The sequence below is a fragment of the Glycine max genome, chromosome 6 (genome assembly GCF_000004515.6).
Source record: "Glycine max cultivar Williams 82 chromosome 6, Glycine_max_v4.0, whole genome shotgun sequence".
In the NCBI taxonomy this organism is placed as follows: Eukaryota; Viridiplantae; Streptophyta; class Magnoliopsida; order Fabales; family Fabaceae; genus Glycine; species Glycine max.
The window spans coordinates 15,289,208-15,433,386 of NC_038242.2; the positions used below are offsets into that span (position 1 = coordinate 15,289,208).

The 144,179-nt window shown below is 37.3% G+C and overlaps 4 protein-coding genes across 7 annotated transcripts; 1 reads left to right on the top strand and 3 right to left on the bottom strand.

Moving 5' to 3' along the window:
- Nucleotides 1-3,176: 3,176 nt before the first annotated feature.
- On the bottom strand, nucleotides 3,177-94,824 carry LOC100778359 (HEAT repeat-containing protein 6). 3 transcript variants are annotated; one of them, XM_006581858.3, is made up of 27 exons: nucleotides 94,438-94,824; nucleotides 93,991-94,086; nucleotides 93,158-93,339; nucleotides 91,704-91,974; nucleotides 91,555-91,622; nucleotides 91,365-91,434; nucleotides 90,922-91,281; nucleotides 88,328-88,407; nucleotides 88,165-88,216; nucleotides 73,024-73,177; nucleotides 72,812-72,899; nucleotides 55,163-55,265; nucleotides 54,987-55,077; nucleotides 42,529-42,626; nucleotides 33,451-33,633; nucleotides 24,043-24,294; nucleotides 23,821-23,916; nucleotides 23,645-23,739; nucleotides 23,493-23,556; nucleotides 23,322-23,406; nucleotides 23,127-23,200; nucleotides 12,304-12,540; nucleotides 12,130-12,203; nucleotides 8,688-8,794; nucleotides 7,281-7,399; nucleotides 5,332-5,409; nucleotides 3,177-3,621 (listed from the first exon to the last, which is right to left on the bottom strand). In XM_006581858.3, exons 1-27 carry the CDS (start codon nucleotides 94,627-94,629, stop codon nucleotides 3,424-3,426), a joined length of 3,567 nt encoding a protein of 1,188 aa, XP_006581921.1. In that variant the 5' UTR covers nucleotides 94,630-94,824; the 3' UTR covers nucleotides 3,177-3,423. The 3 variants fall into 3 exon arrangements, with proteins under 3 accessions (XP_006581921.1, XP_040872514.1, XP_040872513.1); XM_041016580.1 differs by lacking the exons at nucleotides 3,177-3,621; nucleotides 5,332-5,409; nucleotides 7,281-7,399; nucleotides 8,688-8,794; nucleotides 12,130-12,203 and adding an exon at nucleotides 14,095-14,239 and having other exon boundaries at nucleotides 12,397-12,540; nucleotides 94,438-94,818; XM_041016579.1 differs by lacking the exons at nucleotides 3,177-3,621; nucleotides 5,332-5,409; nucleotides 7,281-7,399; ... (1 more) ...; nucleotides 12,130-12,203; nucleotides 12,304-12,540 and adding an exon at nucleotides 13,029-14,239 and having other exon boundaries at nucleotides 94,438-94,818.
- Nucleotides 94,825-107,823: 12,999 nt separating this feature from the next.
- On the top strand, nucleotides 107,824-115,630 carry LOC100778899 (uncharacterized). 2 transcript variants are annotated; one of them, XM_006581860.4, is made up of 5 exons: nucleotides 107,824-109,463; nucleotides 109,822-110,793; nucleotides 112,197-112,422; nucleotides 113,630-113,772; nucleotides 115,149-115,630. In XM_006581860.4, exons 1-5 carry the CDS (start codon nucleotides 108,108-108,110, stop codon nucleotides 115,242-115,244), a joined length of 2,793 nt encoding a protein of 930 aa, XP_006581923.1. In that variant the 5' UTR covers nucleotides 107,824-108,107; the 3' UTR covers nucleotides 115,245-115,630. The 2 variants fall into 2 exon arrangements, with proteins under 2 accessions (XP_006581923.1, XP_006581922.1); XM_006581859.4 differs by having other exon boundaries at nucleotides 107,832-109,463; nucleotides 115,145-115,630.
- Nucleotides 115,631-124,695: 9,065 nt separating this feature from the next.
- LOC100779426 (F-box/kelch-repeat protein At3g23880) lies at nucleotides 124,696-125,841 on the bottom strand. The gene has a single exon (XM_006582460.4). It carries the CDS (start codon nucleotides 125,839-125,841, stop codon nucleotides 124,696-124,698), a length of 1,146 nt encoding a protein of 381 aa, XP_006582523.1.
- A 14,672-nt stretch (nucleotides 125,842-140,513) lies between these two features.
- LOC100804037 (uncharacterized) lies at nucleotides 140,514-144,071 on the bottom strand. Its single transcript, NM_001255749.1, is given in 8 exon segments — nucleotides 140,514-141,001; nucleotides 141,545-141,592; nucleotides 141,687-141,778; nucleotides 141,876-141,941; nucleotides 142,050-142,139; nucleotides 142,382-142,609; nucleotides 142,723-142,756; nucleotides 143,166-144,071. Coding segments are annotated over 8 exon segments (1,047 nt in total). The 5' UTR covers nucleotides 143,537-144,071; the 3' UTR covers nucleotides 140,514-140,883.
- Nucleotides 144,072-144,179: the final 108 nt, after the last annotated feature.

The window sequence follows — 144,179 nt, forward strand, 5'->3', positions numbered from 1 at the left end:
CCACTTTTGGCACCAAACGTGACTTTTCATACTTAGCGCAATTCCTGTCGAGTTGGGATTCGCGTTGAGCGCAACAATTCCCGCTCAATGCAATTTCCTCTCTGGTTGGAATTGCACTTAGCGCACTTCTCGCGTTAAGCGAGAGGTAAAAAATTGTTATTTTGAAAATGCCAACAGTCAAACCATGGGGAAATGTGTTAGGAACCTTCAATCAAAATTTGAAGACGACCCAACGATTAACGAATCTAGAATTGTGATTTTACTAGAATAGGTTTAGGTAACATTTGAAATCTCATAATTTCAACTTAGGTCAATAAAACTCCACAACTCAACATCCACATCAAGCAAATCACATATGACTAATTCAAACCATACCTTAACTCATTCAAGTCAATCATATAAATAAATAACACGATAAATACAATTAAACATCGATTTATAATTAGCGAAATTTCAGGGCGTTACAACTCTCCTACCCTTTTAGAAATTTGGTCCCCGAAATTTACTTGACTCAAACAGGGTTGGATAGGCTTCTCGCATTTGACTCTCTAGTTCCCACGCGACGTCTTCTCCTGATGTACCTCCCCAAATCACCTTGACCAATGGAATCTCCTTCCTTCTCAGGTACTTTGTTCGCCTAAACTCGATTCTCAAAGGCACTATTTCATATGTCAAGTTCTCCTTCACTTGTACGTCATCCAATTCAATCACATGAGATGGATCATGGATATACTTACGAAGTTGAGACACATGAAAGACATTATGAAGATTAGAAAAAGATGGGGGTAATGCAATTTGATATGACACATGACTAACTTTTTTGAGAATTTGGAAAGGATCGATAAAACAAGATGTGAGTTTTCGGGATTTCAATGCTCGACCAACCCCAGTCCACAGAGTGACTCTCAAGAATACATGATCATCAACCTCGAATTTTAAATCTTTCCTCCTCTTGTCTTAATAGCTTTTCTGCCTACTCTGAGCAGTCCTCATCCTCTCTTGGATCTCCTTTGGATTAATCTCATTCTACAAAATTATGGTGCACCCACCACACCTTACAATCACTTTTTTTCCTCTCCCCAGTTACCTCTATTCCTCACCACCTTTCACCGCCATCTCGAATGATTTTCAATAGTGGTGCACCCTCCACATCATAGTCTTTGTTGCAGCTCCTCCGTCGTTGGCAACCATTCACCACCCACCACCTACCAATCCTCTTCGTTAGGGGTGGGAATAGGCCAGACCGGCCTATAGGGGCCTACGACCTGGCCTACATAAAGCCTGACCTGATCTATTTAATTAAAAGGTTAGACTCAGGCTTTTTTAAAAACCTATTAAATTAAATAGACTAGGCTTAGGCTTGTTAAAAAGTCTTATAAGCCTGATAGACTGACACATATATATATATATATATATATATATATATATATATATATAATTTTTTGGGTACAATTAATTTTTTTTTGAAACCAGCAGATTTTGATTACACATTACTGCTCCATAATTTCCATTTCTATAATCAAGTAAGACTTTAATTACAATTTAGGTGTGAGTCATGTGCCCCTTTATATTACTCATTATTTTTATTGGCTTTCCTATTCTGGTTAACGTTTCCTTTTCCATTAACTTTCCTATTACGTTCCTATCCCAAAGCAAACAAATAAAAAAAGGCTTTTAAAAAGGCTATCAGGCCAGGTTAAGCTTTTAAAAAGGTCAGGCCGAGGCAAAATAAAAGCCTTTGATAGACTATAGGTCAGGCTCAAGCCTAAAAAATTCATCGTAGTCTAGGCTCATGCCTTTTAAAGCCTGACCTGACCTGGCCTATTCCCACCCCTACTCTTCGCCTCTCCCCCTTCATCCCCAAATCCCTTCTCCTCCATTCCAATGAATTATATCTAAATGCAACAACAAACTAGCCTCGTTGGTAACTTCACTTATGTTAACCAGAATGTCAAATTTCAAGAAAACATAACTGGTAATTCTCATTATGCAATGACTCAACATGCCAAATTAGAATTGACAATATTCAAAGTTAAACCTAATTTTAGTTTCTCAAAAATCAACACAACATACTTCCCCTCATTGATACCAATGCTAGCTAGCATCAATTTCCAATGTTGTCTTCTTCATCAATCCCAACATTGGTGTCGTTCAATACCATCATGCAAGGTTCAAAGTTGGCACTTCCTTCATCATGCATGGTTTAAATCTTGTGCTTCCTTCATCGATGTCAGGCAGATTTGTATCCCTAAATGTCATCGCCACAACAGCATCGATCGCTTCCTGCGATTGGAGGGAAATGACAGTGATAGGTGTTGTTATGCTTTGTGGAGGCGACAACGACACCACACTTCACATTGGAGAAGGTTGATTTAAGTCCTCACTTGCCACAATGGTGGCATAAACAAAGGCCAGTGGGCATATCCAAATTTTTTTGAAGTCCACTAAAGTCATTCAGCCTTCAATTTTAACCAAAACAACTCAAGTTGGACCCCAAAAGATTCCAACTTACCTGACTCACCAGACACACCATCCTTTGTTTATATATAATTAAAGAAAATCTTCATTATTTGCACCAAAACACATCTCTTATATCTTATTTGAGTTAAATATTTTTACGATTCCTATAAATTATGGTTCCTATAATTATTTTTTTGTACATATTTAGTCCTTATAAATTTATTGTTTTTAAATTTGGTTCCTATAAGTTTTTTTTTCATTTTTGGTCCCTAGAAATTTGTTTTTCTAATTTTGATCCCTTAGTGTGAACTTATAAGAACTAGAAATGAAAAAAATTAAAATCTTAAAGAAACTAAAATTGAAAAAAAATTAAACTTGTAGGGACAAATAATGAACAAAAGAGCTTACACGAACCACAATTAAAAAAACACAAATTTATAAGGACTAAATGAACATAAAAAAAATTAGCATGGACCAAAAACATTTAAACCATCTTATTTTTCTTTAAAACAGATTTTAATATCATTTAATAATAATATTATTTGTTTATATATTTTTTAATTTCTTAATTTTTACTTAAAGTTTAAAATCAATTAGGACAATGAGAGGAAAACTTGCTATACAAATTCTAGCATTTCAGTAAAACGGTATTGATCTCCATCATTACAGAATCTGAATGTGGTATAACATTGATTAAGTTCAGAAAACTGAAAGCATTCCACAAACCAGAAATATGCATACACAATACGATCCTCCTGTTCAGTATAGCAATCTCTTCTACAACTGATATAATCCATCCATAAAGTGCTTCATTAAATAAATTCCTCTCGACTGGATTGAATCTTTTACCAATATTCCAATCGTTCGGCTCCCGTGGCCATTCATTTCCACCTACTGAAATGGGAAAACATTGACACTAATAGGCCTGAAAACAATACGAACCATTGTCATTTTACAACTCCTTTACATATTGTTCTTCAATTCCTCAAACTTCTGAGCTATCGCATCCTGTTGTTTTTCTTTGTATACTTCAATCAACGACTGTAGCGCACCAGATATCAAAACCCTCTTTCGGTCTGCAATGCACTTATCTTGAACATCGAGCATGCCCTCGCCAGATGAGCATAATCCCTTGAACCAATCTTCAAGGATCGATGCTTTCTATACATAAATGAAGCAGAAGGAAAATTAAATCAAGGGAAGTTTCCATCAAAGATCATTAGAAAAGATCTGCATGAAATTACAAAGACAAACTGAAATTGCAAATGCATGCCAGCGTACACACATAGCAAGGATAAGTGACAAAAAGGCAGGTAACACCTTTCGTCCTGAACACCAACATATACAAGATAATAATTAGGATACACTACTTTTTCACAAGTTCTTTAATCTAGTTATTAATAAACTACAGAACATTATTGCGTGAATGTCCAAGTCAATACTGTATGCAATTAATCAAAATGATAAGTTGATAACAAGGCAGAGAGACACATGATTATGCATAGCCTTCTAGTAAAAGGTGGAGTATACGAGTACAAGTACATAATACAGCTGTAGCATAATAAGATCTGTACTATGTTTATAAAAAAAAGTTATAATGAGTTAATTACCAATTTAGTCCCTCAAATTATAATAGTCAGTCAAATTAGTCTTTATATTCAATAAAGTGGCAAAATGATCCTTAAAATAGTAGATTATCAATCAATTTAGTCCCTAAAATTGTAATGGACTACCAAATTGGTCATTATAAACTATCAATCAATTTAGTCCTGAAACTGTAAGTCAGATAAATTAGTTCTTGAAATTAGAAAAGTTTAATTGAACATTTTTTTCCAAGTTTTAAAGTTTTGCAAATTATGCCCCTAAAGTTTTTTTTGTCCGGCACTTTGTGTTAAAAAATATATAAAATTACTGAAAAGCTTTTTAACTTTAAAGTTTATATAAAATAAATAAAATTATTATTATATTCAAACATAAGATAGAAACCTACTCCAAGTCATGAGACAGAGACATAGATTATATGCCTATACATGAGTTATCATTTGATTTCCAAAACTGAGATCCAGTGTTATTAAAATGTCACAAACTATAGTTGTGTTTTGTAGGGAGTTATAAGGTAGGCTTGGTAGTAAAAGGAGAACGGATGGAGGAAAAGGTTATGGATTAGATTCTCTTCACTAACAAAATACTAACAATTAATAACAAACATTTGCCTATAAAAAATAATATTGTGTTTTGTAGTATAGTATGGTATGGTATACAAGGATATAATGGTGTTTGTCTAGAAAGATTCATTAGCATTGCTCATAATCCAATTCAGTATGATAGGACAAAGCACATAAAGATAGACCAAGACTTCATTAAGGAAAAAACTGTATAGTGGACTATAACATCATATGTCCCTTCTGGGTGTCACATAGCACTTTCAAAATCTTTCTTGCAAGCTGGCAAATATATTAGCTAAGGAACTTCCCTGTTTCTATTTTATTTGCACAGATTTGTTTCCCTATAATTAGTTTCCGTTTCATTTCTTGTAATTATGACAGCAAGATTCTTTCATGTAAATACTAGGTAAGAATTAATAAGTCACTCGGTACATATTAGTAATCATCCTGTACACAAGCATTTGTGAAAATTATTCATATTTTTCTCATTTCAAATATGGTATATCTTGGGAGGTTGCCCTCTCTCATTTTCATGTCTAATCTCCCAAACCATTTATGGGGAGAAGCTGTTTTGGCTACATATATTGTACTTTGGTTGCATGAATAAATCATGAGAAAGAATTATATTCTGCAAAATAGTTACTGAAAAGTAATTTCACTCTGCACGTGTTTAGCTATAATTTCTTGTTCATGATAAAATACATACCTTCACTAGAAAATCTTTCAGGTTTTGATCATTTGTGCTTGAGGTAAAGCGTAGAATGTGTAACATTGTCAAGGTAAGCTGCATCAAGAACACAAGGAATTCGGTTAGAAGTAATGACATAGAAGCAGCACACCATCATAATGTCACAACTCCATACTTCAATAACAAAAATAAAATAATAATACCATGCTCAAATTGTAAAATTTAAATATAGTACTGTCTAGTTTTGAAATCAAGATATTAGTCCGATATAATAATCTCCTTCTTTTCCTGTGAAATTACAGTAGCTTTATGTCAAGAACCAACTATTCCAAAAACTTGGTGTGTGTTTCAATTGAATTAAGATGAATATCCCGCTGGGTTATGTCCACCTAGCATCTACCCAGACACATGGTTAACTACATGCATAAATATGGTTAACTTTGCCTCACAAGTGGTTAAGAGTAAATGAACATGCATCTACCCAGACACATGGTTAACTACATGCATAAATATGGTTAACTTTGCCTCACAAGTGGTTAAGAGTAAATGAACATGATTGTATACAATTATTGAAATCTTTCTTCCAGGGTTGTAGATTGAAGCTCTACGCATAATTGACATGCCTTTGCACAGGTTTGTTTCTGGAAAAATCATGAATCTTATTCCAGAGTTGGTACAAATAGATGCTTCCAAGAACTTGTGAAAGGATGGAGCTTGGCAATGATGATTGGAGCCATGAGAGGAGGATATGATCTTGGCATCATGTGGTGTAGGCAGGATTCACAATTCCTGCATCTCAATCATATTTGTTGATGAATCACAAGGGAATTTCAGAGCAGACCACAACATTTTGGAGACAACGGGCCTTGATAACAGGTTCAACTTGCTGGCCCCTGAGAAGGTTCTTCTCATCAAATTTTTCAGAAATTGTTTGAGAGAATGTGATTGGTGCAGAGGAATGGGTAGGAGGAGGTTGTTCTGGATGCCATGCCAATGGTTTAGAGAATAAGAGGGAAATTTCTTTCAAAAAGAATGATTTATTGATTGATTACGAAATGATTCAAGGTTTATATAATTACTTCTGGTAGTTGCATTACAACAAAGCAGAACCATCGAGAAACAGTTGTCTCTAGACAGGTGTATAACTAACTCTACCTAACTCACAGAATAACTACTGGGAAAGCTTTGGGTCTCAATGTTCAAATGAGTGATAACAGCAATTGCGGACTGCTTCCCAGATAATCTTAGCCGCTTGGAGAAATAGATATGGTTTCCTAATTATTGGCTCCATTGAATCGGTTAGCCAAGCGATGATGAAAGAGTGTTCTTATTTCCGTATGAAGAGAAGGATCAACCCTTCCTCTTGGTGAGGAGTGTCTCTAGTCAAGTAGTGAATTACAAGTTGAGGGCTAACTTCATAGACTGAGCCCATTCAATGATGTTTCTTTCATTTAGCTTTTGAATTATAAGTTGTAAACTGGAACCCAAGGATAGAGCATCAGCCATAGATGATGATGATGCAACTATGATGCCTCTGGAACTCACATAAGACACAGTGGGAAGGTCTAATACCATGTACTTTTTGGGGAAAAAAAGGATATTTTCTATTATTGGTTGATCAGAATTATGAGTTATATAGGGAGAACGCTCTGTTTACAAATTAAATACAAGGCAAAGGTAGGGAGAGAAGAAGGGAGAATCAAATCAGATTTAATCTGAAATTCTCAATAATCTGATCACAATCTTAACTCCCTAAATCTTCTAAAATACTTATATGAAATTTAAATAAAAGCACATTCCAAAATTCGTAGTAGAAGCCTCCTAAATTTTTCCAAAAACAAGTTTAATGAGAATCAAAATGCCCCTTAGTTTGAATAAGAAATTCCCATTACACAGTTTCATGCCTATTTCATTGACCACCACAAAATGATTAATTCCACATGTCATTGATGAATATGAAGTATGACCTGCTTTTGTAACGAAACCCTGTATTTGAAATTTGATGGCCCAGAAATTTGGTCATCGTCAATATTCTCCATTACATGCTCTACAGATTGCACAATCTCTGAAAAGGATAGGCCATAATCTGCAAAAACATGAGAACAAGTTATATTCAGATGAAGACTTCAAACTGAAAATTGTTTGAATGTGTTACAAGAATTGAAATGAGAAAGAAAAGAAACGATTTTATTGATTAGTAAGAAAAGAACAGAAAATAGGAGAGAACTCTCCTCCAAGGGTTTTCCCTTCACAAAGGATTTCTTCTTTCACAAAGAGCTAATGCTCAATCTACAAATGATAATATCCCCCTCTCTCAATCTACAAATAATAATATCTCCCTCTTCTCCTTATATCCTAACAGAATGGTGGAAAGGTAATCAAAGCATATTAGAATCTGAATTCTAAAGAATATGAGAAAAGTGAATCATGATTTTGTTACTCACTGAAATGATCAGCATTGTACATATTTATAGACACTCAAGTAGAGTGCTCTAAAAACTAATGGTACAGTGCTGAGTCAGCATTGATGTGACAATTATCAGACTGTTATAACTAACTACCATTCAGTTACAGAAACGGAAATCACCTACTACAAAGACTAGGATACTAGTTGTGCACCACAGTAACTGATACACCAACCAAACAAAATACAATTTGCGCCAAAATAGGTAAAAAGGTAAATAAAATTTGAGGTTTATGGTTTAATATATCGGGGTCCATTTGGTATGCATGATAGCTTAAGGTCTAATAATAGTACAAAGACTCTGATAGTGAAGTAGGCGATGAAGATTATAAAAGTTTCTGATTATGCAATTAATGTTTAATAGGAGTTATTGTAATTGGTTCTGTTTAGTAATTAATGTATTTGAAAAATATTTTTAGGATTCTATTTTCTCCTTAATTAGCCAGGCTATTTGTCTCTTCTAATTAATTAGCTTTGTATAGTCCGAATTATACTTAATTCAAGTGTACCCAATCTGGAGCCTAAAAGATTGCTGAATCTGCTCACCTCTTGTATATATTGTATTGTTCTATTACAATAGAAAGCTGTGAATTCAATCATCTGATCTTTACTCTGACATGCAAAAAGCACTGCTCCAGTTGTGATGGCCAGGTGCAATGCAATGACCTTTGGAGGAGTGGCAGGGTGCCACAATGCAATGATATAGCGCAATATGTATTTCTTGGACATGATTAACTACTATGTAACAAACAAGTAATACCCCCCCCCCCCCCCCCCCTAATGTTTATGGGTAGGAAACTGATCATACAATTATATATATATTGGCGAGAACTAATCAAATAGATTTCCAAAAACAGTAATTTTGCAACCAACAAGTATCTGTACTTAGGTGAAACCAGGAACAAGATACCTTGCATTGACATTGGCACAGCCAATGCTGCTGCAGCTTGTATCCTGATTTTAAAATTTGATGAATTACGTAATAGTTGCAGAAGAACACCAAACACAACTGGAGTCCTGCCAAAATGAAGCATAAAGCATTGTTCAACAATTTACATGTCTATGTTACAGAAGTAACAAATTGAATAAGATATCTTCATGAATAGAGTCTATGCAAAAATACACCACCAAAAACAATGCAACAAATATAATTTATCTAATGAAAGTGAAACAAATTCAACTACAATACCTTTTTCTTAATACTGTAGTCAAAGGTAAAAAATAACAAGTATATTAATAAAATGGTAAAAGGGGTACCCAAACCCATATGCAAAGATCAAATAGCAAGTGGATGTAGGCTCATAGAAACAATTCCCTGGAGATGTTGCCCACTGTGCAAATGGATACGGGTTGATAATTTCCTTTCCTTCAACCAACTCCACGAGAAGAAAATAATATCTTGTAAGATGCTCTCCTTCACCATGGCTTGATCTCTAAAAATAAGAGCATTTCTATGCCTCCATATGGTCCATGTCATAGCACACCACACAACATCCCAAAGCCCTCTTTGGTTTTGTTAGGCAATCCCAAAGAATGTGGGCAAAAATGATTAACCGGAGATTGAGGCAACACAATTTGCAGATTGATCCAATTATAAGAAGTTTTCCAAACACTATGTGCCATCCCACAATTAAAAATAACATGGTTTATAGATTCCACATCTTCGTGATATACCGGACATAAGAAATCATCATCATCAACAAGAATATTTCTCTTTCTCAAATTCTCTTTTAAGGGAAGTTTGTCAAGAAAAAGTCTCCAAATAAACATAGCAACTTTTGTGGGGATATTTAGTTTTCACAAGTCCTTGAAAATATCCACCTCTTGGCTTTCAAACTTCAAAGATTATAACAATGAATAGGCCGATTTGATTGAGAACACCCTGTTAGGTTCCCCCTCCCACCCCCCTTTTTAGACTCACCCTATTCAATTCCAAATGAAAAATTTCCACCAACTCCAATTCTCATTGGAACCACCCTCTCCTCCACCTAATGTCCCACACCTATTGATGCTCCCTCCAACTTCCCATATTAGCAATAACCACCCATGTTAATCCGAATTAAGGAAGAACCTAGCAAATTTATTTTCCAAGGCCTCCTCCCACACCAATTATCCGACCAAAAGTCACATGATTCCCCTCACAAATCCTCCACACCGCCAACTTCTCAAACCACTTATATGGAATGGGTAAGGATGCTTGAGACAACAGTGTTAACCCCATTTCAACAATATGACGGTGTTTTTGCTAAACAACATCATTTTGATGGTGTGTGCGGACAAATGAGTTTGAGTGATTCCCAAAGTCTCTAAATATTGTTTGAATAACCGAAATTCACCACCCCGATAAGATTGAAGAAATTTGATTTTCTTGTTCAAATACCATAGACTGAAATTTCTTAAAAACAGATAATACTTCAGATTTGTTTTTATTGGGACAAACTTAAGTCCCACATCGACTAGAGATAGTGTCAAAATAGGAAATATAAATGGGGGGTAATTCTCACCCTATGAGCTAGCTTTTGGGGTTGAGTTAGGCCCACAACCTAAAATTCTTAGTTGGTATTAGTGTCTATGTGAATATTGTACTTGGTTCAGAGTAGTTAGAGTATGTAAGTTAGTAATCCAGCTGTCCTTGACAGGTGGCACCTAACTAACTAGAAGCTTGCTATGCAAGCCTTAGAATCTTCTTCTACAAGTCTTTGTAGCTTGCTCTGCAAGTCTCACAATTCTATATAAACTACAGTGTAACTAAAAACAGTTGGGAATAATAATATTAGAATTCATAAGTCTTACAGATTCTGTCTCTCTCTTCTCTCTCTCTTTCTCTTTTCGATTATCTCTTTCTAAGATGGTATCAAAGCCTATCCTAGGTCCATTCAAAGGGCCACCCACCATGTGATCCTACATTTTGAATTAAGATCCTCCTTCTCTTCATGTGTGATTGTCAACTTCCAATTTAATTCAGCCACTTCTATATGCACCATTTCAAGTTCTTGCCTTAAGCCATCAATTGTCTTTTGAAATTCATTTTCCAGTTGTCCATTTTTCTTGTCTTTGTCCTTTGAAGAATAATCTGAATTTGAATCAGAGTCTGAGCTGGATGAAGAACTCCCCTTTTCTGGCTTGCCCTTAATCTTTTTCCTTAACTTGCACGTTAGATGATCATATTGTGCAACAGGGATGGGTATTGATTGTGGAAATCTTCAATCAGTTCAACAAGCGGTTCCTTCTTAGAAAGTTCTATTGGGGTACCATCCTCTTCAAGGTCGTCCTCTTTAATAAGTTTCAATATTCTTTTCACTTTGTCTTCAAATTCTGCTTTAGCTTCCTGGAGTTGCTCTTCTTTATTAGGGTCAATGTGACTTCCAAACAAAGATTGCCTCCGTTATAATTGTAGTAGATTGAACCAGAATTCGATGAAGAGCTAGAATTACCATGAGCAACATATGCTTGCAGATTAGAAGAGGCCGAGGAACCAGAAGCTTCTTGTGCAGAACCAAGACTGAAATTGGGGCTAAAATTAGGTTTAGCTCCTTCAGTGAGATTAATTGAAGCAACAGACGAGGCAAGACTTTTCATGCAAGCAATGCGAGTCGCATGAAAGAGTCGCGACCTCATCAATGGACATAGACTCAAACTTTCCACTCACAAAAGTAATGAGCGATTCGAACTCGTCTGATAATCCATCAAGAATGATATCAACGTGATCAGATTCCGACACATGCTCTCCGATCGACGATAGCGAATCAATTGTAGTTTGAATACGAACCAAATAGTCAAAAATGGAACTGTTGTTAAGAAAAATGTTACGCAAATCGTTGCGAAGTTGTCTCTTCTTCTCAAACACATAGTTTTGCACCTGATGAGTCATGGAAGAACTTCACCCAACGAGGGAAGAGCTTTGGCAGCCTGAGCTACACCGTTGATGTTGATTGGAGGATCTTCCATCGCAGCGAAGAAGGAGGTGGAGGAGGGAAAAATCGAAGAAGAAATCGCAAATCCGATCGTAACCTAGCTCTATGATACCATATTAGAGTTTGAGAGAATCTGAGAGTAGTTTTTCATTGATCATTAAATGATTAAGACAAGTTACAATGAGTTGAGTCATCTCTATCTATAGAGTGGCTAACTGTAAACTAAATCTAGCAGTTACTAACTAACCAGAGTTAGTAACTGTAACTAACTGAGCTCACAGTTGACAGCTAACAATACTGACTAAGTAAAATGACTTCTTGGATTAAGTATATTCTAATATCTATATGCCACAAATTACTATAACTAGTAACTAGGAGAAGAATAAAGATATATAATGTATGAGAAACATAAGAAGCGTGCGCTTTATTTTAACATACCAATCCATATCTTGCAGCCTTAATGTCTCGTTGAGGAATAAGTTGCCTAGAGCATGACAAACATTCCACTGGACCTAGTATCAGAGACTCCAGGTTCAAGAGGGGTAAAGTGGATTGATAACAAGAAATTAAAATATTCAGAATAATCAAACAATATTATGAAAATAATGGTACCTTAACATTCCCAGTAGTAATGCAAGAAATAAATGCATGAACTATTCTCTCTAGCCTATTCAAATCTTGCAGAGAATCTGATGCACAATTCTGTTGACACACCATTAGATTCTCACTATTGAGATACGCATCAGTCATGCGGTCATGGTGACCCGCTGACGTGCCTTGGAATTTTGATGTTGAAGATTTTAAGATTCTTGAAATATACCCAAGAGCCCTTACAGCATTAGATTTGACCTGGTAATTGGGGGAAAAATCAACAAATAAGGACAAATGTACACAAAGTAGGCAGATAATCAATACTTGATTTACCTAATAATCCCATAGAATTGGTAAAATGACTATTAGATATTGTAGATATTTAAAATTATGGTAATTAGGCAACTCTAGGATTTAAATGATTATAGTAATTAGGAATTATATTTTTTTGTAATTATTAGTCACGCTACATAATAATATACTCCGCAGTCTACATTGACACACACATTCAATCTTGTCTCTTGCTTTCTCTCCTAAACATGGTATCTAGAGTCTAAGTGACAATTTCCAAACGCAATAGGCTGGATTTTCAAATCCGCAAACAAGATCATCGGCGGAAAGAAATTGTGGAATTTCAGGATTGACAAGGTAATGTAAGAGTATATAAGTAGTGTATATGAGTAACTATCACTCATCTAGAACTTAGTTTTGCTGTCTGTAGAAATCTATGGAGGTGAGAGAGAACAAGAGAAAACTAAACTGTTATTGTATTTATGAATGAGTTCGTTACAACAGAATTACACAATGGTTTATATAGAGGATTCTAACTACAGTAGTTAGCTGAACTAACTAACTCTTATGCTGAGTCAGCAATGACTCAGCTGTATCTACTATACACTATTATTTCCCCCTCAAACGCAGAGTGCTTTGAAACTTAGTGAAAGAAAGCACTCAGAGTTTGGATCATAAATCCAGAAAAGACTGTTTGGCAAGAGGCTTTGTCAACACATCAGCAAGTTGAGCATAGGCAGGAACATGACACACCAGCAGGGACTTATCCAAAACTTTCTCACAAAAAAGATGTCTAGTTCCATGTGTTTCGTCCTTGAATGAAGAACCGGATTGTGACTCAAAGCAACAGTGCTGAGAATATCACAGTAGACAGCTGGAGTAGTAATTTTAATTCGGATTTCTTTCCCTAACAAAAAAGACATCAATTTTTATATGCTTCGTGCGACTGTGGAACACATGATTATGAGCAATCGATACAGCACTTTGATTGTACAATAAAGTGTAGTGAAGGGAATTTTCAATTCTGTTAAAAGAGCCCGACTCCATGTCAATTTAGTAGAAGTTTGAGCCAAGCTGAGATATTCAGCTTCAGTATTGGACCTGGCTGTCACCTTCTCCTTGCGAGACCACCATGATATCAAGTTTGGGCCAAGAAAGATGGCAGCCCCTGAGGTGGAACACCTATCATCCACATCAGATGCCCAATTAGCATCACAGAATGCATAAAAAGCCAAGGGTTTCACAGTAGAAGCAGGCTGAAGAAGTAAACCATGAGACAAGGTACCCTTGAGATACCTTAAGATCCTTTTAACCACTTCCCAATGAGAGTCCATGGGACTAGCCACGGATTGACAAACTTTATTAATAGCAAAACTGATTTTAGGAAAGCTAGCACATTTGTGTTTTGCAAATTCACAATCATCACAATGAAACACTCCTATGCCTAGTCCTTGAAACAAGCTAGGAAACATAATATTTAGAGTACTAAACGAAGGGTGTCCTAAACGATAGTGACACAACCAGATGTCTTTATTGTGGGAAGGAAGCGACTCTGACAACAAAGACAATGGAAGTTGACTTTTAGTGCTACATGTCCCACGAGCTTCCTCAAGAAGGTTGGCCCATTTTCCTCCCTAGCAAGTCTAATCTTCCCCGTTCCCTGATCCTGAAATTTGCAAAGTGTGGGAGAGAATGTCACTAAACATTGTAAATCCGTTGTAAGTTTATGAATAGAAAGCAATTTGGCAGATAATTTGGGCACATGTAAAACATCTCTCAAAATTAAATCATGACTTAGGAGAATGTCTCCCTTTCCAGCAACTATAAAAAAATGTGTCATTTGCAGTTGTAATTTTTTTTTTATTGCTAGGACAAGGTCTATATGAGATAAATTCAACAGAGGAATGAGTCATGTGACCCATAGCTCTAGAATCAACAACCCATGTCGCTTGTGCAGTAGATTGTAGAATGCTGAGAGCATAGGCTTGGGAAGTACCTGAGAATGCCAAGGAAGAGCTACCTGTGTTTCTGGGTTTGACTAAAGTCTCTAGGACTTCCCTCAATTTTTTAATTTCTTATGTATTGTAAACTGTAAGGGGTTTGGAAGGACTGCCCGCTGCAATACTTGACTAAGCCAGGTGGGCTTGTGCTGGTTTTCCTTGTTGAGTACCTTTGGTGGTCCAATTTTAGTTCGGATTTGGAGGCTTACCATGAAGTTTCCATAATCTGTCTTGGGTGTCTTCGCTTCTTACAAAAGGTACACCATAGAGAATCCTTGTTCTCCCCTTTGTCGATCTCCATCTTGGGGGCTACATCTCCAGGTTGACTGGTCTGCCATTGATCAATCTTCTTTCTCTTTTGTGCAATTAAGGCAGAACTTTCAGTGGATTGAAGCTCCATCGTCACCCCCCACGTGCTTCTTCTGTCCGGAAGGCAGCCATGGTTTCATTGAGTGAGGATAACTCCTTTACTAGCACCCAAATTCTTATAGGATCAAACTCACTATTTAGTCTTGTCAAGAACTTATAGATTCTGTCCTTCTCCTTGTAACGTTTGAGTAAATCAACATATTCTGTGCATTTTGCTTCAAATTGTTCATAATGGTCTAACACTAGCCAAAGATTTTGTAGAGTCTGGGCATACTCACTAATGGATCGGTCTCCTTGTTTGGTAGTTGCGATCTTCACCTTTATTTCATAAATTTGAGCAGCATCACCAACCTTGGAATAGTTTTGTTTACAGCTATCCCACACATCCTTAGCGGTCTTCATGAACATGCAAGCATCACTCACCTCTAGCACCATGGAATTCAACAGCCACAACATCACTACTGCATTTGCTTCATCCCATGAACCAAAGGTACTGTCTGTGGATTTTGGGGCATCTTTCCCAGTAAGATGATTCAATTTACCCTTCCCTTTTAGAAAGGTTTGGACAAAGTGAGACCATTTGCGGTAGTTTTTGTAGCTCAACAGTGCCGGTATTTTCGACTTGGGTGGGGTTATTGGCTGTTGCAAACATTCTCAGTTTTGTTGGGTGAGATGCAAAGGCGTGGAGGGTGTTTTAGGGCAGAAAATATTGGCAATATAGGCCGTCAAAGGGAGGGGGAAAAACGGCAATGCAGGCTGCACAGCAGAAGAAAAAAACGTGTGGCAGTGCAGGCCACAAGTTTACACAAGCTCCCGCAGATTTTGGAGCTCTGATACCATGTCAGGGGATAATTTTCTGATTCATATTGATAGAAGAGCATGTGCTTTTAAATAGAATACAAGATAATCTAAAAAAGGAAACTCCTAAACTATTGCTCATCATTGTACCGACTGTCAATTCCTGGTCATAAATACAAAATATTAAGCTAATCAAATCTCCTAATTATGGGATTTAAATCCTATCTATAAAAGGAAATAAAATATATAGTGGGATTCTGACAGTTTCTAACTGCAAGTTGTCTAAACATGGTGCTGATGTTTTTCATGATCCTTCTCTCTATAGGTCTGTAGTTGGTGCATTACAATATGCTACTCTCACTAGATTTGAAATCAGTTTTGCTGTCAATAAGGTTTTCCAATTTATGGCTGCTCCAATGGATTCTCACTGGAGAATAGTGAAAAGGATTCTAAGATATCTTAAAGGTACTCTATTTTATGGTTTGCTCCTGCAGCCTGCTTCTGTTAAAAATCCCTTGGCTGTTTGAGCATTCTGTGATGCTGATTGGGCGTCTAATGTGGATGACAGGCGATCCACCTCAGGAATTGCCATTTTTCTTGGTCCAAACTTAGTCTATTGGTGGTCTAGCACTGAAGTTGAATATCGCAGCATTGTTCAAATTTCCACTGAATTGACTTGGATTTATATTCTCCTGACAGAGTTACAAGTTTCTTTCACTACTCCAGTAATTTTTTGTGATAATCAGAGTGTTGTTTCTATTGCTCACAATCTAGTTTTTCACAGTTGAACAAAACACATGGAGATTGATGTGTTTTTTGTGAGAGAAGATTTTGGCCAAGCAGCTCTCAATTGTTCATATTCTAGCTCTGGATTAGTGGGCCGATATTCTAACTAAACCCCTGTCTACATCAAGATTTGAGGTTCTGAGAGGCAAACCTAATGAAGAGTGTGTCCAATGAAAACTCTCCCCCTTGAGTTTGCGGGAGGGTATCAGTATATGTCAATGTATAACTATGAAAACAATTTTGTATTTTGTCTGTAAGGGTTGTTAACTTTTGTTAACAGCACCCATTTCATGTTAATTTTTTTTTTATCAGCCAAAATACTAATATATTAATTAAGTACCAGAGGTACTAGAAAATACAATAGACAACTCAGGATTGGTCCCTATGCAGTATTTGAACCAATGCTGAGAAAATAAAGATAATGCAATTGTTTGCTTGAGTATGCTATCCTATACTATTAGAAAATCCTGCTCTGATATTGGATGACCATTGGTTGAAATGGATACCGAAATCCTTCTCCAAATGTGTGAGCCATGTCCATAACAAGAAGATTGCATCATCTAATATTCTGTTAGCATTGAACTTCCCATTGGAGAATATGATGTCATTTCTTTGCTTCCAAATGGTTCAAGTCAATGCAAGCCACCACCATTTCCATCTAGTTGACCTCTTTCCATCTGTCACTCCATGTATGTGGTAAAGAAAATGTTGCCTTGGGTGATATGGGAAAGCCCCCGTAAGACTCACCCACGACATTGATTCCCACCAAACTGGAGATATTTTATTACAATGGAAGAATAAGTGTGCTGCGCTTTCCTCCTCAGATCTGCAGAAAGGGCACCTTGAGTCGTCTACCTCAATTTGCCTCCTCCGCAAATTTGACCTCGTCAGGAGCCTATCTCTTATGAGTCTCCATGCAAATACTGAAATTTTTGGAGGAATCAGGTTCCCCTCAACCTCCTCCTCCCGTAGAGTGCAATAGGCAGATTTGGCCGTGTATTGGCCACTCGGATCTGCCTTCCACACCCACTGGTCACCATGTTGAGCTTGATTCCTGAGACACTCAACCTCCCTTAGGAAAGAGGTCGCCATATCTACTTCATTATCGAACATAGGTCTCCTCCATCTGAAATCCCATTCCCATCCATTATCTCTGAAGGCCCCCATTTGCTGTGAAGATATACTATACAACCTAGGGTACCTTGCTAGCAGCGATTCTTCCCCACCCATCCATGCATCCTCCCAAAATTTAAACCTGTCCCCACAGCCCACCTTCCACATTGTTGAGTTGCTGATTATCACACCATGTTGTGGATGTTGAACCACGAGCTTTAGGTCCCTCCACCATATAGATTTTGCATGTGCTCTACTCCCTTCACTTAGGCCTCTCCACCCACCATATTTCGAGTCCAGCACCCTAGCCCACAACTCTCCCGGTCGCTGAAATAGGTTCCAATTCCACTTACCCAGTAAAGATAAGTTAAAGTAATTAATGTCTTTGACTCCCAAACCCCCGGCTTCCTTTGGCATGCATACCGTCTCCCACTTGACCCAAGCAATTTTCCTTTGCTGCTGATCACCGCCCCATAGAAAATTCCTCTGAATTCTTACTAACTTATCCACCACCTTCTGAGGAACCCTGTAAAAAAGAGAGAAAGTAAATAGGAATAGATGTTAGCACTGATTTTAGAAGAGTCACTCTTCTCCCGAACGACAAATTTCTCTGTTTCCACTTCACTAGTTATATGAAAGGGAGTGTCAACGAGCTACAATTGAGGTAATCAGCTGCCTCGCTTTGCCATGACTCCATTACTCCGAAGGCACCAAATCCACTTTTAGCAAAATTGATTTTGAGCCCCGATGCTAGCTCAAACACCCTCAACATTGCTTTGATAGCTCTGACATTTGCCATTGATGCTTCTCCAAAGAAAATAGTATCATCCGCATATTGAAGGAGACTAATTTCCACCTTGTTCTTGCCACACAAAAATCCCTTAAACAGCCCCTTCTCTAACGCCTAAGTCATAATACCATTCAAAGCCTCCGCAACTATGTTAAACAGTAGAGGTGATAGTGGGTCTCCTTGCTTGAGCCCTCTCTGAGGCAAGAATTCTGTTGAAGGGCTACCGTTGACCAGCACCGAAACTGTTTCTGACTTTAGATATCCCTCCATCCACCTGATCCATTTGGTGCAAAAGCCCATACGCCTCATCATATAAATCAGGAAATTCCAGCAAACAGAGTCATACGCCTTCTCATAGTCCACTTTGAAGATCATGCAAGGTTTATGACATCTTTTAGCTTCATCAATCACCTCATTCGCAATCAACGCACTGTACAACATGTGCCTGCCTTCTATAAACGCTGACTGCCTTTCATGAATGATGAAAGGCATTACATTCTTTAGTCTGTTTGCCAGCACCTTTGCAACTATCTTATAGATGCACCCTATCAATGAGATAGGTCTATACTCATTCAGCAATTGCGGATCCAAGACCTTGGGAATTAATTTATGAATGATGCATTTAAACCTCTCGGAAAAGTTCCATTTACATGAAATTCATCTAGGAACCGCAGAACATCGGGCTTAAAAATAGGCCAAAATTGTTTGATGAATTTGAAAGACAAACCATCTGGCCCCGGGCTCTTGTCACTCCCACAATCCCACACTGCTTCCTTCAACTCAGCCTCCTGAAATCGCCTCACCAAAATCTCATTTTGCAGGCTATCAATTGTTTGAAATTGTATCCCATCTAGTGTAGGTTTGTTATGCTCTGTTTCTTTGAAACGCTGTTCGAAGAACGACCTGACTGCCTCTTTGACTATTGCCGGCTCTTCCACCCAAGACCCTTCAATCAGCAATCCTTGCAAGCAGTTGTGTCTTCTACGAGCATTGATCAGCATGTGGAAATACCTAGAATTACAATCTCCTTCATTGATCCACCTGGATCTTGCCTTTTGCCTTAGCAACGACTCATGGGATTGAGCCTCTTTCCATAAATCCTCCTGAAGCTGTTTCCTGATTAATGTCTCTTGTTGAGATAGTTGTCTATCAGAAGTGATCTCCTCCAGCTTGTTCAACTCTTGCTCAATCTTCTGATATTTCTTGAGTGTATCCCCAAAATGTTCTCTATTCCACTCCCTCAACCTGGTCTTGAGTGCTTTTATTTTCGTTTTTAAGACGTACCCTCCCCACCCACTTAGCTGGTTAGATGTCCAACTTTTCACCACAGCTTTCATGAAGGAAGCATCTGATAGCCAACACTCCATTATTTTGAAAGGCTTAGGTCCCCAATCAGATCTTCTCTATTTGAGCAGAATCGGGCAATGGTCGGAGAAGTTTCTCTCTAGTGTATGTTGAGTTGTATCAGGCCACCTTGTAAGCCAATCCACAGATATCAGGAACCTATCTAGCTTACTTCTAGATAAACCATTTGGTCTAACCCAAGTGAACTTGCTGCCCACCCAAGCTGGTTCCACTACCTCCAACTCTTCAATCCAAGCATTGAATTCCCTAGACCCTCCATCCTCCAAAACCCTGTGACAGACTCCAGCTCTCTCTGAGGAATTTCTGATGCTATTAAAATCCCCAAGGATGCACCATAAACCGCTCTGGTTGTGATTTTTCAGCTGCAGAATAGTTTCCCATAACACATGTTTGCGTTGAATATCACAAGGGGAATAAATATTGACAATATTCAATGATAGGTCCTCCTTGATCCACTTTCCTGATAACATTATATATCCAGACCCGCTGTTCTTCCTTTCCAATCTGAAAGATTTTTCACTCCACAAACATAAAATACCACCAGCAGTGTTAGTTGCTGGCTGAGCTTCCCATTGAACTTCAGAATCCCCCCATAAAGCTTGACATAAGGATCTATCTACCATCTCCTTTTTTGATTCCTGAATGAATAACATGTCAACATGATGTTTATTGACCATTCTCCTAATTGCTGGCCATTTAACCCCCTTCCCTAGACCTCTTGCGTTATATGTGATAATATTCATTGACTCTTCCTCATCCCTCCCAATTTCTCTGACTCTTTAATATCCCTTTCTTCCATTTCAACCATTTGCTGCACCTGCTTTATATTGTCATTCCATCTTGTTACTCCTAGTTCCTTCGCCAGCGCCATATTATTTTTGCCTCCTTAGAGTTATTATTATTATCTTGCATTTCATCCTGCTTCATAACTTGGCCCACGTCATCATGACACGAGTCCAAATTCTGAATATTTTCTTGGTTATGGTCTTCGCTATTTAATTCCTGTTGAATTGATGCATTTTCATATTCCAAACTGTCACTGGTGATTCTCTGCACTCCACTTTCCATGGGCTGCTTTTTACGCCACTTTTTCCTAGCATACACACTGAGTGGGTGTTTTTGGTTTGAGTGGGCCTCTATTTTATTACTTCCGTGGTGGGTTTTTAAAACACTGGGGGTGTAGGGAAGTAAAATCAGCCCATCTAACTCCACCTGCTCCTTGTCACGTGCGTGAGTTTGGTGAGAGTCAGCATCTTCAAAGTCTGACCCACTCCCATCTGCCCTGATACTTCCCTTTTCATGCTTCTCTTCTCTCTTCCTGTCAGGGGTACAAAACCCGTTGACTCCTTCTTTCCTTTTCTCGTACCTATCTGCATCCTCAACTCCTGCTTTGATCTCTTCTCCCGCTTCATTCTGTCTTTTGTTTGCGTATGGGCCTGCGTCGCAATCATTGCAACGGCTCCTGACCTTTATCCCCTGGTCCAAAGGATTAACCAGGGGGTCGCACTGTGTGTCGCGACCGCCAGGTAATGCCTGATTGCATTTCGGTTCCCCCGCTCCCAGCATGTCGCCCTCTTCCGCCGGCTTTTGCTCCTCCACCGTGACTCTCCATTCCTCCGTCACCACCTGTTGTCGGCTTGCTCCATCTATCACCAGATGCGTAAACTCCGACAGCGATCCCAGTGCACTTTCCTCCGAGCAGATGTCATCCGATGAGCCGTACATCGTGGTCGGCCTGCATCGGCACCTATGAGGATAGCATCCGCTTTCTTCTATGACGTAAACTGGGAATACCTCCCCTTCGATGTGTACTCTTACCGTATGTTGTATCATCGGCTTCCACGGTGTTTTAACCAGGATCCTTACCCTATCCATTTTACGAGACTCCTCCAGTTCGTCGTCAACTTCCACAACGTCACCTATGCCGGCCAGGATTTTCTTCAGATTTTCCGAATCCCATGCCATTAGTGGCACTCCCCAACATTGCAGCCATGTTAGTCTAGAGCCCGCACGCATCTCCCTGTTCCACCTCTCCACCGAGTAGAACAATGACGTGTCATTCTCCATCATTTGTCGTGCCTTGCCTTCTGTGAGGCCAAGAAGAAGTACCATGTCATCGCCGATGTATTTCGGCACTATATTCACTCCCCAGTCCCAGAGCATGTCCTCCTGTACTCTGTCCAGCGTTGCTATGTTTTTGAGTCTTCCCACCCAGTCATCTTGAAGCCATTTCGGCCTTGGCCTAGGAATGTCGAGAGTCACTTCTGATGTTGAGGTGTTGCCCACAGCTGCTGACAGCGTCACAATGGTTGTTCTTGGATGCCGCCGCGCCACCACCTCTGCAAACGATCCGCGTCTCAGACCCGAGATCGATGTGTGCGTGGCTGCCTCATAAGTGTCTCTGTGTCCCTGATCATCACGGCTAGTGTATTGTCGACCCCCTGTTGCTGATTGTTGTGCTCCTCCCTTGCTTCTTTCATATTTTGGATTGTTAACATACAGCTTTAGCCCTCCCAGGACTATATTGTCCAGTCTCCTTTCTAATTGTTGCACATTATCCACTCCAATGAATCTTACAAAACCATATCTTCTCCCATTTCTGTTCCTTTTCTTTGAAATAAAAATCTCCCTAACATTGCCCGCTTTCTTGAAATGCTGCCAAAGCTCCTCCTCCGTTGTGTCTTCAGAGAAACGAGTGAAATAAAATGAGGAGATATTCCGGTGATCTCTCCAATTAGCTCGCATGTAGCGTTGTTGGTCTCCTATCCTTTGTCCGACGATATTCAAACATGGGTCCTTCCTATCTCGCACCCTCTCCCTCTCTCTCCGCTCTCTTCTTGGTACCACTCTCTCTCACTCTTGCTCTCTCTCTCTCTTCTCCCATTTCATGTTAGTTAGTAATTCGGAGAGTACAAAGGCTTTTTTCTAACTGCACCTCAATAGGATCAGTTAGTTAGCTTTCTGTTAGAGTTAGTTATCGTTAGTTTTATTGTATAGAGGTTTATAAATACCTGGATTGTAATTACCTCTAACTTTTCAGATCAATAGAATCAGTTTTGTTCTCCTCCTTTTTCTTCTCTGTTTTTCTCTCAGTTTATTGAAAATATGGTAATTAGGCAATCCTTAATTATGGTAATTAGGTGGAAATTGTAGGATTTACATAATTATAGTAATTAGGCAATTATTTTCTCTGTAATTATTATCCATGTTATCAATAATACACTACACTGTGTACAATGACATTTAGTTGTTCCTTTCTTCTCAACAATGAAATTTTAATCAATACAGAATATACAAATTGAAAGAAATACATAAACAAAAATAAAAACTACCTTGTCTCCATCCTTAGTAAGATGCAAAGCACATTCACTCAATGATACAATCACCTGGGTATTGGAGTTTGAACCTATATAAAAGAAAATTAAAAAAGGAAGCAAATAAAGAGATTACAGAAGAGAAGAACTTTGAAAATTTGTCTTGTCACCAAATAGTTGACCATTCAATTATGGAAATCAAATTGAGCTCACCCATTTGCCCATAGGGGAGTATTCTATCAGAGTGACAAATAGCATCACATATATTTGCCAATGCCCATGAAGCCGTTATCCTAACCTGATATAATGAAAACAATGAATTACTACTCAAGTACAGAAAAGTGTATAGGAATGTATGGAGTCAGAAACTAACGCCCAACTTACTGAGATTAGGGCATCGCGAGTGTTAATCTCAACAGCATGGATAAACTTGTCAAGTACCTCTGCACTATAGAGATTATAGAACCTTTTAGTTTTACTATCGAACACATTTAAAAAAGAAATCATAATAATGATAGTACAAGTTTTAGTATAACCTCTGACACACTTGTGGAAAACATGAAATGATACCAATGGCTCGACAAGCAGCAGATCTCACCGATGGCACATTATCATGTACAGCAGCATGCACCTACAAAATTTTAGCAAGTTAGTCAAATCAGTACAATACTAGAATCAGACAACATTGAGCATGAATGGTATCGATACTTACTAAAGAAGACAATATGAAGTCCTGTTTCTCTTTAGAAAAACAAATGAATACAGAAGAAGTCATACCCGCAAAACAAGTAACTGATGCAGCTCTCACCTTCCAAGGAAAAACAGAAAGAGGGCCACATTCATTAAAGATGCATAACTCATTCATTCCATGATATTATTATTCTCTTCAATAAAATAGAAAAAGAATGAATTTAAAAAAAATGAAAATTCTCACCATTGCTGAAGAGTGACACAAAATAAGAGGCATATGCTTCTCAATTGCCTCACACCACTGCTGACTTCCTGATCCACAAGATTCAAAGTTGACTATAACATCATCTTTGCACTCTAGCTCATATGATGGAGCAGATGACACTTTCTTCATCCTAATGCAATCAGATGCAAAAGGAATATCCATCAATTTATCATCTGAAAGATCTTCTGTTCCTTGAAATCCAGAGACTGCCCGAAGACCCTCATCCAGAACCTTAAAAATTTTGCATAAATTTTATCACTACCCAAAATAGTTGGAAGAAATCATGACTCAGAAATAACATTGCCTACACTCATTAATATTGAGTAAAAATAATATTTACAATAAAAGGGAAAAAATTAGATACAGTTTAGGTGTTGTTGGTGTTCTTCTCCAATCAAAATTGGATTTTATCTCAATAAATTGCGTAATAAAGATTTGCATTAAAGGTGGGCATGGGTTATCAAGCTGAGGCTTCAATCCTGATTGGAGAAGAGAGCCAAAAGCACACAAGGAACTGTATCTAAGTTTTTTCGAATAGTAAAAAAGGGCAAAACACAGAAATTTAATACTTTTCTATGCAAATGAAAAGAATATAGAAGTACCAGTATATGACACATGAGACATCAAGCCACAAGTAAAATGTAATTGTATTTATAATAATGGTATTGAATACGTGAATATCAGACTAGGAATGATCTGAATGCTTGAGGAGAATGACTCCTCAGCTCTTTATTTATAATCAGAATCGATTACATAAAACTAGTAACTAGGAAACTGAAACAATAACATAAATAAGGAAACACATGATATCAAAATCATATCTCAACAGGTATCAATAAAATGTTTTAAACTCGAAATAAACTAAAAAAAACTATATATACAAGTACATTGAAAGCTAGTTCATACTCAGAACAATAAATAAAAAACATCAAATTTGAGAGAATTAGAATTTAGGTGAACAAGACTGTATGCGTATATTACTCTACTATTGAAATGTGCCAACTATCAACTGACAGTTGTCACTAGTTAGTTAGGATTAGTTACATGTATCCTTGTATTAATAAGGCTGTAACTGAACAATGTAACTAATTCATTCAATCAAACACAAAATTTTCCTCTAACTTTTCTCTCTAAAATTCTCGCGGTATCAAGAGCTTGTGATCCCTATATGAACAATTCTGGGGGTCACCTTAGCTATCAACAACAATGGGTGTTTTCACTCCATAGATTGGGGTGGTGAATATAGACCTTTTTCTACTTTATTAGCTTCCTATGGCATTTTGCATAGGTTAATCTGCCCACACACTCATCATCAAAATGGTGTAGTTGAAAGGAAGCATAGGCATATAGTTGATCTAGGACTCACATTACTTCATCATGCAACTCTACCTCTACAGTTTTGGGATTATGCTTTTGTCATTGTAGTCTATTTGATTAATAGGTTACCTGCTGCATCACTCAACTTTGCTATTCCATTTGTCACTTTTTTTAACAAAGAGCCTGATTTTCACTTAAAACATTTGGCTGTGCATGCTTTCCTGTGTTGAAACCCTATCATGCTCACAAATTAGATTTCAGGTCTCAAGAGTGTGTTTTCTTGGGGTACTCCTCTTCACATAAAGGCTACAAATGTCCGTCTTCAACTGATAGAATTTATATTTCTAAGGATGTTTTGTTTAATGAGTTGAGGTTTCCATATTTAGATTTGTTTTCCTCTTCCTCCAGTTCAACACAGAATATCACTTCCTATTTCAGTCTCAATCCTGACCTATCCCCTCCTGTTTCAGCCTCTACACCTTCACTTTCCCAAATACCTTCCTCTAATTCCCTTTCAGCTCCATCTGTTCCTTCTGGTTTCTCTGCTACTGCCTTAAATCAAACCTCATCTGAATCCACATCCCCTCATCCTCAATCATCCAATATAGTGTCATCTAGTGAATCTATACCAACTGCACCTTCTCCCACTCATCCTCAATCATCAAATACTATGTCTCATAGTGAATCTGTGTCTGCATCAACTCTAGTTCCCATTAACACTCATCCTATGCAAACTAGGCCTAAATCTGGAATACACAATCCTAGGCTGCATCCTTCATTGTTTCTTACTCATTCTGAACCTAAACGGGTAAAGCAGGTCCTGGAAAGTTCAGAATGGTTTGCAGCTATGCAGGAGTATAATGCTCTAATGAGGAACAGAACTTTCCATTACCAGCTGGTAGACAAGCTATTGGATGCAAGTGGGTCTTTAGAATAAAGAAAATACTGATGGTTCAATCAATAAGTACAAAGCTAGACTAGTTGCTAAGGGATTTCATCAAAGGTAAGGTGCTGAATTAAAGGAATAGAACTGCCAATAATTATAATGTCATCAACATACACAAGGAGATATAAAATGTAGAATTTGGTCTTGTAAATGAATAAAGAGGGATCACATTTACTTGCCACAAACCCAAACTGAAGTAAGGTAGTCTGAAGCCTTTCAAACCATTGTCTGAATAAAATCAGAATTAGGCTGAGGATTATTTGAGGTAGGTTGTGGGATATTTGAGGGTTGTATAATAGGAATAGGAGGAAAGTAATGCTGAGTTAAGGAAGAGTTAGACTGACTAGAAAGAGAGGAGGACTCAAAAAGGTCAGCAGAAGGAAACTTTGAATCATTGAATATCACATCCTTAGAGATATAAACTCTTCTTGAGGGAGACAGACATTTATACCCTTTATGAGATGTAGAATACCCCAAGAAGATACATTCATGAGACCTAAAGTCTAATTTATGGTTGTTATAAGGTCTGAGTAAGGGAAAGCAAGAACACCCAAAGGTTTTGAGAAAACTGTAATCAGGAAGCTTTTGAAACAGCACATGATAAGGTATTTCAAACTTAAGGGATGTTGTAGGTAATCTATTTATCAAGTAGACAGTTGTGCAAAAAGCAGAATCCCAAAACTTGAGAGGTAAAGTAGCATGATGAAGTAAGGTAAGACCTAACTCAACTATATGTCTGTGTTTTCTTTCCAGACCTGAAATTGGAAATTAGTGAAGTGACCGGCACCACGACCAAGGCCACTGCCACTACCGGCACGACCACTGGCACCACCATCACCACTACAGTTAAAACTGCCACTATAGCTACCTCCACGGCTAGAACTGCCTCGAAAATTGTAGAAGCTTTTTGGATCCTGTTTGTTTGACACCTGAGTGAGATTGATTGAAGGCAAATCAGAGGAAGACTGCTTGAACTTATTCAAGATCATGAGCCAATACAAGCGCCTCAACTTGATCAATAGGCTGGGGTTCAAATTTGCTTTCAATGATTGCAACAATCAGATGATAATCCGGGGAAAGACCTTTAAGAATAGAATCAATATGCGCTTGAAGCATAACTGGGCTTCCAATAGAAACAAGAGAATCAGAAATTGCTAGAATTTGCGACAGAAATTCAAGCATTGATTTGCCTGCAAGTGTCGTAGCACGAAGCTGAGTGCGAAGTTGACAAGCTGTGGCTATTGTTTTTCTTGTGGAAATAATCGTGAATGCATTCCCAAACCTCATAGGAATCGGTGCATCCTAGAACTCGCGATAAAATCGACATAGAGAGAGTCGATTGAAGCCATGTGAGGAGCACCTGATCCTGTTGCTACCAACTTTCATATGCTGGATTCTCAATGCCAGTGTCACAATCATCTTCAGAGAGAAAGTGGAGCGTAATCTAGGGATTCGCGGCGAATCGCTGAAGTCGATGGGACTTGATAACTGGTTCAACTTGTTGTCGCCAGAGCAGAAAAATTGAATCATCAAGCTTGTGAGAAATTGAATTCGGAAACGAAGAAGCAGAAAGCAACGCATTCTCTTGAGACGCCATTGATGATCGTCACCAAGCTCTAGATACCATAAAAGAGTTCTTAACAGAAGTGAAGAAGAAGAAGATGAGATAAAGAGAAAAAAAGAGAAAGAACTTACAGAATCAGAAAATGTTATTATGATTGGGCAACTGATCTCTGTTACAAAGAGAAGTATATATAGAGTTCTAGAACAGTTAGTTTTTACTAACTAACCTTCTAACAAAGTCTTAACTAACATTGACACTTAACTAATGTAGTAACTGTCATAACTAACTAAGAACTAACATGGTAACAGTCATAGTTAAGTGAGTGTGCAGCTGAATACTGCACCTCCCTTTCTACTACTCTAATACTACACGAACTCTAGAATTGAACAAAGAATTTTGCAGAGAAGTCATGGTTTGGATAGATTAAAAGCTCATGATACCATAATAGAATACAGAGAATTGGATAAAGTGAAAAGTTCAGCAGAATTAAACTGAAATGTTTGTCAATCATTTCAGTAGTACAATGTACAAAGAGGGTAACTGTAGATGATTGCGGAAATTAGACAGAATCATGCAATCCTGATTGTACAGCTATAATTAGGATTTGCTATTATTTCTTTCCTTTCTTAGTTACAACAATTATAGGGATTTTGGTTCCTGATTTTTAGCTCTAAATTAGGGTACAGAATCAGTCTTGTAACCCTATTTATACACACCATTATACCTTTTTCAAAATATAAAAAAATACAGTTCATTTTTCTATATGGTATCAGAGCTTGATCTGATACTTCCCTGAACCTAGCGCCAGCCCTACCAAGGAAAGGGAGAAAACAGAAAACACAACCAAAGGGGAGATTGGCATGCTGCTAACCAGCTCACCTGAAGGGATTACTCTCCCTATCACAGGCCACAAACTGAATGGCCCAAACTTCATCCAATGGGAGAGGTCAGTTTGCATCTTCCTCCAAGGAAAAGGAAAGGAAAGGTATATCTTGGGCGACCCCAAACAACCAGAAAAGGGGGATCCCAACCTTCAAAAATGGCAACTGGAAAATAGTTTGGTGATGTCGTGGCTTCTCAATACCATGACAAATGAAATTGGGGAGAACTTCATGTATTATGACACCGCAAAGGAGATATGGGATGCGGTGAAGGAGACATACTCAAATATTGACAACACTTCTGCCATATTTTAGATCAAGAGCCTACTCCATGACCTGAAACAGGGAGAAAAATCAATCACTGAATTTTTCAACACCTTGAGTAGATACTAGCAGCAATTGGATACCTACGAAGAAATAGAATGGAAGTGCCCAGATGACAAGAAGAAATACAGAGAGTAATCCCTGCAGTAATGTTGTGGCACTATAGATTAGGCTACCCAAATTTTATGTATTTGAAAAAAATGTTCCCATCATTATTCAATAAAAGACTAAGAAATTTTCATTGTGAAACTTGTCAATTATCCAAGCGTACCAGGAGCACTTACCCCCCACAACCTTACAAACCTTCCCAACCATTCTCGCTAATCCATAGTGATGTATGGGGACCACCAAGAGCCAGCAATATTACCGGCTCTAGATGGTTTGTGACGTTCATTGATGACCACACAAGAGTCACACGAGTGTTTCTTAAGGAAAAGTCAGAAGTAGCACGAATATTTGAAATTTTTCATGCAATGGTGCAAACACAATTCCAAACCAACATTAAGGTGCTGAGAACAAATAACGGTCGTGAATATTATAATTCCATGCTGAATTCCTACCTACAGAAAAATGGAATTGTGCATCAGAGTTCATGTGTAGACACTCCACAACAGAATGGTTTGGCAGAGAGAAAAAATAGACACCTACTGGAAGTGACAAGATCACTGATGTTGGCCACAAATGTACCAAAACAATTTTGGGAAGAAGCTGTATTGTCCGCAACCTATCTCATAAACAAAATGCCTTCTAGTGTCCTTAATTTCAACACCCCTCATGCAGTCCTTCAGACCACCTACCCAACCAACAAAATCCTCACCTCAATTCCCTTGAAAGTGTTTGGCTGTTTAGCTTTTGTTCACAACCTAGACCCGCACCATAGTAAACTTGATCCCAAGTCCATCAAAAGCATATTCCTAAGATACTCACCTCACCAAAAGGGGTATAATTGCTACTCTCCCACAACCAGAAAATTCTATCATACAATGGATGTGACATTTTTCGAGCATCAGTCTTGCTATCCCAAAGTAGGCATTCAGGGGGAGAAGATGCCAGTTTTGACTGACATGACAGAATTCCAACTTTTAGACTCAAAAGGATGAGATGGCTGCACCTTTCGAGATTCCAGAAAGTACTCCTGCAGAACCGGAGATTGAAAAAACTGATAAGCAGTACCAACAGAAACTGTTTCTGCGGTACCAGAAGAAGCTCAACCAAGGAGCCAAGACCAAAACTGGAGGGTTTACGTTAGAAAAAGGGGAAACCATAAGGCAGTAGAGCCAATCACAGTTCCAATGCAGAGCCATGAATCTGACCAGGCTCCTAAAAATGAAATTCCCAAAGGTAACTCTTTTCCCATCTCTGAATCCATTCATACTAATACAAGTAACTTGGATATGCCTATTGCCTTGAGAAAAGGGGTGAGAACCTGCACTCAACACCCCACTGAAAAATATGTCCTATGGAAAATCATCACAGGGATACAAGGCTTTTGTAGCATTGCTTGATAGCACTCACGTCCCAAGAAACATTCAGGAAGCTTTCCAACATCCTGAATGGAATGCAGCAGTGAATGAAGAGCTTCAAGCATTGGCAAAGAATAACACCTGGGAGATCACTACTCTACCTAAAGGAAAGAGACTAGTTGGATGCAAGTGGATTTTTACTATCAAGTACAATGCTGGTGGTAGTATAAACCGGTACAAAGCCAGGTTAGTGGCAAAAGGATTCACCCAATCATATGGGGTGGACTATGAAGAAATCTTTGCACCAATAGCTAAACTCAACTGAGTTCAAGTTATTTTTCCCTTGGCAGCAAACCTGGATTGGCCCTTGCACCAGCTGGATATCAAAAATGCCTTCCTAAACGGTGAGTTGGAAGAGGAAGTGTACATGCAGATTCCTCCAGGTTGTGAAGCAGCCAGCACCTCAAATAAGGTATGCAAACTCTGGAAGTCATTGTATGGTCTTAAGCAATCTCCGAGAGCTTGGTTTGAGAGGCTGACCCGAGTTGTCAAGAAAGAGGGCTTCACCCAATGTCAGTCAGATCACACAATGTTTGTTAAACACTCATTGGAAGGGAAGGTAACACTATTTATCATCTATGTGGATGACACTGTAATCACGGGAGATGACCATAACCAAATCAATCACTTGAAGAGTTTTCTGGCTAGAGAATTTGAGGTAAAAAATTTGGGGCAGCTAAAGTGCTTTCTTGGGATGGAAGTGGCTCGAACAAAGCATGGGATCTATATGTCTCAAAGGAAGTACACCCTAGATCTACTTCAAGAAACAGGGATGCTTGGGTGCAAGGCTGCCAACTCCCCTATAGAACCAACCAACCAGAATAGCTCCGAAGATGATAGTCCTCAGCTGATAAAACCAGGTACCAAAGTCTGGTTGAAAAATTAATCTACTTGACACATACCAGGCCAGACATTGGTTTTGCAGTAAGTATGACAAGTCGCCATATGTCAAATCCCACAGATGTTCATGAGAAAGCTATGAGGAGAATCCTACAATACCTCAAAGGTATCCCAGGCAGAGGTCTCTACTTCAAGAGACAAGGACATTGAAGTATATACAGACTCGGATTGGGCAGGTTGTGCATCTGACAGGAAATCAACTACTGGTTATTGCACCTTTGTGTGGGGGAACCTAGTAACTTGGAGGAGCAAGAAGCAATCCATGGTAGCCAGGAGTAGTGCAGAAGCCGAACTAAGAGCCATGGCACATGGCATTTGCGAAGGAATTTGGCTGAAGAGGATGTTGGAAGAAATCAGGATTCCCACCAACTCTACAATGAAGATACTCTATGACAATAGAGCTACCATAAGCATGGCCAAAAATCTAGTTCACAATGATTGAACAAAACATGTAGAGATTGACAGACACTTCATTAAGGAAAAAATTGACCAAGACATTATAGTTGTTACCCATGTTCCATCATGTAACCAAACAGCAGACATCCTGACTAAAGCTCTTCCAAGACGCTCATATGAGGACATCAGAACCAATCTGGGAATGATAGATATCTATCACCCAGATTGAGGGGGAGTGTAGATGATTGCGGAAATTAGACAGAATCATGTGATTCTGATTGTACAGCTATAATTAGGATTTACTATTATTTCTTTCCTTTCTTAGTTACAACAATTATAGGGATTTTGGTTCCTGATTTTTAGCTCTAAATTAGGGTACAGAATCAGTCTTGTAACCCTATTTATACACACCATTGTACCTTTTTCAAAATATAGAAAAATACAGTTCATTTTTCTATAGTAACCTTATACAGCTGAAGTGTATGACTCATTGGCAAGTCAGCATCTAACCACCTAATTGACAATCTAACTAACTCTGTATTAGAAACTAAACAGTATCATAAAGAAGATACGAGAGAGAGTTTGAGAGAAAGAGAAACTTGAGAATCAAGTAAAGAGAAATATATTTGGCCACTGAATATTGTGTTACAAAGATGTATTTATAGAACAGTTACTGCAACTTGTTTGTAACTCTTCTGTTTGTAACTAAATTGTAACTGACTTCTTACTTACAACTTCCCAACAATCTCCCTTTATCTAAGAGTCAAGTTGAATACTGCAACTCTTTTGTACATACTCTAATACTCTGTAACAGAATAAATCTACAGGAAAATGCAACTAAAGTAATTGTAAATGCACATATTAAACATAAAGTAACTTTCTCTAATATTTCATCACAGTATTTTAAATCCCCTTAAATATTGAATCCCCTCTCAAAATCCTGCATCCAAAGACAATCAATGTAAGGTGATTTGCCAACTATTTCCGCCTCAACTTTCATACCTGCCATGGAAATAGAAGCCTCGAAGTCAACATTGCCACACCATGGCCATTAGATAACATTTTTGTCAAAAATCTGCTACAGCATACTACCATGGCCTTCATTTAATGATAATGAGGAAGTAGGTTGGGCATTTTTGTTTTCTCAGTAATGAGCGAGACCAAAAAGGTTATCCATTGGTTTACTAGGTAGCATTTTGTCTGATGCTTTATCCCCTGTTTTGTACTGATCCATAACCACTTTTAATATCGAACAACATTAATTTTTAATGTTGTCTAGTCCTTCATTTTTGGGTAAATCAAACAGACCCATAGAATAACAGAACATTAATATAACAAAGTATGGCAAGAACATTAAAATCTATATGGTACACAGGAATGCCAAAACACCAATTAACTTCCATGTATACAACACATGCATTTTCTACACTCTAATTGACTACTGATTGTACACCGGTGAATCTAACAAACAGAAAGGGGAATGAGAGGCTAATTCAGGGAAGATTTAGCATGTATGAAGAAGGGCAAAGTTGCTACCTTAATAGCAGTGATCAGAACTTTTTCATTATTAAATGAAGAAGGACTACCAACATGATCACTTGACTGCCTGGAAGGAGCTTCAAGGCACACAGTACTAAGGAAGCCATGCACAATAGCAGAAACTTTTTCCCAACAAGCAGACACTATGTTAGGATAATTGTGGGATACAGCTTTAAGTGCCTGTAGAAGGTTAATTGAATAAATCAATAAACTAGCATTGATGCATACATCAACTTATTATTTAAACATAAATAGAAAAAAAAATGTCAATCAATAAGACAATAACTATTAGTTTGAAGTTTGAACTCAGCTAGTAATGTAACTTGGAGGAATTAAAAACATAATTTAAGGCTTGGTCAAGTGCTAAACTTGTGCTGCGAGCTATGGCACAAGATATTTGTGAATTATTTTGGCTGAAAACTATTTTAGAAAACTTAAGATTAAATGGTATGACTTATGAAACGTTACTGTGATAAGAGTATTTTATGAACGTCCTGTTGGGTTTTTTCAGCCAGCACACATGATTAACTTTATTTCATAATTAGTTAAGAGTAGATAAACATGATTGTATATAATTATCGATGCATATAACAATAACAAATTTTAAGGTACAAGTAACAACTGTCAAACATTTCAATAACCTCATGACAGTATTAACCACTTGTAAGGCAAAGTTGACCACCATTAGATATTCCAATATTCACATGACACTATTAATCACATATTGACAACAACATATCTTAGAATGTAAGTTTAGGCCTAACTCTATCCCACAAAACCAGCTTGTTAGTTAAGGGTTGTCCCCCACTTATATACATTACTTTGGCCATATCTCTAGTTGATGAAGGAATAAACTACCACCCTTGAGGCTGGCAATTAAGGCAGCTCCAAATTTTAATGGTGTCAATGATAGAGAGATGAGAGAGAGTGAGCGAGAGAGTGAGAGAGACCGTGAGGGTGAGAGAGAGTGTGAGATTGGGTGGGAGAGAGTAAGACACAGGACTCAACACAAAGAGCAACACAGAGTGAGGGCGAGAGAGGATTCCCGTCGGATCTATGCCGAGAAAAGGTACGAACAAGGACAGAGCTACAGGCGAGACAATTGGAGGAGTAAAGGAAACATAACATCGTTTTACTTTACGAGATTCCCTGATGGCGTTACGGAGAAAGATTTATGGATACATTTCAAATCGTTTGGTGCTGTAAAGGAGGTCTTCATTTCCAAAAACAGGAATAAGCAAGGCAGGAGGTATGGGTTCGTCAGATTCGAAGGAGTGGAGAATGCGTACAATCTAGAGAGGAAGCTAGACAACATCATCTTTGGTGGGCTCAAGATGTATGTTAACACGCCAAAATTCGAGAGGAACAAGGTCACAAAACCAAACTCAGAAGTGGAAAGAGGGGTGAATGACGAGCAAACGGGAAAGGCAGCACCTAGGCCTGCATATCCAAACCCGATTCTGCAATATGGCTCGTATGCAGAGGTAGTGACGAGAACGAACAAAAGTGCAGTGTCAACGAGAATAGCAACAAATGTAAGTTGTAGCAATGGAGGTTCATGGTCATCAGTGTATTTAGATATTCCGGACACGGTGCAGAAGCAGGCTAATCAGACGTGGGTGGGTAGACTGAAAAATCTTGCCATGTTTGACCGGGTCGAAGACGACTTGTATTGGGACATCAGCGGTGATGTATCGCCAAAATATATGGGTGCTGATATGGTACTGTTACTTGGTCTCACTGATGAAGGAGCAAAGCAGATGATGAAGGAGGAAGAAGAGGGAGGGGCCACGCCATTCCACTCTTTGAAAAAATGGAACCCAAAGCTACGTACAGGTTATAGATTGACATGGGTTAACTGCTGGGGCTTACCATTACAGGCTTGGGATACGCCACAAATTCGAAAGGTTGTAGCTGCTATCGGAGACATGGTGGACGTGGACGACACCGTTGAGCTGGCCCGGAGATTGGACAGGGCACGGGTTCTCATCAAAACCCCATGGTTGCCACTCATACAACACTCAATCAGAGTTCATATACACGAGGAGACTTATAATGTGCATGTCGTCGAAGAAAGTGGTAACAACCCACACAGGTGCTATTGCCGGAGGAGCGCGTACGGGTCATCTAAAGAAATTGATTCGGAAGACAGTGACGTCGGCATGCTAAGAGAGGTAGACCAGAGCTCGTGGCTGAACGGAGACAACGATGAGATTGTGGCGGCGAACATAAACACTGAAGCGCACAGCCCACGAGTCAACGCGTCGCTGGCCGGATCGAAGCTCCAGTCATACATGCATGGTCATGGCGAAGTCACGACTGCGACCGCATCCATTAAGCCCGTGACGGCGCCCGAAGCCACCGTGCCATCATCGGAAACTCAGAACCCCGACGAAGAGGGTTTACCCAGAGGGCAAAGGGAGAACAGCAAACTCAAGGGTAAAGCAATTGTTCCGCGGGTAAAGAGCCCAACGGCTATGGACCGGTCACGAAACACAGCCAGCTGCCTAACGGTCACTGCGGCAACCAACCCCGCTCATCTCAGCGAAATTCACGCTGACCGACAACCTAATCTTCATGGAAATGGAGATTCAGGCGGTATCGGGAGCTTAAATGCTGACGTAACGCTGGTGAGTGAATCTGAAAGAGGAAATTTAGAAAAGAAGAAGCAACAAGAAAGCACGGGGCAAGTCTCAAATTTAAATGAAACACGTGACTGTAAGGGGAATTCAGAAGGAGTTATGGGCTTTTCTACCCACACCCCCAAGGCCTCCTATATACAACCAGCACCTAGCCCAATAGCCAGCAAGTTACAGCTATATTCACAAGTTTATTCACGGAAGAGATGGTCCAAAAGGAAATCCATTTCGGGCCGTGCACCTGGAATTCCATTACCTTTAGAACTGGACTCAATTTCAAACACTCCAAATGTAGTGCAGGTCCCGAGTGACAACATAATCAAATGTGGGACGATACATCACACAAAAATAGCCAATACGGAGGACTCATCAATACAATCTGAGTGTGCAGTGGCAGAGCCTCACTTATGGAACCAAGAGGCAGCAGACATATGGGAGATGGTAAAATCACTGGGGGTTACTACCGGGTCTTCACAAACAGAGCCGATTAATAAAATAGTGGAGATGGAGAATAGAGACCGTAAAGAGGCACAGAGCTTGGGAAGCAGGGGGATTGTCCAATGAATATAATAACTTATAATGTCAGAGGTTTAGGGAGGGGGATTAAGTGGCCAACAATTAGAAGAATGGTTAATAAACAGCACATAGATATGCTATGTATTCAGGAGACAAAAAAAGAGATTGTAGACAGATCCATGTGTCAAGCACTGTGGGGGAACACCGATGTCAGATGGGAAGCTCAAGCGGCATCAAATTCAGCTGGTGGGATTCTATGCTTGTGGAGTGAAAAAAGTTTTAAGTTACAAAGGAAGGTCATTGGCCAAGGTTTCCTACTGTTAGTAGGAGAATGGCTTCAGGAGCAGCAATTGATTCATATCATCACCATCTACTCACCATGTGACATCCAGAATAAAAGAATTTTGTGGGACAATGTGAAACAGCTGAAATATCAAAGCCAAGGGGGGCTATGGTGTGTTCTAGGAGATTTTAATAACATCAGAGCATCATCAGAAAGAGTGGGCATATGTCATAGAGGGTCAGGAGAAAGCAACATGAGCGAGTTTAACGAATGGATTGAGGAGTTAGAGGTTGAGGAAGTGCCATGGTTGGGCAGACAGTTCACATGGTTTAGACCAAACGGCACCGCTAAGAGCAAGTTGGACAGATTTCTGGTATCACCAGAGTGGTTAGCCAAATGGCCTGGAAGCACCCAGCACACATTGGATAGAAATTTCTCTGATCACTGTCCAATTTTGCTCAGATCTAAATTCGTTGACTGGGGTCCTAAATCTTTTAGGGTCTTAGATTGTTGGTTCTCGGATAATTCATTCAAGAAAATTGTCCAAGAATCATGGAGTTCTAATCAGCAAAGCGGTTGGGGTGGGTATGTGTTGAAAGAAAAAATCAAAAGCCTGAAACAAAAGTTGAAAGCATGGAATAAGGAACAGTTCGGTAACACTTTTAAGAGATACAAGAAAATTGAGGAGGAACTGAACAAGTTGGAGACCAACACAGGTGATAGACACCTGACTCCTAATGAAATGATGACCAGGAAGCAGCTTCAGGAAGACTTGTGGAGAGCGGCCCAATCACATGAGTCTTTACTAAGGCAGAAGGCAAGGTCTACATGGATCAAAGAAGGCGATTGTAATACAAGATACTTTCATTTGATGATGAATGCTAGTCGCAGAAATAATAGCCTAAGAGGAGTGTGGATTAATGGAGCATGGTCTGAAGAGCCGGCACGGGTGAAAGAGGAGGTGAGATCTTTCTTTATGCAGCGGTTTCAAGAACCAGACCAGCACATACCTCGGTTGGATAGCATAATCTTTCACACCATAGACAACCATCAAAACGAGATGTTACTGTCGCGTTTTACTGAAGAGGAGGTGAAGAGCGCTGTGTGGGAATGTGGAAGCGAGAAAAGCCCAGGGCCTGACGGACTTAACTTTAAATTCATCAAAAGATTCTGGCATTTAATCAAACCTGATGTTCTCCAATTCTTAGATGAGTTCCATGTCAACGAATGCTTTCCAAGAGGTTCCAATGCATCATTTATAGCCCTCCTCCCAAAGGTGCTGGAGCCACAACTTTTGAATGATTACAGGCCTATTTCACTGATAGGGTGCATCTATAAGATAGTGGCAAAGATACTGGCCAATCGTCTGAAGAAGGTTATGCCTTCCATCATTGATGAAAGACAATCCACATTCATCGAAGGAAGGCATTTGCTTCATAGTGCGGTGATAGGAAACGAGGTAGTCGATGAAGCAAGGAAAGGCCAGAAGCCTTGCATTGTTTTTAAAGTCGACTATGATAAGGCCTATGACTCAGTATCATGGAATTTTTTACTGTATATGTTAAGAAGGATGGGATTCGGTGACAAATGGATTCGATGGATTGATGGATGCTTAAAGTCTGCTTCTATTTCAATACTGGTGAATGGCAGCCCCACGCAGGAGTTCATCCCGCAAAGAGGACTAAGGCAAGGGGATCCACTAGCACCCTTATTATTTAATATCGTCGCTGAAGCTTTAAATGGGCTAGTAAGAACAGCTGTGGGGAGTAATTTATATAGGGGATTTTCAGTGGGTTCAAACAATGTGGACATTAATTTCCTCCAATACGCAGATGACACAATATTCTTCGGGGAGGCTACCATGATGAACATCAAAGCAATCAAAGCAATCTTGAGGGCTTTTGAACTTGTATCGGGACTCAAAATCAATTTTGTAAAAAGTAGTTTTGGAGCATTTGGTATGTCAAAACAGTGGAAACTTGAAGCAGCCAATTACCTCAATTGTAGCCTACTGTCCTTTCCTTTTACCTATCTAGGCATCCCTATTGGAGCTAATCCAAGAAGAAGTTTGATGTGGGATCCTCTAATCGCCAAGTGTGAGAGAAAATTAGCGAGATGGAAGCAAAGACACATTTCTTTTGGGGGGAGAGTGACTCTCATAAAGTCTGTCTTAACATCCATTCCTATATATTTCTTTTCTTTTTTCAGGGTTCCTAAAAAGGTGATAGACAAGCTGGTTTGCTTACAGAGAAAATTCTTATGGGGAGGTGATGCGGATCATCACAAGATAGCCTGGGTCAAATGGGACACCGTGTGCCTTCCAAAGGAGAAAGGGGGGTTGGGGATCAAGGATATAAACACTTTCAATATTGCATTACTTGCAAAGTGGAAGTGGAGTCTATTTCAGCAGCAAGGAGCACTTTGGGGCCAGGGTTTTGGAATCCAGATATGGCGGGTGGAGGAGCTTGGGCGATGCACCAACAACCAACAATGATTCTATTTGGTGGAGGGATTTAAAAAGGGTATTACAGCATCCGGAGTATGGCGAGCCATTATCGAGGAGTATAGAGTGGAGGGTTGGATGTGGTGACCATATAAAGTTTTGGGAGGATCAATGGATAGGTGAAGACAGATCATTAGCAGCAAAGTATCCCAGGTTGTACCTCATCTCTAGTCAGCAAAATCACACCATTCAGCAGATGGGGACTTGTAAGGATATAGGATGGGAACCTTAGATATAACATTTCGTTGCCAGACATAAACTTTGGCAAACATTTCTGGACTTCCTTTAGAAGATTGAGCCTTGGTTGGGGAATTATTCTTGTTGCACCCCTCCGTATTCCCTATTGGGCCCAAATTATTACTTGGGCCAAAAAACTTTTGAAACTGCAAGGGGGACCTGTCTGGTTGGGGTCCCATAACCGTTAGCTGTCCCCTACTTTCTTCATATAAGTCTACCACCTTTTCTGCTCTTCCCTCACAATTCGAAAACTTTCCCAAATACTCTCCATTGACCTGCCATGGCCCAGCTTTTGTGTTCTCCAATGTTTCCTCCCCAATTAAGCTGTTGTCTGCTATCTTTTCTGAAACGCATTCACCAGGGTCAACCTTTGCTAAACGGAGGCCCTGGTTAGGCGTCGCTGTGACCTCTGCATTTTCTCTGTAATTATCATCGGAGCGGTTATTACCCAACGAAGTGTCTTGACCACTGGGTTCACGTCTGAGTCCACTGGTTATATCATGTGACCAGTGGTTCGAACGTTATAGCATCTTCTTCGTGGACAACTCCGGCGAGAAGGACAACGTGGTATTGGAGTCATCGTCGTCGGCGCCGTCACACTCGTCGTCAGACGGCACGTCGTCCGTCCAGTCATCGGCCAGAAGGGACCTCTTGCGCTTCGTGTCGCCGTCATCTCCCACCTCCTCCACCATCTATACCTTGTACTCGTTAATCCCCACTCGGACAATGACTTCCCTGTTGATCGTCGACGGAAGGGGAGTTCGGACTAACATGCGGGCCCGATCCAACCGGCGACGGTCTTCAGTGTCGTCGTCGGGTCCTATCACGTCGCCGATACAGGAAACGACCTTCGTCATGCGTTCAGTATCCCACGCCTCAATCGGGAAACCCCAGAGCTGGATCCAAACAACCCGATTGTTTGGTTTAATCCCCGGTCGCCACTTCTCTAGGGAGTAGAAAATGGAGTTACCGCCATCAATCTCCGATGAGATAAGTTGATGAGCTCTATCATCGGAAAGTCCAGTAAGGAGAACCATATCGTCCCCCAGGAATTTGGTACATATGTTGTACCCGAAATCCCACGATATGCGATCCTCCACACATTCCATCGACATTGGCTTCTTTAATTTCCCCACCCACGCCCCACTGCACCAGTAATCGCGCCTTTCTTGGGTGGTATAGAAATAAAGGTTGTTGTTCCTGCGCCTATCACCATTCCCTCTGAAGCACCTCCCTGGGCCGTCACCTCTGCGTATGATCGCAGTCTTGGCCTGCTGCTTTGTTCACGGTATTTGCTAAGGTCTTTGATTGATTCCCCTCCATTAGCAATCATTGTCTGCACAGGGTGTGTCCGAGTTGATCTAGCAAACCTGGGTAGGTTGACAAACAGTTTCTGGTCGTTGATGAAGGTATTATCCAACTAAACCTCTAGGCGTTTGGCATCCGAAACTCCCTTAAAGCGCACGAAGCCATATCGTCTTCCGTCCTTGTTACGTCGTTTTGCAATGTAAACCTCACGCACATCTTCCCATTTTTTAAAATTTTTCCATAGTCGCACCTCAGTAACATCATCAGCAAAATGTGTGAAGTAGAAAGACGTGATGTCGTCCTTATTTCTCCAGTTGGGTTGGTGGTATGTGGGCTCTCTCCATGTTACGTGTTTGTCAGGACTTCTTTTCTCTGATATTTTCTTCTTTCTTTCCTTTGCTGATCTCTTGCTGGTTACCTTCGTCCAGTTTCCATCCTTATCATAGCTATCCTCCTTCTCATTTCTGTTGTGCCAACCCCTTTGTTCAGATATCCCCCTTTCTCCCCTGCTTCTCCACCTACGATGTTGCCTTCCTCCAACATTCCTCTGGTACAGGTTGTAGTCACGGAACAGAGAGTGCTCTCTTGCACTCCTCTCATGCCTGACTCTCAGTCTCTCCCTCCCTCTACCATATGCTCCCGTTCTCTCTGTGTTTGCACTCCTCTCATGCCTGTCTTGCTTTCTCTCTCCCTCTCTATCTCTATGTGTCACTCTCTCTCTCCCTCTCATGCTCTCTCTCCCTCTCTATCTCTATGATATTGAATGGTTTAAGTAGTTATTTTTATAAATAAATTTTTTAACCAATGAGTGTAGCTTGTTTTGTTGATAGCTTAATAAATGCATGCACTTTCATGGGGAAATGTCACAATTTTAAGGGTAAAAAAGAAATTTAACAATAAAATAGTGATATTTTCTTATATATAGGACCAGAGGTAGTATTATAAATGAAGATCATTCTTGACAATCTTAAAATATGCAGATCCTATGAAGCTTCTGTGTGATAATAAATCTATCATTAACATTGCTCATAACCCAATCTAGTATGACAAGACAAAGCACATACAGATCAACTAGCACATACTGAAGCAGTGACTGAGTAACAACATATCCAGCAAATATATTAACTAAAGGATTTGTCAAAAAACACATGTAAGATCTTAGGAATGATATATATTCATTCATCAACTTCAGGGAATCTAGGAACACATGATTTTCTTTCCTTATTTCTATTTGTAAAAATATATATTTTCCTGCAATTTAATTTCCTTTTTAAACTATAACTATCAGTAAGATTATAAACCGTAAATATTAAGATTAGTCTCCCTATATACGAGTAATATTGTACTCATTATCAACAAAAACTATTCAGATTTTTCCATATTTCCAAGTTTTCTTTACGTATTTCAAAGTCTCAACACTGTCGATTAGGAAGATATCTATCCAATGTATGCAAATTCAAATATGGCAGGCTCATCAAAAAGCAAATTCCACAAATCATGTACACCGTCCCCATGCATATCTGCTAAATAGTAACAATAAATAATTCAGCAATCTATGCCAAAATATTCAAATTTACCAACAAGACTACCTGAAGGGCCTCAAGGCAAATGGTTGGGCAACTCCATTGCATTGAATATTCAAATAACGTAGAAAGAACACCAGACTTCTTTTCAGTCACAATATAACCTGATGAAAGCCAACCATTGCAAACATGAAGCTAAACCAATGAAGCAATAACCTGACAATGTCAAACCCAACTAGTAATGTCTTGTGGCTAAACATGCAATCTACACAAATCAGTCATCCCTATCAGTTAATGACTTATTGCACAGATTGCTATTGGCTGATCGATATCCCAAAGCAAAGCAAAGCAAATCTATATAGGCAATGCCCACATGGTAGGGCTTCTAGCAATGGCACTAAGTGGATGAGCCAATCAGCAACCTCTGCAGTTGTTTGTGGTGTCTCGGATAGTCACTCATGTGGCACTAATAGTCAACCTTCTTGACGGTGGCTAAGAAAGAGTGTTAGGGAAAACTAGGGTTTCCCCAAGATGTGGCTCTAATGCCATCTTCAGATGAGAAGAATAATTTCTTGTGTATTAATGAACAATTGATACATTTATATATATCAAGGCAAAATCAACCTATAAAGTTTAGGGATTATAATTAGTGAAACAACAACAAAGCATTATCCCACTAGGTGAGGTTAGCTACATGAATCACAGGACGTCATTCAGCTCAATTAAACACAGTTAGGGAAATAAGGAAACTAAATTATAATAAGGAAACATGGAAATGAAGAAACAATTTCTCCTCAAATTCCTAAATAATTCTACACGTCATAAAAGAACATTTGTCTCGCATTGAAAATGACATGGAGTAGGATGGTGAAAATGATATGTCCCTAACATTGTTGCCCCACACGGGTTTGACTCCCTAAGATTCTAACCCGATCCTAGGCCTTGAACCATGTGCACTTGACAGTTGACACTAAATAACATCATTCAGTATTAGAATATTAGAACATGTGTTGTAAAACTGTATAAATAGTTTGTAATTGTGTGTACTTGTAAGGGCTGTTAGCCTTTGCTAACAACACTTCTCTAGCAATTAGATATCTGACACTGTTTTTAGGTGAGGCATCAATGGAAAATGCCAAGGCAATCAAAGTCATTTCAAGGACCTTTGAACTCGTATCAAGCCTCAAAATTAATTTTGCAAAAAGCTGTTTTTGAGCAATTAGAATGTCGGAACAGTGGCAGAAGGATGCTGCAAATTACATGAATTGTAGCTTGTTGTTCATACCATTCATCTACTTGGGCATACTAATTGGGACAAACCCCAGGCGATGTGAGTTGTGGGATCCTATCATTCACAAGTGTGAGAGAAAGTTAGCAAAATGGAAGTAAAGACACATTTCTTTCGGGGGGAGAGTGACCCTTATATAGTCGGTTTTAACATCTATTCCTATTTATTTCTTTTCATTTTTCAGGGTTCCTAATAGAGTGGCGGACAAGCTGGTGAGTATACAACGCCGATTCTTATGGGGTGGTGGATTAAGTGAGATACAGTGTGTCTCCCAAAGGAAAAAGGGGGCTTAGGCCTTAAAGACATCGAGACCTTCAATCTAGTATTGCTTGGCAAATGGAGATGAAATTTATTTCAGCACCAAGGGGAATTATGGACCAGGGTATTGAATTCAAAATATGGTGGTTGGAGGTGCATGAATGAAGTAACAAGAGCCAGCAATGAATCTTTACGGTGGCAGGATCTAAAAATGGTTCTTTATCAATCGCAACAGGGAAATGCCTTTCAAAATGGAATAGTGTGGAGGGTAGGGTGTGGAGATAGGATCAGGTTTTGGGAGGATAGCTAGATTGCTGATGAGATTCCACTAATAACAAAATATCCTAGGCTGTATCTCATTTCCAGCCAGCAAAAACAACTCATTCAGCAAATGGGAACTCACACGAATGCAGGATGGAAGTGGAATTTCATATGGAGGAGGCCATTGTTTGACAATGAGATCAACATGGCTGATAACTTCTTAAGAGATATTAAAGGCAATCTAGTCCAGCCACATACAAGAGATGATTGGGTGTGGAAAGCAGACCCAAATGGCCAATACTCAGCACAAAGTGCTTACAATTTGCGGATGGGGGAATCCACATATGAGAATCAGGATGGAGTGTTTGACGAATTATGGAAATTAAAGATTTCAAGTAAAACATGCTTCTTTGTTTGGAGGATAATTAGAGATCGACTACCAACAAAAATAAATCTGCGAAGGAGACATGTAGAGATCAATGATGTGTTATGCCCATTCTGCATGAACAACGAAGAGGATGTAGTTCATCTATTTTTCCAATGCAGTAAAATCCTCCCTCTATGGTGGGAATCTTTGTCTTGGGTAGGGGCTTTCCCGCAAAACCCAAGGCAACACTTCCTTCAACATGCACATGGGCAGGATGATGGAATAATGGGTAACAGATGAAAGCGCTGGTAGATGGATCTGACATGGACTATATGGCAGCACAAGAACAGGATAGTTTTCTCCAATGACACCTTCAATGGCAACAATTTGATGGATGATGCAATATTCGTACTTTGGACATGGTTCAGAAATATGGATAAAGATTTTGTAATCCATTTTAATCAATGGACGAGTAACCTTAGAGAAAATTTTGTAATCAGGAGAGGGCATATAGGATCTGAGTATCCTATTGACTAAAATGTAACTAGCTTTTGGTTCCTATCTAGACTGCTTCAAGTTTGATTTTGGAACCAATTGACTGGACATTTCCTAATATGTAACCTTAGTACCTCTAGTACTCTGACATATATATAATTTATCTTTGCTGAAAAAAAAAGTTAGTTAGTTAGTACAGTCAATTTGTTGGTTAACTCAGTTAGTTTGTTAGTTAGTACATTTAGTTTTGTTAGTTAATTCAGTTAGCCTTTACTGCTAGTTGGTTAGATTCTGTTACTGCTAGTGTAAACGTTCAAAGGTTTATATATACCTCTCTTTGTAACCAACTCAGATTAACTTTTCAGTCTAGTAATAATATCAGTCTTTTCTCTCAATTTTCTCATCTTCTCAAACACTTTGTCACTCAGTTTTATCCAACATTTAGGTGTGACACTCAGTCAGGAACACAGTGCAAGTTTTAACTAAACTATTAGGCCAGACTGGACTACAAGCAATCCGAATGTATGATATTTTTAATTGTTCTCACTCGTCAAGTGATTCAGACAAGTGTTTTTTGATCAGCAAAGATAAATGAAATATATATCAGAGTACCAGAGGTACAAAAGTTACATATTTGTGATTGTCCATACATTTGGTTCCAAATATCAGACTTAATACAGTCTCAATAGGAACCAAAAGCTGGATACATATATGAATCTATAGACTACTGATATCCTATGACTGCTACCCTCTGCTGATAACAAAACCTTCTCTAAGGTTACTTGACCATTGATTAAAATGGATTAGAAAATCTTTTTCCATATTTCTAAGCCATGTCCAAAGTAAGAATATTGCGTCATCCAACAGTTTGCTGCCATTGAAGGTGTCGTTGGAGAAGACTATCTTGTTCCTCTGCTGTCATATAGTCCATGTTAGAGTCATCCACCAACACTTCCACATATTAACCCTTATTCCACCAGCCAAACCATTTACATGTTAAAGGAAGTGTTGCCTTGGATTTTGCGGGAAAGCACCAAACATGTTCACCCAAGACAGAGATTCCCACCATAGAAGAAATATTTTGCTGCAATGAAAAAATAAATGAGCTGCATCCTCCTCCTTGTTCCTGCAGAATAGGCATAACATATCATTAATATATACATGTCTCCTTCGCAGATTTGATTTTGTTGGCAGTCGATCTCTAATTAACCTCCATACGAAGACTGAAGTTTTAGTTGGGATCTTTAATTTTCATAATTCCTTAAAAGCTCCATCATGATTCTCCTCTATCGAGTATTGGCCACTTGGGTCTGTTTTCCAAACCCAATCATCTCTTCTATGTGGCTGGATTGGATTGTCTCCAACATCTCTTAAGAAACTATCAGTCATGTGAATCTTATTGTCAAACCGTGATCTCCTCCATATAAAATCCCACTCCCACCCTGTATCCGTGTGAGCTCCCATCTGCTGAATGAGCTGATTTTGCTGACAAGAAATGAGATATAGCCTGGGATATTTTGCTATTAAGGAAACCTTACCAGCAATCCAGCTATCCTCCCAAAATTTGATCCTATCACCACACCCAACCCTCCACACCATTCCATTTTGAAAAGCATTGCCTTATTGCGATTGATGGAGAGCCATTTTTAGGTCCCTCCACCAAATAGATTCGTTGGTGCCTCTTGTTACTTCAACCATGCTCCTCCAACCACCATATTTCGAATCCAATACCCTAGCCCATAATTCTCCTTGGTGCTGAAATAGACTCCATTTCCATTTGCCAAGCAATGCAAGATTGAAGGTCTTAATGTCCTTGAGGCCCAATCCCCCTTTTTCTTTTGGAAGGCACACTGACTTCCACTTAAAGCATGAGACTGAATCATATGCCTCTTCATAGTCTACTTTGAACACCATGCATGATTTTTTACTCCTTTTAGCTTCCTCAACCGTCATTTGCTATGATCACGCTATGCAACAAATGTCTACCCCCTATGAATGCAGATTGTCGTTCATCTATTATGAGTGACAGCACCTTCAATCTTTTAGCTAACAGCTTAGCCACAATCTTATACATACAGCCTATTAGTGAAATAGGTTTGTAATCATTCAGGAATTGTGGATCAGCCACCTTAGGAATTAGGACTATAAAAGATGCATTGCAGCCCTTAGGAAAAATTCCATTAACATAGAATTCATTCAGAAATCGGAGAACGTCAGGTTTGATTACTTGCCAAAACTTCTTAATAAACTTAAAGTTTAGTCCATCTGGGCCTGAACTTTTCTCACTCCCACAATCCCGTATAGCCTGTTTTATTTCATCCTTTTGGAAACGTCCCATCCACATATCATTGTGTTGTTGTCCGATGGTCTGAAAGCGGATTCCATCCAACTGGGGTCTACCTTGCTCAGATTCTTGAAATCATTGCAAGAAGAACAATCGGACTGCCTCTTTCACTCTTCCCGGTTCATCAATCCAGGATCCATCAATCATCACTCCTTTTAAAGAGTTATATCTGCAATTCACATTCATCATCAAATGGAAGTAACGTGAATTGTAATTGCCTTCTTTAATCCATCTTGATCTCGCCTTCTGCCTCAGTAGAGACTTGTGTGATTGGGCAGCTAACCATAGTGCTTCCTGTAATTTCTTCTTAGTCAACAATTATTGGGGAGATAGTTGTCTATCAATTATATCTGCTTCCAACTTGTTTAAATCAGCCTCAATTTTCTTTAACTTCTTAAAAGTATCTCCAAAGTGTTCCTTATTCCATACCTTCAACCTTTCTCTCTCTACTCTATTACATTACTACTTTTATCAATATTGTGTATGTGATCACATTTGTCTCAACCACACCATTCTCATGATTAGTGTAAGGACAAGTAAGTCTATCAGAAATTCCAAAAGAGGCTAGAAGTGTAGAAAAGGGTTTGTATTCACCTCCCCAATCAAACTGGACAGTTTTAATTTTGAGGTTAAGCTGTAGTTCAAACATGGACTTGAAAGTTTGAAAAACAAACATGGTTTTAGCTTTGGACTTTATAGGATATATCCAAGTATACCTAGAGAAAGCTTCAATGAAAGAGACATAATATTTATAACCAGAATATGAGGTAATATGAGAAGGTCCCCATAAATCTGTAAAAATGAGCTCTACAGGAGAATAAACGGAAGTAGAAGTATGAGAAGGTAATCTAAGATTTACCCATACAACAAGCACAAAACCCTGTGCAATTTTTATTTGATGAACAAATATTACAATGAGTGAGAACAAGATTCATTACATGATCATTAGGATGCCCTAACCTAGCATGCCATAGATTAGCAATACTGAAAGAAGAAGAAACAGAATTAGACATTACAGTAGAGCTATTATTATTAATAGTGAGAGCTGAACAAGAAGAGGCAGCACTTGAAACAGCAGATGCAGACATCAGTAGTGAAGGGCTCTCTTGAAGCTTGAGATTATGAAAGGAGTAAAGTCCATTAGCACCAACAACTCCTTTAAAAAGGATCTTATTGGTCTTCTGAGATTATACAAGACACACGAGGGTGAAATTCAAAGAAAACAGAGTTATCTTTGGCAAATTAACTAACACTTAACAAATTTTTCGAAATTGAAAGAACATATAGTAACTTGTGAAGTTTAAAGGTTATGCCAACATCATTAGGAGATATAAATGATGAAGAATCAGTGTTAGAAATACTTAAACCTTCACCATTGCCTTTGAATATCTGATCTAGTCCATCAAAGTGAGTGAATTGTTTTTTTGGTCAGCAAAGATAAATATATATATATTGAATAAAAAGTACCAGAGGTACTATTACAAAATTAAAGTCCATATAATTGGTTCCTGAAAGCAGACAACACAGTCTGATAAGGAACCAAAATATGGAGGGAATACATAAAAAAAAACCAAGAGTGTAACCCTACTACTGCAAAAAATTCTGTCGAAGGTTACTCGACCACTGATTAAAATGCAAAGAGAAGTCCTTCTCCAAATTGTGAAGCCAAGTCCATAATAAGAAGGATGCATCTTCAACCAGTTTGTTGCCATCAAAAGTTGCATTGGAAAATACAATGCTGTTTCTAAGCTGCCAAATCGACCAAGTAACCGCCATCCACCACCACTGCCACCTCCTAGATCTTATGCCAGCCTCTTTCAAGGAAGAGAACTGCATGAAATGATCTGTTATACTCCATGGAAGAGGTCCCTGCATATTTATCCAATTCATTGTTTCCCACCATATAGGCTGAGTCTTAATGCAGTGAATAAACATGTGGGAAGCAGTCTCCTCCACCCTTCTGCAGAAAGGACAAGTCAGATCCGAGATCTGCACTTGCCTGGCCCTTAAATTAGCTTTTGTAGGTAATCTGTCCCATAGTAATCTCCAAGCAAACATTAAAAATTTACTCGGGATCTTGATCTTCCAAAGGTCCTTAAAACAGTCGTGAAGGTTGTCAACAGCTACCTCCTCCCAAAACGAAGAATAAGCACTACGAGTAGAGAAGATACCCGATGCTTCTGCTGTCCATACCCAAGTGTCAGAACCTTGAGAATTAATGGATATACCTTCAACTTCAGAGAGGAAGGATATGGCTGATTCTATTTCTCTGTCAAACAGCTGACATCTCCAACTAAAGTTCCAGTTCCACCCAAGGTTGCTATGCTGCCCCAAGGAACCAACCAGCTGGTATTGATGGTTGGAATTCACATAGAGCCGCGGGTACTTTTCAGCTAAAGATTGGTCGTGACTAATCCACCTATCCTCCCAAAATCTAACCTTATCTCCAGCTTCTACCTTCCACTTAATTTGTTGATAAAGAGTCTTTCCATTGTATGGCATATGCATAACTTTTATTAAATCCCTCCACCAAATTGACTGACAGCTTGAGTTTCCTTCTCCAACTAGACCTCTCCAGCCCCCATATTTAGCTTCCAAAACTGCAACCCATAGAGCCCCTTGTTGGTACATAAGGTTCCACATCCACTTTCCAAGGAGGGCCATGTTAAAGGTATGGATGTCTTTAATGCCTAAACCTCCTCTGTCTTTCGGTAAGCAAACTGTTTTCCAAGATATCCAGGCAATTTTGTTGTTGTCATGATCTCCTCCCCAAAGAAAGCTTCTCTGGATTCTGATTAATTTGTCAGCCACCATACGGGGAACCCTGAAAAAAGAAAAATAATAAATAGGAAGAGAAGTAAGGACTGATTGGATAAGAATCACTCTCCCCCCATATGAGATGTATCTCTTCTTCCAAGTAGCTAGTCTCCTCTCAAATTTTTGTATAATAGGTTCCCACACATGAGCTTGCCTCGGGTTAGCCCCAATGGGTATACCAAGATAAACAAAAGGAAGAGCTAACTGACTACAATTAAGGTAGGTAGCTGCCATTTGCCTCCACTGGTCATCCCTACCAAAAGCACCAAAAGAGCTTTTGGCAAAATTTATTTTTAATCCAGAAACCACTTCAAAAGTTCTGAGGATAGCTTTGAGAACTTTCACATTTTTCATAGAAGCTTCACCAAAAAAGATCGTGTCATCCGCGTATTGTAATAAGCTAATACTGATTTCAGAACTAGCAATATTGAAGCCTTTGTATAGGTTTGCTGCCAGCGCTGTCCTCATCAGACCATTCAATGCCTCAGCTACTATATTGAATAAAAATGGAGCTAGAGGGTCCCCTTGTCTAAGACCCCTTTGAGGCTTGAACTCCTTTGTGGGGCTACCGTTGACTAAGACTGAAATTGAGGCTGATTTCAGACACCCTTCCATCCAGCTGATCCATTTAGGACAAAATCCTGTTCTTTTCAGCATATACAGCAAAAAATTCCATGATACCGAGTCATAAGCCTTTTCATAATCAACTTTGAATATGAGGCAAGGTTTATGGCTCCTTTTAGCTTCATCAATGACTTCATTAGCTATGAGGACACTCTGAAGAAGGTGTCTCCCTTCAATAAACGCTGATTGAGCTTCATTAATGATGGTAGGCAGCACTGTCTTGATTCTCTTAGCTAGGATCTTCGCTACAATCTTATACATACAGCCTATGAGGGATATAGGTCTGTAATCATTCAAAACTTGTGGATCAACCTTCTTTGGAATTAAAGCTAGGAAGGAAGCATTGCCTCCCCTAGGGAAAATTCCGTTAGCATGAAATTCATCTATAAATCGAAGAATATCAGGCTTGAGCAACTGCCAAAAACTCTTGATGAAATTAAAGTTGATCCCATCAGGCCCGGGGCTCTTGTCACTCCCACAATCCCAGATTGCTTCCCTCACTTCCTCCTCCAAAAACGGCTTCACCAGCTCTATATTTTGTTGATGAGAAATGCTTTGAAAGGGGGTACCATCTAAAGTGGGTCTATGGAGGTCTGGTTCCATAAACCTATGCAAAAAGAAAGATCTCACCTCCTCCTTCACAACATGAGGTTCAGTTGTCCAAACTCCATCCACCATAACTCCTTTTAGAGAGCTGCTACTGCGGTTGGCATTTATCACCATGTGAAAAAAGCGAGAATTGCAATCACCCTCCTTGATCCACCTTGATCTGGATTTCTGTCTCAGCAAGGACTCATGGGCTTGGGCTGCAGCCCAAAGATCTTCCTGCAGTTGTTTCCTATGCTGCTGTTCATGAGGGGACAAAATCCTGAATTGTTTAATATTTTGAGTCTCCAGTCACATGAAAACTGGCTCCAAAATCTGGAATCCAGGTGGTACCAGCTTGCTCATTCCCTTGACAAGTTGAACTAGTGAGCATCACACTGGGTTGACTATGATTTGGACCAGGATTCTTAGAATTAGGATTAACCTAGGTGTTTGAGGTTCTGACTGAACCAATAGAGTATGGGATAGGCTGTAATGTAGTGGGGTCAATGAAAGCTAAAGATTCATGAAGATGGAAGGTCACATCAGACCGAAAATGGCAAACATTATTCGTGTGCCCAAATTTAAGACAGATTTGACATTGAAAATTTGCAAATCGTCCACCACCAAGACCTCGGCCGGAGCTACCACCACAATGGCCCGCGGTCCGGAAACGCACCACGACCATACACACCGTCAAAACCACCAGAATCACCAGTTTTATAGGCGTTTGGATACAAACAGCCTTGAGTGTAGTTTATCGAAACAGAGTTCATCACCTGTGCTTATTTGTTGTATTGCATAAGTCGAGTTTCATGTCCATAGAGCAACGCTTCAATCTCTGCGATGGACAAAATTTGCTTTTTGCTTTGGATAACAGAAACCACCGATGCGTAATCCGACGGCAGTCCTTCAAGCAGCATGTCAACGTATTCCTCATGACAATCAGGGACACCAACACCAGCAAGTTCATCCACAAACCCTTTGATTTTTCGCAAGTTCTCCTCAATTGTTTTGCCGTCAAGAGTAACTGCTCTCATGGTAGTGTGGAGCTGTCATGCTTGAGTTTTCGTGTGAAGGCTAAAATGCTCATGAAATTTATCCCAAACCTGATAGTAATGATAGTAATGATTTGAACCAAGAACACGTGACGATGTTGATTTAGAAAGAGCTGACTGCAACCATACCAAGAGCATTTGATCTTGGACCTCGCACACTTCATAATCAGGGTTGATATGATCATCCTCTATGAGATAACGAGGAGGAAAAATCGGATTAACCACGAAACGTTGCAATCTGTGTGACTTAATAACCGGTTCAACGTATTGACGCCACTGAAGATAGTTGGAATCATCAAGTTTCTCAGCCACAGAGTTGGGAAATGATTAGGAACTGAGCTGGAAGGAGCAGAAGCCATGAACACAGAACACTGGACCTTGCGAAGGAACTAGGAATTCGAAAAAATGGCTCTAGATACCATGTTGAATAAACTAAGAGAGAGAGAGAGAGAGAGAGAGAGAGAAGGAAGAGAAAACTTGTTGAACAAAAAAGACTGATTTTATTGATTATCAAAGTTAATTACAGAAGGTTACAAAAGAAGTATATATAGACCTCTGTTCTGTTATTGTAATAGATTGTAACTAACTAACATAATCGTAACTAATAGAACCCAACCAACTCTAACTGATTCAAATCAACTCTAAGATAGGTGTTGTTAGCAAAAGCTAACAGCCCTTACAATTATAGTTTACAAAACTGTTTTCACAGTTGACTGACAGCATACTCTAATATATAGAAATAATGGATAGGGGTGAAGGTAGAGGATCAACAGAAGCAGGGATAATTGGTAAAACTGTGAGAGGAGTTGCATTTGATTGGTCAGCAATAATAGGGTTAGGCTTTGAAGAAAATAGGATAGCAAAGCAAATTATAAAGAATGAGAGAAAACTTAGAGTTTAAAGGAGATGCAAATAAGGCTAGACCTGTGGGAATTAATATCAATACCCTGCCCATTACCAATGGGTATCTGATCTGGAACTTCAAATGGTGTCAACTGCTGAATGTTTAGAGAAACATTAGTGACATGATGGGAGGAACCAGAATCTGGATACCAACTGTTTGAAGGAACAGAACCAGCAGTAGCAATGTTAGCTTGAGGAGGGGCTTTAGGAGGAAGAGTTGCTTGAACTCCAGCATTGTGCACATATGGCATTTGAGGATAGTAGTAAAGAAAAGGAGCCATGATAGGCATGTATTGCTGAGCAGAGGGAAGTTGTTGTGTTACAGCTTGCTGAGTAGAAGGTTGCTGAACTGAAGAAGTGGTTGTGTGTTTTCATAAACCATGGGCTGTGTAGCAACATAATTTTCTTCATAGCGATGGTAGAAAAATGAAGCCTCATGACCGAATTTGTGACAAAGTTGGCACTGAACATTTGCAAACCTACCACGACCACAGCCATCTCCTCTACCAACATTGCTTCTCCCTCCATTGTGACCTCCATAGCCACATCCACCTCTACCAGAATTAAAAAATCGGTTACCATTGTTTTCATTGCTTTCATTGTTCGAAATATTGGAATTATTATAATTCCCTTGAGAGAGGTGAGCTTGAGCATCAACAGTTTGAGTGCTTGAGCTACCACTGGAAGAACATGGCAAATTTTGTAGCACTTGAATTGGTTGGACATAGGCAGTACTGTTAGAAGATGAAGCTCCTTCGGAGAAATTAACAGCAGAGCTAGTAGAAGCCCCTTGGGTCAAATTAACACTGATTTGGGAGTCAAGTTTCTGAAACCTATTAAGCCTAGATTCATGACCTAGCAGCAACATCGCAACCTCATTAATTGTGAAGTGGATGAAACTTACTGCAGATTATTGACAAAGTGGACTCATAATCCCTGGGTAGTCCCTCAAGAATAACATCAAGTTGCTCATCAGGAGAAATTGTGACTCCAATTGAACCAAGCGAATCAACAATAGTCTGAATTTGTAGCAAGTACTCAGATATAGACTTATTTTGCAACTGTATACTACGAAGCTCGGTTCTTAGTTGACAAGTTATTGAGGAGGCTGAAAATTATTTGCGGAAGCCATTGTTAACAACACAGGGATCAAACAAGCTCTATGATACCATAAAAGGATTTCAGAATCAAAAAGAGAGAAAAAGCTTAAACTCAAGTCTGATTTTTAAATTGGCCTGTCAGGTAAATATTGTTGAGGATTTTTTATTCTCTTGCATTTGCTATTTTTCTCTTCTATCTTAATAAATTATTCATTTGTAAAAAAAAAAAAAAAAAACTTGAAAAGATGATATTAGTTGAAAACTTCAAATGAAAATATTATCTTCAATGAACCTAGATAAAATATACTGCACATTCAGAACCATGAATTATGTAAACATTGATATCAAATTTTGAGTAATTCATTATTTTTGAAGTAATAACTTACACAAGTACTTTTACTATTAAGAATAAAATAAAAATTACCTGAAGAAACCTCATCATAGAGCATCTTCCTTATTTGAGCAGAAGATGGTGAAGTAGACAAAGCTAATGTCAAGCAACCAATAGCAGCTGCCTGCTAACGCAGGTCAATGTTATGCATACATATCATTGTGCCAGAAGGACAAACAAAACTTTGAACAATCAATCATACAACTAACCAGCAGACTACTTCGATCACTTTTCATCCAAAACCCTTCTTCGATCCTTGTTCTAATAGATGTAACAACGATAGGCAACAAATTTGGAGGCATTCTTGAATATCTGGTAAAACAATGATTTCAGTGCACCTAATAATTTTACATTTGGAACAGATAAAAAATCTAATCTACCTTCAAGAAATCAAGAAGCATATATGGTGTTAGTGTAATAAGTGCAATTAACATTTAGTGAACATTTAGAATGATCAACATCATTATCTGTAATTAATTGTTTTATTCTTATATTTCACATTTATTATACTGTTCCCTATACAACCTCCGGAATTTTTTTTTATCAGCAAAAATGTGTGTGTGTATATATAAATCAGTACAAGTAGTACTAATATTTGTATATCCCAGTGTGCATATTATCTATGTAAGATTATGGTATCGAAATATGCTTGAGATATTAGAATACGATAACCCCATCCCTGGGCACACTGGAATACCCATTACAAAAAGTATCTATGGTCTAATCCCTCCGCTGTACAAGAATCCAGATATAATATTACTGGCCCAAAAGTGGAACGGCAGCTCAAATTCGTTATCTAAATATCTAAGCCACATCCAGCAGAAGAAAATTGCATCCTCCAACACTTTCTGTCCATTAAAATCCTCATTTGAGAATACAATTCTATTTGTGATTCCAAATGCACCATGTGAGGGCAGCCCACCAAATCCGCCATCTGTTTTGGACTATTCCTGATGCCTTACAGTATGAATGTTGTAGAAAGTGTTCCCTAGGTGATGCAAGGAACACAGTTACAACTTCTGTCCATGCAAGGCTTTCCCACCATAAAGACATTATCCTTTGGCAGCCAAAAAATGTGTAGGATGCTTCCTCCTCATGATTCGAACAAAACAGGCAATGGTAATCATCTAGCTGCACTCCTTAGGTTTGCTCTTGTGAGTAGTCTATCCCTAACCAACCTCCAAACAAAGTGTGCTACCTTGCTTGGAATTTTCATTTTCCAAATTAGTGTGAATGCCCCATCTTCATTCTCATCCGCCACAACATCATTAAGCAAATGATATCCACTTTCATCCCCCTTCCAAATCCATGTCCCGTTGATTAGGCTGAACCCTCAACTCCTCAATATCCTCCATAAAGCTAGCAACTAGCTCCATCTCCCCTTCCAATATCAGTCTCCACCACTCAAAATTCTATTCCCACGATTCCCCCATCTCAAAGCCCATTTGTTGAATAGTGTGATGTTTCTGTTGAGATATACAATATAGTCTCTGGTACTTCTCCATCAAAGATAACCCCTCCTCCCTCCACCTATCTTCCCAAAACTTTATCCGTGACCCACTTCCTATATTCCACTTCACACCTTCATTGAGCCACCCACCTTCCTCCTCCAAACTGCACACAAAACACAAGTCCCACCAACATATTGACTCCTTGTGGTTCCTCCTCGCTTCATCTAAGTTTCCCCATCTCCCATACTTTGACTCCAAAATCTTTGCCCATAAATCGCCAGCATGATGAAACAGGTTCAAACGCCAATTACCGAGTAATGCTCAGTTAAAACACGCAAGATCCTGCACCCCTAGACCACATTTCTTCTTAGGGAGACATATTGTGTCCCACTTCACCCACACCAACTTTTTTTGCCCCTCTCCTTCACCCCAAAGAAATGATCATTGTAGCCACACCAACTTACCCACCATCTTCTTAGGTACCCTGAAAAAGGAAAAGGAAAAAAAAAATAGGCATTGAGTTAAGGACTACCTTTATCAAAGTCACCCTTCCCCCAAAAGATAAGTCTCTTAGTTTCCACTTTGAAAGTTTTCTCTCGCACTTAGAGATAATCCGATCCCATATCTCACTACGCCTTGGGTTTTCCCCTAAGGCAATTCCCAGGTAAGAAAAAGGCAATGACAAGAGTCTACAGTTAAGGTATCTCACGACGAACTTAACCCATTGATCTGATCTCCCAAAGGCCCCAAAACTGCTCTTAGCGAAATTTATTTTGAAACCCGACACCAACTCAAAGCTCCTTAACATTGCTTTGATTGCCTTCACATTGGACCTGGTTGCTTCACTAAAAAATACCGAGTCATCAGCATATTGGAGAATGCTAATTTCCAACCCATCTCTACCTACCAGGAAACCTTTGAACAAATTTTTCTTTGGTGTCTCCCTCATTAAACTTGTCAAGCCTTCAGCAACAATGTTAAATTAGAAAGGGGTTAATGGATCCTCCTGCCTAAGTCTTCTTTGAGGAGGGAACTCATTTGTGGGACATCCATTCACCAAGACTGAGACAAAAGAAGACTTCAGACACCCATCAATCCACATCACCCATTTCTCGCAAAACCCCATCCGCCTTAGCATATAGATGAGGAAATCCCAGCACACAAAATCATATGCTTTTTCATAGTTGACTTGAAAGACTAAACCACTTTTCCTTCCCAGTTTTGCTTTATCAAAAGCCTCATTAGCAATCACCATGTTGTTCAAGAGATGTCTCCACTCTATAAAGGCACTCTATCGTTCATCAATGATGGTAGCCATGACCTTCTTTAGTCTTCTAGTTAGGATTTTCGGGACAATCTTGTAGATACAGCCTTTTTTTTTGGAAGGCAAAATTATATATATTATTATAGTCAGAAACAGTACAAGGGGTACTGAATAAAGGAAATACAAGGCACCTCTGGTGCCGCCCTCCAAAAAACCCAAGCTAACCCAACTAATAAGGTTATCCCACACAGATTAACCAAAGGATTCCGAGATATTGGAAGACCAGTGGTTAAAACTAGTGTTGAAACCTTTTTGTCTAGCTTTTAACCAAGACCAGGCTAAGAACAATGCATCATCCATGACTTTTAGGGAATCAAAAGGTTTGTCCTGGAAAATCAGGAGGTTCCTATGCTGCCATATGTTACTGGTCAGAGCAACCCACCATCCACAGCATGAACTATGATTTTTCTCTGCTCCAAAACCATCACAAAATTGAAGAAAATGGTCCACTGGAGAAGCTGGGAGAGGTCCCATAGCCTGTATCCAACTCATGGACTCCCACCATAAACCTACTATCCTCTTACAATTGAAAAATAGATGTCCCACCTCCTCTTGCTCTTGGCCACAGAGAGGACAAGCAGTGTCCTGGATGATCACCCTTCTTCTTATGAGATTAGCTCTAGTGGGGAGTCTATCTTTAAGAAGCTTCCAAGTGAAAACTGCAGCTTTTGGGGGAATTTTCATTTTCCATAGTAATGTTGAGGTTCTCACATCAGAGGCTGGGGAAAAGGGGCTTATCAATAATTTATAGGCAGACTTAGTGGAATAAACACCACTAGGGTCAGCTTTCCGGATCATAATATCCTTAACATGCCTCTGAATAGGTATGGAAGTGATCTCCTCCATAAAATTCACAGCTAGATCACTTTCATGATCAAACAAATTCCTCCTCCATTTGAAGTCCCACCTCCAACTATCCTGATCAAAATTTCCCATCATTGAAATGAGGTCAGATTGTTGTTTATTAATGAGAAACAGCTGATTGTATTTCTGTTGAAGAGTAGAATCTTCCCCTAACCACTTGTCTTTCCAAAAGTTGACTTTATCCCCACACCCCACCTTCCAGCACATGAATTGTTGAAAATTGCTTTGATCAGCCTGGTGATAAAGCTTTCTTAGGTCCCTCCACCAGCCAGAATGCCCCCCTTGGACACGAACAGACTGGAAATCAGCCCAACCTCCATACTTTGAATTGATAATCCTAGCCCATGGCTGCTGCTGGTCAGAAGCTAAGGCCTATATCCATTTGCCCAACAAAGCTGTATTGAATTTAGAGATGTCTTTTATCCCTAGACCCCCTCAGACTTGGGCAGGCAGACAATCTCCCATTTCACCCAAGGAATTTTCTTATGATCTTGGTCTCCCCCCCACAGAAAATTCCTTTGCAAGGCCACCAATCTATTTACTACCTTTTGAGGAATCTTGAAGAATGATAACAGATATATTGGCAGAGCATTGAGAACTGAGTTAATTAGAGTGATCTTCCCTCCCATTGATATGTTTTTCTGAGCCCACTTAGATAGTTTAGATTCACATTTTTTGATTAAAGGCTCCCACACTAGACTGTTTGAAGATTTAGCCCCAATATGGATACCCAAGTAGCTGAAAGGGGTTTCCAATTGCCTACAATTCAGGGTTTGGGCTGCTTCATTGATCCAGTTAACAACACCCCCTATAACTCCAAACTGACTCTTGGCATAATTAATCTTCAAGCCTGATACCATTTCATAACCTCTCAGCAAAGCCTTCAGTACCAAAACATTGTCCCAATTAGCTTCACCCACAAAAACAGTATCATCTGTATACTGCAGAATATTTGTGGGTTCTTTTTTCTTTCCAACCCTGTAACTTTTGTATAGTTGTTTCCGGACTGCTTCCCTCATGAGGCCTGTAATGCCTTCTCCAACTATGTTAAAAAGCAAAGGGGCTAGAGGGTCCCCTTGTCTCAGCCCTCTAGTTGGAATAAACTCCTTTTTAGGGCTGCCATTAACAAGAATAGATATGGTTGCTGAATGGAGGCAAGCTGAGATCCACTTTCTCCATTTGAGACAAAATCCCAGTCTGTGCAGCATATAATCCAAGAAGGACCATGAAACTGTGTCATAAGCCTTTTCAAAATCCACCTTGAAGATCATGGCTGGATTCTTACTCCTACAAGCTTCCTCAACCACCTCATTAAGTATCAAAATACCATGAAGTATATGTTTGTCTTTAATGAAAGTTGTTTGTCTTTCATCAATTAAGACAGGTATGACATTCCTCAACCTGTTTGCTAGTAGCTTAGCTATCACCTTGTACATGCATCCTATCAAAGAGATTGGTCTATAGTCATTGAAGGACTGAGGGTGGTTTACTTTAGGGATTAAAGCTAGGAAAGAAGCATTGCTGCCTCTAGGGAAGCTGCCATTGACATGGAACTCATCCACAAATCTTCTAAACTCAGGTTTCAACACTCCCCAAAACTGTTTAATAAAATTGAAGTTAAAACCGTCAGGCCCAGGGCATTTGTCTCCACCGCAGCTCCATACAGCTTCCTTTAGTTCTTGATCTGTTTAAGGGAGAATCATATCCTCCATCTGCCTCAGAGTAAGTGAGGGGAACTGAACTCCATCAAGGGCTGGCCTGGAGTAATTCTGCTCAGAAAATCTCTTGAGGAAGAAATTCACAGCTTCTGCCTTCACTACTTCTGGTTGCTGTACCCACCCTCCATCTATGAGGATTCCTTGGATAGAGTTATAATTTCTCCTGAAATTGATTACCTTATGGAAATAGGCTGAGTTGCTGTCACCTTCTTGTAGCCATCTTGATCTAGATTTCTGCCTCAATAGAGATTCATAGGCAGTAGAAACTTCCCACAGCTCTTGTTGAAGGGATTTCCTAACCTTGATCTCATCCTCAGACAAAATTCTGGTAGATGCTATGTCTTCCACTTCATTTAACTTCTGTTGAATTTTCTGGATCTCCTTAATGCTGATGTTCCCATACTCCTTACTCCACTGTTTTATTGTCAATTTTAATTTTCTCAGCTTGTTCTTGAGCAGAATTCCCCCCCATCCAGCTTTTTGCTCACTACTCCATGTCTCTCTAACCAATCTTTGATACCCTTTTTGGTGAAGCCACCAATCAACTACCCGAAAAGGCTTAGGACCCCAGTCTACTTTCTTGGTTTGCATGATGATTGGGCAGTGATCAAAGAAATCCCTTGGGAGGGTATATTGAGAGCTATCAGGCCAGGAAACCAGCCACTGGTCTGAGACCAGAAAACGATCAAGTCTACTCTTCACACTTGCATTGGGTCTTATCTAGGTATATCTACTGCCAACACATTTAATTTCCTGCAGCTCCATGTCAAATATCCATGCATTGAATTCTGAGATACTCAAAGGGTCAGCACATCTTTGGGATAAGCTGTATCCTTCTTGGTTTCTAATACTATTAAAGTCCCCCATGAAGCACCAAAGACCAAGAGGGTTAGATGCCCTCAGCTGTTTCAGTTCATCCCAAAGAAGTCTCTTCCCAACAAGGTCAAAAGGGGCATATATGTTGACCACAAACATCCTTTGATTAATGTTTACACACCTCCCTTCCAGCATTAGATAATTACTGCCTTTCACCTTCCTGTCCACCTCAAATAAAGAATTATTCCATAAACAAAGCAATCCCCCATAAGCCTGAACTGAGGGGACATAATCCCAAGATGAAGATGAATCCCCCCATATGGATTGACAGATCCCTTTATTAAAGCTCTCTTTTTTTGTTTCTTGAATACATGCTATGTCCACCTTATTCTTTAGAATGCTCCTTCTAATGGCGGCCCATTTGATACCCCTCCCCAAACCTCTTGAATTATAAGAGAGGATGATCATATTTGTTGGTGTTTAATGCCCATCTCAGCTGCCATCTTGTTATCTCTGGTGTCCATGTCCTTCATAAGCTCCTGAACCTTCGAAGCATCACCCCCATAGGTCAGGCCCAGATCTTTTATCAGGGCATACTGCATTTCCACTTTCTCTGCTTGACTAGATGAAGTGCAATCTGTTTTTAGGCCTGTAAATGAGTCCACTGCTGGACTCTTAGGATATTGGGCCTTTCCCCTACTGGCCAACACCTCCTTTCTTCTAACATAAACCTTAGTAACAGATTCTTCTGGGCCCAAAATCCTAGGGCCCAATACACCTTCAGGCTCCTTTGGGTCATGTTGACCACTGTGGATATTGACTACGGAGGGCTCCTTTACATGCACATCACTAGCGAGAGATACAATATCCTCAGAAGAAATGTTCTCCTCCTTTTCCCCTTCTGTGCATGTATTTTTGTTCCCAAGGACTTCATCAAAAAGGTCTTTGTGCTGGTTTGCACTGTTTTGTTTGACCTTCACAGACCCCTTTCCATTTGCATGCTGGCCTTCTTTTGACCTTCAACAATGGCATTTAATTCGTTTCCATTGTGGGTGATATGGCCGTTGCTGGGTTCGGACACGTCACCAGGACCAGCGTCTGCTCTTCGGTGGTGGTCAGAAACGTTTGGTTGGTCCACGTCGTCATTGTCAATGACGGACCGATCAGCACGGATTCGACCAATGGGTTTTATCCATTGGTCACGACAGCCTGAAAGCAGACGGTGCTTACCCCAATGGTTGGAAAGTTCACCGTCACAGTAGTCGGAGCCGCCATCTGAGGTAGCGCTACCGAGATGGTGCTCGGGGGAGCTCTCGCCGGCCGATAAAGGAGTGTTTGGCTGTGTCGAGAAAGGGGATGGAGGGAAGCATGTAGCGTTCCAATGTGATTCCACTACGCGCGCATTCCTGGCACATCCTCGATGACGTCCAGGTCATACTCGACCCCGTCGATGGTGGCCACCACCGACTCCTGTAGTCGCGGTCTCCTGTTTGTCCGAATAAGGATGTGTGCTACATCCATCCTCTTACGGTCCTCCACGTACCCATCCACCTCTACAAGCTCGCCAATGTCCTTCAGCACCTTCTCCATGTGTTTCGGCGCCCACACAGTCGACAGGAGACCCCATAGCAAGACCCACGTGAGTCTGTGGTCTGGTCGAATTTGCAGGCTCCATTTCTGAAGCTCCGTGATGGGAGTAGACCCCGATTGTTTCTCCTCATGTATCAGTCGTGCCGCCTTGGAATCGTCCAGGTAGGGAAGAAAGATCCAATCATCAACCCAATAGCAGGGATTCACCTCACCATCTAACACCCATTTGAGCTCCTCTTCCACCCTCTCGAACATACCTCTGTTTTTTAGTCTCCCAACCCATGCTTTCTGGAGCCAGTCATTGGTCTCCATATGGGAGCTCAAGACCACTGTCCTCTGCGTAGACCTTGTGGTGCGTTTAGGGGGTTCTTTCTTCCGATAAGAGCTTTCTTCTCCCTCCATCTCCTCTCTAACTACCTCCACGTAGGATCTCTTCCTGACCTCAGGACATATAAGCTTCGCGTCCTCTTGATTCTCCTTATATGTTTTCTGATTATGCACCACCCTCTGTGCGGATGTGCTATTCTTGTTTTCCCGAATCACCCTCCCCCTGTCGTATCTTGGCCTGTTAACGAAAAGTTTCTTCCCTCCGATATATATGTTGGTGTCAAGCTGTGTTTCCAGTCTTCGTTCGTCCTGGACCTCTGTAAACCTTACAAACCCGAATCTGTGGCCTTCCTTGTTCTTATACTTGGGAATAAAGACTTTCCATACCTTTCCCCATTTCTGAAAAATCTTCCATAGATCATTCTCCTTGACCCCTTCAGGGAATCTAGAGAAGTCGAATGTCGTGACATCTTGTTTGTTTCTCCGTGTCACCTTTCTATCCTGACGTTTGAGGCTGCTCCTATCCACTCTGTCCCTGCTTTCTACCAATCTCCTTTTCCGCCTGTGCTTTAATTCATGCCATACTCCATGGTGAACCTCTTCCTTGGCAGAATCGTGAACCTCTTCCTGTTCTAGACTCCATCTTACATCAACTCTGTTATGATGATTGTATCCTGCATCATGACTGCTCTGTCCTGTAAATGAAGGTCGAGGTTGACCCTCCGCTTGACGTCTTGAAGAAGATCGTCGATGGTATCTTTCTGTCCTTCCGAGCTCTGATTCTAGCACCCTCTCTCTAAGTCGCTTTCTGCCCTCTCTCGCTCTCACTCTGCTCTCAGTTTCTCTCGCACTCTCTCTCTCCACCCTGTTTCTCTCTCTCGCTCTGCTTCTCTCTCTCACCCTGCTTCTCTCTCTCACCCTGTTTCTCTCTCTCATTGTTAGACACAATGATGTCTTGTATACAGATCTTATGTTACCATGGTGGAACTTTTAATTAAGTATTGTTACTCTTTTATTTTGGCTATCTTGCAGAAGTATTACATTTCTCAAAAATTGAAAAAAATCAAGCCTTGTAGATACATTTAAATTTAGTGGATCTTGTACCTTTGGAATAAAAGCCAAGAATGATGCATTACTGTCTTTCGGAAAGCATACATTTGCATGAAATTTGTCCAAGAAGCACAAGACTTCCATTTTCATTACGTCCAAAATTCCTTAATGAACTTAAAATTTAGTCTATCGAGTCCTGGACTCTTAGAACTCCCACAGTCCCACACTGCTGCCTTTACCTCGTCCTATCTGGCCACCAATTTTACATTTGCCTCCTAATTAAATGGTCTTGAATTCTACATCGTCCAACCTTGGTCTATCAAATGATGATTCTTCAAACCTTCTCAAAAAGAATTGTTTGACTTCTTCCCTTGCTCTATTCAGCTCTTCTACCCAACAATTCAACAATATAAATCCCCCTCAACAAGTTTTTGCACCGTTTCCAATAGACAATCATTGGTAGAATCTAGAATTGCAACCCCTCTTCTTTACCCACTTTATTGTTGCTTTTTGCCTCATAATATATTCTTTTAAGTGCGCTGCCACCCAAACTTCCTCCTGCAGCTCCTTCCTCAGTCTGATTTCCTCCTCAGTCAGGTCTTTATCCTCCCCTTTCTTTTCCAGCTTAAGTTTTTGCTTTTCCCTCTTTAGCTTCTGGTGAATAACCCCAAACTGTTCTTTGTTCCACACTTTTAATCTCTATTTCAGCAACTTCAATTTTTCTTTTAATACAAAGCCTCCCCACCTTTGTACTGAGCTCTCTCTCCGACAATCTCAAACTGTCTTCCCAAAGGATTTATCTTGAAACTAGCAGTCAAGAGTCTTGAAGGTCTTCGGACCTCATTCGGCAATGGTTGATTTCAACAGGATTAAACAGTGGTCTATGTAATTCCTATCCAATATGAATTGAGTACTTCTACTCCATTTAGAAAACCATTCAGCAAACACAAGAACCCTATCCAGTAGGCTTTTAACTGTCTCGTTTGGCCTATACCAAGGGCATTTGTGACCTCTACTAGGCACATCCTCAACGTCATGATCCCTCCACCTTGTTCTCTTTGGCCAACCCCCACTCGTTTTGATTGTCTCCTTACACAATTCAAATCGCCGACTATGCACCACAATTTGTTATGACTTGCACTTCTTAATTGTTTAATCTGACTCCACAAGTTTCTTTTCAGATTTACATCGCAAGGGGAATATATATTTACAATAGTGATTTTTTCGCCATCACCTTTCCAAGTTCCATCTAGTTAAATAAATCCACTGCCAATAACCTCCTTCTCTAGCACAAAAGATGATTCGCTCCATATGCACAAGATGCCTCCAGCACTGTTCACTGCTAGATTGGTTGCCCATTTAACCTCAGAATCCCCCCACAAAGCCTGACTCATAGTTTTGTCCACCATTTCCTTCTTAGTTTCCTGTAGACATAACATATCCACTTGCTCTTTTACCACCAATTTCTTTACTGCTCCCCATCTAAAACCCCTTCCCAAACCTCTAATATTATAGGATACTATCTTCATTGATCACCCTCCCTTCTTCTCAGCAATCCATTTTCTTTCATCTAAAACAACCATTTTTGGACAGCAATCCATTTTCTTTAATCTAAAGCAACCATTTTGGACAGCAATCCATTTACTTCCTTCCCAAAGCTAGCTCCCATGTTTTTAGCCAAAATCCCATGTACTTGCAGCCGCCATCATTGCATTACAACTTCTCGGGCTCTTGTATATCGAGCTTGAAGTTGAACCTTCAGTGTTCGCCCCTTTCGCGTAAGCATCCCACATAGCAACTTCTTTTAGACCACTTCCTCCATCCAAAGTAAGAGAATTAGGCCTTGTTGGTTCAGCATTAGCACTTCCAATGTCTTTACGAAGGCTGGTGTCTTCATTAGTTTCTTTTTCTCCTCCTAACACACCAGGACCATATCCCCTTTGTATTTTCTTGTTCTCATGTAAATTTCCATACTGATTGAGGCACATTAGTTTTTAGACCCAAGTTCAGTTCTTCCATTTTGTCTTGGTCAGCCACATCCTCTTCTGAGAGGACAAGTTCTGAGTTGTTGTCTTTTCCAGAAGTAGGTGACTGTCAACACCCTTTCATTCAAGACTGTCTGACTTTTGTGGAGGGCCCTTGTTTTAATTACCTACTTCCTTTTCCTTTCCATCACTTTGTTTACGAAAAAGTGCTTCATCTTCCACCCTGTCTTTCTGTAAACTGTTGACTTTGTCAACCCTTCTTTCCTTTTCCATAGTTGAGAGCTCCTGTCCATCGCCGAAAGCATAACTGACATCTGTCAAGCTTCCTTCCTATTGTGCATGCCCACGTGTTTCAGTGGGCTCTTCCAAGAACGAATCCCGGATTGGGGTGCCTTGGTTGACTGAGGTCAACGTGTTGGATGGGCCACCACCAACGGTCAAAGGATCTTTGTCTCCACCCTCTCTGCTATTAGTACTAACGTCACCTTCTTCCTCCGCTAATGGTCTCCTATCAACGTCCACCACTGCTCTCTGATCTTCCTCTGCCACCACCCAAGATGGTTTTTCACCATCAAACTGCGAGCAGACAAATGCTGCATCTGGCCCGATTCGCTTTCCCCGGCAGAGATCTCCAATGAGTCCAAGAAGTTCAATCTTCTGCATATGCATTTTCGAGAACTATGCAAGTTTCCTCCACAATCTTCACTATAAACTCTTCACCGTTGGTATTCGACGTAACCAAATGGTTGATGAGCAGAGACCAAGGTGTGTTGACAAGGACCATTACCCGATCAAATCTTTGCAGATCTTCCACCTTTTCATCTACCTCGACTACCTCTCCTATGCTTTCTACAATTTTCTTGATGCTTTCCATGTCTCAGGCGTGTATCGAAATGCCCCAACACATTATCCAGACCAGTCTAAAGCCAGTGCGCATTTTTGGACTCCATTTTTGCAAGTGGAACATAGATAATCCATTCTGAACTCTTTCCTTCCATGGAGCTTATGCTTTCGCGTCGTTCAAACCCAATAGCAGCACCATATCGCCACCCAAAGTACTTCGGCTTTATCTCTTCCCTGCCATCCCACATGAGCTCCTCCTCAAGTCTGTTGAATGCTGCTAAGTTTCATAAACAGCCAACCCAAGCCTTTTTCAACCATGCTTTACTCTCCATAGGCACCAACAATGAGATTGTTGAACAAGACTGATTATTTGCAAACTGCTTCTAAGCATTCCTCAACGTTCTTGGTTGCCACCTCCAAGTTGCGTGTTTTCCTCCATTTGCTACCAGTGTTCACGTCTGTCTTCTTCAGCCTCACCGTCATTATTGGAGTATGTAAATACATAACTCTGTAAACAGTTTTGTTTCATAATTGTAAGGGTTGTTAGCTCTTACTAACTGCACCCATCTAGTATTAGACAACAGTGTATATGTTGTAAGGGCGGTTAGTTTTCACTAAACTGCACCCAAGTAGTTACATTCTGTTAGAAGTTAGTTAAAGGTAGTTAGAGTTAGTTTACATTCTGTTAGAAGTTAGTTAGAGTTAGTTGTGGTTATTTTCTCAAGTCAAAACTCTTTAAATACCTTTGTTGTATCTAACTCATTGAGTTTTTCTGACGGAGCAATAATATCAGCTTTATCTTTTTCATTTTCTCTCTCACTCTCACTCTCAAATCAGATCCTAATAAATCTATGCATTAAATAGTTTGATTCTCAACACCTTGAAATAAATAGGGACAGACCAGTGATTAGTGGGAAAATTGATCTACTTATCCCATACTACATCAAATATTGGGTCTATGTGAGTTTGTTTTAGTTAACACATACTAGACAAGACATGATAGTCATTGGATTTGTTTTCATTAGATAATTAAGAGGTAAAACATATCCCATTGTTAGAGTATAAGATAAGAGCTTTCTTATGACAGCTGTCAGTTGAAGAGTTAGTTAAGACTCCGTTAGTTTGTTAGACAAATAGTCTCTTGTACTGATCTGTATTGTGCCAATGTGCTCTACACATAGAGCTCACTTGTACAATCTTTAGAATACACTTTTCAGTTCTCTCTATCATCCTCTGTCTCTCTGATTACCATTCTTACACCTATGTAATTAGGTAATGTATTTATAGTAGAACCCTTAAATTTAGGTAGCCTACACCATAAAGTTCTGCCACAAGGAGAAATTTTTTCATCCCTACCTGCTCTATTACCAGCACATAGCTTACTGTTAATTTGTAAAACTGTATTTTGAATAAAATCATCAACAGAAAAAAAAAAAAAAAACCTTTTGCTCAAAATCTATGTAAACAATACGTGGATATGATTAGTGTTAGGATATAAGGAGAAGGGAAAGATAGTTAACATGGTTAGCCTATTAATAACTTAGTTACTACAGTTAGGATATTTTTTTTTTTTGGTCAGCAAAAATAATATATATTGATATATGAAAAAGTACCAGAGGTACTATAGATACAAGAGTATGTAAGTAAAGCTAATAAATCCTCATATCAGGCTGAGTACAGACTGATAGGAGATTACTAGCCTACTATAAAGCTACAACGATTACAGAACCACAGCTGGTGTCATCCTAGTTTACTGAAAACCAGCTGGAAGATTGCTTGACCAAAAGTTGAAATGTATTGTAAAGTTTTCCTCCATTGCTCTGAACCATGTCCATGCCACAAATAGTGCATCTTCCAACAGCTTACTACCATTGAATGGGGCGTTCATAAAAATAACCTTATTCCTCTGCTGCCAGATGGACCAATTTAGAGCAACCCACCAGCACTTCCACCTCTTGTATATCTTCCCACCTTTCATCCCAATGTTGTGCTGCAAAAAATGGTGCCTAGGATTTATAGGGTATGCCCCCGAAGTCCCTATCCATGATTGGGATTCCCACCACAGATGCTGTATTTTGCTGCATTCAAAAAAGAGATGAGATGCAGTTTCATCCTTAATACTGCAGAAAGGACATAGGCTGTCACTTGTATCTATTTGCCTTCTCCGTAGATTAGACTTAGTCGGCAATCGATCTCGAATTAACCTCCACGCAAAGATCGTGGCTTTAGTCGGTATCTTCAGCTTCCATAAGTCCTTGAATATATCATCCATGCCTGCCACATCTGAAATCCCTTGTAGCAGTCTGTAGGCACTCCTAGAAGAATAATAACCATTGGACTCATGTTTCCATGTCCAACTATCTGCTTCGTGTTGCTGTAATGTGATGTGAGATATGTCTTCTAAAAACCCAACAGCCGATGCTACCTCGTTGTCAAATAGGGGCCTTCTCCACAAAAGATTCCATTCCCAGGCTGACTGTATGAAGGTCCCCATTTGCAGAATTAACTTTTGTTGCTGACTGGATATCTGATATAGCCTGGGATATTTCAGCATTAGTGGTTGCCCACTGCCAGTCCAGCGATCCTCCCATAAACGGATTTTGTCCCCACACCCCACCCTCCACATTGTTCCCTCGTTAAGTATATTATTGAATTGTTGGTCATGGGTCACTGCCAACAAATCCTGCCACCACACTGACTCGTTGCTGACCCTTTTAGCATCAACCAATGATCTCCATCCGCCATATTTAGAAGCAAGTATTCTGGCCCACAGCTCCTTATGTTTATGAAACAAATCCCATCTCCACTTTCCAAGAAGAGCTTTGTTGAAGGTTCTTATGTCTTTTATGCCCAGGCCCCCATTTTGTTTTGAGAGGCAAACAGTTTCCCACTTAACCCAAGCTATTTTCTTTTGCTCCGATCCCCCTCCCCATAAAAACCTGCGCTGGATTCCAATGAGTTTATCTGCTACTTTTGCTGGTAACTTGAAAAAAGAGAGAAAATAAATGGGGATCGAAGAAAGGGTAGACTGAATTAGGGTCACTCTCCCCCCAAAGGATAAATGGCGTTGTTTCCATCTAGCTAACTTCCTCTCGCACTTCCGAAGTATCGGATCCCACAGCTCACTCCGCCTTGGGTTTGCCCCAATGGGGATTCCCAAATATTTGAAAGGCATGGGGAGGATTCTGCAGTTCAACAGTTCAGCAGCCTCTCTAGTCCATTGTTCAGTTTTTCCCACTGCACCAAAACAGCTTTTCGCGAAATTGATTTTAAGACCAGACGCCAACTCGAATCCCCTCAGAATGGATTTGATGGTGACAACATTTTGCATAGTTGCCTTGCCAACAAAGATGGTGTCATCAGCATATTGAAGAATGCTAACTGGGACGCTGTCTTTTCCTACTAGAACTTCAGAGAAATGATTCTTATTAACTGCTTCTCTCATGAGTCCGGTTAGGCCTTCCGCTGCGATATTAAACAGCAAAGGAGCTAGAGGGTCGCCTTGTCGTAGGCCTCTTTGCGGAGAAAATTCAGAGGTAGGACTTCCGTTTACCAAAACCGAAATAGAAGCAGACTTGAGGCAGCCATGAATCCATTGGATCCACTTACTGCAGAAGCCCATTCTGCGCAGCATATGTAGTAGGTAATCCCACGAAACGGAGTCATAAGCCCTTTCGAAATCAACTTTGAACACCAAGCATGGTTTGCGACCCCTTTTTGCCTCCTCTACCACTTCATTAACAGTAATCACACTATGCAGCAGCTGCCTACCTTGTATGAAAGCAGACTGCCTTTCATCTATTATACTTGGCATTACTTTCTTCAGCCTGTTTGACAGCAACTTAGCCACAATCTTATAGGTACAGCCAATGAGAGAGATGGGTCTAAAGTCATTAAGGCTCTGAGGCTCGGGCACCTTTGGAATTAGGGAGATAAAAGAGGCATTGCTTCCCTTTGGAAAGACCCCATTTGTATGAAATTCATCGAGGAAGCGAAGAAAGTCCGGTTTCAAAAGTTGCCAGAAATGCTTGATAAATTTGAAATTAAGTCCATCCGGGCCTGGACTTTTCTCACCTCCACAGTCCCAAACCGCCCTCCTTATTTCATCCTCCTTGAAACTTTCCACCAGCAGCTGACGTTCCTGCTGTCCGACAGTATTAAAGCTAATCCCATTCAGCTGTGGTCTGCATTGGTGGGGGTCCTGGAATCTCTGTTGAAAGAACCTGTAAATCTCCTCTTTTACTCTAGCTGGTTCATCAACCCAGGAGCCATCAATAGTCAATCCGTTCACAGCGTTGTGTCTACGATTATAGTTAATCACCAAGTGGAAGTACCGGGAGTTACAATCCCCCTCTCTGATCCATTTTGACCTTGCTTTCTGCCTCACTAGTGATTCATATGATTGTGCTGCTGCCCAAAGGTCCTGTTGCAGTTGTTTCCTTTGCATATTCTCTTGATCAGTTAATTGCCTGTCAGCAATATCAGTTTCCAGCTTATTCAATTCGAACTGTAGGTTCTGGACCTTCTTGAATGTGTCACCGAACTGCTCAGTGTTCCAGGATCTCATTCTTACTTTAAGCCGCTTGATCTTCTCTTTTAGAACATGACCTCCCCACCCCCCTAGATGCAACTGTGACCAGCAATCGTGAACCATTTTCGAGAAAGACTTGTCCTTGAGCCAGCAGTCAAGAACACGGAAGGGTTTAGGTCCCCAATCCACATATGTTAGGATATTGATTAGTTAGTTAAGGGGTTAGTTAGTTAGAGAGGTTTATTAGATATAAATAGGAACAGAAGGATAGGAGAGAGAGGGATCTTATCATTTGTAGATTGAGCATTAGCTCTTTGTGAAAGGAGAAATCCTTTGTGAATGGGAAACCCTTGGAGGAGAGTTTTCTCTCCTATTTTCTGTTCTTTTTGTTGTGATAAATCATATTTGATGTAGAAATTTAACTATACAAAGGATAACCAGCAAAAAGAAGAATCTTTATTAATGAGAAAAGAATGAAACAACAAAGAAGAATTCTCTATGAATTCTTTACCTCTCACAAAGTGTTCTCTAAAGGATTTGTATCCTTATGTTTTCTCTGAATGATATTGTTACAATTTCTCTGCTTATTTATACTAGCAAACAAGCAACACAAACCTTCCATTATAATTTAGTTTCGTTCTTTTCACATTAATAGAGAACACTTTGAGAGGTAAAGAATTCATAGAGAACTCTTCTTTGTAGTTTCATTCTTTTCTCATTAATAGAGATTCTTCTTTTTGCCAGTTATTCTTTGTATAGTTATATCTCTATGTCAAATACGATTTATCACAACACTTTTCTTACTAGTCAATAAAATTCTTTCTTTTCTTTCTCATTTCAATTCTTGGTTCCTAACAATTAGATATAAATATTAATCTATGATAAAGTTGTTTGCCATCTACTACATCGCTTAATCATCCTTTTGAACTTCATAAGTTCATAATTGCATGATTTTTGTACCAGACATAGTATCATTTTCAATTGTTTCAGCTTTCAATAATACCCTCACTTATAAAATGGTTCATTATGGTTGTGAATTATGATGTCAATATATCCATTAGATAGCTGTTCGATTATAAATGAAAGTTCCTCAGTTTGCCAAACTTTTGATGATTGGGGTTCCCACAAGTAACATTTGTATCAGTGAGAACCTATTCTATCCAACCTCAAGGTATTTCAAATGAAAAAAATAATATTACTGGCTCCAACCATGAAACCATATTTGCACTATGACAAACAATAACCAAAACAGAGAATATTGTACTAATTTATAAGAGGAGAAAAATATAGGGAAAACTTAGCATTACAATTACAGCTACAACGAACACATAGGATAATACTGAAAGCAAAGTAACATACGGTGTAGATAGTATCAAAAGTCTGAGAATCTTGAATAACAAAGTCAGCAATTTACTGTGAGCTTCATGCTCTATTAGGTAAAGAAGACCTACATCAGAGAAAAAAGACCAAAAGTGCAAAATTAAGAAAATAAATGAATAAATCAAAAGCACCATAACAGATGTCTGTAAACAACAATTTATTCAATAAGATACTTCAAATGTTTTAGATACCTCTATGGAGTTCCATTAAAATCTTCCCAAGGGAGCTTGAAAGTGCCATAAAAGATCCAAATTTATTAGATTCCTTATATTCAGCTACTTGCAGGAAAATGGAAGAGAGACCATCCAACATGGCCACTAGCGTGGATGCAGATGCCATGCGTGGCTGTATATCAAAAACAAACTTTTCTTAGCCAGGAAATTGAGAACTCAATAGAACTATAGCACGTGTTTATGCTAGTGGGGTAAAAGATAGGCTGAAGAGAAAGGCTACACAAGTGATCAGCTGCATGCATATGAAAGGAGGTGCAAAGAGAAGAAGCTGGAAAAAGTACAAAAGTGCTCACTCCCGAGAACATGCTAAAAGCAAGTTTGTTAGAAGAAAGTTGAATGACTGCAACATAAGACAGCTGTCATATGATGAATGGAGAAGGGAATTCCAGTATCATACCAGACTTTGACCAATTAAGAGGTTGAGCTCTCATAATATCTATCTGTTAGAAAATAGGTTATTATAACCCTATTGTTTTTTTTTCAGCAAAGATAATATATTATATATATGAAAGAGAGTACCAGTGGTACTGTATTACAGCCATATGAGAACCATACAAATGGTTCCACAATCAGACATACATAGTCTGAGGGAGAACCATGGTATGGATATGGATGAAATTTACATATAGTGGCCAAAAATGTCTGTCCTCTACTAGTACAAAAAACCCTGTCTAATGCTACTGGACCATTGATTAAAGTGGGTTGTGAAGCCTTTCTCAAAGCTCCTAAGCCAAGTCCAAAGAGTGAAAGTTGCATCTTCAAACAATTTATTGGCATTGAAAGTATCATTGGAGAACACTATGCTGTTCCTGTGCTTCCAAATGGACCATGTTAAGGCCAGCCACCAGCATTGCCACCTGTTGATCCTAACACCATGAGCTTGAACATCCATATGTTGGAGGAAGTGCTGTTTTGGGGTGAGGGGGGCAGCGCCTTTTAAATTCAACCATGACATAGATTCCCACCAAATAGGTTGGATTCTGCTGCAATGAAGGAATAGATGAGCTGCATCCTCATCTTTGTTTCTACAAAAAGGACAAGACATTTCTATGACACTTGCCTCCACTGCAGATTCTGCCTTGTGGGTAGTCTATCTCTAACTAGCCTCCATGCAAAGACTGTTACTCTGCTTGGAACCCTTAACTCCATAATTTATCAAAGCAATCCTCTTGGCTTCCAACTGATGATCCCTCCCTTAGTATATTATAAGCGTTGTGTGCTGAGTATTAGCCTGTTGGGTCTCCAATCCACTCCCACACATCAGTTTCTTGTTGCTGAATGACCTTATGTTGAACCTCATCTACATGTCTGCAAATGTCACCTTCTTTGAAGAAACTCCCTTTTTCTCTTCTTCAATGCAAGATTTCAATTTTGTCCAACAAGTTTTACCTATCCCATCACTTGATCCACTATTGTCTCCAATTCATGAAATCCCTATTATGGACACAAGTCAAGCCACTTCTCCAACCAGCCCTTCTTCATCACCTCACACCACTCACCAATATGAGACACACACAGAGACAAAGTTATCTAGTCATATGTCACATGGAGAGTCCTCTGCTTCATGTCCATCACCTTCAGCTATACATACAACGGTTCCAACTGATGACGGCTCTAGGTGGCCAATTGCTCTAAGGAAAGGTATTTGACCTACCAATATTCCCATCCTATTTATAATTGTTTGAGTTATCACCGGGTAATCTCTTTATTTTTCCTTTATTTCATCCATATGGCATCTCATCATTCCTAAAAATATCCATGAAACACTTGATCACCTTAGATGGCAACAAGCCATGATTGTTGAAATGCAGACTCTTGAAAGTAGTGACACATGGGAACTAGTTCCCCTACCTCTTGAAAAGAAGGCAGTTGGTTGCAGGTGGGTGTATGCTACTAAGGTTGGACCTAATGGTGAAATTGATCACCTTGAGGCTCAATTGGTGGCAAAAGGATAGACAAAGATATATGGTCTTGATTATGGTGATACCTTTTCTCCAGTGGCCAAACTCACCATGGTCCGCCCATTCCTTGTTATGGTTGCCATTAGCCATTGGCCTCTCCATCAATTAGATATTAAAAATGTTTTCTTACATGGTTACCTGGAAGAAGAGATATACATGTAGCAATCTCTTGGGTTTGTTGCTCAGGGGGAATATAGGTAAGTCAAATTGTACAGGCTTTTGGATTGAAGCATAGTGAAGCAAATCATTCGGTTTTCTATTGTCACACTTCTCCAGGAAAGTGTATTTATCTAATTGTCTATGTTGATGACATATTACAGGGAATGATGCTGCTACAATTTGCTGGCTGAAAAAGCACCTATTCAGCCACTTTCAGACCAAAGACCTTGGGTGTCTAAAATACTTTCTTAGTATTGAGGTGGCTCAATCACACAAAGGCATTGTTATTTCTCAAAGAAAGTATGCTTTGGATATCTTGAAAGAAACATGCATGATTGAGTGTAAGCATGTTGACAGTCACATGGATCCAGATCAAAAGTTGATGGCAAAACAGGGTGAACCCTTCAATGATCTTGAGAGATATAGCAAACTAGTTGGGAAACTCATTTATCTTACAATCACTGGACCTGACATATCTTTTGCAGTTGGGGTAGTTAGTCAATTTATCCAAGCTCCTCACACTAATCACTGGAATGTTGTAATTCACATTCTTAGGTACATTAAAAGGGCTCCAAAACAAGGATTGTTGTATGAAGACAAGGGAAACACCCATGTTACTAGGTACTGTGATGCTGACTGGGCAAGCTCTCCTACAGGCTGGCGCTCTACTACTAGATTTTTTTTTGGAAGGCAGAAATATATATATATATATATATATTATAGGCAAAAACAATACAAGAGGTACTGGATAAACAAAATACAATGCACCAATGGTGCTGCCCTCCAAAAACCCAAACTAACCCAACTAAAAAGGTTACCCCATACAGGTTAACCAAAGGATTCCGAGATATTGGAAGACCAATGGTTAAAACTGATGTTGTGTCCTTTTTGTCTAGCGTTTAACCAAGACCAAGCTAAGAACATAGCATCTTCTATGACCTTCTGCGGCTGAAATGGTTTGTCCTGGAAGATGAGAAAGTTCCTGTGTTTCCATATGGTACTTGTCAAAGCAACCCACCATCCACAGCAGTTACTATGGTTTTTCTCTGCTCCAAATCCATCACAAAACTGAATAAAATGGTCCAGTGGAGAAGCTGGGAGAGGTCCCATGGCCTGGATCCACCTCATGGACTCCCACCAAAGCCCTATTATCTTCTTGCAATTGAAAAAGAGATGCCCTCCCTCCTCTTGTTCTTCACCACATAGAGGACAGACATTATCCTGAATGATCACCCCTCTCCTTGTGAGATTAGCTCTAGTGGGGAGTCTATCTCTTAAAAGCTTCCAAGTGAGCACTGCATCTTTTGGAGGAATTTTCATTTTCCATATTAATTGAGAGGTTCTCCCATCCATGGCTGGTGTAGAAGGGGTTATCAATAATTTATATGCAGATTTAGTGGTATACACACCACTAGGATCAGCTTTCCATAACATGACATCCTTAACATATCTCTGAATATGAATGGAATTAATCTCCTCCATAAAATTCACAGCTTGATCACTTTCATAGTCAAAAAGATTCCTCCGCCAATTGAAGTTCCATCTCCATCTATCCTGGTCGAAATTTCCCATCATTGAAATGAGATCAGCTTGTTGTTCACTGATAAGAAACAGCTGGTTGTATTTCTGTTGGAGATTATAATCCTCCCCTATCCACTTGTCCTTCCAGAAATTTACTTTATCCCCACATCCCACCTTCCAGCTCATGCATTGCTGGAAAATGCTCAGATCAGCCTGATGGTACAACTTTCTTAGGTCCCTCCACCAACCAGAATGCTTCCCTTGGACATGAGCAGACTGCAAGGCAGGCCAACCCCCATACTTTGAATTGATAATCCTAACCCATAGCTGTTGGTGGTCAGAAGCTAAAGCCCATATCCACTTTCCCAACAAAGCTGTGTTAAATTTTGCAATGTCTTTTATCCCTAGGCCCCCCTCAGACTTGGGTAGACAGACAATGTCCCATTTCACCCAATGAATTTTCTTATTATCTTGGTCTCCTCCCCACAGAAAATTCCTCTGCAAGGTCACCAATCTGTTTATTACCTTTTGAGGGATCTTGAAGAAAGATAACAGATATATTGGCAAAGCATTAAGAACTGAGTTAATAAGAGTGATTTTCCCTCCCATTGATATGTTTTTCTGAGCCCACTTAGACAGCTTAGCCTCACATTTTTTGATTAGAGGTTCCCACACAAGACTGTTTGAAGATTTAACCCCTATAGGAATACCCAAACTGGCTCTTGGCACAGTTGATCTTCAAGCCTGATACCATTTCAAATCCTCTCAGCAAAGCCTTCAAAGCCACTACATTGTCCCAATTAGCCTCACCCACAAAAACAGTATCATCTGCATACTGCAGAATATTTGTGGGTTCTTTTTGCTTTCCAACCCTGTAGCTTTTGTATAGATGTTTCCGGACTGCTTCCCTCATGAGGCCTGTAATACCTTCCCCAACTATATTAAAGAGCAGAGGGGCTAAAGGATCCCCTTGTCTTAGCCCTCTAGATGGACAGAACTCCTTTGTAGGACTGCCATTAACAAGAACAGATATTGTTGCTGAGTGGAGGCAAGCTGAGATCCATTTTCTCCAAATGTTACAAAAACCCATTCTATGCAGCATATAATCCAAGAAGGACCAAGAAACTGTGTCATACGCTTTTTCAAAATCCACCTTGAATATCATTGCTGGATTTTTACTCCTAACAGCTTCCTCAACCACCTCATTAAGAACCAAGATACCATGAAGTATATGCCTATCTTTAATGAAAGCTGTTTGTCTTTCATCAATTAAGACAGGTATGATATTCCTTAACCTGTTTGCTAGTAGCTTAGCAATCACCTTGTACATGCATCCTATCAAAGAGATTGGTCTATAGTCATTGAAGGACTGTGGGTGATTTATTTTAGGGATTAGAGCTAAGAAAGAAGCATTGCTGCCTCTAGGGAAGCAACCATGGACATGGAACTCATCCACGAATCTTCTAAACTCTGGTTTCAACACACCCCAAAAATGTTTAATAAAATTGAAGTTAAAACCGTCGGGCCCAGGGCATTTGTCTCCACCACAACTCCACACAGCTTCCTTTAATTCCTCATCTGTGAAAGGAAGAATTAGATCCTGTCTCTGCCTATGAGAAAGGGAGGGAAACTGAACTCCATCAAGGACTGGTCTGGAGTAATTTTGTTCAGTAAATCTGTTTAGGAAGAATTTCACAGCTTCAATCTTCACTGCTTCAGGTTGCTGTACCCATCCACCTTCTGAGAGAACACCTTGAATAGAATTATAATTTCTCCTGGAATTTATTACCTTATGGAAATAGGCTGAGTTGCTGTCCCCTTCTTGAAGCCATCTTGATCTAGATTTCTGCCATAGAAGAGATTCATAAGCAGTACAAACTTCCCACAGCTGTTGTTGAAGAGATTTCCTAACTTTGATCTCATCTTCAGACAGGATTCTGGTAGATGCTATGTCTTCTACTTCATTTAATTTTTGTTGAATTCTGTGAACCTCCTTAGAGTTGATATTCCCATACTCCTTACTCCACTGTTTGATTGCCAATTTTAACATTCTCAGCTTGTTCTTAAGCAGAATTCCCCCCCATCCAGGATGATGCTCAGCACTTCAAGTCTGTCTAACCAGTCTTTGATACCCTTTTTGATGAAGCCACCAATCTGCTACCCGAAAAGGCTTAGGTCCCCAATCCACTTTCTTAATTTGCAATATTATTGGGCAGTGATCAGAGAAATCCCTTGGGAGGGTAAAATGAGAACTATCAGGCCAGGATAGCAGCCACTGTTCAGATACCAAAAAACGATCAAGTCTACTTTTCACCCTTGCATTAGGTCTTATCCAGGTATAGGTACTGCCGACACATTTTATTTCCTGCAAATCCATTTCAGATATCCAAGTGTTGAAATCTGAAATACTGGAGGGATCAACACGACTTTGGGATAAGCTGTGTCTCTCCTCTTGGTTTCTAATACTATTGAAGTCCCCCAAGAAGCACCAAATACCAGGAGGTTTAGAAGTCCTCAATTGCTTCAATTCATCCCAAAGAAGTCTCTTTCCAGCAAGGTCACATGGGGCGTAAATGTTAACCACAAACATCCTTTGATTAATGTCTACACACTTCCCTTCCAGCAATAAATAATTACAGCCTTTTACTGTATTGTCCACCTCAAAAACAGAGTTGTTCCATAAGCAAAGCAACCCCCCCGAGGCCTGAATTGAGGGAACATAGTCCCAAGCTGCTGCTGAGTCCCCCCAAATTGCCTGACAGATCCCTTTATTAAAGCTCTCTCTTTTGGTTTCTTGAAAACAAGCTATGTCTACCTTATTCTTTATAATGGTCCTTCTAATGGCAGCCCATTTGACACCCCTCCCCAAACCTCTTGAATTATAAGAAAGGATGATCATAGCTGCTGATTTTTAAAACCCATCTCGACAGCCATGTTGTTATCTCTGGTGTCCATATCCTTCATAACCTGCTGGACCTTCGAAGCATCACCCCCATGGGTCAATCCCAGGTCTTTCACCAGGGCATATTGCCTTTTCACTTCCTCTGGAATATCTAATGACATGCAGACAGGGTTTAAGCCCGTAGCTGAGTTCACAGTTGGACTCTTAAGATATTGGGCCTGTCTCTTACTAACCAAACCCTCTTTTCTTCTAACATAAACCTTAGTGACAGATTCAGATGGGCCCAGAAGCTTAGGGCCCAAAACACCTTCAGGCTCATTTGGTTGAAGCTGACCGTTGCAAGTGTTGACGAAGGATACCTCCTTAACGTGCTCTTCTTTATTGCGGGATAGCAGGGCCTCAGAAGAAAAATCCTCCCTCTTTTCCTTTTCGGTGCATGTAGATTTGTTTCCAAGGACACCCTCCGAAAGGTCTCTGTTTTGGTCCAACTCGTGTTGTTTGACCCTGGCGCTCCCCCTTTCCTTTTGCGCGCTATTCTTTTTTTTACTTTCAGCAATGGCATTTAATTGTTTGCCATGTTGGGTAAAAAGACCGTTGCTTGGTTCGTGCACCATACCGTGACCGACATTTGCTCTTTTCTGATGGCAATACGCGTGAGATTGGTCCACGTCATCGTTGTCGGTGACGGACCGGACGGGGCGATTCTGACCATTGGGTATTATCCATTGGTCACTGCTTCAGGAGAGCAACCGAGAAAGGGGAGCTGTCGCCGAGAATGGAGAGCCACCGGCCGGGGTAACGTTATCGAAATGGTTCACTGGGGGGCTGTCGCCGGCCGAAAACGGGGTGTTTGCTTGTGTCGAGAAAGGGGACGGTGGGAAACCAGCTTCACCCCTAAAGTTATTCCTCTGCGCGTATTTTTCGGGCAACTCTTCTATGACGTCCAGGTGGTAATCGACCCCATCAATGGTGGCCAGCACCACCTCCTGAAGACGTGGTCTTCTGCTTGTTCGAATTAGGATGCGTGCAACATCCATCCTCTTACGGTCCTCCACGTACTCGTCCACCTCTACCATCTCCCCAATGTCTTTCGTCACCTTCTCTATATGTTCCGGCGCCCACACCGTCGGCGGCAAACCCCATATCAGGACCCACGTCAGTCTATGGTCTGGTCGGATTTGCGGGCTCCATTTCTGAAGCTCAGTGATTGGGGAAGAGCCGTCTGTTTCTCCTCTTGAATGAGTTTTGCCGCCTTGGAATCATCCAGGTATGGAAGAAAGATCCAGTCATCAATCCAGTAGCATGGAGTCACCTCACCATCTAACATCCATTGAAGCTCCTCTTCCACCCTTTCGAACATACCTCTATTTTTAAGCCTTCCAACCCATGCTTTCTGGAGCCATTCGTTGGTCTCCTGATGGGAGCACAAAGTCGCAGTCCTCTGCATAGGCCTTGCAGAGCCTTTAGAGGGTTCTCCCTTTCGAAAAAGACCTCCTACATCCTCCTTCTCCTCTCTAACTACCTCTACGTAGGATCTCTTCCTATCCGCAGGATATATACGCTTCGTCTCCTTCTGCGGTACCACCACCCTCTGTGTGAATATGTTTCTCTTGTTATCCCGACTCATCCTCCCCCTGTCATACCTTGGCCTATTGACAAAAAGTTTCGTGTTTCCGATGTATATGTTGTTATCGAGCTATATTTCCAAACTCCGTTCATCTTGCACCTCTTTAAATCTGACAAATCCGAATCTGTGGCCTTCCTTGTTCTTATACTTGGGAATAAAGACTTCCCAAACTTTTCCCCATTTCTGAAAGAGCTTCCAAAGATCATCCTCCTTGACCCCTTCAGGGAATCTAGAGAAATAAAAAGTCGTAACATCGTGTTTGTCGCGCCATGTCACCGTTCTATCACGACTTTTGAAGTTGTTCCTTTCCACTCGATCCCTGCTTTCTACCAGCCTCCATTTCCTCTTGTGCCTTACTTCATGCCAGACTCCATCGTGATCCTCGTCGTTGTCCGCCTCGTGCTGTTCTGGACTCCATCTTCCGTCCCCTCTGCCAAGCTTAGATTCAAGCTCCTTCTCTCTAAACCGTTTTCTGCCCTCTCTCGTCTTCACACTGCTATCAGGTTCCCTCACTCTCCACCCTGTTTTGCTCTCTCTCTCTGTTTCGCTCTCTCTCTCTGTATCTCTCTCTCCCCCTGTTTCTTTCTCTCACCCTGTTTCTCTCTCTCTCTCTCATTTTTGCTCTACTACTAGATACTGTGTATTCATAGGAGAAAATCTAATCTCTTTGAAGAGAAACAAAATGTTGTTGCCCGGTCTAGTACAGAAGCTCAATATAGGGTCATGGCTTCAACCACTTGTTTTTTTGTATCAACATAATAATGTATTATATATATAAGATTAAACAGTACCAGAGGTACTGATACAAAAGAGGGATATACAGTCCTTATATCTAGACACCAGCACTAAATGGTATTCTAGATACTAGGAGAACATCTAGTTTGTTCTATTTGTATCACCCATTACATATACAAAAGCCTTGTCTAATGTTGCTTGACCATTGATTTAGATGAATTGAGAAGTCTTTCTCAAAATGTCTAAGCCAAGTCCAGGTCAAGAAAATAGCTTCATCAAACAATCTATTAATATCAAATTCTGCATTTGAAAACAACATTCTATTTCTAAACTTCCAAATAGCCCATGTTACCGCTAGCCACCAATATCTCCACCTCTTTCCCCTTACTCCTTTTGTCTGAATAGAGATATGTTGAAGGAAATGCTGTACAGGTCTGAGAGGAAAGGCGCTTTTAATATTCAGCCAAGATATTGATTCCCACCAGATTGGTTGGATCTTGCTGCAGTGGAAACAAAGATGGGAGACCTCCTCCTCAGCATCTCTGTAAAAAGGGCAACGCATGTCCTGAATCTGCAATTGTCGCCTGTGAAGATTCCTTTTTGTTGGTAGTCTATCCTTTAACAACCTCCAAGCAAACACCGAAATCTTACTAGGGATTTTTATCTTCCATAATTCCATACACCATTCCTCTTGCTGGCCTGTTGCAGTAGCCTCCCATATCAGCTTATAAGCGCTACGTGTCGAATAATTCCCTGATTGATCTCCTAACCATACCCACTCATCAGATCCATGCTGCTGAATAACCATACCTTCTATCTCCCTTAGGAAATTGATGGTTGCTTCAATTACATTATCAAACATCGACCGTCTCCAAGTGAATTGCCACTCCCAACCTGAATCTTTATGATGTCCCAGCTTGTTGATGGTTTGATTCTGCTGTGATGATATTTGATACAATCTAGGGTATCGCTGTGCTAGTGTTTGCTGATGCTGGCTCCACTTATCTTCCCAGAATCTTATTTTGTCCCCGCCTACCACCTTCCATCTCATGTTGCTTTGAATCATGTCTCCCTGATTTGGAATATTGAATGATTGCTTTAAATCTCTCCACCACACAGATTGCTTTGCTGCCCTCCCTGCCTCATGAAGACTCCTCCACCCACCATATTTCAACTCTAAAACTCTGGTCCATAGTTCCCCCTTTTCTTGCATCAAGTTCCATTTCCACTTGCCAAGTAATGCAAGATTAAAGGCGTCAATATCCTTAATCCCCAGACCTCCTTTTTCTTTTGGCAAGCAAACTTGGTCCCATTTAATCCAAGCAATCTTTTTATGGTTTGTTCCACCGCCCCATAAAAATCTGCGTTGAATCCTTTTTAATTCTTCCTGCACTGATACTGGAATCCTGAAAAAAGACAAAAAATAAATTGGAATTGATGTTAGTGCAGCCTGAATTAGAGTCACTCTCCCCCCCCCCCCCCCAATGATACATATCTTTGCTTCCATTTGGCCAATTTCCTCTCATATCTGTGAATGATAGTATTCCACATTTGTTTTTGCCTCGGATTGGCTCCAATAGGTATGCCGAGATACACAAAAGGCAGAGTTAGCAAACTGCAGTTCAAGTATTTAGCCGCATCAAGCTTCCACTGATCATTTACCCCAAATGCTCCAAAGCAGCTCTTGGCGTAGTTGATTTTTAGGCCTGAGATTAACTCAAAAGCCCTGAGCACATTTTCCATACTTGCTTCCCCAAAGAATATGGTGTCGTCCGCATATTGTAAAATGCTTATGTTAACATTTTTGGATCCCACTGAATAGCCTTTATACAGATTTTCTGCTATTGTCCTTCTCATCAACCCTGATAAAGCTTCCGCTACTACATTAAATAAAAATGGTGCTAACGGATCCCCTTGCCTAATGCCCCTTTGAGGGAGGAACTCATTTGTGGGACTTCCATTTACCAAAACTGGCATTGAGGCAGATTTGATACATCCTTCAATCCATTTGATCCACTGTGAATTAAATCCTAGTCTCTTTAGCATGTACAACAGAAATTCCCAAGATACGGTGTCGTATGCCTTCTCGAAATCTACTTTAAATATAAGGCAAGGATTGTGGCTTCTTCTAGCTTCATCTATTACCTCATTGGTAATAAGAACACTTTGCAGTAAATGCCTCCCTTCAATGAAAGCAAATTGTGTTTCATCAATGATTGCTGGCATGATTTTTCTTATTCTGTTCGCAAGCAGTTTGGCCACTATCTTGTACATGCACCCAATTAATGAGATGGGTCTGTAATCACCCAAATGCTGAGGTTCTGATCTTTTAGGAATTAAAGCTATAAAGGAGGCATTGCATCCTCTGGTAATGGCACCATTAGCATGAAACTCATGAATATATCGCAAGATATCAGGCTTTAGTATATCCCAAAACTGTTTTATAAATCTAAAATTGAAGTCATCCGGGCCTGGGCTCTTGTCACCCCCACACTCCCCCACTGCATTCTGAATTTCTATCTCCTGAAATGGGGCCACTAGCAAGGAATTCTGTTGCTGATCTATAGTTCTGAAGCTAATATCATCAATGTTAGGTCTTTGAGCATCTGATTCTTGAAATCTTTTGGACAAGAAGTTTCTGATTTCTTCCTTCACCTTATGGGGGTCATCTGTCCATACTCCATCAATGAGTATTCCTTTAATGCAATTTCTGTTTCTATTTGCATTCATCCTAATGTGGAAGTATCGTGTGTTGCAATCGCCCTCCTTTATCCATCTAGACCTAGATTTCTGTTTTAGCAGCGATTCATGGGCTTGGGCAGCTATCCATAGAGATTCCTGCAGCTGTTTTCTTTTGCAAACTTCCAGTTCAGTCAACTGCCTGAGCATTGTGTCTTCCTCCAACCTTTTTTTTTTTTGGAAGGCAAACATATATATATATTATTAATAATATCAGATCAGTACCAGAAGTACTGATGAATTACACATAATTACATGACACTTAGAGTGTCGCCTCCCAACCAAAACAAACCCTCCAATAATTCCACTACAAAGGATAAAATATCCAACCCAATACAGATAGTCAATATACCCAGCCCATATCAACTAAAATAAGACACTTAGAGTGTCTTCCTCCAACTTATTTAGTACAACTTCCAGGTTCTGGACTTTTTTGAAGCTGTCTCCATATTGTTCCTTGTTCCATCTCTTTATTGTGTTTTTCAACCTCTTGAATTTTTCTTTTAATACATATGCGCCCCATCCCGAAACTTGGACAGAATTCCAACACTGTTGTACCACTTCCTTGAAAGATTTGTCTGTTAACCAACAATTTAGAGTCCTAAAGGGTTTAGGACCCCAATCAACGTCCTTAGGTCTAAGTAGAATAGGGCAATGGTCAGAGAAATTCCTTGGCAAGGTAAATTGCACACTTTCAGGCCATCTGTCCCTCCACTCAAAGGATATTAGGAACCTATCCAATCTGCTTCTAGACTCTCCATTTGGTCTAAACCAAGTGAATTGTCTTCCCACAGAAGGAACCTCCAGGACCTCTAAATCATCAATTCATTCATTGAATTCTTGCATGCTGTTGTCTCCATAAAGCCTTTCACATTTTCCACATCTCTCTGTTGGATTCCTTATGCAATTAAAATCCCCAAGCACGCACCACAGCCCTACTTGGGATGATTGTTTCAGCTGCCTCACTGTATCCCATAATATTCTCTTGTTATGTATGTCACAAGGAGAATATATGGTAACAATGCATACTTTCTGAGCTTCTCTAATAAACTCCCCTTCCAGGTAGAGGAAACCATTTCCAGTTAACTTATTCTGTAATTTGAATTCTTTTTCAGTCCACATACAAAGGATACCACCAGCTGAGTTGTTAGCAGGTTGCATTTCCCACTTAACATCAGCACTTCCCCATAGAGCCTGACATAAGGGCTTGTCAATTGTTTCTTTCTTAGTCTCTTGAATACACATCATGTGAACGTTCTCCTTGATGATCAATCTCCTTATTGCAGCCCATTTAACTCCCCTCCCCAAACCTCTGACATTATATGAGGCTATATTCATGGATCACTTATATTTGCTCCCAACTTCTCAGCTTCCATCCTATCCCTGTCCTCCATTCTTCTTATTTTTTCTAAAATTCTGCTTTGCTGATCCTCTTCAGTGTTCCCCAAAGTCACCCCCAATTGTTGAATCATCTCCCACATGTTGATTGCTTCCTGGGCCTGTAAAAATTCTGTATTTGCCTCCACCTCGAGAACATTATTGATGTCCTTTGTCCCACTGTTAGAAGCACTACTCCTGCTGTCTGCATGTGTGTCATTTTCTTTCTCCTGGTTGGTATTTAGTTGCCCTTCCTGTCTATGATGTCTCCTTTGGGACCAGCTTCCTCGAGAATACACTTGCCATTTACAGCCCATTTCATTATTATTTTTAGGGGGGGTGTGGCCCAAGTGATTTGCAGGTTCATTTAGTAAAGTAGATGTCAGGCCCAAATTAGGCCCATATTGTAATGTCTTCTGCTGTTGTCCCAAGCTGATTCCTGTTTCATTTGCCGCATGAGCTATAAAGACTTCACTTCCTTTTGATGAACCTTTATCTTCTGCAGAGCCACGTTGTGAACTGATGTGGGTCAAAAAACTCCTCCAAGAACTTAAATTTTGTGAGGTTCAGCATATGCAACTATATTGTGATAATCAGGCAGAACTTCATATTGCTCCTAATCCAGTATTCCATGAAAGAACCAAACACATAGAAATTGACTGCCACTTTGTTCGAGAGAAGTTGTTGGCTAAGGAAATTAGTATGGGAAAAATTAGCTCTAATGATCAAGTATATCAATAGTGATTGGCTCAACAATCCAAATCCTATTTTGTTAACACTTTTAGGGAAGTAATCAAATTATTCCAGCCAGAGAGTGATCTGGATCAACCAATTTGAGTCCAGGATGAGGAACTAAAACCTAGGTGGCTATAAAATAGAAGCCAAGACGAAGGTACAGAAACTGAAACAATGGAGATGGAAAAGACTCTAACCATAGTCAAACATTGACCCAACAGTGAGGAAACTGGAAATCAAAAAAATTGAGGCAGTGGACACATAAGCAATGGACATTGAGAACAATAGGGGATACAACTGCAATGGCAGTAGCAAGACTAGGGAGGAAGAGATTCAAAAGGAAGATGAAAGCGAGGTGGAGGTAGAGAAAAATTTGGTTCAAATCAAACAATCAAGGACATATCATGGGCCAAGGTGGGAGATATCCTCTGAACTACTATGTTGAAAACATGCCAGGAAATGCAATTGGATGGGCTGTTGGAGATGATCTTAAGATCATTATGTCAAGAAGTTTGGAAGAGGGATGAAACATTATGAAGGAAAAGGGGATGAATTCTAGGAAGACTACAGCTTGAGCAATAAAGTTAACAAGCATTGCATGGGGGGAAGTTGCAATGAGCGAGCAGAACAGAATACAGTCAGTCATGAGCAAACGAGGGATCGACTCCAAAAGTCCACACAACAACCATTGATTCAAAATTTGATACAAACCCAAGGCCGAAGACCACCAAAGATTATGAAAGAAGAGGAAAGCAGAGTGCAGGTGTAAGGCAAGAAAATGAGGTGTGATGCACCTAACCTAAGTGAAATGAAAGGGGGGGAAAGTGAAACTAAATGCCAAGCTGGCAGAAAGTTAGAGGGGGTGCATGTGCTGAGAGAGAATATAAGCTGGGAGGAGGGATATGTGTTGGGAGTGGAGAATTAGTTTGGACTATAGGCCTCTCAAAAGCCTAGAGCTACTTCTCTTTTTTTTTCTCCATTTCACCATTCACCGTTGTATGCGTTGTCACTATCAGGTCTTGGATCACCTTGATCAGACCTCCATCTAAATAGTAGAGTGTTTTCATTTCACTTCTCATCTATGATTTTCTGGTTCCTATCAGTTGGTAAGTAGCAAGGGCTCCCTATTTACTATTCTAATTCCAAGTTCTTATCAAAATAACTATAACAACTAAAAAGCCAGAATAACATCATAAGACATGTCTGAAACTTGCAAAATATTATATCAAAATATATGAGAGCATTAAATTTCAAAATAGAAAATTGAGTTCAGCAAATACTAATACACAAGGAGAAATGCACAGAGCAACTACACACACAGGTACCAAGATCAATGCCATTACCTTCAAACAAGGATCAAATAGCAAGCATGTCATTAAAGTTGCATCATGCATCCTATGAAAATACAAATTAAACAATTATGTAGTTAGAAAATAACAAAACAACATCAAATGGAGAGAAAGATTAAAGTTTGAACTCATAAAAGGACGAATGGTTAGGTCATACCTTGGTTGTAGTACATCACTAGTTGGCAAAAGCAAGGACCATTGCATAGATAAAGATTTAGAATCAGCTTGACAAAGATCCTTCCCATCCCAACATATATATAAATAAAAATTAAGAAAAAATTAATCAATCACTGCAAAAATGCAAGCAAAGATTTTGTCATAGATGATGTTGTCCAAGCAAGTTAAAAATTAATAATGATAATAATAGTAAGGATTTATCTCTTCTTTATGAATTATAGGGGCAAAAAGCGGTAACAAAAACTCCAAGTTTGGAATCGGTTTTTTTTCTAATGAAAATCTTTGGAAACTTAAAAGAGTTAAGAAGTTGATTTTCTTACCTTTGAAAACATAAAAGGAAACAATTACCTTGTGCCCCCAAAAATGATTCTAGTTGCTTTTATTGTTTACTTCAATTTTAAAATTGGTTTCTAACAAGACGTTAGAGGAAGTTGTCAGAGAAGATCTCATGCTAAAAAATATTACTAAGACTTTGGTTTTTAGCCATGCCAAATGGCATTGTATGATCCATATAGCTGACCTCACCTAGTGGGATAAGGCTTTGTTGTTGTATTGGTTTCTAACACCCAATGGAGTTTTGCTCCATTTAAGTAAAACAAGCTTTTACTATGTCTTGATTTACATCAAGTAATTTGATACGTATATTAGCATGGTTTGACAATATTGCCACTGAAATTCATACTTCAAACAATAATACCATCTATATTAATGTGAATTTGTAACTTGTAAGTTTAATAAGAAAGAACAAATATCTACACTTCTACCATGCTAAGTGGAACACTAGAATGTTGAGATGATTATAATATTAAGAATGTTAGATTTCTGCAGAGTGATGGCTGCTTATGGCGGTAAGCCAGAAATCTGCCATATACATATGGCAGATGGAGTGGCAGACGATATATATATACACACACATAAACTGAGAAATAAATTAAAAAACAGCATTTTTTATGTTGATATAATTTATATTGTAATTCACTTTTGAAACATTGTAATTATATTAGTACTTGTTGTACTTATCTTTTATATTAATATAATTTATCTTTGCTGATAAAAAAACAGCATAAATAAAAGGATCAAATAATAATAGTTTTTTAAACAAAATAAAAAACATTAAAAAATAAAACCAAAATAATACTTTTAATAAATGAAAATATAAATATTTATAATTAAAGAATAGGATAATAGATCAAGAGAAGCAAAGAAAAAACAGATTAAAAAAGGAATTTCAAAAAGAATGAAATAAAGGAGAAAAAGAAATGAGTAGATGCAGAGAAGAATGGGAAGAGAACAAGCAAAAGGAAAATAGAATTTAAAAAAAGAACAGTTAAAAGAAAAAGCAGAAATAGATTGAGAGAAGTAGAGAACGGGAAGAGAAGTCAAATTTAGAGTAAATTACAATGACTATCCTTATGGTTTGCTTTTATTACACTGGGCGGTGCTTTTTTGAACCCAACAAAAAACATCCTAATTATTGGTTTTCCGTATCACTAGCCACCCTTTGATATTTTTTTTTTGGCAGAAGTCACCCTTTGATGTTTTAGACGTGAGAAACGTAAGTTTGAGAATAACACATGAGAAGCACATGGTTTTTAATGAATTTTCTTTGACTAAAATGCCCTAATTCATTCCTTTTAACTTTGCAATTGCTCCACGTTAAAATGGTTGCAGAGAAGTTCATGTGTGTAAAATGGTTTCACATTAAATTTCAATAAGCTCAATCAAGATTTAAAGTTCAATTAAGTAAACCCAAGAAATTGCATGTAATTGAGTATTAAAATGGCTACCAACAAAATTCTTTACGTCACTGTTTAAACATCATTTTTTTTTAGCCTTTGTTTTTTCTTTCATAAATGAATATCTTTTTTTTTTCTTTTATTAAATTTACTAACGGAAGTTTCAATGAGTTAACAAATGAGGTTAAAAGTAATGCCAAAAAAAAGAAGGGAGACGAGTGCAATAAAGCAAACCACAAGGGTGGTCATTGTAATTAACTCTCAAATTTATTGGATGGTTGTCACTCATCGCCGCTGGTGATGGTCGTTGCCTAGTTATGTTATTGGGTGCTCACTCGAAGAATACAGAGGTGCAGTGTTGGGTTTAGTATACAAGATTCTTTTTAGGTTTTTTATAAAACACTTTGGGCCTTGGGTCGGGTCAGATTACATGGCCCAAACTCTTCTTTGCTTTCTTCTTAGGGTTTTTAAGCGTTTTGGGCCTATGTTTGGGTTGGGTCATATGAATCAAACCCTTCTTCCCTCTTATTTTCAACAAACCCGCAATTTCCACCATAGCTGCTGCACATGCCATGGACGCAACATTAATAGCGGGCACCATATTGGAAATGGCAAACAGCGCCATAAAACACGATATGGCAAATTGTAAAGAGGCTCCAAAATGCCACACCCCACCCCCATGGCGGCACCATGTACATTTTTTTAACAACATTGATTGTCACCAACTTGTTACTCTCTACCCTAGTTTATTGAAAATTTAAGAATCTTGACAAAAATATCAATTTAAATTTTGAGCAAATCTAAAAGTAAAAAGTTACATGACAGTTTTGGAACTTACCTGTATGCAAGTTATGGAAGCTACTCTAACCCTAGAGTTCTGCACTCTGCCACTCTCCTTAGCTGATCCATCTCCATCACTAAACTCTGAATCTGAAGATGTAACATTAACCGTAGAAGACTCACTATCTGACATGTATTGGGAATGCCTAGCTCTATTGAGTTTCACATTCAAGCTGTCCCTTTTGCGCAAGTGTGGAGGTCTATATGTACCACGATCTGATTTGTTCAGTTGTTCCCTGTTTGCCTTGGGATTCATACTATTAGGCTCCTTCTCCTCATGACCAACAAGCAGACCTGATGTTCTACCAGAAACGCCGTAAACTAAGAACATTCGCAGAACAGCAACAAAAACTGACACCTGGGGGGTGGATGTCACAACGGTTAGGGGTATAGCATATTTCTTTATTGTATTAAAATGAAAATAAAAATGTCTTAACTTACATGATCTGAAACTGAACATTTAGGATCAATGAGGATCAGATGTAGACAGCACAGAAAAGATTCATAGAACCTACAGAAAAGATGCATCGGTGACTTGTAACAAAATAAACAAGTGACATATGGCCAAAACATGAATCACTTTAGAGTTTCATCATTGGCTTCTACCAAGTTCCTCCAACATACAGGCTACCTGGACATGACACTATCTTCCACAACAGGGGTTTTTAATGCCAAGACATCCATTGTTTTTCTGAATACCTGCTTCAGAAGAGACTAGTTCAAAAAAAAATCTAGAATGAATATAGTTTTACAAAAAAAAAAGGTAGAAGTATTATATGCCTCAAGAATCGATCTCCAAATATCAACAGGGAAGGATGGCCCAGCTCTTGAGATTGCTTCACCAAGCATCTCAAAAGCCACTGTCTGTAATTCACTGGAACTTCTCTCTGTGGGAAATCTCATACTAATTGCAGTAGATTTTTCTTTACAAATTGAACGAAGCATCCAACATGACACACCATGAGAGCAAACAATAACATCAAGTAGAAATTTAACCAGTATAGTATCTTCAGACTGCAACCATCTTCGATGAGATAAAGTTATAATACATCTGGAGAGGGAGCAGATTTTGTACAGGGTAAATTAGAAGTCATTTACCACTGTAAAAAAAAAAGTCAAAAGGTACTAACAGTAAAAGCAGCAAAATAAAGAATTATACTAATAGTATAAACTCAAATTTTGGTAGAACAACATTTACCCCTTTCAAGCAATAGAGGTCATTGTCAACATATTGCAAATTGCATAAGCAGTACTTGCCCATTCATATTTAAAAACACAAAATGACAGAACAAACAAAAATACAGACACCAGAAACTAGGAAAAATGTAAAATACAGAGGCATATTCAAAGGATTTAAAATATATTATTAACTGATGAGTTATCAGTTAAAAAACCTTAAAGAAAATCAAATTACACAAAAAGGTCTACAAACTTTTGTAATAGTATCACAGAAGGTGCCTCCAGACCCTTTAGGATGGTACCGTAGCCACAAGGTGGTTCCAGTGGGGGATTTGAACCCTACACTAAAAGAAAAGTATGTGCAGTTGTGCACTCAGGAGCTAAGGTTGCCAGCATTTAAATACTCTTAAGTATTTGTGCTTTTTATTTAGTGGTGCATAATACTCTTAGACTTTAATGTTTTCACATCACTCATAACAAGTAAATAATTAATAAGGGTAAAATTGGTATTAGCAACATTTTCTTAAAAAATCAATAAAATTAACTGAATTAACTATTTTTATTGGTCCGTGTGATTATGCTCCAAGTACCTTATATTAAGGACCGGAGTGAGTAATATACTATCAGAATAAATAAAAGAAATAAAGCACAATGACTAGAATCCACAATTTAAATCTCATATTTACTAGATATTAGAAAACTAGAATGGCATCAACAAAAATTACAACTATCATTTTAAAATAATGGAATACATAATTCAACATTACTAAAGGTCCAAAGAAAAAATCACCCATTTTATCTTATATAGAGATATAGAGAAGCAACAAGGTATCAGTTCAAAATAATAAAATACATAATATCAACATTTTCAAACAGGAAAAGTAAAAACTAGACAAGAGTCTATTTTATTCTTAAAATATGTTGTGTCTCTTGTACTTTATCAAGTAAAGCCATTACTATTACCATGGCCTAACAACGCCAAAAACAAAGACACGTATATAGTGCCTAGGCAAGATTACATTATGCATCAATTCTTTCCCAGAGAATGAGCAAACCTGACAGCCTGTAAGAACTCAATGGCAGGAATTATTGTAGTAGTACTGCAAATTCCACTTATGTCGTCACTAGTAGCAACTTTTCTAAGTAAAAGATTCAGCATCTTCCCGAAACAATTGAGAACACTACTAAAAGAGGAGAAATTTAATTCGAATGAAACACAACGACATATATCATGAATCTGCAATAAGGACACAGAGCAAAATCACTTTATGAAATATTTCCAACAAAATTGTCAATAAAACATGTATATTAACATAGCAAAATTAGAGAAAAAAATGTTAAACTTCTCTCTAAATTGTAGGGCAAGAAAATAAGAAAAAAGTGAAATAAATTTCTCTCAAACTTTGGGAAGTGTTTTCTGTTTTCATTTTCAAAGAAAACAAAAGATAAGAGTAAAAGTATGTTTGCTTAAAATTTAGGAAACATTTTCTCTGAAAATATTTTCAAAAAAACAGACCCAAAACTGAAAACAACACATCAACGTTTTTAAGTCTTTTCTAAAGAAGTGAAAATGTGGTAGCGCCTTAGAGTACTTTCTTCTCGATACATATTTTATAAATCTTGAAAATTTGAAAATGAAAATAGAAAATGAAAACAGAAAATAAACACTCAAACCAAGTGCCCTTAAAATTAGCTTATGCATGACCAAAAATCAGCTTTTAATTTTAGAGAAACTAAATGAGACAGCTTCTACAAATTAGCTTATGCATAAATTAATTTTTAACATATGAAAAGCTTATTTCATTTTACCTTTTTATTATACTCTCCTATAAATAAATAATTACAATTATATAGAAGTGTATCCAAACAGGGAAAGCAAACACGATACCAGGCGTGAAGTCTGTGCATAGATACGAGTAAAATCTTCTTCATCTGAAGAAGTCGCAGCAACCAATTCCATGATAAACAAAATGTCTGACAAAACCTAAGAGAGAAAAAAAAAACGACAAATCAGGTGTACAATGATAACAACCAAGTAGAAAGTGAATAATTTAAGTGCGTATTTGGTTTCGTGTTTAATCACGTTGAAATCCCGGCTAAGATTTTAGATACATGTTCGTTCACATGTTTGGTTTCACGGTGAGTACTTGATTCTAGATCCAGAATTAATACTTAATTGTGTTAGATCAAAAAAACGTACCCTGAGTTTCGTTACTAACCTACCTTTTGAATAAAAAAACGAAAATCCAAACATGAATCATGTCACTTCAAAATCAATCAAGTTCATTCAAAATCCTCGCAGGCATTCATGCGTCTGAGAAGATGAAGAAGATACCTCGTGAGAAGGAAGTTCGGCAGCGGCGGAGAGCAACGCGTCTGAGTGGGAGAAAATGAGATTATCGAGCAATTGTGCCGTGGAATTGCGAGGAGGGACCGTTAGGGTTTCATCCCTCAGCGTCAAAAACGCAGTTCTCCACAACCTAACCAATGGCGTCGGTGCCGCTGCACCAAATCCCGTTCCCTCCATGTAAGAAATGACAATCAACAAACAGCGCTTTATAATTTTTCTTATTCATTCATCACTCGTGCCATAGGCGGAAATCAATTCAGCGAGTCTTTGAAGTCAGTCCAAAGGGAGGAACACAGTACCAACGGAAATCTTGCTTCATTCTTGCTTCATTCTTGCTTCATTCAGTTCCAATAGTTGCCCTCTTGTTTTGATATATTACTGTATAAAATAAAATAAATTTATTGGGTATATTTATTTGTAATAAATATATAAAAATTGTTATAATTTTTGTATAGTGTGTCAATCGGTGAGTGACGTGTATAGGTTATTATAAATCACATTATCTTTTATTCCTACTAATCAAAACAAAAATTTATAATAAGTAAGATTCAAAAGATTTAAAGTAACTTAAGACAATGAGAGAAAAATCAAGATTAATAGACTTGATTCATATTGACGTTAGATTAAATTATATTTTTTTTACTTGTACTTAGTATTATTTAAAATATAAATAAATCAACTTATCATTTTTAAAAATATTTATTATCATATTAAATATAATTACATTAAAATTAAGTAAAGAGATTATACTTTAATTAACCAGATATTATCTCTAATGATATTAAGCCTATTAAAATTTATCATGATTCTTTATCTTTAATGTGTTTGTCTCTTAATAAAGACATTTTCATTGTTGTCTAAAAAATAAAAAAGAAGTTAGATAGCTATCTTGGTCAATGGTCGCATAAGCAACCTAAGGGGGGTGTCTATTGCCAAGTGAAACACACTAATTAGGAAAGGTTATGAAAACCCTCGACTTGTTGAAGGAGATCTCAAATGTGAGTTAAGTTGGATACTTCACCTACTCATTCTATTCCAATTCATCTTGTGTTGGTTATCTTTCTTTTGCCTTTTTTGTTATTGAAAACATGAAAGATGAAGTGGGCATCAATGCCTAAAGTGTTCCTCACTGTGACTAGGGTTATGAGTTTTTGTACACTCAATTCAAACAAGAGGAGCTTAGAAGGCATGTACCACGGAAGAGATGTACAAAAAAGTCAATTAATTTAATTTAATATCAGTTGTAAAATTCCAAGCACACAGAAAGCAGTTTCATTCTCCAAGTGAATAATATCATACTCAAAGCAGACGAACAAAGTATTGATATATACTTATAGTTGTGGATGTGGTTGTTGGCGCTCAGTCACAAGTCGCTGCCTCTGAGTCATGGGAAGCTTTTTTCGTGCAAGGAATCTGAAATGACCAATTAAAAATTATAATAAGGAGAGAAAAAAATTGAATTAAACAATAATTTCTATAATTTTTACAAATAAATAAAAAATAAACACACAACAGAAGTACGATTCCGTTGTGTCTGACAACTCATAACACAATAAAATCATGTTTTCGTTATGTTGTTTACAAAATAATAGAATCGTGCTTTCGTTGTATTTTGTTAAGGAAAAAAACACAATGAAAGTATAATTTCATTGTCTCTCAACCCAAAACAACGAATTGTACTTTTGTTGACCTAAAAAAGGCACTTACCACTAGAGAGTCTTGAATGAGAGATGCTTAAACGTTGAAAAGGGAAAGGAAGGCAATTGGGTGCACAAGGAGGAGGAAACATAGGTGGGGAAGAGGCAAGGATGAATCTAGGGGGCAACCCCTCCTTTAAGACCCTTTGTGTGTATATGAGAGAAAAAATTTAAAATTAAAAAAATATTAATAAAGGAAAACATATAAAATATATATATTTTTGAGTTGATATTTGTTTAAAAGCTTTCTAGTAGTAGATCATATATATAATTTTTTTCATAAAATTAATAACAAATATTTTTAAAACTTATTATTTATTATAACTTAAATATTTGAATATTTATGTAAAAAAAAATTGGTTCTTCCTTTGTTACACTCCTAGATTTGTCCCTAGGAAGAGGAGAGAAAAAATGAAGGAAAAATGAGAAGAATAGTGAAATGGATGAGGAAAAGGGAGGGAAGGGAAAAGCCGGGGGAGGGGGGGGTGGGGAAAATTGTCTTAGGGACAATTTTGTCTTTCCATGCTCATTTTAAAAATCGATAATACCATGGCAAAATTAACCGAGGCAATGGGTGTTGTTATTTATCGTCTTTTTTTGCTCTTTATACCTTATCTTTTTTTAATTTTAGAAATACCTTTATCCTTCTTTTAATGTTGGAGTTGGATTTGGTGGCTTTGGGATCCCTCATTTTATTTTTATACAATCATATTTTTATAGTTTTAAAGTATAAAAAACTAAATTAATAATGTGATTAAAATATCTTTTACAACAATTACAAAAGCAAAATCTAGACAAGAGCATCTTTAGTGGAAAATTCATTTTGGGTTCTTGGACCACTTTTTGTGGGTCTCATGGTACCACATAAGATGCAATAACTTTTGTCATTCTTTACTCTAGTGGTAGAATCCAATTTGGTTTCTTTGATTTTACTTGCACAAAAAAAATAAAGTCTCCCCCCCTACATTAAAAAATAATATTTTTTTGAAAATAAAGTTCTTGGAAGTTTTTCCCCTAGAACCCAACCTCCAACATGAAGTACTCTTAAGCAAAAATAGTGGTAGATTTGATGAACAAGTGTTCTTGAACTTAAGAACCCCACTCAAGCATTCTAATTAAAGATGCTTTTTTTTTCTTCCAAAAAAACCAAACACTTCATTAATGGAAAGAAAACAAAAGGCCACAAGACATGGTCACAAAACCAAGTATAAACCATAGTGAGGGATGATACCACACCTTTCCATGAAAAAGAAAAATCAGCATAACCCCCAGAACAAAGACACTCAACAGGATTCACAAGAAAAAAAGAAACTAGTCCAGAATAAAAACTAAATGCCTTCACCTATGTAAGCGCTCTTCTAGGCCTTATCCATCTTGCTTGCAAAAAGAAAAACCTCTAGACCTGTATATACACGCCTAAGAAAAGGCCAAACAGATCTACATAAAGGCCAACTCCTACTCCCGCAAGTAATACCACATCATCAGCTTATGCATCCCCTCCACCTTAGAACACAACATTATACACAACTTATATCATGATATCCTAGTATAAGGTATACACGAAATTGGATTAGAAATCTATGATGAAAGTGGATAAACAAAACCTGTTTTGCAATATCGCAGTCACTTCCAAGCTAATAATTGCACATGTTCCACAATGCTAGCCATATCCACCTGTTGATCGTTAAACGCCTGATTATTCCTCCCCAACCACAGGGACCATATAATAGCATACCAAATCACGTTCCAACTTTCCAAGTCCACTTGATATCTCCCCAAAATTATGAGAAATTGTTCCATATTTAGCAACATATCATCCTACCAAGCTATATAGAACCCTAACCACAGAGACACTTATTCCACACCTGAACAAATTTATCACAACCAAAAAGCAAATGTTGCAAGGATTCAATATCCAACTTGCATACACAACACATGACCTTTTCATTGGACAACACCCTTCTTTGCACTAAATTATCGTTGGTAGGAATTCTATTTTGCAAAGCTTTCCACACAAAGACAATAACTTTTAATGGAACTACCTTATTCCAAAGCCTTTGTCCAAACCCCTGACTAAAATTTCGCAATGTCTCACACCATCAGAGCGTTGTAAGTAGATCACACTAAATAAAATCCAAAAGCCTCCCTCTTTCATAACCGTTTGTCTTTGTCAGAAACACATATAACCTAGGCCTCCACTCGATCCTTCAGCAATTGGAAAAGTTCCGTTTCCAAAAAAAACCCTTCCTTCACTCCTATCTCCAAAACCACTTTCCCTCACGCCATTCCCCCATCTCCACAACTAAAGCTTCTTTATTGCTAGAAACTAAGAACAATCTAGGAAATTGCTTCCTTAGTGACCCACCCTCTACCTAATAATCTTTCCAAAACAAGGTAGCATCCCTACTACCCACCATTCTCCCTAATGAATGTGTGAACCACCCTCTTTGCACCCTATCACACCCGATATCCAACTTCCACATAGCACCCCACCAAGGTGACCCCTTATTGCCATTATCCATTAAATTACCCATCACCTCCCCATGTATGTTGGCTAACACCTTCCACCACAACCTATCATTCTCCATCAGAAACCGCCACCTCCATTTTCCTAAAAGAGTATAGTTGAACCACCTCAAACCCAACCCTCCTGCTTCTTTAGAAACACACACCCTTTCCTAAGCTACCCAATGGATTTTCCTAGAGCTCCCCCTCTTCCCATAAGAAAGCCTTAAAAAGAGCTTTAATTTTAGAAATAATACCTGTAAGAGCCTTAAAGAAGGAGATATAATATACCGGAATTTTTGATAGGACAAATTTTAAAACTACCAACCTTCTACCCATGGAAAGGTTTTTTTGAAGCCCATCTAAACAACATTTTGTCAACCACTTCCACCACTGGGTCCCAAGTACCCAACCTCCTAGGGTAAGCTCCAATAGGCAATCCCAAATACTTCATAGGTAACAGACCCACTTTACAGTTCAAAACAAAAAGCAGCCTTTTGTAGCCAAGAATCATGAACATTCACCCCCACCAGCAAACACTTATGAAAATTAAATTTTAACCTAGAACTTAATTCAAATAATTGAAAGACAATCTTAATGGCCCAGATATTAACCTAACTTTTACCTCCAAAAATCATAGTGTCATCTACAAATTGTAAGTGGGATATTTGCTTATCCAACCCCTTAAGCAACACTACAGAGAACTTTTGTCATATCACCATCTAATTAAACATATTATTGAGACCTTCTGCCACAATCAGAAACAGGAAAGGTGATAAAGGATCTTCTTACCCAAGACCTTGACCATACACAAATTCCTTAGATGGACTCCCATTTACTATAACAAAAATTGTTGCAGTTTACAGGCATTCTTGAATTCATACATGCCATTTCTTAAGAAAACCCATTTCTTCCATCTTCATCATAAGAAAATCCCAATCCATCGAGTCATATGCCTTCTCGAAATCAACCTTGAACATAATCATTTCCATGCCACTTACTCTTGCTTCCTCAACAAGCTCATTCCAATAAGAACCTCATCCAGGATATGCCTTTCTTGGATGAACACAGATTAGGTGTCATCAATCACTTGGTGTATCACCTTGCCGAGTCTATTAGCCAACAATTTAGCTAACACCTTGTACATGCACCCAATAAGAGAGATGAGTCTATACTCAAAGCTTTTGTAGGCATTCCTTTTTAGGGATGAACACAATGAAAGAACAATTAGCACCTTTAGGGAATCTTCCATAAAGATAAAATTCCTTCAAATATGCTACAAAATCCACCTTAATAGTCTCTAAAAAATCCTTATAAACCTAAAGTTAAACCCATGTGGCCTAAGACTTTTGGAGTTTTCTCAATTCCAAACTACTTCTTTGATTTCTTCCTCCATGAAAGGTACAATAAGACTACTTTGTGCCCCATCTTCCAATCTCTTGAATTACATATCTTAGAACTTTATCCCAAGCAACTGACACTTTTGGAAATGCTTTTCAAAGTACCCACAGATAGAATCCTTCATGCTTTGAGCTTCCTGAACCCTCTTACCCTTTATCTTCACACATAACATCATATTCCATCTCAATCTCATCTATAAACAACTACGAAAGAACTTGGAATTAGTGTCTCCTTCCTTGAGCCATTTTATTTTAGCTATTTGGTAAACCTTGCTACATCGCATATGAGACAGTTGCACAATATGTTGTACACACTCCCTTCTGTACCCTTCCTCCTCATTAGAATGTACCTGTTGCTCTCTCTTAAGATCTCACTCTTTCAGGTCAGTCATTTCCTTATTGATTCTTCCTTCAAGATTCCCCACATGAACCCTTCTCCATTCTTTAATTCTGACTTTCAAAGCCTTCAGTTCTTCTTCAACACAAAGACGTGGCTCCCTTAAATGTTTAAACTCCTCCATTGCTACTCCACAAAGTCCTTGTAGCCCTCCACGTGTTTCCAACTATTGAGAACCTTAAATGGCTTCGGTCCCCAATCAACTTCCTTATCCCTCAAAAGAATAACACAATGATCTAAAAACCCATTCTGTAAGCCCCATTTTGTGCAATTTGGCCACGTACACATCCACTCTTCAGATAGCAAATACTTGTTTAACCTACTAAAGGCAGACCCATCCCTACTGTACCAGGTAAACTTCCTGCAAACCATAGACAAATCCATGACCCTAATCTCGTCCATAAACTCACAAAACAACTACATCTCCTCCTTCCTCAAATTAGTTCTCACCCCTTTCCTCTCCTCTTCACACCTAACAAAATTAAAATCCCTAGCTATGCACCACCTGACACCCCCATAGACCTACATCAAGTTTTTAATCTCTCCTCACATCTCCTTTCTTCTGTTTGCATCATAGGTGTTGTACACACTCCAAATAGTTAACTCAATCCCTTCCATTCCCTAGGCTACAATCACACTTGTCAGACCCAAATTTTGTTCGAAAAAATAAAAAAAAAAACAAAAAAATGGAAGAAAGAAAAGAAATAAAAAAGGGAAGAAAGAATAGAAAATAAAATAAAAAATAAATAAAAGGAAAGAAAGAAAACAAAAAAACAAAGTAAAAAAAGAGAAAAGTAAAAGAAAAAGGAAAAAAAGGAAAGAAAGAACAAAAATAAAACAGAACAAAATAATAATAAAAAGGGAAAGAACACTATAAAGAAGGAGGTATGGAGACAATTACAGAAAAGAAAAAAATTACACATAAACACATAGAAAACACGTAAAAAAATAAGAAAAAGAGACACAAATCCTAAGGAGGTGAAAGAAGCTCACTACATCACGTCGTTCGACATTATAGTTAGGAAAAGGGAAGGGACCTCTAGGTATCCCTTTATTCCTTTCATCTCATCTCTTTCTTTCTTTATCTTTTCTTTTTCTTTCCTCGACTCTTCCTTCCCTCCCTCCTCTTCTTTCTTTTGGTCTCCTATTTGATTAGTTTCAATTCGTTAGTGAACTCTTGGCTGTGGGTGAGACTCTTAGATTTTTTTTTTGTAAATATTTGTTATCTATCTTTTTTTATAATAAAAAATAAAATAAAAACAAGATAAAAATTGTTATTAACACCACCTTTTCCACATATACAATGTCTTCTTTTTGGGCTTGGCCCATTTTTTCAAAAAAATAATTGTACGTACAATAAATATCACTAGTCACACATCCATTTACAGGCACACTTTCATTCCTTGTGGTCACCTCAAGTAAAAACTACTATTTACATCACCATCTTTCCTATTTGGCTCTATTATTCTTTTTTATTTATTTATTTATCATTGTCTAGCTAGTTCATAGTGTATTTTAAACATTTCGTCACTTATTTATTTCCCCCATGTTTTAACCTCGCATCCTTAATTACTAAGTGTATTCTCTGCTTCTATTCTATCCCTTTCTATTCACATTCAATTTATTTGCGTGTGTCTCGTCTATTAATTACTTAACTCTACGTTAATCATTTTGAAATTCTATGTTAGTACTTTTTAGTACATGCTTACATTCAATGCACTCCATGTTGGGTCTCCAACTTGTTTGACGGTGTTTCAATAAACATGTGGGAAATTTCGCGAATGTCATACTAGGTCTTCGACTCTCTTGACTTCAAAAAGTTTACCGCAAACCCAAAATCTTTTTTACATTTTCTGCACTCCATGCTGGGTCTCTGACTTGCTTGGTGGTGTTTCAATAACATGTGAGTAAAATTTCATGAAAGTCATGCTGGATCTTCGACTTGCTTAACTTTACAAAGTATGCTTGAGGTTCTTCCTTTTCTCCACAAACAAATAATCACTTAATTCTCCTTTTTTTCCATAAAAATTGAACATTACTCGAGATCACTTCAAGGTCCAATGCCTTAAGTGTTTCTCTATGCTATTGTATTAAAATTCAATGTTGTTTCAAGGTCCAACACCTTAATGACTCTTCGTCACACAATTAAAACAAATCTTTCAAAAAAAAAATCAACCCAACACACAAGTTGTTTTCTACCCAAATAACTACGTATGTTTGATTACCTCATTGCACATCAGGATACATAGGAGCGAGGGTCAACCCCTTGTCGACCTAAAAAAATATAAAATTCCCTTTTTTCCCCTAAAAAAATAAAAAATTGCTTTCTTTTTCTAAATTAACAAAAAATATAACAAACATAACTCATGTTCTCAATGGAAAATAAATAATTGAAAAGTCACTTTATTTTTAGCACACTCGATTAAATGTTGTTGTCTTTATGACGGGCGCGTGGGGTGTTAATACCTTCCCTCCATGTAAACAATTATCGAATCCTTTTTCTTAAACCCTAGACCATTCCTTATCTTTTTTTGGTTTTCCTGACGTTTTCCTTAAATAAACATTGGTGGCGACTCCCCTAGTTTTTCTTTTTGGAAGACCATCTTTTTGTCTTTTTATTATCACCGTCCTGTTGTGGCCCACATTGCGACAGCACCTCCACAAAACAACCCCTACACAATGTCCCTAACCTGCATCACCTCCTTCCTCCAAATAATCTAGATTCCCCTGACCTTCCCTCAGCCTTTTTGAAAAGCAAAGATGAAATCCTCAAAACCTCATATCCCTCTACATAACTTAGCATACACCTCCGCCAGTTTTGTTTCCTAAATATAGAGAAAATCTGGATTATGCTTTGTAACCATCCTCTGAAGCTCCCTTTTCTTCAACCGCCCCTCATCTCTTTTATATTATACAAAATAATGTCCATATAGAATTATCATGGTTTTCTTCCCTTTCATGTAACCTTCTTCCACTAGCTATATGATCTTGACATTCTAAGGAGTTCAAGTGTTGAACCACCTCTTGCTTTTCATCCTTGTAAATAGCCTCAATAGCATCCTTAAAATTTCATATTTGGGTCGTCACGTCCCCAAGATTGCCATACATCATGACCCTACGTTGCTCATCTTCTTGGAACTCCAAACGTGCTGACTGCATCATCACCCATCTCCTAATCACACTCTTCATCTTTGAAAGGCGAACAGATTGGGGCTATTGCCACCTCCTCTGCACCTTACCTCATGCCCTCTGTCTCATTGAAGGACCCATCTTCTTTGTGGTTTTGTGTCGCATCAGCCTCCTCACACCTCTTTTCTTATGATATCCCTATGGCTTCCACTGCTGCCCCCAACACATCTCGACCCCCCTCTCGCACTCAACCCTATGACCCATAAACAACCCCCCAACACCCTATCAGCCATGTTAACCATAGGATCTCTAGTTACCTTCAACATAGTAAGGTATTTGTGATCCCTTTCAACCTTTACAACTGAACCCTTTGCCTTCCCTTCCAAATCTTCCTTAGATAATCCACTAGCCTTATCCAAACTCGCCAAAATGACACTGCTTCATTCCCCAATGCCCCCTACCACATTTGTCCCCAAGATAGAGGCCTTATCCACTTGCCCCGTCATTTGACTAGGGCTCGCATCTTCAAACACCACTCCCAACTGGTCTTTAGTGCATCCTACGCTTTCTTGGGCCAAATTTAATAAAGGCCTAACAAACACCTTTTTCCTCCCAACCCGCCTATTATCAAAGCTACCTACTTGGCCCACCTCCTGACACTAGTAAAAAATTGATTCCCTCCTCAGTCACAATATCCTCCTCTCAAGCGATATCCCAGTGACGTTTTGACCTAACACAAGTTCCCCACATCCCATCAAGCAAACATCCTCAACAATCTCACTATTACTTACTAAACCCAGAGAAATCTTCTAGTCCCCCATTTGAACCACCAAATATGGCGCTATATTGATAATTGTTAATCATGAGTATATTTTGGAGTTAAATTATATAGGAATTTGTAATTTTTCTCTCCTAATTTTTCCTTTTTGAGCAAATAATTGTTAAATTAACATCATTTAAGTTTTGTGTAGAGAATATTAAAAGTGATGAATTTATAATGCTTGGTGAGTGAAATAAAACCCACAAAAGCAAGATAATTAAGGAAAGCAAGTTAATTAAGGAAAATAAGACTAATTAGGAAAAACATACTAAGTAAGGAAAACAGGTTAATTCGGGAAAGTAAAGGTTGGCTTAACGCGAGAAGCCCGCTTAGTACTAAACTGATTTGCACCTATAAAAAAAGAAGAAAGAAGAAGGAAAAAACACACAGAAATCCCTAGAAAATACAAATCCTTATAACAGACAAAGACTAGAAGAAAGAGAAGCAAGCATTGGGAGTTATTCCTCCCCTTTATTCCCTTTCTTATCTTCTTCCCTTTTACTAAATATTTTCCTCTTTTAATTGTAAAGTTTCCATGACAATGAGAGGTTAAACCCCCTTTGTTAAACAACCAACTACTGCTGATGTAATTTCTCTTCCTATCTACTTAAGAATATTACATTTACATTATCTTTTCTTGTGCTTAATATTATTACCTGTGACTTGATCACTCATTTACATGATAAGTTTTAGGAGTACCGTTAGGAAACTATTTTCTAATAAAACTCGGAAAGGGTATCTAAATAAAATTATCACTAGGGATAGGTTGAAATTTGTTTACTCTGTTATACATTTCTATTCTTAATACAATTTATTATTTTAGCTCTATAAAGGGATTTGGGTGAAAAAATAGATAAATTAGACTCTTTTATATGGGGACCAAAGTTAGAGTACATTAGTAGATGCATGTGTAAATTTAAATAATTATAAATAGAGAAAAATCATTAACATTACATCAAAAAGTAATTCTGGTAGGTTAAGTTTCCAATATTCTCACCTTCTGCATTTAACTTCTATAATAATTGTTTTTTCTTTTCCTTTAAGTTTTTAATTAATTAATTTAAATTCTTGTTTAATTTCTCCTTTTGTTTGATTTAATTGTCTGTCAATTTAAATTATTGTTTTCTCATAATATTTTCAAATCAATTTTCATTAACCTCGTTTATTAATGAAATATTCATCTACCTAAATACAAACAAAATTTCTGGAAATTCAACACTTAAATTTCTATTTTAACTTCACCATTATATAACCGCATCAACCAACCTTCAATGTGCAAGGGAATCCTCCCCGTGGTTGTTATGTATTTCCAATTCAAAATTCTCCGCATCAATGTATTCTTCTGCTTCTGACCATATGATATTTTGGCCACTCCTACTCTTCCGATGAAGACTTCGATGCTACTTTTCTCCCTCCCACACCCTCACCATACATAGCTGAAGAAAACGTATCCTTCACGACACGTATGGTGAACACCACACCATTGATCCACACCTTTCTCATTAAATTGATAACTTTTATGGAAGAAGTCTTTGCCATAAACCTTGTTGTATCTAATTGTTTTCTCAACATGGAATTAGTAACTATAGTAAAAAAAATGTCCAAAACAAGCTAGACCAAAATAGGGCACCCATAGATACCTCTATGTCGGCAAATCCATAGGAGACCACTTATTAATCTTATAAAAGAATTGAGGCATTATAGTTGGTGTCTCCCTAAACAACTCTTCCAAGTCTTCACCCTCCATTGGCCTGAGTAGCATATTAGATCCCTTCCTAATAATGTTATAGTTATTATCGTCAACCCTTCATAAATCAACCTATCCTGCAGCGAGTAGATAATCTCTGGATTATGGACCTTGTCCACATATCATTTGTCCAACCATTCCATATCCTTCTTCCCCACCTTATAAGACAAACCCTTCCAGTCTTGATTCGCCTATTCCTTCATTGTAGCAACATCGACTGGTCCGACTGTCCACTTAGGTCACCACACCAACCTATCGTTCTTCCTAACCACATCTGCATACCTTCTCTCACCTCTGCACCCTCCCATCCTTGTCGCACCACCCAGGACAAGATGATTTCCTTGCGTTGGCCTCAATGTCTTGTCAACCCTATGGAACTGTCAGACATTCACCCTTAGTTTATAGGTTCATATCCAAATGCTATCCAATTTTCTTTCCGTAGCCATTGTATCTATCTCCCCTGCCACTCTCACAAACCCAAACCTTTGACCACCTTTTGATCGCTTTGCTGGTATAAAACCATCAACCACCCTAGCCCAGAATCGGAACACCTTTCCCATAGTCGTCACGTCATAATTCTACGGGAAGTTTGTGAATTTTTTTTTGCCTTGATTCTTGAGTTGTCTTGTTTGCTGCAATAGATGATCTATGATATATCCTCCTTCATCGGTTCACTGTCATCCATAGCCCCTCATATCGCATTCCCTCAACCCCTCCTGTAAACTCACACTCACGCTATCTCCCACCTCGCCGCTCATTCTCACTCATTATTTTTTCACTTCCTTTGATCCTTAGTTTAAACTTCTTTTTTAAATTAAAGATACTTTTAGAATAATCCAATACCTTAAATAAAATAAAGTCAACAGAAAGTCACCAAATCCAATCCCCCCAGTTTCATCCTTCTACCATGCTTGCATCCCTCTTCTTTCTCTTACTTTCATCATCTTCCTCTAGTTCTCCCCACCATTTTGCACCCTACCCTTCTAGAGTCATTTTGATTTGTTTTTTTTAAAATCTTACCAAAATGAGTTTTCATAATATTGTTTTTTATACATTAGAAAAATTAATTTTCATGATATTTTAGCAATGTTTAATCATGTTTTTATCAAAAATATAATCTGAAAAATAGTTTTTGGAAAATAGTTTTTTTTATACAAATTAAAAAAAAATCGTATTAGAGGCACCAAGAGAAAAGGAGTGCGAATAACAACTCCTCAAGGCAAGAGTGTACTGTGTACATGATACATGACAATAAAAAAGAATTACCCCAAAAAAATAGTACATATAAGCCTGAAATAGTGAGGATGAAAATTGAGAAATCGGAAATATTTTTTTATCCGTAAAAGAGAGATATTTATTAAATAAAACATGAAACCTATAGTCGTTTAATTTCTAATAAATTTATGATGAAAAAGAGTGTTTAAAATATTTTCTTAGCATTCTTTTAGTAAATTACAAATTAAGTTACTCAAACTCAAATCCCCCAAGTAAAACCAAAAAAAAAAAATGGTTCCCATCTCCATCTGCATGCGGAGTTTTCAAACACTTCCAAACAGAGTTGATTGATTGGTAGAATGCTAGGTAGGTAAAAACAAGATGCACATAAATAAATGGTCATATTTATATCATTGCCGGTAGTTTTGATTTTTCACCTTTGAATCCCATTTTCTGTCGTCTCACACAATATTTTAATTCTTTATAAAAACAAAGACCTGATCCTCTTTATTATTTTTTGTTTCTTTCATATTTTTTTTTCCTCTGCATCACCATCGCCTTCCCTTGTATCTGAGGAAGGGTCTCTGTTCTGTTCTCCACTGTGTTCTATTCACCTCTATCGAACCGTACGGTTGGTTCCTTCCAGAACCTCCCAAAGCTTCACATCTTCGACCAATCGCAGTATCTCACCGTAACCTTCTTCTTTTTCTTTTTATATTTAATTTTCTTTATCGAATTTGAAACGATGAATGCGAGAGGCGAGGTCGGTTCACCGGATTCGTTGGGTTCGTTTCCTCCGTTACGGGTTCGGGGATCGGACGGTGCCTCGGACGATTCCGAGTTCGAGCGGTATTGCAGCGCCAACTCGGTGATGGGAACGCCCAACACTAGCATGAGCCTCTGCAGCGCCGTTACGCTCTTCCAAGATTTCTCCGATTGCGATTTCGCTTCTGTCGCCACCGGCGAGGGTTTCGAAAATTTCAGTCCGGGAAAAGGAGCCGCCCCGGAGGTGAATCGCGGCGGCGGCGACCGGAGGAGTTTTCTGTACGGTTCCACTGGATTGGAGATGTACGGTGATTGCAGTGAGGAACTATCTATTACTACGCTCGATTCGTTGGAGATTATAGGGTTTAATCATCGGATCGAAGAGTCGAAAGGGAGCGGTGAAGTGAGTGGTGGAAATGGTTTTGAATTGGAAATTGAGAAAAGAGAAGAAGTGGAAGAAGAAGAGGAAGAGGAAGAAGAAGAGTTATCGGAGGGGGATGATTCTATGTATGACTATGGTAGTGATGGTGGAAATGAAATGTATTTGTCCAAAAATATAGGTTATTATGAGGAGCCGAAAGTGAGAAACGAGAACTCTTTGTTTATGAACTCTTCCGTGGCATTTGGATCGCGAGACCTGGATGATTTTTTGTTGCAGAGTGGTGACATTTCTGTCATGTCTGATCTGTTTCATAATCAGCGAAAAAAGAATAATGGAGTGAATAAAGGTTCTGGTCGAAAGGAGGAAGGGAAAGATGAAAAGGACATGGTCAGAGGCAATGAAGTTGAAGAAACTAAAGATATTGGTTATTCTGATGCTGTAGAAGAGGTTAGGGATAGGGAAATTTCTGCAGATTGTCGTCGTGTTCGAGATTCTGATATGCTTGCTAACACAGTGGAAAGTTCCCCCTCAATTGATTGTCAGAACTGTATTGAAACGCAGGTCCAAGGTCCTGAAAGTTCTTATGTTGGCAAGGTGGATGAAGTTGATTTGGATCTGCTGGCGAAAGAAGTTCCTCGGAATATGGGTTTGGATGTTAATGATGGTGGTTGCATGGAAAAAGGGAATGCCAACAGTGAAGAAGCTATTGGCACTGGTGATGCTCATGGTGTAAAGTTGGAGCTGGATACTTCTAAGTTCGAGTTTGATCACATAGGTGATAGCCAATTTGATAAGAGTTATTCCAATCCGTCGAACCATATTGGGAATGTTAACACAAAATCAGTTGAGAGTCTTGAGCAAATTGAGCCTGTGTTGGACAACGGAATGAGGAAAACATTAGAGAAGTCTTTCACTTCAACAAATCTCTTAGAAACAAGTCCTGTGGCATCTAAGGTGAGCAGTGCATCCCATTGCCTTTCAAGATATCATTTTCAATTCAACCATCTTCAGTTAATATTTGCTACATCAAATTTGTAAAGTTTTTATTAATATGTAAATGCGTAGTTTAAATTGTAGTTGTGTTGTGGTCACAGTTGCATTATAGCTGTTGTGGGCCCTATCATTTTCTTATGTTTACTGTCAAGAAAGATTGCTTTTATACCATGGTGTCCCATGAATAAAGATGGTGACAAAAGCTGTCATAGACTTATAATTTGAAGCAACTCATTTTGGCTGCACATTTACTTGAGTTGACATAGTGGAAAGAATCATTCTACCTATATTGGGTTTAATATTTCACTAAATATTGCAGACAGAAGACTTTGAGCTAAATGAATTCTATGACGAAGTTGTTCAGGAAATGGAAGAAATTTTACTGGAATCTGTGGATTCTCCTGGGGCTAGGCTTTCCATGCGTAACAGATTGACTGAGCCTCAATTTTCTATGCCTTCAAGAGACGGTGGGTTGACTGCTTCTACTTCAAGTACAGATGATGCTTACCTGCTAGTTCAGCGCCAAAGAAAAATAGATAGGATTGAAGTGGTAGGTGCAAGGCAGAAGAAAGGGGATGTTTCTTTCAGTGAAAGATTGGTTGGAGTGAAGGAATACACTGTGTATAAAATAAAAGTGTGGAGTGGCAAGGATCAGTGGGAGGTTGAAAGGAGATATCGTGATTTCCTCACTCTCTACCGGTGCATGAAAACCTTATTCAATGAGCAAGGCTGGAAATTACCTTTGCCATGGTCTTCTGTTGAAAAGGAAACCCAGATATTTAGAAGTGCATCGCCTGATATTATTGTGAAGAGAAGTGTTCTCATTCAAGACTGTTTACAGTCTATTATCCGGTCCAGGTTTTCTTCAAGTCCTCCTAGAGCATTGATTTGGTTTATATCCCATCAAGATTCATATCCTATTTCACCTGTGTCTCACTCTTTTACAAGAGGGGAAAATATCCGAAGCATTTCCAATTTAGGGAAGACAATTTCACTTATAGTAGAAATTCCACCAAACAAATCTGTGAAACAGTTGTTAGAATCACAACATCACACCTGTGCTGGATGCCATAAGCATTTTGATGATGGAAAAACTTTGATTTGGGATTTTGTACAGACATTTGGATGGGGGAAGCCTCGACTTTGTGAATACACAGGCCAGTTGTTTTGCTCTTCTTGTCACACAAATCAGACCGCAGTCTTGCCAGCCAGGGTTTTACATAATTGGGATTTCACTTACTATCCTGTTTCTCAGCTGGCAAAATCTTATCTGGATTCTATATATGAACAGGTAAATTTAATACTAATGTTTGTCTTTTATAATATTGTTTTCACATTATGATCTTTCATATTAATGCTTATGTCCAAAGTTTCTATGCATAATATTAGAAAACTTTTGTAGTTGAGAAAGTAAAGGAAAACAATAGAAAGTGAGAAAGTTCTGAAAGTGAATTTCTGAATTTAATGATTAGGATCTAATTACATGACTGTATATTTATAGTTGTAGATGTAGTTAAAGATTTGTTAGGACAACTCTAGTGGAGAAACTCTTATGAGTTGCTAAAATAATTTTATAGAATTTCACTCACTTTTCCATAATCCATTGCCGCATCATTTTTACTATTTTAGGGTATTTTAGATTTCCGGTAGGAGTGTTCCAAAAGTATGTTTGAGAGTAAAATCAGTTTGGGGTTATGTTTGGTTACCCCTGAAAGTATGTTTGAGAGTAAAATTTTGCTTGGAACTAAGTTTTGGAGAAGTAAGACTTTTGCATACCTAGTTTGCAACCTTTAATCCAAACATGCACTTAAGCAACATAACTAAATTTTTACTCCAATTCATCAACTCAAAAAGGTTTCTTAAATGGATCGGACTCCCTACTCCATACAGTTATATTTGTGGGACAACAAAATACAATTACAAAATTTGTGGAACCCAACAAAAATTAGAAAACTGCAATTGCTCATAAGAAAACTGTTAAAACACCCTATGAATTATGGAGAGGTCATCAACTTAGTTTAACAGCCTATGAAGAAGACCAGTAAAACACCCTATGATTGCTATTTGCTAGTTTGAAAGAAGGCTGCTTATTTGCATTTACAACTAGCATAGGCACATAGATTGTGAAGTGATGCAAAATAATTACCCTTATGCATATTGATGTGTAAGATCTTATTGGCTCAATGCATTTTCATATCAAACTTTCATGTACCTTCTTGGTTAATATTGTAGTTCAATTAATCTTTTTATATTTTCTCTTCAGTGTTTAGCTGTCATTGACTTGGATTTGGATCCAATTTCCTTCCAGGAGTCCCTAGGAAGTGTTGTAGGAAGAAAATAATGCATAACTCTTGGATTGGACACGGAAATATTTGTGTTGTTTATATAGGATTTGTGCTTTGGTGACCTGTTGGTCATGGGTTCGAATCCGGAAACAGCCTCTTTGCATATGCAAGGGTAAGGCTGCGTACAATATCCCTCCCCCATACCTTCGCATAGCGAAGAGCCTCTGGGCAATGGGGTACGAAGTTTTATATAGGATTTGTGCTGTGTTATTACTTAGTTGTGGTTGTTTATTGATCAATACACTAGATGCATGTTATTCTTTTCCTTCCTGTCCTTTCTTTCTTTGTATATTTGAAGTTATTCTTACTATTCACCTTGCATTTTTTTCTTATGAAATTTCTCCTGCAGCCCATGCTTTGTGTCACTGCTGTTAATCCCTTCCTTTTGTCAAAGGTCCCAGCCTTGCTTCATATTATGAGTGTCAGAAAAAAGATAGGTACAATGCTTCCGTATGTTCGCTGCCCATTTCGGAGGTCTATCAACAGAGGACTTGGAAGCAGGAGATATCTTCTTGAAAGCAATGACTTTTTTGCTCTTAGAGACTTGATTGATCTTTCCAGAGGAGTCTTTGCTGGTTAGCTTCTATTTTTGGCTTATTGTTTCTCTGTGCCTTAAATGAAAGTTTATTTCAATTAGTTTCCACTTACATGTGTTTCACTTCTTTTGATAAATCTTGGTTTGATGCAATGATGCTGAAAGCCCAGTTTTGATGCATGCACAGACATGCATTACTTGCTTCTTAGACCAAAATTTATGTTTTTTTTTTGCACAGCAAAAATCAATATATTATATATGAAATTCAGTACTAGGTGTACTGAAAATACAGTTATGAATACAAGGCATAAAAAGCCTAAACCCCAAAATTTATGTTTAATCAATCAGATTCTATTACTGATTTCTTCTGTCTTTATTCCTAATGGGATGAGTTTATTAATCATTATGTACTTCGAATATATTCATGGTGTGGCTGAATATAGATTTGTATAAATTATTGGGAATAAATGTTGTTGCACAATATCAGTTTTTGGAACTGGTCTGATAAATCTCTCTCTGCCTTATGGTACCTGGTCATTATTGGTTATTGATTAACTTCTAAACAGATAGCATGGAAGGCATGTTATCTCAACCATGTGAGGTAACAACAATAACTAGTATCAGGAAATTATTGCTCATATGACCTTCTGCGATGTGGCTGTGTCAGTTTTTGACTATTTATTAAGTGGATAAACCTGCAGCCCATAATATGGGATTTCCAGCTGTTAGTCCGTGTCAAAGCTGGGATTTAATTTGTACTCTGTTATCAACATATTTTTGTTTGGAGGTGGGCATCATGATGGAGCCTATGTAGTATCTTCATGCACATTGTGTGTGATTCATTTCTTTCTTTCTTTCACGTGAACATAGAGCCACAGGCTATTGATGATGCAATTTGGAGCTAAGCACTGGTTAATTTTGAAGTTTTTGCAGTCCCTGTATTTAGTATTTATGATTGATGTTAGAATAGTTGTCTTATTATATATATTGTTCAGCTTTAATAAAGCTGTTTATATCTGTTGTAAAGCTTTTTATAAAGCTGCATTTTCTGCTTGTATTACCTACTCTATGTAGGCTGTAGGTGCCTAGGCTGTAGTCTTTCTTCTACCTTTGTAAAGGAACTTGATTATATATATGTGTATTGAGATGCTGAGAACTTATCTTGAGCACTTCATCAATGTAATGTGAATCTTAGCAACTCAGCACAACGTAGTCCTTAACTTTAACAATTGATAACTTTTATGCAGCGCTTCCTGTGATGGTGGACACCGTGTCCAGGAAAATCCTGGAACACATTACTGACCAATGCCTTATATGCTGCGATGTGGGAGATCCCTGCAATGCCCGACAAGATTGCATTGACCCATCTTCACTCATTTTCCCATTTCAGGTGTGTATCCGCCAATAGCTAAGATTCTATAGTATACAATTTATTAATGAAAGAATAATATATCAATGAGAAAAGCAATGGTTCCTTAGAATTTTAATCAGGCTCCTAGGTAGCTAGGTTCACAATAGAGAATAAAAGCGCAGCAGGGATCTGTTGATGAATAGATTAAATTAGATTTGGCAAAGTATACTTGCACAGAAAGAGGTTTACGGACCTCACAAAAACATTTTGTGAACAATTGATTTTTGTGAAATAAGAGGAAAGAATGGGAGAGAAAAATGTATGGTAATAATGGAGTCTGAGATATCAGTATAAAGCTTGTCTGTGAGCCTGCATATAACAACACTGTTTGAATTTTTATTTTATGATGTACAAAACCACTTACTTAGAATGGATTTGGTGCATGGAACAGTTTAGGTGTACCATGTACTTTAGAGGATCTAAATCGAATTGATAGGCTAGTTTTAATTGTTTTGCATGAGGTTCAATTTTCTGGTTATTGTTGCAGTAGACCCCCAGGAAATCATTCCTAGTGTTTTATTTTCCACTTTTAACTTCTATGCCTCTTTACTGCTACTACCTTGTATGAAATACACTTCTATGTCTTGGGACTGGGTGCTAATCCATTAAAGATCTGTTACTGACACAGCCAACTGTAGTAAAGAAAAAAGACAAATAAAAGATTAGAAGAAAAAGAGAAAAAACACCATTTGCAGCTGTTGATTATCCTGCATCATGTTTCTACTTTCAATTTGACACATTTCACAAATCCCTGTGTAGGGTTCAACTTTGTGGGTGAAAGAAATAGTTACAAGTCGAACTACCTCTTTTATATCTATCCATCCATTTACCAAAAAATATGGAACTGGATTCCACCAACTGGATATTTTGGGGTCTTGTCTGTTAGGCACATACCAGAAGTTTTGCATATACATCAGGTTAAAGAGCCATGCTTCTTGAGGCTCTTGCTTGAGCTTGTTAATTCTTGATAAAACAATTTATCATAAAGGAAAAAATTGGCTATTTTGACTTAAAATCACATTTTGTTTCTTCACTGTCTATATTTTTATTCGGAGTTCTGTATATGTAATATTTTGTATAATGTTGGAACAATGTAGCTTAAGTTTACTTTCAGTAGAATTTACTGTAGTCCAGAGTTAGGACTTTTAATGGGGGTCATTACTATTGTCTTATGAAAGAGTTAAAACTTAAAACCATTCCCTATGTTGCTTCAAGACCAGGAATCAAACTCATTTATGCTATTCTCTAATGCCTATTCATCTTCACTTTTTATCCATTTCATTTTTATAGTTTGAATTCTTCTAATATACTGAAAAGTAGCAGTCTCAATCTAAAACTAAATTATCACCAGGAAGATGACATTGAAAGGTGCAAAGCTTGTCAGTTGGTGTTCCATAAGCGTTGCTTTAAAAAACTTGCAAACTGTCCCTGTGGGGCTCAACTCAGATTGAATGAGACAAGGAGCTTAACTAACAGAGCAAGCCAAAGAGGAGGTGGTGAATCAAGAGGAGCTTTGAACTTGCTAGGCAGGGGACTGAGTTCTGGGTTGTCACCTAGGTTCCTCTCTGGATTATTTACGAAAGAAAAGCCAGAGAAGACTAGGCAGCATAAAGACGAAAACATTATCTTAATGGGTTCCTTACCAAGCACTATATGATCACAACCTGTACGTAAGTGTTATCTGTCTATATCTTACGCTGATCAGCTATACCATACATTTTATTACATCTTAGGATGTTTCTTCAATAATCACTAATGTCCATGTATTCAATTTTTGGATTTGTCATTCTTTGTAAAAATAAATTATGTATAGTGTGAAATCATGTTTCTTCAAAAATCATTATTTTCTTTTACCTTTGTTAAAATAGGAGAAGCAGAGACAAATTAAGTGAAAACCGCTTAATTACATACCGGTGCCTCTTTATATAGATTAATCCAATCAATACTATTAAATTATTGGAGATACTGTTCCTATATTATGATATGATAATAAAGATAGAATCTGAAACTGATTCATTCTAATTTTATTCTGATTCTCAACATTTTTCTCAAGTTGAAACTTGCTAAGCTCCTCAACTTGTTACAAGAAAATAGTTCATTTCCAACAAAAACATAAAAAATGAGCTCCACTAAACAATATTTTGAAGACAACCCAAGGATCTTTATGAAGCTGAGAAATATTGCTAGAAATATAACATTGTCAGAGCGATGCCTAAGAAAATTCATGACAGGCAAAGTAAGTTTCGACTTTCTTAAACATTTGGAAGCTCAAATCAATATTATTGAAGACCCAAGATTAATTAAAACTTGAAAAAGAGAAAATCTTCAACAATAGCAAGATTTGCTCAAGGGTCATAACGAGCTAAAACAAGATGAGCAAAACATGTGCAACTGCAACAATGGTGCTAGGGATTTGAAGTCATCAAGGGAAAGAAATCGTACGCTAGCAAACAATTGCAAAGCAAACATGCATGCAAAACCTAAGCTAAAGAGCTTGGCACGCAAAACAAAACCAAGAAAAAATTGAGTGAAAACCGTGTATCTGAAATATACAATTAATTATTAGGAGATATTTTTCCTATAATTTTATTCTAATTCTATTCTGATTCTTAACAATCTACACATCTACACTGACTATTTGCTTGTTTTTGTCCCATTCAAAGAATACAACAATAGGTCTATTAGATCCCCCGTCTATGCATGCACACCATCATTTAGGATCATTACAAACTTGTTTAATCGACTTACTCCTTTGCGACTTTAATTGATGTGTAATCCATTTGATGGAAAACATCCACCCGGTTAAAATTATTTTTGGCTTAAATAACTTTTAGATTCCTAATAAATTTTTAAAGTTTACTTTGGGTCTTTGATAATTTTTTTCATTGAGTCTCTGGTAAAAAAAAAATTTTGAATTTTATTACCGTTAATTAAGTGATGATATTACAGTTAATTTGATGATTTTTTTAAAAAAACATTAGATAATTTCCCAATATACCTTTTATCGGTCTAATTAACTAATTTATTCGTACTCTACACTACTTTTACAAAGTATTGATTAAGAATAATTCTAAAGAAATATTTAATTTAGCATTAATCTTATAAAATACATCTATTTTGATTTTTTTTTACTCTTAAATGTCATATAAACTGGAACATAAGAAATATATATACTTAGGCGTGGTCTCTAACTCTGATTAAAAATTGATGAAAGAAACTAAATGGTTGGTGATCCATGCGGTGATGTGCTACTGAAAGTTTATCAATTGTATTAATATTTAATATAATTATTTTATAAATGTATTTTCTGAAAAACTAAATATATAAATTTAATATTAATAAATTGATAAAAAATATAACAGTTTATCTAATAATTTTAATACTTATTATTTCTTAGAAGATACTTAATTATTTGACTACAGATCGTATTTAGTAAATACAATATTTAATGTTATTAAATAGCCAATTTTATAGATAGTATAATAAATGTGATATTTATCAAATTCAATATATTTATTAAATATAATATTGAATTTTATTCAATAGTCAACCTCATTTAATAAGCAAATTATTCTTAGGATCCATTTGGGTTTATATACAATTGAATTAGACGTGTTTAACGTTTTGACATAAATATTTAAAAATGCAATTAATTTATTGAATTTTATAGAAAACATTAGATATTTTTTAATATATTTTTTATTTCTCTAATTAATTATTCATTTACTTTATTATATACTATTTTCATTAAGTATTGATTAAGAATAATCCTAAAAAAATATTTTATGTAACATTGATTTTGTAAAACAATATATATTTTGAAACAAATTCCCCCCTTCTAAAATGCCATATAAACAAGAATGGAGGAAGTATAAATCGTGGCATGATCTCTAACTCTAACCATGTGTTTGGATGAGGGATTTAAATTTTTTTAAGAAATTCAAATTCACACCATTTTGATTGTCTTGATTTAAATTTCTGTCATTTTGTAAATATTTTGTTTGGATGAGGCAATTCAATTTCTTGTATTTTAATTTCCTTATTTGGATAAAGTAATTCAATTTCAATGAAATTCAAATTTTCATTTTTAAATATTTATTTAAAAATTAAAATTTCAATATTGAATAAAAATAAACACGAGTCATTTTTTAAATAGTTAAATATTCAAAATAAATTTAATGTTATAAAATATATAATAATAATTTTTTAAAATATTTAATAATTAAATAATCAAAATAATTTTAATGCTAAACAATTTTGAATCTTATACAATATTCTTGTAGTAACACAAAAAAAACTTGGATTAAATAATACTGCAAAATTAAAAGATGAATGATATGTAATTCCTTATTCTTGTTAAAGAAAATTAATTACCTAATCTCGCAATAATTTTAAAAAACATATTAAAATTAAATAATTATGTAATTTAAGGACAATTATCTCATACAAAATTCAAATGATATTAATTTCATTGTTCGTAAGGGAAGAAAATTCAAATTGCTAATAATGAACCAACGCATAAACATGAATCAACACAAGCACATGTAATTTGATATGGTTTTTGACATGAATCAACCGTCAATCTCATTCTATATAAGGTTGTTGTTCAAGTTCGTCAAGTCCACGTGTGATGAGAGCCAAGAAGACTTGTTAGACACTTATCCATATAACCCTCATATAGAACTAAAGTCATCGAAGAATGAATATAATGCAGTAGTATTAAATAGTTATCTTAAACTTGATATAACTATTTGTCCACAGTTAAAAGTTAAAACAGGATCCAAAAATATTTGTCTTTAGTTTTGCATGGTGCTGATACAACTATCATAAATTTAAATGAATAAATTATTGATATAAAGTTGTACAGTAAAAACAATCAGTGCATTAAAAAAATATATGTTAAAATAAGAAGGGTGGAAAAAAACATAAAATCCAGAAGAAACACACAGTCCCACTAATCAATAGAGACACAGATTGGTAGTTGAAATTATGAGTAAATAACTACCTGCATACATTAAACGGTGTTTATCCACAGCCCGATAAAATGGCCTTGTCTTCTTCTCTTTCGCAGCTCTTTGAAGTTCATCCCATGCTCTTTCACGATCTTCATGTGTAACTTTTCCTGTATTCACAATCTGCAATCAAGAGATCATGGAAGTGTCATAAAAAATTAGATAGAGCAAATGACATGGAAAATCAAATATAGATAGGGAGTTCGAACCTTAGAAAATAGATGGTAAGAGGGGCGAGGGATCCGTGCAAGATTATTTGCCCGGTCAACCGCAACAAGTCCAAACTTGGGACCATATCCATCAGCCCACTCCTAGTTATTAGAAATAGTCCAGAATAGGTAACCAAGTACACGCACACCCTGTAGAAAAATTGCATGAAGCCTAACATGAAATTGGTGTTTATGAAAGAATAACTTAATTTTAAGCAAATAAAAATTTAATTCATAATCAAAACCATGATCATGTTAGCATAAATAGCAAATGCTTCAAGAGATATGGCCGGCGGATCAAATCTGTCTCATCTAAAACCCCATTTTCAGTAATGATGAAAGGAATATTTAGATGTTTATATCTTTCATGAAACTGAAGCAGCATGCGGTATAAGTCATCAGGGTATACCCCACGACCAGATTCATTGTACTCAACATTTTCCACCAGCTTCAGGCCTGCACCTAAAACCACTTCCTGAAATAAATGTGAGAATTGTCATGTGAGTATGCCAGATATCATGCACAGTGCATTGTCAAGGTTAATAAAGCAAACCTGCCCATAGTAGTTTATGCCTATATAGTCTAGCTTCTCAGATATTTCATCAATGTATGGGAAGAGAGTCAATGAATTAGCCAGTGAAACAACAATAATACCAAACAAACCATAGGGTCACATAAATGACACATGATGTGCTACACCGACTACTGAATTTAATGGGTTACTGCCAAAAAGATAAGTTCCAATAAAAAAAAAAATTTACTCTGAAACTTAAGGAACAACCACAAGCTTCCTCTGTTCCTTTTCACAAACTTCTAAAAGTCATATAAACTCTCTCATTCTTTATTATTCTCTAAAACTCTCAAGGGTTTGTTCCAATAATAAACACAAAGTTCCAATAATAAACATAGTGCAGTTTGAATTTATAAACCAAATTGTCAGGAAAGTTCCAATAATAAACACAAAGTGAAGAAACCAAAGTTTTTAATAGAAGAATAAACACAAACACCTACAGAGCAGGATCTGTTCCTAACAAATTTGCAAAAATACCCACAGTACACGTTAACAAAATCAAACAATGAGCAACGAAATCAAACAATGAGTACCCACAGTATAAAATCAATGAAATCAAACAACTAAATAAAAAATAAATCACAAATTAACGGGAAAAAATGAACACACCGTGGCACAACGAGAGTGTGGGTCGAAATCACAAGGGAATGATCCTGCGGGTCAAGATCGGAGTTCTCGGAACCTCTGAGAAAAGACCCCGAGAGAGAGGAGTGAGTACCCGCAAAGAGAGGAGTGTCGCTGGTATGGAGAAAGGAGAGAAATGAGTGGAGTCAGAGAAAGGAGTGGAGTCAGTGCAGATGGTAGAGAAAGGAGAAGGAGTGAGTACAAACACGAAGTAAGTATGAGCACGTTTTGAGAAATTGAAATTCTTAGATTTTTAAAAAAATTTCATATGACTCAGTTTTGGTTAATTAAAATTCTCTATTAAAATTTCAGGTATTTAATTTCTCCTTAAATTATTATTCAAATACTAAATTTAAAATGACAGCAATTCAATATCTCATTTAAAATCAATCATGAAAGTATCCATCCAAACACATTGTAAGATTTTGCCTGGCAGCATTGAAATTTGACCCCAATTTGCAATGTGTTTCCTTTCTCTCTAGCTTGTAGGCATGCTAGAAATGCTATTAATAATGCGGGAGTACAATCAGAAATTATCAATGCCACTGTTTCTTCTGCTACATCTTCAACAACAATGACATAATTGTTTGATCAATTCCAGTTTGTCTCAGTTGGTACAACTTATATCCTCCACAGCGCTTTGTTTATAATTGAGAATCCTCTTTCCTGCTCCACAATTTCATCAAGCACTACTAGAGTTGAATTGAGTATACATATAATCGTAACTATGAACATTATTGTGCCCATAGAAGTTGCAAGGAGTGAATATGAGTGGCAGCAAAATCAGTTGATTACATGAACAATCTATGAAGCCTAAATATGTGATACAACAGGGGTACGATATAACACGGATACAAGAATACAATATTTTTTAGAAATTAAGGATACGATAAAATTATAAAAAAAATTATATATGGATGCAAAATAAAATATAATTAGTGTTGGTGTTAAAAATGCAATTATACTGATGATCTTAAGTTCTGCTAAAACAGTATAAATATTCATATTTTGTTTTAGCAATAGCACTATTGTTGAATGGAAAAATAAATTTATTCACTAAAAGCATGGTTTGAGTAAAGTCAAAACCAAACAAATGGACATTTTTTTTTTATCATGAAATCCCTAAAATCAAACCAATAAAATTACAAAATATCAAAAACTTCAAAAAGTGACTCAAGCTGTATCAGAACCGTATCAAAGACAGCTTGAGTCGTATCAGAAACAACTTGAGTCGTGTTCTATAATTTTTTTAGAAAAATAAAAATAAAAAATCGGATACTTTAAATACGTATCCAAATATATCAGAAACATATCAATGTTCGACACGAATATGACACCAATACTTTTTCATTTTTGGAGTATCGGGGCTTCGTAGTGTACAATGTTCTCATTTGATCTTTGTTCTTCTTTTCAGGCCTTTTATGATTCAATTCGGTTGTAGAATTTTCAATGATGACTTGAGATCTGAAATTTATACTAAAATTAATTGAACAGGGTGTTGTTACTTCTCTTGAATGAGCCCCTCTTCAAGATATTGCGGTGTTTTTATTTACTTATTTTTCTTTTTAATTAAAACGGTCCCTTATAAATTGAAATGAAAGGACACGGATGCTTGATTAACTTTTTTAAATATAGTGTTCGCTTTTTTTGTTATTTTATTTATAATATCGTTTTCCTGAGTCCCCATGACTCACTTTTCCTTTTTCTTTTTTCCCGTCGGATTCACAGGTTGTCGAGTAGATTGTAAATTTAGCAGAAGAATAGTTTTAAAAATAGGTATATCGTTGACCCCTTGAAGATATATTCGGTTGATGGGTCACTAATGGAATTAATGAATCCGTAATTGAACCACATAAATTAGTATAAATAACATAAAATGTAAGTATATATGTGCATTAATTGTGTCATAATTTTAATAATTAATCGTGCACTGTTAGAACTGTCAATCTTCTGTAAATTTGAAAATTAACAAAAGTTTTGTCAATTATATATTAAGCAAAAGTTTACTGTTGTTTATCTTGATAGTATATTTTGTGGCTAGCTTGCTTATGATGGTATGAGGAAAGAGTGCAAACAAAGTTGGAATGTCTTTTTTGTTGCTTGAGGTTATATTAGTTACAGTCGTTATTAAAAAAAAAGTTTAGTATTCACGCATTTTCTCAAATTTTATTATTACTTGCAAATCACAAAAACATTTTTGATATGTAAAGGATTAAGTTACTCTAACATAGATAAAATCTTAATTTTATTATGACGTGAAATCAAATATAAAATTAGAGTAAAAAATGATTTTAAATGAAATAATTTAATGTAATTTTTGTATTAAATAAAAAAACTATAATAAATTTTACTATCAACTAATTATCTTTTATAACAAAAACGTCCCAACATAAATCACATAATTTAAAATCAATTTTATCAAAACTCTTTCAAACACACATTACACCAATAGGTTGAACATAATCAACTATGTCAATTGCGCGGACAACTCACATACTACAAAGTCAGGCAGTACACTTATCTAAAAGGATTATTTGTGCGTTAATAAAAAGTTACATAGAAAGAGAAAGTAATTTACTAATATTGTAATATTTAAAAATTCTTGAATTTGAACTTTTAGTATTTTCTTACTTCTATATATAAGAATCACTTAGAACTTACAACCCAAAGGCATGGCAGGAACATATATAATTATGCTCAATAGGAAAATGTACCATGCCGACAAATTTTTTTTATATATTATACCATGTATCTTAGATGGACAAACAGTCACACTATTTGAAGAAAAAAAAAACAATTCAACGGATAAAAATTAAAAGAAGTCGTTTTAACCACATACAATTATACTGTTAATTAACTAGGATGATGATGCAGGTTTTTTTATTCTGTAAATACATTTTTTTTAAATCTATACTAGTTTGCAATTTAATTCTCAATATATATTACTTAGAATTTTCTTTCTCCTTTTTGTTTTTTTTAATTAAAAATATTATAAAATATAAATATTATATTATATAATTTTTTAATTAGTTTTAAAATTACTTATTTATTAAATTAAATTTTATAATTTTGTTTTATTTTTTTAAAGAAAAAATATATAGATAAAGAAAAATAAAAAATTAGATAAAATTAGAGTACAATTTTTTAGTTACTTTATATGTACTTTTATAATTAAATTTATGTGCTGTTGATATTTTTTTTGTTATGTTCGTTAATTAAAAAAATAAAAAAATTAGTTAGTAGTATTAAAATAAACTAAAAAATATAAAATTTCTGAAAAAAAGTTTTAAACTATGACCAAGGGAGGAAATTAATTGAGTTAGTAAACTTTATTTTCAACATTTACATGATTCAACCTGTAATGATTTCAAAACTCTAGCATGCAACCTTGGCCAACAACAACTTGCTTTTAGCATGTAAGGGTAAAATAGAGATGACCAAATTAAATATGTGGGAATTTCATTTTTGAGATATTCAAGAGAAAAATCTTGTATTCAGACAACACATATATCATTTTAAAACTATTAGCTAGTCATATTTTTTATTTGTAAAAATTAAATATGATATCAATAATTTATAATACTCACGTACTCAACCAATTAAACTAATCATCTTGGTATTAAATAGTCAAATGCAATCAAAATGAGATTATACATTAAAGAGATTTTTAAAAGAAATTAAAAGGCATTCATTTCTAATATTCTATATTTAAATAAAAAATTAAATTAAATGAATGTAAGTTTCAAGAAGAAAATATTTTTTTACATTTTGTTTAAAACCTTTGAAGGACCAATTACAATAAGAAATACTTAGGAGAGAATGAAATCCTTTTTCGAAAAATCATCATCTATGTATATCCACAAAATTAAATCTTCTAGCTTTACAATAAAAATAAATATTAATTCATTCAATCAATAAATTGTCCAACCGTTTTCAAAATAGTCAATTTAAGGCATTACCACAAATATTGACACTATCTATTTACCCATCTGTACATAAAAGATCATGACAATTAATTCAACATAAATTTAGATAAGCAAAAAGTTGCAAATATAACTTTATTTCAACGAGGCAAAACCAACTTAATTTGAATAATTGTATATATCAATTTATATGCTTTGAGAATTTAAGTTCTTTCCGAATAATCTCCCATGTTATACAGAATTGCCTGCAATTAAATTGAGTTCACTATTAATTAAAATATATGCACAATGGTAACAGAATAGAAATTGACAATCAACAAGCTATTCAAAATTGATTTTCTATCCTTTTGGGAAAATTAATACTAATAAAATATATATTAAAAAAAACTCATTTAATCCCAAGATTTTGATGCAACTATCATAACAATAGCCAATAGAATCAACCAAGAAATCAGTAATTTCACAATATATATCTTTTTCCATGCTTGAAATGATCGAAAAGGTTCTAAAACCACTTACTTGATTGAACAGAAATTGAGATAAGCCAGCCGTTACAGAGGAAATCAATTGCGATAAGGCAAAACCAAGCTTTGAACATAATCAAAGGAGATGAAGAAAACTTCTCTGAGGGGAAGTTCAATGTTGCTGATAGTGTTGTTTTTCAGATTACACAGAACAAGTTGGTACTTAGAATTATTCCCCAGCAACAGGACATCATTGTTTGCAGACATGCACAAGGGATGAGGAAAGTAACTGCGACAGAATTCAAAATGCTTGTAACTAACTTTAATCAATAGAGTCCAAGACTTTTGAACTCCAAACTTCTTCATTTGCCATATAGCAAGATGTGTTCCGTCTTCATTGTGAGAAAAACAGAGGCAACCCCTCAAAACCCTAACTTCTGGCAAACCAAACCGGACGCGAACAGGCGGCAACAAATATCTGTAAGTCTCGTTCCTTAGGTCGAAGGAAAAAACTACATATGATTCAAGTGTGGCAAGATTTGCAACCCAATTAAGAGTGCCACTCAAAAATTGTCCTTTACCATGAAATGTATCGCTAGGAAGAATATCATTCCCACATTCAATCTTTCTTTTCCAACAATTGTCTCCCAAGCAGTGAACTCTCAACTCCATTTTTCGCGATTTCCTATTCCCAACTATCGCCACAACCTTATAAGTGTCACTTGATTCGTCATAGCCAAACCCCATCCTGGCACACCCAAAGAATGGTGGTATGGGTGGCGAGGTTACGGATATAAGCCTTGTGGCGGGGTTCCAAAATTGGACACGAGCTACTTCAAATCCACGACTCATATCTCTCAAACAGATCAATCCATTACAGACCCCAATGATGCTATATTTAATGTTGGCTGGGATGCCAGTGCCACCATTATCATCATTAGCATCAGCATTGACATCAATGGTGGATGATGGGTCCTCGAGTAAACCATCTATGGAGCAACAGTGTAGGGAACACAGTTTATCCAAAAACAAGTTGGATAAGGTAAATAGGGCTGGACTGTCCCTAGAAGATCTTTGAAGGTGCAGTTTTACGAAAGTAGGATCCAAAATGAGAGAATTCCAGGATTTAGAAACACACCTGAATCGCATCAGAGCCTTCACCGGAACCCACGACAGTATTTCCACCACCACTTCATCAAGGATAACCACAGCATCGTCGTCACATGGACATTGATCACCATCCATTTTCTTTTCTTTCTTTCATCAATTTTCAATCTTCGAGTTATATAGACCACGCCAATGTATATACTTATCAAACCCAAAGAATACGTTTCTATAATAAAATTAACTATCAAATAGCATTAAATATTGCATTAAATAACATATTATATTTAATAATATCACATTTAATATATTAAAGGTAAAACTGAATGTCATATAACATTCAATTATGCATTTATTAATTTCAAGAAAAATATTATATTTATTATATATAATATGTAGTCAAATTAGTAATAAGTATATTGAGAAAGTGGGTCACTTGTAAACTCTCAGGACGTGTTTCGATTCCTATGAAAAAAAATTAATAATAAGTATAATAATTATGAAATTAAATTATTATATCCTATTGTCAATTTATTAATATTATATTAATTAACAAAAAACACATGCACCACTGATTTGTTGTCTGGATTTTTATTGCGTTAAATTTGATTTGTTGTGACATTTTCATATTATGCGTTGATGTACGTGTACATAATAAGATAGCTACAAAATATAAGGAAATAATAAAAATGAATTCACATATATGTAGAATTAATTAATCACTGTTGTGCTTGTGTGGGCGCATTTATAATTACACTAAATTTGATATGTTGTAATGTAACATTTTGTCTTATTATGCATGGACAGTATATTGATTTTGCTTAAATATTTTTTTAATACATGTTTATCTGCGTTTTTTATTTGAAACATATAATATTAATTTTTTAGTATATTAATTGATTTGCCATCCTCATAATTTCTGAATAGAAAAGTCAAATATTCTCTCCATTTTAGATTATATGATATTTTAGAAAAAAAATTGTTAGATAAGAGATGTCATTTTACAAACCAATTTTACATTAAATAATTTTTTTTAAGACTATCCTTAATTAATACTTAGTGAAAATCATGTATATAAAGAATAAATAAGTCAGTAATTAGAAAAATAAACAGTATGTTAGAAAGTTATCTAATATTTTTTTTTTAAAATTCAACAAATTAATTATATTTCTAATATAATTATCAACTGTATTCTGAATATGAGGCCACAAATCGGAGACAATCTGAGGAGTTTTGTTTGCCAATTGTTTTAAGGAAAGGATATTTTAGTTTGGTGTATTTTGAGAATGAGAAATGAAAAGGTTTGGGACAACAACCTTTTCTATTCAATTTTGCATGCAGCACCTTCTTGATTGGAGGTCTTGTTGGACCTTGTGGCCTCAATAATCTTAAGAGGGATAGGCTTAGAATGCAGAAGAAGCAACAACAATCAATTTAATAATGTTCTATAAACATGCAAGGCAAAATTGATTGCAATAACATAAATGAGATAAGGGAAGAGAGAATGCAAACACAGTTTTATACTGGTTCGGCCACAACCCGTGCCTACGTCCAGTACTCAAGCAACCCACTTGAGATTTCCACTATCTTTGTAAAATCCATTACAAAGTCTGAACCACACAGGGACAACCCATCCCTTGTGTTCAGGAATCCTTTACAACAAGAGACTCACAGTCTCTTAACCAATCTCATTGAATAAGAAGAATTCTCTCTTCAAGAGAAGAATATTACAATGAAGATCATGTAAGAATCCTTATAGATTTTGCAAGTGTTTGATCAAGGATTTCTTGAGAGAGCATTTGACAATGAAGTTCTTTTGGAATCTCTCTCATTGTCTTTTGAGAGGATAAGACATTTTTGCCAAGCAAAACTCTCTGCATAAAATTCGTGCCCAAGTCACCTATTTATAGACCTTTGATGGCCATTCACAAATCTAATGAAAAGATGTGACTGTTGGCAGATTTTCTGAAAACTTTCCACTGGTAATCGATTACAATGTTTGTGTAATCGATTACACAGTTATAATTTGAAGGGTTATGACTTTTGAATTTGAATTTCCAAAGTTTCGTTGCTGGTAATCGATTACAGACATATGGTAATCGATTACATGTTGAAAATTCAAATTCAAAACCTTTTTCAACAGCTATTTCTCAACCCTGTCTTCTGGTAATCGATTACACTTCCTGGTAATCGATTACCAGAGCCTTGCATGTCTTGAAAGCACTTTGTTTTAAGGCAAGGCTTGGTCTTTAGTGAATCTTGAAACAAGGGCTTTGTTTGTTGAAGCAATCTTGAATTATTCTTGAAGCAAATGCTTATCATTTGAAGCAGCCTTGTTAGATTCTTCTTTGACATCATCAAAATCATGTATACATACATTCACAGGTCTTTGCATGACAAACGTAGCTCTCGTGAACAGATCACTTCGAGTCACTCCCAACACAATATCCAGCATGTTTCATGTAGTAAGCCAGATGTTGGTTCCCTCAAATGTAATATCCACGCTGCATCATTTTCTGACCCTCCCAGATTTGGAATTTCAGCTGTTATCCGCAACCATCATGGAAGCTTCATTGTGCCCATATAGAGTTGTCTAATGGCTCATTTTCTCCCCAAGAATCTAAAGCATTGGCTCTTTATATAGCTATTTTGTTGGTTGAGAGCTTGCAACTCCTGAAAGTCATTTTTTAATCAGAGTTAAAGTTGGTTGTACACTGCATCAGCTCCAACAGTTTCAGTAATAATGATTTCGGATCTCTCTATCCATTGCAATACTATTAGGTTCATTATTGAAGGCTACTATAAAACTAAGGAATCTACCATTAATTGCAACATACACTTTTACAACCTAATTGTCATTATCTTGCTTTAGGTATTTCTTCATTGATGCCTTGATAGGCTATGAGCAAATACACTTTTACAACCTAATTGATGCCAATATATATAACCATACAAATTGTCATTATCTGGCTTTAGGTAATTAAAATAAAATTAGTCAACATTGTAAATAATACTACAGACTCTATTACAAACTCCATTAACTCTTTATACTTCATCTTGCATGGGATGCCACCATCGTCACGATTAAAGAATCACTGGAATCAATAGCAATATAGCATAACAATTACCAATTACTTGTTATGAAACAACTTTGCTTAAACACCAGCGGAACATGAAATAAAAATGAAAAAAAGAAGGATAGAAGCATTAATGTTTCCCATCTATAACATGTTTATGAAGACAATGAAACCAAAGCCTCTATAGTTGCCAAAATGCTCCTTGAGCTTGTCCTCTTGAGTGCAAAATCCCACCGATAAAAAACTTGCTCTGATCTGAATCCATTTCCCCCTCATCTTCATATGTATAAGGTTGAAAAGCTATCTCGTATTAGTTTATGGAAAAACTTTTTTTTTTTTAATTTTTTCTTCTTATTTTCTTTTCTAAGTGTTTCAAGATAAATTTATCGATCACCACAAAGATTACCATTCATTTTCTTTCTTTCTTTCATCAATTCTCACTCTTAGAGTTAGCGACCACACCTATATGGTTATATATACATTATCGTTACCTATCAAACTCTAAGAATAAGTTTAATTTTTTCATACATTAAAAAAAAATTTGTTTATTAAATATAATAAATATATTATATTTAATAAATTAATTTCATATCTAATATATTATAGATAACATCGACTATCAATAACATTAAATGTTATACTTATTGAATATAATATGTAGTCAAACTAGTAAGTAGAAAATTATTAGACAAATTATTATATATATAACTATCAAATTGTTAATATTATATTAGTATATAATTTTTTGTTTTATAAAAATTTATAAACTAATTAAGATATTTTACTTTACTATACATTTCAAATCTTCTATTTTAAAACATGTTTTTCAAAAAATTCTTTTAAACATCAAAAAAATAGTAAAAACAAATAATCTATTAAAACATCTACTATATTTAATAAATATTAGCTTTAATATGTAAGATTGACTGTTGAATAACATTATAAATTGTAATTATTAAATATAATATGTAGTAAAATAATTAAGTATAAAAACTATGAGATAAATTATATATTTATTGATATTAAAGTAATACATTTGAATTTTTAAAAATATATTTTGTATGTGTGTGTGGGTAAATTATATTTATTAAATATATAGTACGTAGTCAAACTAATGAGTAGAAAATTATGAAATAAATTATGACATATAAGTATCAATTTATTACTATTATATTAATATATTTAATTCTTTTCTGTTTTATAAAATTGATAAACTAATTGCTATGTTTTACGTTGCTATATATTTCAAATCTTCTATTTCAAAACGCGTTTTCCAAATAATACTTTTAAACATTAAACAAATAGTAATAATTTTAATGTATTAAAACATATACTATATTCAATAAATATTAGCTTTAATACTCACTGTTGAATAACATTATAAATTTTAGTTAGTAAATATATTTTATAAACCAGTTGTTTTAAACATTAATACAAATTTTACTGTGTGTGTATCAAAATTCATATGTTTAACAAACATATTTTATATTCGAAAAAAAAAACATATTTTATATTATTATATTTAAATATTTTAAAAAAATATAATATTTTATAATAGTATTTAAACTAATTATACATTATATTTAATAAATACTATAATTAATATATTGTAAGTAAAATTGACTATTCAATAATATTAAATATTATATTTATTAAATATAGTATGTAGTGAAGTTAAATCATTATCAAATATTTAAATATTATACTTATTAAATATAATTTTTTAGTAAGAAATTACAATAAAGTTACGTTGGAAGTTATAGTTAAGATATATTGATAACGCATGAGATTGCAATCATTAACGAAGAGGGAAATTTTTAAAAAAGTGAAAAGAGATTAGTCTTGTAGAATGAAGGCAAGTTACTATTCTCACCCCAAAAATTATTATTCTCACCCTGATTTTGTAAAATTACATGTCTATCCTTCTCCCTTTTTTACACCACTTTCCTTTCGCTTCCTCCCTCACAATCTTCCCCACCACCTCTTGTACCTTCTCCCTTCCTCCCTTCATTTTCTTCACTCATTGTCATTCAATTTGTGCTTTGGTAGGTGTTTTTTTCCATTTAGTGTCTCAATTCTCAACCCAAACATATGCTAACAAAAAATCATGATTCCATTAAGTGTCTCGACCCAAACATATATACTAACAAAATCATGATTTCTTTATGCAATCACCTAATGGAATCCATTATGTTTTTTTATTTTATAAACCAAGGATGGTGAAACGTCACAACATCGCAAGGAAATTCCTACTAGGTTGGAACCACAAATGCTATTGATCCTAAGCCACCCACGACCTTGAAAATATCATTAATAAAAAAAAAGGATAAAAGGCAATACACAATAAGCACGAGGGGACAAAAAATCAAAACCCACTGCAAAAATTATAAGAATCTATAGTTTAGAAGGCCTATTTTATTCCATGAAGAAATTGAAGACTCTGCACTCCACCACGACCATGGTACTTTACCACGGTCGTGGTGACCACTATCCTAAAGATCAGCGCCTACCAACCGATCACAACCATGGTGAATTAATAATGGTCGGGATCATCCCATAAAGACTATGACAGATCCATAACGCCCCAAAGCACTCAACATTAATGTTTCTTATCACGGCCGTGGTGGATTTACCACGATCATTATGCACTTTTTTGAATTGCTACATCTTTATTAGTATAAATAACTTTGAGAAACACTTTTAATATGCCTTTTGTTTTATTTTACGATTTCCAAGAGCTTTGGAGAGAGAGAATTGCACTCGAAACAATTGGAGTCCTAATTTGTAAGGTTTCGATCTCTTTTACTTCCAATGCATTATTGTATGTTATTTGGATTTTTTATAACCATGGTTGACTAAACCCCTTAGGCCTCAGATTATGATGTAGTTGTACTGTAAACCCTAATTCCTCTTTTCAATAAAATTTCTTTGATGTTATTCAGATGATTGTGTCTTTCTACTGCTTTCTATTTTATATTGGAACTAATCACTCCAATTCTTAGTAATTAAATTGCATGTTAGTGATCATCTAGTTGTAATTAACTGAATTGTAGAATGATAGGATTCATAAATCTTGCATGACCAAACTGGTGGCATCAACTTCCTTTATACAAACTTCTCTAATGCTCATCCTTAGCCCTAAATTGAATCACAAAAGACCAATGCGAGATTAATTTAGGGGTAAGAGTATTCTCAATCCTTGACCATAGGCTGACAATTAAATTAAGAGTTATTAGACAATTATTTGATAGCTGAGATGTTTGAACTGAATTAGGAATTAAGGGAAAACGAAATATGTGAAATCATAATCCAAGTTTTCACCTCTCATACGTATCTCTTTCTTGAAGTGGTTGTCTGTCTTTAGTTTTATTTCCTTCCACGCAATCACAACAACCCTCAAACTCAAGATTAAAACTCAAAATTATTTAGTTTATGTGGTTTAGATTATTTGGGAACACAACCACTACTAAAAAAGCACCTTTCAAAGAAGGTTTTTGGAACCTTTCCACGCGGTTTTGAACCGTCTTTGAATCAACCGTCATAAAAAGTGAACACTTTTCACGATAATTTTTAAACCATCTTTAAATGTTGGTTTCCACATCGGTTTTTAAGAAAACTGTCTTTGAATGTATTTTTAAAAAATATGTTAAAAATAGACGAATTTAAAGATGGTTTTCAAAAATTATCTTAGAAAGTGCATCTAAGTATTATATTCATTTCTAGTTTACAGAAAGTATGCAAGCATAAAAACAACAGTACCAAAATTATGACAATAAATGAACCACTCCATGAACAAAATAAATAAAAATTAATATAAATAAAAGCTATCAGAACTCACAAATTTATTTTAATTATAATTGTTAAATTTAAATTTTTAAGACTACACATATTATTCTGTGCAAAATACATATTACCTAGAGAGTTGTACGAGACTCTTAACAAGCATAATGCAAATGAGAGATAAAAGAATTCAAATCTTCATAACCAGAATAAATGAAAATGACATCTTGTACAATATTATTCCATAGCATAACACAAATGAGAGCTAACATTTTAAATCTTTGAAATTTTATATATCAGGGTTCTATGAAAATATAATATATACCTCTTGCGATTTTTGTAGTAGTGAGTCCACCATCCACAACTTCAAAGTTCATAATTCGTCCACTGAAATTTTTAATTAAAATAGAAATTTTCAGTAACATGTTGTATCTAAGTATATAACATGGAATAGGAATTTAAGAAGAAGAAAAAGATCTTATTTATTTAAGGTGTTTTTACTTACTATGGAAACACATAGTTAATTTTATCCTTGTCTAAGTTTTGTTGCAAAGGATGAGGCACCCCCAATTTGACATGTAGTTTCATGTGATAAGATGTAACACCAGGGATGCTACCTAATCCAAGTTAACTGAAATAAGGAGAATATGAATTTCACTTAAAATCCTTAAAAAAAGAATTTCATTTAATTGATCATTAATTGAAAAAATAATATCAATTTGATTTAATGTATAGAATGGTTGAATGGATAAATAATTAAAACCCAATTCAGAAATACCTTTATGGAAAGCTGGAATTGAATTGGTAGCAATTGCATCTCTGCATGCTCTCACTGCAGCAACTATTATGTCCTGATTATTATATATTATGGGCAATGGAGACAACTCATAGCTCCTTGTGTGTCTTTGTTGATGTGCCAAATCAACAAAATTATAGGGAAAAACACACGCAGAATGGACTTGTCATACCCTAATTTCATCTGGGAACTATCATTCGTTGATCTTTTGATCCTTATTAGTCAACTTACGGTGTTGAATGCCAGTTATAGTGCGAAACAAATGATCATTCAGTGTTTTGATCAAGAATGCAAAAAATACAAAAAAAGGGGCAAATGGTCTTTCTTTGGTTTTCCAGGACCCTAGCTTGCCCAGGCTAGCCTCTAGCCCGCTTGGGCCACCAAATAACTTCATGGTGAAGAAACCAGCTCGCCTGGGCAAGCTCATTACTTCAGCACTAAGTTTCAGCTCGCCTGAGCGAGTTGCCTTTGCCCCCAAGTGCCCATTTACTTATAAATAAGCGTGCTATGGAGGCTGAGGGAGGGTTCCAAGGTTCATAAGGTGAGGGAATTGAGAGAAGAAAGAAAGAAGAGGAAACGAAGACGAGACACTACCGAATCACGACCGTGATCATTTCCTACATCGTTTGTTGTTCGGTGTTCTTAGTGCGACTATCGGTTAGTTTTGTTTTTAAGATTTGAATGTGATCTATGTATCCTTAGGGGTCCCCCTTCTTATTATGTGCACATTCATCTTCTCCTTCTATCATCGGAGATCTCGTTTTTCTTTGGAAAGTTCCATCTTAACTGATCACTAGTGTTGTAAAGTTGTCTTTAAAAAGATTGAAAGTTAATAAACAAAACCAAGATAAAACCAACTCATAATTAACTTATTTTTATCAAATATCACTTGAGATCGTTTTAAGGTCTAACGTCTTAACGATTGTCTCCATTTTTCAAAATTTAAAACATCGTTTCATGGTCCAACGCCTTAAACAACTTTTTGTTCGCAATTAAAATGAATCTTTCAAAAACACAAAAATCAATTTAACACGCAAACGTTTAGACTTAAAGAACTATGTAGTTCTGAATTCCTCATCGCACCTGAGGATACGTAGGAGCAAGGGCAACACCCTTGTCAACCCCAAAAATTAAAAAAATATAAAAAGGGAAAATACACAATTTTGAAGTCACGTTACACATTTGATTAAAAGTTGTTGTCCCTTGTGACGGACGTAGGGGGTGCTAATACCTTCCCCATGTGTAAACAACTCTCGAACCTTTATTTTCAAAATTCGCAGACCTTTTTTTTCTAAGGTTTTTTCCTAAAATAAACGTTGGTGGTGATTGTTCCGCCCCTGTACTACTTGTTATTATGGATGCAAAATCTTATCGACAAGTGTACCGAGTCGTGTAAGTAATAATAAAATGGTAAGAAACCGAGTATCGAACTCAGGAAACTTGTTTCATTTAGTGAAGTGTGATTCAATAAGTAGGCATTTGTGTAAAGAAACAATGATCATGAATAAACTCTGATGTTTTCTATTCTAATTGCTAATTACAAAAAATATGAGCAAGTGGGTGTTAAAATAGATAATTAAAAGTGTTGGGTCCTCCTACAGAGTTACTTGTTGCAATTAAAGGTTTTTCTCTATTCAAAGATGTTCATGTGTTCTATGCTGAGGACAACATTCCCAAACATCGATGTCTCGCATGAATAGGCTAATTCTAATTAAACTTCGTTCTTGGATGTCTCGTTGAACTTAGCTTAATTGAACAACATTAGGGTCACAACATAATAAAACTAAATTACCGCACTCCGTGTCCAGAGATACGATAACCTAGCCCATTCTATCTAGTTCTAAGGATGCAGTACATTTTCCAATGCTAAAACTCCTAACTTTACATACAAATGGATGATCAAGTCACAAGCATGCATAGATTAAGCATCGATAGAAACATTGAACACATAGAAACAACTTTAAATAGATAGGATAAGGATTTATATCAAGTTCTCAACTGAATTCCCCAACAAGAGGTTTAGCCTTCCATCACAAGACAACACCTTTCACAAGCAGAAAGTGGGTTTTCAGAGAAAATAACAGATTACACAGTGGTGGGGATGTCTCCTCCACCTCTAGAAACCTAGAAATCACTCCTAAACCTAAGATCCTCCTAAAAGCTAAGGTTTTTGCTTCCTTGCTCTATTTTGTGTCTCTATTCTCTATTCTTCACTCTCCATCCGCCCCCCTCTCTTGATTTTTCACTTTAGGCTTTAAAAAGGGCTTTCTGTCCTCGAAGGCGCGTTTAGCGCGAGTAAGTGAATTTTGGCTTAGCGAGCCAGGAGCGCTAAGCGCCAGAAGAGATAGATGACTCACTGGGCGAGCTGGTTACGCGCTGGGCACGTGCTTGCGTGACAAATTTCCTTCAAGATTCCTCTTACTCGCTTAGCAGGCTGATGCCTCGCTTAGCGGATAATACTTGCTAAGCGCATGTCCCAGGCTTAGCGAGACACCAGCTGCTGTACCTTCCAATTTTTCTCCTTTTTGCTTGAAAATGAAGTGAAATTTGCATTAATTTCATGTAGAGAGTGTCTATTGAGCAAAGATAAAACTAAACAAGAAAATATTTACAATCCTACAAAAAGAACCATAAATTGGGGAAAATATATACATTTTGGAAAACTTTTCTATACAAAAGTTAGTCGTAGATGACGACTTACAACGACTCCATGCGTTTTCTTCATGAGAATACGCACCTTTTTCTTTTCGCCTTGCCCTCTCGTCGAATGGTAGATTGCAAAAGGACTTTACATAGATAGCTTTGTATAGAAATATGAAATAAGCACAAGATATGAGCAAAGTCTCACTTGTTTCACTTTCCACTAGCACCTGAAGAATATCCTAGGATGCTCCCAACTGCTGATCCAAAAGTGCTCGAGCAGGCCCCTACAAATTAAATTGAAGAAATAAAGGGAAATTTAGTTTCTTGTTGCATAACTGAATCAATATAATGTTAATATAATAGAAGCACATGTCAATTACTTTAACAAGCTTACTTGCACTATGTTGTTGGCAAGGTCCAGCATGTAGAATCCAATAATAAATACAAGAGCGGCCTTTGTTCGGGTCCCTTTAATTGTTCTACAATTTTAGACATATTAATTTCATTAATGTATGACTAAGGTCATCATATTTGTGAAATTTAAAAGTCAAAGAAATAAAATGAGTAAGAAAAGAACCAAAGGATAAGAATAAAAACATGTAATGCTCGTGTGTATCACTTAATACATATCCAATGTTTGCAAAAAAATGTGATCAATATCACTTAAATTACAAGACTTGACTTAACACATATGTAATGTAGCATAAAAAACAAAATCAAAGTAAATAATCAATGTCACATATGCTTACAGCCAAATATACCGTAAGAGAGATCCTTTCAAAATGAACGGTCGTCTTCTATTGAACCTTGAAGTACATTTATCACTCCAAATACCAGTGCATGGTTGAACCTTAATTCAATTGAGACACATATATGATTTACTAGTTCCAAACCAACAAGAACAAAGCATAATTCTACATGTATCACACCATCTATAACTTTATATTCCCTAAAAAGTACTCCACAATGCAAACATCAGTTACTAATTTTTACCAAAGAAGAATTCATATCTAAATCACAATGCACAAGGCTAAAGTAGCAAAAGTGACAAACATGGATCCACCAATAGTTAGGCATACATTGTCATTGATCAGACAATGGATAGATACATGTATAATTTTTTTAATAATTATTACTAATTACTTTTATATGAACATAACTTCTTTAATAGATGGTCAGCAATAGCAACCTACCTTCCTGGTAGGACTGACAATGAGATAAAGAATTTCTAGAACACCCACTTAAAGAAAAAGTTAATTCATATGGGTTTTGATCCAATGACTCACCAGCCTAAAACTAACCTTGTTTCCACCTTGCTTTATTTGCTAGCTTTGACCAACATGACAGACCTTATGGACCATTTAATTCATCACAAAAAAAATCAAGAACTATCATTATTGATAAATCAACAAATGAGAGTGACTATAAATTAAAACATTAAAAATACTGAAGAACTATACAAAAATACTATAATGGAGCTTTATGACAACCTAACTAAGATAGGTGTTTCTCATAAAATTGTTAATTATAGGTCAAAAACTTATTTATTCTCTCCCTCATTAATCATTCAAAATTGATAACAAACCAATAAGAAATGTATGTCTTTTCAAAGATACCAGCTTCATGGATGCTTGAATTTCATCTCTTAGTGCTTGTAATTCCATCTCTCTGTCCTTTACCCTTCTAAAGGCCCTAACAAGGGCAATGTGATAGTCTTTTTTCTGCAAAAAGAGAAAGATGTTTATCAATATAAATTTATCTTACTAGAGAAGTACAAAGGCTATGCTTAATGGGCTGTGCAGAGTTAAATTTATCAAACTAGAAGGGACAAGGATTTCCCTCCAAATAATAATCACTATAAACCTATCCCATTATAGATATATAGAAAGATTGCAAACAAGTTAAAGCAATCTTCAATGAAGGAATTAAAGAAGATTTGGCTTGTAAAGACTATTTCAAAACGTGAGAAATAAGCTAGTGAGATATTCTAAGTATGTATCAAGTTCATTTCTTATCTACCAACAACTAATATACACATAACAAAAATAAATACTATTTGTTCACAAAACTATTCAAAGCAGGAGAAATTGCTTGGTGTCATCACAAGTTGTTTCTTTTTCCTTGGCCCAGTCACTGTTGTTCTTAATTAGTGGAAGTAAATAATGCCACTAGGATGCTTGGTAGATTCTTACCAATCATATTTGACTTAGGTTTCCTCAATGTGGATTTTAGAGTATCAATTTCCTCAAACCCACCAGCACCCTTTATAACAAACAGTTTAGGAATAACAAAAGTTTTCTTTTGAGTCCTATACTTAAAATGGATACTCCTAGCAACCTCAGCCTACAATAGCAAAACCCTAACACTTCAAGAAATTAGAACAACCAATAGAATTTGAAACAAAAAATCATAACCAAAATGAACCACATTGAACAATATTAGTCCAAAACCTATCACTTCTCTAATAGTTTTTAAGACTCAAACAAGTTGCTCTAAATCTTCATGATCGACACCACGCAACAACCTTATCTATAATTAATCCAAAAAATAAGTAAAAAAATACATGAATTTCAAAATACCCATTACAAAATTAAAAAAAAAATTAGGAATTAAAATTTAGGGTTAATAAAAAAAATCAAACTTGTAATCAGCATACTCACTGGAACATCAATAGGAAGGGCCTCAAGGTGAGACAAAAGTGAATTTCTCGCTACAAATTCTTCTCTTCAATGGATTCACCGGTGAATTGGAGTTGAGAGAAGAAGCTTCATTGTGTAATAACACAACCCTTTTCCTTCCAAGTGTTGTTGTATAATTATAACCCTCAAACCCTACAACTATATTCAAATTTTGAAAATCTCACACACTGAAACTTAATAGAGATAACAATATTTTTCCCTAATCTATAAAATACCAAACAAAGAATGGAATTTGTACGAAATAGATCAAATAATGGTTCGAATATTCTAAAAAAATAAAAAGGAAAATGTGAAAAATTCAAAAGATACTATAACAGAATGTGTAGAAGAAGAATAAAGATAAAATGAAATTGGTGATGAACAAATGCAACTATCGAGCTATTGAAGAATTTGGGAACAAAAAGGGTGAAAGAATTAGTTAAAAGTCAACAAAACCCCAAGGAAAATGCAAAAGAAGGGTTCATTCATACCTTCTAATGATGCTTCTACAGTGGTGGAGGAGTTCACCCTAGGACGTCGATAGTCGCACAATGGTGATGGGAACATGACAACGATGAAAGCACCACGACAACGACCACAACGGAGGTAAATGGACGATGAGAGCAAGAGAGGTAACGACAAGGCACCGGGGGGGCGTCTAAGGGTAAGGGCAAGGCACGCGAGATCTGGAGTGGACTCAACACTCAACTTTTAATTTTTAGATTCAATATGATGACTGTTTTCCAAAATTGTCTTTAAAATCATCCTATCTACGATGACTTTCACCAAAATCGTTGAACAATGGTTTTAGGTAAAATCATCGTTAGTGCGTCCAATAATTTACAAAATTGCCACCAACCAAGATTTGAAGACGGTTTTGGTACAACCATTTTTGTTCCACCATCTTTAAAAGCTTCATTTGTAGTTGTGAACTAGTCTTTAGGGTACAATTTCTGGACTTTCGAGTCCACAATACTATTGCACAGGGTATACTTGCCCTTAACGAGTACACATTTCACACATCAAGAAACATGTGTGTCTGCACAAGAATTGCCCTCTTTGTATATGTGACCAATAAGAAAGTTCATATTCTTAACTATATCTATACAATTATACCACCTGTTTTTGAGAGACCATGAATCGACTTACCGTTGGAAAAAGCTTGGACTACCAAAGTAGAATCACACTCGAGCCAAAGGCTTGTCCAACCCTTGTTTCTCATGTGCTTAATAGCCAAGATAACACCCATGAATTTAGCATATAAGGAGGTTTGAATGCCCAAATTTGTTGCAAAGAAACCAATAAAAGATCCAATGTGATTCTTGAATAATCTGCCACATCCTGAAATCCCTCGAGATCCTTTAGTTGAGCCATCTGTATTGCATTTTATCCAAATGTATGCATATGTTGGTCGTTTTAAATAGAGGGAAAAAACTTTGTTAAACCAAATGACTAAAAATATGGTGAAGCCTAGCCAAATTCTATTGGCAATTTAAATATCAAGATTTGGAAAATGTCACAACCATCAATGAACGACAAAAATATTGTCTAGATCAAAGGGATCCAAGAACCAAAATAAAACATCTTCTAATGCCTTATGTAGATGAACTTCCCAATTAGTTGCAAGAATTTATCCTCAAAATTATTGTTGTGAAACCAGATGGAAATTGGACACTAATTCATAAAGATTTGATTTAGGAACTTCAAACAAGGCATTCTCTTTAAGTTGAGCTTTTTGGTATAAAAGAAAAATTAGTTGAATTATCTCTTTGTATATTGAAAGTGGCCCAATAGCACTCAGTGATAGGTGGATATCCATTCTCGACATGAGTTATGTGATTGTTACTCAATATAATATTATATTTGTCCACTTATCTAGGCTACAAAGTTGGGATTTCTTTACTATTCAGAGTTGGGCATCATTTGTTGCACAACAATGAGTTATCCAAGATTCTATGCTTAATAATTCATGATTAATTACATTGCTTCTCTTTGAAGAGTGTTAGAGTAAGAGACAAACTGTAGTAGCTAATCTTCCAGAGGAAGACAAAAAATACACTTTGCTATTTATTTGTTCAATATGTGAATTCTTACTGCTAAATAGTAAATAATATTATGTAACACACTTCTTTGCTCTTTTCCTTATCGTTCTTCTTTCCCGGGTAATCATAAGATTGAAGATAGTAGTATACTCCAAATTAAGTTGAATTCATCTATCACATTGATATGAGTCTGGGTACCGCGTTGACAAGACATGGTGTTTCAGCTTCATTAACAAAGCGAAAATTCCATAGCATGGAACATGCAGTAATGCCACCGCAAAGTACCTATATTTCAATTACATATGAGAAAAAAAGTTCGGCAAATTAATTCAAGTAATTAATATCTTAAACGCGCTAGACCAGAAATTAAAGTAGTAACGACAAAATATACAATTAAAGTTTTTTTTTTATATTTTCTAATTTAATTAAAAGAGAAAAAATTTATTCCAAAATAATTAATTATCATTTTAATTTTTTAATATAACGTTAATTATGTTTTTTCACTTATATATCTTATGATATTAACTATGGACAACAAAATTTATAAATGAATTAATAATGATATAAGATTAATTTTTATTTTCTTTCATTTATTTATCATTTTTCTTTATTTATATAAAACAACTTAGAACTATATTATTTTAGGATGGAGGAAGTATACTCTAATTCCCATTAAATAACAAGACAAAAAATACATTAAAGAAACTGCCTTTTAAGTTTTATTTTTATCTTTAAGAAAAAAGATTTTTTTTTCTTTTTTGGTGTTTAAAAACGAACCAGTTTTACATAATATAATATAATAAAATGGGGAAGAAATAAAATCCGTACCATAGTGGAGCATAAGAGGATGATAAATCAAGAAATGGATATGGCCACCTGTTTTTCCAGAGAAGAAAATTATATTAGATGTATAAGATGTCTTGATAGTATAATGAACTTAAGTATAACAACAGAGTTAAAGACTTTATACCAGAGATAAATGCAAGCATGCACAATCCACTGGAATAGTACATATGTGATTGTCCACAGGCAAAAGTATCCTATTCGAAACCAAGGGAATCTCTGAAGAGGGAGAGAAAATAAAATAAAAGGGTAAAAAAAGTTAGAAGGATAAGCCTTGGAAGTGGACAAATAAATGGAATCAAATGCAGGAACTCACCAGACAATTTAAAGCTGTATCACCTATAAGGAAAACTGCATTGATTGAGTGCATAATGACTATCAACTGCCACAGGAGAATGTAACATATTGGTTAAGTGCTATCTAGCTTAATTATGTGATAGAAGCTATAGGAGAAGATTTGTTAGTCAATGGAATCATAAATGATACTTACAAAATTTAGGTTGTAATCTTTGATGGTTAGAAATGGAACAATTATGAACCAAAATACACAATCAGTGAGCATGACAGCACCAGCGTTAATCTGTTCACAAGTGAACAACAAAAATCAATTATGTGGTAAATGGAAAAGCTATACTTCCTTCCTCTTTCATAAACATATAACTGAAACGAGAGACATGCAACAAAGTATAACACTGTGCAAGAAAAGCAGAATGCTGATCTCCTGACTCAATGTTGTGCAATGCACTCGAACTGAACTCATTACAATGATAACTCTTATGCCTTGCATTTCAATCAGTGATCTATGAAAATTGAAAAGTGTACCTGGAAAATTATTTGAAAAGTATAGCCCCAGATGCCGGCATGTTGGCGAACAAGAACTTCTTCTGGATCCCCCAAGCTTTTCTCTGGGTCAAATGGATTAGAGCTTTGTGGGAGTGCAGAAGCATCATACATTCCTTGCTCTGCATCTCCATCCACATTACCAACCTTATCCCCTGTTGCTTTCTTATGATGTTGGTAACATCCATATATAGAGAGCAAAGATCCAAGCTGCAACATCAAGCATACAAGGACAAGTAGTGCATGTAAGATAATTACATACTAAATTATAGACAAGAGTAACATAACTACAGAAAAAAACAATATGGGGCATTTATACTTACCCCAAAATAAATGGTGATTGAAGTAAAAGTCCACCTGTTTCAGAAACCATTAAAAATAATTAACTCAAATCAAAAGCTAAAAAAGAATCTCGGAATATGTCTAATCAATACGGTTAAGAGTTGAAAGAGACTTCTATCTACAAATGGTAGTTTCTTATAATGGCATCATAGATTATTAGTTAAGGTAATTAAATTACTTAAAAGGGATGCTTATTCTGACTCCTAACTAACTAAAGTGATTGGTCACAAAGATTATAAAGGTTTAACTTCAAGAGCAGAGAAAGAATAATAGCAATGATACAAACATGGTACACTTTAAATTTTTTGTTTTATGTTCCCTCCATCAGGAACCAAGATAGAACAATGCCCCTATCCATGATGTACCTTCCAATAGCAGCCAAATTCCGAGATGGATAAATTCACAACAAGGGAAGAAAACTTACTGAGTGTAATAGTAGAAAATGCTTCCTCCATCAACAATTGCATTGATTATGAGAAGCACCAAAAGCGCGATAAACGCCACAATTCTAAGAGCCATGAGCCATGCAGGGTGAATTCCTTTGAGGCAAGGCCTCCAAGTTTCATCCTCATACAAAGTTGCCGATGTTTCTTGTTGTGTTTCCCTGCTACCATTTCTTGCTGGTTTTCTCAAACGCTCATACTTCCATACAAGCAACGAAGCTAAAATTACTGAAACCACAATCCATATGGCACAAAGCAAAACTCTCCAATTAAGCCAGTAACTTTGAGTGTCTGTCTTTGCAGTCATAATTGGCTTCCATGAGTCTTTGTGAGAGTCTGTTAGAAAACCCATGATGGACTTATTTTTTACCTTCTTTCTTTTTGGTTTTTCTCAAAGTAACAATGTTAAGTTGAGGTGGTCTAGTTTCCACTTCCTAAGATTATTACAATAGAAAGAATGAAAAGAGAAATGTTGGAAAAACAACAACTATTGAAGAAGAATGAATGAAAATGAACAAATTGAACTAATAAAACCAAATGAATGCTTCCTTCTATTGATCACTCAGAAACAAAAACACCCAGAAAGTAAAGGTGGAAACTTTGAAAAGGGTCTAATTGAATCAGAGCCCACGCAAGGCTCTGAGCTAAAACTCATGAACAAACGAACCACCAGAACAAAAGAGAGCCATTTCATGCAATCAAAATGAACACAAGAGGACCTCAAAGGGAAACTACTCATGGGTTTCACATGCATCACAAAACATGAACAGGTGCAAAAACTTTGGGCCATCAAGAACCAAAAAGATGGAATTCTTGACCCATTTTGACCACATTAATCGCTTGGATTACGTAGCGATTCCAAACTTAAAGTGAGTTTTATGCAAAAAGAAGATACACCCACAGTTTTAATAGTGCATCAATGGACTTATAAAGGGGGAAAAAAGGAGAGAGCTAAACTCTTAAGCAAGGAAAAGGTTGAAACTTGCAAGGGAAAG

Coding starts and splice junctions, on each gene's coding strand:
- LOC100778359 (XM_006581858.3), bottom strand. CDS start 94,629: ATGGAGGGAACGGGATTTGGTGCAGCGGCACCGACGCCATTGGTTAGG. Junction 91,435..91,554: donor GAAGATAGTGTCATGTCCAG/GTAGCCTGTATG, acceptor TCTTTTCTGTAG/GTTCTATGAATCTTTTCTGT. Junction 88,408..90,921: donor CTTCCATAACTTGCATACAG/GTAAGTTCCAAA, acceptor TGGGATGGGAAG/GATCTTTGTCAAGCTGATTC.
- LOC100778899 (XM_006581859.4), top strand. CDS start 108,108: ATGAATGCGAGAGGCGAGGTCGGTTCACCGGATTCGTTGGGTTCGTTT. Junction 109,464..109,821: donor CAAGTCCTGTGGCATCTAAG/GTGAGCAGTGCA, acceptor TAAATATTGCAG/ACAGAAGACTTTGAGCTAAA. Junction 110,794..112,196: donor TGGATTCTATATATGAACAG/GTAAATTTAATA, acceptor TTTCTCCTGCAG/CCCATGCTTTGTGTCACTGC.
- LOC100779426 (XM_006582460.4), bottom strand. CDS start 125,841: ATGGATGGTGATCAATGTCCATGTGACGACGATGCTGTGGTTATCCTT.